The sequence below is a fragment of the Vitis riparia genome, chromosome 10, assembly GCF_004353265.1.
Source record: "Vitis riparia cultivar Riparia Gloire de Montpellier isolate 1030 chromosome 10, EGFV_Vit.rip_1.0, whole genome shotgun sequence".
NCBI lineage: Eukaryota > Viridiplantae > Streptophyta > Magnoliopsida > Vitales > Vitaceae > Vitis > Vitis riparia.
In genome coordinates this window covers 17,165,377-17,289,385 of record NC_048440.1, presented here as the reverse complement: position 1 = coordinate 17,289,385, position 124,009 = coordinate 17,165,377, and the positions used below count along the sequence as shown (strand labels likewise).

Genomic DNA, 124,009 nt, shown 5'->3' with positions numbered 1-124,009 from the left:
CAATAGTATATTTCTCAGGTCTGAAAAATTTGTGGTTCACTTTTCAATAATTAAGTGACTGTTTAAAAATTTGTTATTTTTTCTCTTTTTTTAAAAAAAAAATTGAAAATTTTTAAAGAATCTTGTAAAAAAATCATTTTCAACATTTTATAAATAAAAACCATATTCTAAAATCATTATATCATTTATATATGATTATTATCATAATAGAATGAATAATTATTTTTTATGAGCACTCTTAATTGAATAATATATAAATATTCAATTAACTGACACACAACTATTAAATAGAATAACTCACGATTATTCATATGGTAACATAGCACGTGAAAAAATTACACAAAAATAAATTAAGTTATGTTATAATATATTATAACGATAGTGTATTTGTATCGTAAATATAATACATTTATGTCGTACCTATATTTCATTACAAAAAGAATAAAAATATGTTGAAAATATTATATAATCATAAAACTTATTTTTTTTTTAATAAAATTAAAAATTAGAATAAAAAAATGTAAAAAGATAAACAATAAATGATATTTTGAAAATATTTTTTAGAAGTATTTTTATTTTAAATAGTAAATTTAAATAACAAATTATACTATCATTATATATAATAATTGTAAAGGTTAAATCCAAAATTTTAATTTAAAATTTAAATATCAATAATTACAATAAATGTGGGGTCCATACATCATAAATGTCTTGACAAATTAAGTAAAGTGTTTTAAATGCTTTGAATTTTAAAAGTTTTAATTAAAAAAAATATTTAAGCCTATTATTGTTATGATCGAGACCATTTTTTTTATTAATTATCTCATCTGGTCCACCCTATTGGATTTTTAAAAAAAAATTATATATATTACTACATTATAATTAATAAGAGTATAGTTGATGAGGCATTAAAACACACTAGTGTTGTAGAGTGTCTGTTACTTTTGGAGCCATCAATCATTTAGAGGTTTCCCAGAAGCAGCCCACCAAACTTGATGATGAAGCTCAACTGTTGATCTGATTCGACTGTACATAAACTCCAAATTTACTTGGCAGTGTCACCACCCCCACAAAAGGTTTCCTGCCGGCGATAACCAAGCTATGTGCTGTTGGGCCTGTTGGCTCAACAAATGACAATTCTCTCTCTCCTCTCTCTCTCTTCTCTCTCTCTCTCTCTCTCTAAATATATATATATACTTGTTAGGCACTAGACATACAAGAGGAGTCGGGCCCAGGTCTGTACTTGGCAGTGGCACCTCACAATTTTTATTCGGAATTAATAGGGACTTGATTTACCATGGGCTTCACAGGCTCATATGCAGCTTCAACACAAGCGGCTGTACTTGGGCCCAAGTCTATGACCCAAATCTTACAAGGGCCACAACTTTAAACGTCCACTTAGTAGGTGGGCCCTGGCGTTGTTGGGCCCTTCACATAATCGGTGCCGGTGATCGTAAATCTGAATCAACCTCCATTCCACTAGTCCAAATACAAACAACAGCAAAACGACATCGTTTCAACAACTGCACCAACCCACACGTTGTCTGGTTTGGCGCCCAAACGGAACGTTTCCCCCCTCCTATCTGCCAAGTGGCAATCAAGTCAGTCAGCCGCCGCTACTGCAGTGGTCTTTCGTTTCTGTCCACACTGTCTACCGGCTCTTTTCCAAGTCAACCCTTTGAACCCAAGGAAAGCTTCAACAGTCCTCTTCTTCCACGGTTAGACCATAACCCTTTAAACTGAACCCTAACTCCAATCTCACTACCAAAATTCCACGCTCTGTACGCCTTATTGTTCAAGACCAATGGTTCCAAAAGCATCCATGTTGGACCCGCAATCGGCGGCCGAAAAGGCTGTTTCGGTGATCGGTTGTGGCTACGATCTCTCCACCGATATTCGATTATCGGGCTGCAAGTCAGGTCCCTCCTTTTCGAGATTGATTGACCTCGACCAAGCCCTAACTCGAGACCTAGTCTTGCCTGGTGGAATCATCGTGCCGGACGTGTCGTCATCGATCAAGTGCGATAAAGGGGAGCGTACGAGGTTTCGTTCTGATGTTCTTTCGTTTAATCAGGTGATTTTTGGTTATGATAGGTTTACTTGTTTCTCTGGGTGTTTTTGAAAGTTCACTTTAGTTTGCTTTCTGTTTGGATGCTTAGAAAACCGTCGAAAGGCAAAGGAAAGAAAGAAACTTATGAATATATTATATTTTTTCGCTGTATTGGATTCAATGGATGAAGAGCTCTTCTTAATTGATAAATCACTATATTAGGTGGGTTGGAAAGGAGTTTTTGCATCTCTGGGATTCCATAACGAAAAACAGAAAACCTAAAACTTCAAAATATATATATATATATATATATATATATATATATATATATATATATATATATATTTTTTTTTTTTTTTTTTCTTTTTTTTTGGACCATTTCTCCTTACCCATATGGAACTTAATGGAAGAGTTTTAAAATTGATGGTTTCCAATTTCTAATTTAGGCTTGTTGTTTAGGAATTGCGAACGTGTTTATGATCGATATTGTTCACTGCTATCAGAAGCATCGAATAAAATATTCCACAAGTCAGGGGTTGGGATCTTATTTCCATACATCCCTCAGACACTAGTGAAGGTCAAGATTCTATTATAACTTTGGTACAACTCCCAGAGACTATACTAGCAACCAGCTTAGCACATTTAGAATATCGTGGAAAATGTTGATTATTGGAAAATGGGGTATTGGGATGTTAGCTGTTGAACTAGTACTTGGAAAATGTACTGGTTGCATTTAGGATTTCATTGTTTTTTTTTCTTAAAAAAAAATTGTTATTGTTGTTTCAGTTGAATAGATTACTAAATATGACATTGGAACATATTAAGTGAATAAACTAAAATTTGGGACAATCTAGTGCTTATATGAGGGGGATTGTTTCTACTCCTCGAATCTTTCAATTGTGAATATTTGTTTCTAAGTGGGAATGTAACCTAGCAGAATTTTTGCATCTATTCTAGCAACAATTTCCACAGTTCTTTACTTGGAACAAATGCTTTAATGGTGGTATCTTGTATTGATTGAATAATTTTTTTTTTTTTTTAAATGCCTTTTTGTTATCTGATGAAATTGCTTACTTTTCTGTTTATCTTGCCAAAAGGGCTTGATGCTAATGACATTTGTTCATACTGTTCTTTGTTTTCATTATTTCAAAATTGTTATTTCTCGGGCAGAAGAGAATCATTATGATATACCAAGTAGGTGGATTAGCTTATCTTGAGTTGAGTTGAGAATGGTGATGTTTATCATTTGGCAAGTGGTTACTGAACTGGCTGATTTTTTTATATTTCTCTTTTAACTATGGGAAATACTTGTGAATATTGAAATGATCACAATGAGTACCTTGGCACCTCTATCTTGTCTGATCCTTTCCTTTTTCATTTATTTAGATGTCTGAGCGATTCAATCAGGATCTGTCTCTATCTGGTAAAATTCCTTCTGGCCTATTTAATTCAATGTTCGACTTCAAAGTCTGCTGGCAGAAGGATGCCGGTGCTGCAAAAGGTCTTGCTTTTGATGGTTGGTTCATAACTCTCTACAATATTGAGTTAGTAAGATCCCAGATTTCACTGTCAGAGGATATAAAACGAGAAGTCCCTTCTTCATGGGACCCTGATGCCCTCGCAGGGTAAGATTCAAACCAAAACCTGAACAGTTGAATGCATTTTATCTCCTATGCTCTACCAGACTTGATTCATATAGAAATATCAATTTGATTAGAAAAAGGAATTTATTTCTAACCTTTTAAGATAAACAAATGTATTTGGTATTGTATTGTTTCCTGCTCTGAACATAATTAACTTGCCAGTGTTGTTAATAGATACTGGAATCAGGTCCCAGAAACAAGCCAGCCACATAATCTATTTCAGTGACACACACTGTGTTTATCTTCATTTATACTGTTCATATAAGTGGATAATCCTTGACACAGCTTAACCATCCAAATGAGGCAGCCAGGGAAAAAAAGGGTAAAAACAAACTGGAGTAAAGTGACTTGAGGTTATAAAGGGACTTGTGACATGTAGTTATAACAATGTACTGGAGAAACTAATGTGTGGATAAGTGTCCAAGCATGCTCTTGAATCTGGTAGAGCTTGCTTGGGTCTATGATCTGTCATTTAACATGTTATTAACAAAGTAATGAAAAGCTGAGCCTCTACTTTGGTGGAAAAATGGAACCTGAATTTTCTTTTGAACCCATATTTCCTCCCAAAAAGCTGTTATAAGGGAACTTTAATTATTTTTAATCTTAGTGCAGGTTTATTGAAAAATACGGTACTCATATTGTTGTTGGGGTAAAGATGGGAGGAAAAGATGTAATTCACATTAAACAGCTGCAAAGTTCAAATCTTCAGCCAACTGAAGTACAGAAATTGTTAAAGCAATTGGCTGATGAGAGATTTTCTGAAGATGTAAATGGAAACTTTATATCAAATCCCATTGAATTTTCAGGAAAACTGAAGGTACCTAGAATCTTAAAATCATTATTACCATTGCTATGAAGTGGATGCCTGTGTGCAAGCATGTGTGTGCGCGCGCTTTTTAGCTCTAGAATATAATAAGCCTTCTTCTTTTGATCTCCCTGTTCATTGTTTCAGCAAGAACGTTCTGTGGCTTGGGATCTCCCTGTAGCATTGGCTAACGCAATCAGGCCATCTGTGATTTCTCACTCAAAGAATGATGTAAGCTTCTTAGCATCTATTTTGATCCTTTTTCTTAAAATTGCACCCCATGGGAGGATCCTGTCTTGAGTGTGCTAAAATATCAGTTTTGTTTATTTATTTTATTTTATTTTTTATTTTTTATTTTTTAATGCAGGATTTATTAAGCATTCAAGTTAGAAGGGGTGGTATCGATAATGGTCAAAGTCATAAGCAGTGGCTTTCAACTATATCGCAATCACCTAATGTCATCTCCATGTCCTTTGTGCCTATAACTTCACTCTTGAGTGGTGTCCGAGGCAGTGGATTTCTAAGCCATGCAATAAATCTGTACCTTCGATGTGAGTATGCCTCTTACTTTATTGCCAGTTTGCTTTCATTAAGACTGAAGATTGAAGTGATGCTGCTGTTTTCCCCATAATGAGATGTGGTACCATTGGACTGTAGTTTACCCGAATCATGTGGAAATTGGGATGGCAAATAATTATGCCAGACTGACCACAGACCAAAATAAGTCCAAACTTCAGTGAGTCTGAACATTGCTTTATGCAGCCTGAAACATATCCTCATTCATTTAATGATTCAAAAGATCAAATACTAAATTTTATATAATTATAACACTGTTGTAGAAATAATTATATAACAAAATTCAGGGTGAGCAGGTTGCAAAAAGAGTTTTAGTCTACTCTTGAGTCCCTCTGGGTTACTGTATGGGCCTGACAATGCCCAGCTAGATGGATCTATGGATTTTTAGCCATGCATGTTTCTACAGTAGCACTAGTAATTGCTTTTCTTGTTAGAAACAGTGATTATCAGTCTTATTGCATAAATGGTCTATAGATTTGCTTGATGTGAACTCAGTTTAAATATTCTTTTCACCATTGGGAGCTAGGGAAGGGTGGGGTAAGATATGGAATAGCCACAATCCTTGGTACCATTTTTGGTATACAAATTTATGAGTTACTTTTTCCGCATGACCCTAAAACCTTTTTTCTGAATTCCAGGGCATTAGAACTAATCTAAATTGACCAAACATTTAGTTGAAACTATATTTCTAGATAGCCTTTTAAAAAAGTAAAGAAATTATTGAAATGTCCAAAATATTCTGAAGCTTGGTAAAAAAGGCTGATTTGTTTTGGTCTGAGTTTACTTCAATTTAATTTAGAGCCCTAGTCCAAATACAAGAATTTTAAAATTTTCATGTAGATGTATTTTTTATTATGGTGCTAGGTAATGAAAACTTTGGTGGTTTGCAATTTTCCAATGTTATACTTGTCTGTACCTTGATTATGTATATTTGTCCTGCGGCTTTGTTCTGTTGAAACATTGCCAATCATTTCTTGAGATCATCATTATCAATAAGATGTGCCTTTATATTTCTAGTTCAAGATGAGGGTTGCTCTACTGTGTCTAGCATGTGGTTGACTGTCCATCTCATTATACAAGAAACTTCCACTCTGTTATTGCTGCTAGGGCAGTTTCCTCTAGTAAACCTTTAGTTGATAACTGATATGCCATGCAGATAAACCACCAATAGAGGAACTTCATCAGTTTCTGGAATTCCAGTTACCTCGGCAATGGGCACCTGAGTATGGTGATCTGCCTCTTGGTCCTAGACGTAAGAAACAAGCTTCTCCTGCATTGCAGTTCACTTTTATGGGACCTAAGCTTTACATTAACACTGAAAAGGTATGCTTTGTGTAACCTCTAACAAAATTTTCAAATCATAATTTTCATCATTACCATCTTGGTGTTGGTTATTTACATTTGCATTTAAGTACATTACTTGTCATGTTCAGCTATGGGCATAAGTGAAACTGATCATATCGGTTCAGTTTCAGTTTTCTTTGTCTCCCAACCAAGTGTAAAATGTTAGATATAATTATTTAAAATTTATGTCTAATAATTATTAAAATGTTAGATGAGTTTTTTTTTTCCTAATATTAGACTCTATTAAAGAAATTCATTGGTCTTAAACTATGGCCAAATTATTTTTCAAATGCATTTATTATGTTTTTGGACTGAAAAATTTAAAATTTATTTTGAACTTTAAATCCAAATAGGTTCAATTAGTTTTAAATACAAATTAGACTTAAGGCCTAAATTAAGTTGCATCCACCCTATCATCTAAACCGAACCATACCAACCATAATCAAGCTTGGTTTGGTTTGGTTTTTTCATCACTAAAAGGTCGATTTGGTTTTGATTCAAGCTTAAATTGACCTTGTCGGTTCAGCTAATTTGTTATCAAAAAACCAATTGAACTACACTTTTTTACACCCTTATGTTCAGCTATCATTGATACTCCAAATTCACCATGTTATTTCTCTGGTACTGGAACATATTTTTGTTTATTACCAAACTTTAAGTTCTTCCTGGTGTCTAAATCTCTCAATTGTAGGTAAATTCTGGAAACAGGCCGGTAACTGGAATCCGTTTATACTTAGAAGGTAGGAAAAGTGACCATCTGGCAATTCATCTCCAGCACCTTGCAACTCTTCCCAAGAGCCTCCAACTCTCAGATGATCATAGCTACGAGCCCATCGATGAGTCTGTTAAACGAGGCTACCTGGAACCTGTCAAGTGGAGCATATTCTCACATGTGTGCACTGCTCCAGTTGAATACAATGGGGCCTGCATTGATGATTATGCTACTATTGTGACAAAGGCCTGGTTTGAGGTTAATATTATTGGCATGAAGAAAGTTCTGTTCCTGAGGCTGGGATTCTCAATGGTGGCATCTGCAAAGATCCGGAGGTCTGAATGGGAAGGACCTTCAACCTCTTCTCGAAAATCAGGAGTCATGTCAATGTTAATCAGTGGAAGGTTTAGTACTGGACTAACTCCACCTGTGAAGCCCACCAAAGTGGATTTGAATTCAGCAGTTTTTCCTGGAGGCCCACCTACGCCTGCAAGGCCACCAAAAATGTCGAATTTTGTAGATACGAAGGAAAGGGTGAGGGGCCCGGAGGATCCTCCTGGATATTGGGTGGTCACAGGAGCGAAGCTCTGTATGGAGAGCGGCAGAATCACACTCAAAGCGAAGTATTCATTATTAACAATAATGTCAGAGGATTCTTTGTTGATGTGAGAAATCTTTTACATCTTGGTTGTAAATTCTGTCATGTAAATCATCTGATTTAATATCAGCTTGAAAGATATCATTTTCCCACAAAGTTGGGCCTGGTTTAACAATCAAAGTTGCAATAAAAGGAAGAAAAAAAAAAGGAGAAATTTTGTTGATTTTTGTGGGTTGCAGCATATTTTTTTCTTATTCTACCTCAACCAACCGAGCATTGTTGAGCAAATATTTTTCATCTTTTACATGCTAATGTATCTTCTGGCCTTCCGATTTGAAATGATGCAGTGGCAGTTGGCCTCATGCGGTGAGTCTTGTTCAACTTGTCTTGTTGGGTTTTGGTTAATCATGGTGCAAATGAAGTCATCTTCCTAGAGGGTTTTCGTCTATTATTGAGCAAATAAAGTTTGATGTTTTGCCTGATGAGTTCTCTTTTAATATATATATGCGCATATACATATTGTCCGGTGGCTCCAAACTGAAGAAACCTGGGGGGCTTTCAGAGTACTTTCAGCAAGGTTAATCATAAATCCTGCAAGAAGAAATTACACAAAGATTAACCAAACCAGGCTGCATGTGCAACGATCTGCTGCTTTGAGCAATTAATACACCCAATGTCTGTATTGACAGCTCCATTGCAACATCATCCATGTCTTCTTTTTGTGTATGCTTGCATTTTCAGTTCCTTTCCCTCTTGGTTCTTCATACTCTGTTCAACATGGTTCTGCTACTGATTCCATTTAAAATGGAGTAACATGAGGTAATTCTTAGACAGCTTTATTTTTAGATCACCACTTGTGAAAATTAAACAGCCATTTGCCTTTTGCCTTTAGAGGCACTCATAATTTCGTTCTTCATGAGGGAGAGCAAGCATAGAATGATAAGTCGAGTCTATATAACAGAGTATAATTAGCACCTTCAGAATTGGTGGAGAATGAAAAGAAAGGAATATCACACAAAAGATGCCTTAATGACAAGCCTAGACAAATAACGTAAACAAAATTTTCAACAGGATTTATAGAGATAGAAAACGTTTTCTTTTTCATCAGAAGGCGTGTACTTGAGATCAAGCATGTTCGACTGAATAGCAGAAGAGGAGGAAGGGGATGAGCAGGGCAGAGAAGGCAAGCAACAATTATAGTTATAAAAATATAAATGAACTCACTTATCTCAGAAGGGAAAAAAGAACTTGTCATTTATTGAAATTGTATTTGATAAATACATCAGATGGCGACAAAATTTATCCTGTTTTGTATTAGAAGACGATGTTTTATGTAGACTATCAAAATGTTTATAACTATGCCATGATGAATGCGAATTGAATGGCTAGCATACACTTCTAATGCAAAGGAGGGTACCGCTACCTCAAGAATGTTACCAATAATCACCACAAGAACAAGAACCTTCTTTGAAATGGTGGAATCTGTTGATATCTCTCACAATAATCTCCCTTGAGACAATTTTGCAGATGTACTTGAATGCAGTATGGCAGTCAACACAGACCCTAAGGTTCTTCTTCACCCTTATAGGAGCTCCTTGTGGAGTTGCGATCAGCCCAAAAGCCACTGCAAGTTTCTCGCTGTGGTGGTAGAGAAGAAGTTCCTTTTCACTTTGCTCCACATCGTGGAGGTCAATCTCTACCCTTGGAACATATCCGGCTTTGTCCATCAGGTCGCTCAGCTCATCAAGTTTTGCATATATCTCTTGACTTCTATAATGGCTTCTGTCTCCAACCAAAAAGGTGTATACCTTGTCTTTCACCTCAATCCAACTCATCCCAGGCTCCTTCTTCACCTTGCTGTCTCTCATTAATCTTCTCACTTCCGCAACTTTTTCCCACTTGCCAGCTGATGCATAAATGTTAGCAAGAAGAACATGGGTACCAGATTTTTCTGGTTCTAGAATGAAAAGCATCTCAGCAGCACGTCTGCCCAGCTCAACATCCTTGTGGATTCTTGCAGCACCAAGAAGTGCCCCCCATACTGAAGCATTGGCTTCAAATGGCATTTTATTCACAAGCTCCACTGCCTCATTTATTTTCCCTGCTCGGCCAAGCAGATCAATCATGCAAGCATAATGCTCTTGCATTGGTTTAAAGCCAAATAACTCTTCCATTGATTCGAAATATAGTTTGGCTTCAGTCACTAAACCTGCATGATTACATGCACCAAGGACACTAACTAAAGTAATATGATTGGGAGAAACACCTTCTTTAAGCATCTGATTGAATAGTTGGAGGGCCTGTCTCCCATGTCCATGCTGAGCCAGTCCTCCAATCATCGCAGACCACGAGACTATCCCTCTCTCAGTTAACTCAGAGAAAGCACGGCCAGCGTCATCTATACTTCCGCATTTGGCATACATGTTAACAAGAGAATTCCCAGCAAAAATGTCCAATACAAATCCATACTTCAAGATGTGTACATGTAACTGCTTTCCTTGTTCATATGCTGATAAATTTGCACAAGCATTCAAGAGAGAGCTACAAACAAACCGATCAGGCTTAAGCTCCATATCTTGCATTTCCAAGAAGAGCTTTAGAGCTTCTTCTCCTTGGCCATATTGAGCAAAAGCTGTTATCATAGATGTGAAAGATACCAAATCTCCTATCGGGCATTCTTCAAAAATTCTTTCCGCGTCTTCTACATGACTACATTTTCCATAAGAATCTATAAGGCTGTTTACAACATAAATGTCAGAATGAAACCCTGATTTTACAGAAAGTCCATGAACTTGTCTACAGACATGGACAACCTGCAAACCAGCTGTGGATTTGAGGATTGTAGATAAAGTTGTCTGGTTGAATCCTATCCCTTCCTTGTGCATCTCAACAAAAAGGGATAGGGCTTCCATGTCTTCCCAGTACTGTGAATATCCAGAAATGATAGCATTCCATGCAATCAAGTCCTTCTCTGGCAACAAATTGAAAGCCATCCTTGCATCCTCCAACAAATCACATTTGGAATACATATCAACAAGACCAACACTCACAAACAAATCTGATTCCATATCCATCTTCATCAAGCTAGAGTGCAGTTGTCTACCCAATTCCTTAAGCCCCATTCCTGCACAAGCTTTCAGAGCACTTGATAAGGTAAATATATTTGGACATATCCCTGACCTTTTCATCTGCCCCAACAATTCCAAAGCCTGTTCATGGTGCTCATGAAGAACACAACCAGCAATAACAGCATTCCAAGACACAATGTCAGGTTGCTTAATTTTCTCAAAAACTGAAATTGCATCTGCAAGATCCCCTACTTTTGCATACATATCAACTAGTGCATTTGCTGAGAATGGATCCCAATCATATCCAAGCTTTATCAGATATCCATGAATTATCTTTCCTCGAGAACTATCCCTCAAACCTGTACAAGCATTCACCATGCTTGAAAGACTAAACTCATTAGGCTTTATCCCACTTAAAACCATTTCATAAAATAAACCAACTGCTTCTCCACAAAAATCACTCTGCACATAACAAGAAAACAACGCATTCCATGAGACCACATTCCTTTCGGGAATTTCATCAAACAATCTCTTCGAATCCAAGAATTCATCGCATTTTGCATACATAACAACCAAAGTATTCGCAACAAACACATCACCCTCAAACCCAGAAACCACCACAACCCCATGAACCTGCTTCCCAATCCTCAAATCCTTCACAATTGAGCAAGCCTTAAGAACGCTCGAGAATGTAAACTCATTGCACTTAACGCCCAACAAGTGCATTTCATGAAAAGCCATAAGGGCTCCTCCACCAAGCCCATTCTGGGCATACCCAGATATCAAAGCAGACCAAGAAACCAAATCCGGTTCGGAACTTTCATCAACCAGTTTCCGGGCATACCCAAAACTTCGACACTTGGAGTACAAATTAATCAGATGGTTTCGAATACTTGGGTCATCAGACAATCCAGATTTGGTAATGTGGGCATGGATTTGAAGTCCTGGCCTTAAAGACTTGGTTGTACAGCATTGTGACAAGAGTTTGGAGTAGGATACAGAAGTGGGTGTGAAATTGCCCTCGTCAATTAAGTTTAGTATAGCAGTGGTTTGTGGGTCTTGGCTAAATTGAGGAACGGTCTGAATGAGTTTAGGGGCTGGTTTAAAAGGCAGGTGAAGACGTTGATGAAGAGGTTTCTGGAAGGAATGGTGGCGCCAAAGCTTCATGGGTCATGACCCATATGAATTCACCACCACAAACTGTACATCATCATAAATATGAAAAAAAACTTACAGATGTTTCGTGGCTCTCCTAGGTGATACTTTTTGAACTAGGTTAAACCACCCATACTTAATATCATTTTTATTAGATTATTATAGTAGTTAATAAACTCATGGTTTTTGTATTTGTAGAGTCTCAATATATATATATATGATGTTTAATTATTTATATCAATTATATATTTATTAATTGATATGTACTTATATTGACTATTCATAAAACTGATAAAAAGGAATAAATTATATATAAATTTTATTTAAAAAAAAATATATTTAGAAACATAAAAAACAAGTTGAAAAATAACTGTTTTCAAAAACATTTTAAAGGGGCCTTTAGTATATTGAAGTTCTTTTGACCCCTAAACCCTTGAATTAATATAACAATTAATAAAAATATCAAAGCAAAATATCTATTTTATTTTCTAGTTCCCTTTTTACTCCTATTTATTGTATGATAGACAAATTTTTAAAATTTTGGATGTTGGTAGTTTGCTTACTCAAAGCTTACTAGATTTTGCACAAACAAGTGCAAGCTCAAGACATAGAGTAGCATGCAAGTTGAGAGCTAGAGTGCATTTGCTCCATATGATATAAAAATTATTTTTATAATATATGAAGAATTTATTTAAGTGTTACCCAAACCTCAATTCCTGACATTTACCTTTTATTTTATTATATTTTTAAAAAAATGGAAATGTCCATTTACCCTTAAAATTATTTATTAATTGTTGATAATGGAATCAAAATCATACTCTTTATTATTAGTGATTAACTTTTATTTAATTTTATTAAAATAATTTGAATAATTTATATGAAGTTTCTTGCAATTGTCATGTTGGCAGCATTCTTGTACTAGAAAAATGGAATAAATACAATGCAATTGACACTTTGAAATTAATTAGAAAAAATGGTTTTCAGAATTCAGTATCAATAATTTCTAGATATGACCTGTTTGACAATTTTCCCCTTGTCTGTTTTCAGCCTCCATTCATGGGCTGAGTTGTACAACAGGAACCTTCTAATTTAAAAGTGAAGATAGAGCTTACATATCTTATTGCCGTTTCCCAACAGACAAAGCAGATGGAAGATTCTTTCCTTGATTTTAAGATTTTAACCATTGCGGTGTGTTTGTGCACACGTTTTAAAATTATGAAACCGAGCTAACCCATAAAAGGTGTATGAACGGGGGAGTTAAGAATTGAAAAAATAAAAGGATAAGCAAATATTATTTCCATATCAAGTGCGGTCTGAAATTGATTAAGTGCAGATGGATTATTACAAGTCACTGAATAAAGCCTCCCGTTTATTTCTAATGTATTTCACCTGTTTCTTAATGTCACTAATATTATTAATATTTGCTCAAAAGTATTTACAAAACTTAATGCCAGGCGGTGCCTCCCCCGACTTTCAATGTGTCATCACCCACCGACCATGGACTTCCCTTCAATTCTTCATCTTTCCTCGCCATCTACTACCATCCAGCAAATCCCAGGAAACTGAAAACAATTGCCAAACACAATAAAACTAAATTTACCTTTTCTTTTCACTCCATAATTTCATCATTAAAAAAAATAAATTAATACTACACTAATTTGTTCTATGATTCTTTAGAATTCCAACTAAATCCTTGGGAAAATGATCGAAAAACCGAAACCCTCCTATTGTGTGAGAGAGAGAATCTTCATTTACGCCTGACTTTTTTTTTTTTCTTTCTCGGGAAAATGTTACCTGGAGGGATTTTCCATGAAAACAAACAAAGTTGGGAGTTGAAAGTTGAATGCGAGAGATACATGGAAGAAGAAGCGAGTACCTGAGAGATCGGATGGCCATGTGGTTGGAGAGAACGTGGAAGAAGAAATTGGCTCCGTGGAGGAACACAACAACTCCGGTACACCCTAGAAGAAAAAACTCTACCATCATCTCCGTACGACTCCGGGTCTTCCCTGGCGGCCGTGGGGTTTGAATAGAAGAAGAAGGTTGAGGAAACCGGATACCAGAGAGCAGAGAAGAAAGAAAGACGTTTCTGACTGGTTCTTAAAGAAAGAGGGGGAGGGGGGCTATAGGAAAATCCGAAAATGACTCGAATGGAGCGGTGACTCAACGTCTATATCCGGCCCCTGACGGTCCCACTCTAATTATACCAAACTAACCAAACCCCTAACATTCTCCTCACTTATTTTAATAATAAGTGAGGAGAATGTAGTAATAACATTTGAGCTGCTGAAAGGACTAAAATGTAGTAATAACAAATACCAATCCCGAACGAGACGACGGACGGAGGCAGCCCTGATTTTACTTGAACTGTTGGAGGGATTGGCTTGACCTAACCCTAACCTCATCTCATCCGATGTTTGAAATGGTTTGGATAAGTATTCTCATTATTTGGATTGAACTTGGGTTAAATGTTAAATTTTCTCAACCCAAACTCAATTTAAGTTGAACTCAGGGTTAGGATCGAAACAATCCGAGCCTAACATAAGCACTTGATTTAATATTATTATAATATTTATTTTATTTTTAAATTTTTTAAAAAATATATCAAATTATAATTATATGATGTGCTTTAACTATATATATATATATAAAAGTTAAAAAAAAATCATTATAAATGAATTTTGAATCGTATAATCCAATTAACTTGAATTTAATTTGATTAATTTAATTTAACTCGATCAATTTAAGTTCAACTCCAGTTTGAGTAACTCGAATTAAAGATGGTTAAGTAAGTTGATTATTTCTTTATTGGGATTGGGTTGAGTTAGCTATCAATGTTAACCACCGTCCAAGTTGCAGCCCTAAAATGACCTGCATGGTATGCTTGGTCCATGGGACGGACACCGGTTCCCTCGTACGTGTCTCCTGGCTGCTCCTTGGTGTACTTCGCCATCCAACCCCAAAAGGAGCAAAAGGGTGGCTGGTGAGGTTCACCTTTTTTTGCAAGATTATTGTTTTCTTGGGGTTCTCGCTGCGTAGGCATCAACACTGGGTTCCATAGAGCTTGGATCACCCTTCTCCATACCATCCACTACCTGCTTTGTTTTGTGTATCTTGATCTTAGGTTGGGCTCTAAATTTCTAATAAAGCATATTTTTTTTCCCTCAAAAGAATTCACCAGAACAGACGATACTAGAGCGTAGATCAATTTGGCAGGGATGCCCCTTTTCGGCTGTGGACGTTACTCCCTACCTAGCCTATTGGCCAAGATGCTCGATTCTCAAATAAATGCTATGTTGTAGGACCATATTAAAAATACTTTATTTTCCATTAGGAGGCCTTGCCCTTCCACCTTCACCAATCAATTTCTTTAGCAAGTATCAGCAGTTGATTCTGATGAGTACTGCTTACATTAATGGCCATATTGAAATGAATTGAAAATCAAGTGACTATGCTTTCCAGATTTATCTTGGTTGGTACATCAAAGCAAAACGAAGCTTGAGAATTGGACTAGCCTCCACAAACTTAATAATAATTAAAAGAAAATTGCAAAAAAGGAAAAAAGAAAAAGAAAAATCTTTAAAATGCCATGACCTATTCATAATCTCAGAAGTTGAAATGAATTATTTTGTACCCTCAATGAACAGAGTGTCCATTTCAAAAACTTGTTCATTAGGTTGTACAGGTGAGTAAAGGAAAAGACACTTCCAATCATGACACCATGTGCCAAGAGATAAAGTTCAAAGACAATGTTAATTGAGGAAAAAAACTGGAGTAGAAGCATCTTTTTGCTTTCTTTTGTTTTTCTGTGAAACAGAGAAAGTATGAAGGCACGCAAAGCACTTTTATTTGGTTTTAGTGATAAATTAAATACAAAATAAAGGTTCATCCATTATCCGCCTGCAAATACTCAAGTGAGCAAAAGCATCCATGGGGATCAGACCATCAAGATTTAAGCCATCAAACATGCACCACAAGGTTCTAAAATTCAGAAAGTAGTGTTAACAGCAGCTAGCTTACATCATTCCATAACAAATCAACAGCTATCCAATACAATCTTATATACAATATCTCTATATCTCTATCCTTTTATACTTAAAATTACATTATCTTAGAAAACTTATGAAAGCGGAGCAATCTTCAATATTTAAATTAAAGTAGATATAAAATCTAATTTATGTATCGAGTTTGCTCCTTCTTCTCGAAAAAAGTCATATTATGAATGTATTTAATATAATATGAGGTTATTACGAACAAACCTTCATATTATAAATACATTCATATTTCGTACTTCTCCTTACTATGGACGTAAACAATACTGATCCGAGATTGCAGAACAACTCCCAGCTCTTTTGTGTACCACAGATAAGAAAGAAAACCTTTTCCTACACCATCCATTCCTAAGATTGGCTTGCTGCACGAGATCTCCTCTTTTTGGAGAAGGGATCTTCCCTTGACACTGCCTTCATCTTCTAAATTGAAGAAATCTAATTCATTCTGGGGATCAGAAAATGATGGCCGGGGTACTCGCGCCATCAGCTCAACGACCCTTCTGGAGGGTTGAAAGAGGGCAGAGGAAGAGACTGGATCGGGAGAGAATAGTGAACAACTTTGTGGATACAGAAGCAAGGCCTAGACCGCCTTTTATCGAAGTAGGGGCGGATGGAGATGCCCGCATTTCATCTTTAGTCAACATAGAGCCAATCTTTTTCAGGTTGGCACATGGATGACGATGCAATACCAACAAATTCCTTGCGTCGGTTACGCTATCGTGTAATGAGGCACACTGTGCGAAGCACCACTCTAGCTTATCACTTACAATGTCCCCACTCATCCAGTCATCTCCACAGAGGTACATAAATTTGACCTACTCGCTTCCCATTAGAACCACAAGCACGAGCATTGAATGGATGGGAAGAGCAGCCGAGATAAAATAATGGAGGAGCTGCTCGGGGATTAGTAGCTCCTGCAAGAGGTAGTGAAAGCTGAAAGGCTCAGTGTGCCACCCAAAAGCAAGTATGCTAGTTTTAATTAGATAAGCGAGTAAAGATAACAGGCACTTGATGAATGATTAAAGGAGGAGAGTGGCGACAGGGGTGGCTCATGGGCAATTATATTCACAGCACGCGAAGATAAAATATGTTTTTCTTTTGACCCTGCCACCGCGCAGAGGGTTGCCTCCTCAGGGTGAGCCCCTGAGATGGACACATCGTGTTAAACGTGGTGAGTTTCTGTCCTTTTTTTGCACTAAAGTAGCACAATTTTTTAGGCACTGCTGGGCAAAAAGGGCTGACACGCCTCTTGTTCAAGGCCTCGGGCGGCCCGCCTCAACCATCACATGGAAATTGTGTTGTCTGATCTAAGCAAAGCTGTCGCCCACAGCACTAGAATAATTGAATGGCTCCAACCCAGAGGTTGTTCCTAGTTACTACGACTGGATACAATAAAAAAATGCAGTGGAGAGTTAAGAGGCAGAACTTGTTTATTGAAAATCCTTTTTCCCCTTACTTTTGCCCCTGTTTCAGTAAAGCGTATACAAAATAGGAATGGAATTGTCATTATAAAGGCTGCTCCAATGACAAATATTTTGGGTTTCAGTGGAGAAATCATTTAATATGTAATACATTAGAATGTAAGTAAACATCCAAACACAAGTCATCTGTTCATCTGCCCCTTCTCACTTCTCAGCAACCAACCAGAGCACAGAGCTCCATTTGTTTTTGCCATACTACAGATTGGTTTCAAGCTTGAAGGGTTCAGCTTGCAAAATAACGATCCCAGATAGTAGGATTTTAAATAAACCGGAAGACCGTTATCTCTCTGGAGAGTGTAGTTAAAAGAAAGAACACATCTGATTGATAGAGAGGTAAAAGGGAAGAAATTTTATGATCAAACATTCATCGATGCTGCTTAAATAGGAACTCTACATGTATTGAGGGTTGTCAACTGAGGAAAAACCATTAGCATCCCACCTAAAAGTACAACTTACAGGATTACTGAACAGATCATTAATCATTATTTTTGTAGTAACTTACTAGATTCCACTAGTCAGCTAGCAGAGTGGAGAGAAGTATATCTTGCACAAAACCAGCTCTTCCAGCAGCTTGTCTCATCCTTCTTTCCCGCTCTTCATAACTCAAAGAAGGATCAAAGCTGCAAGAGAGAGAGACAGAAAGGGAGAGCATGAGCTTGAGCAGGTATCCAACATCTCAAACATGAGAGTTCTGAGTAATTCTTCATCATCAGAAACCAGTCTTTTATCAAAACTAATCCAACATCATGACCCTCAGTGTATATGGAAATGATAAACTCCTTGTATGCTACAGGTGTTCCAAAGAAAGAAAATTACTTTTGGTGTTTAATGTTTAGAATGAGGCTAGGTAAAAGTGATGCCAATACGGCAATACATGACAATAGTGCATTACATTATTTATGCAAATCTACCATGGGAGATTATATGAGGATAAGCCCCATTAAAGTGGTCTCTGCTAAGGTTCTTCAAAATAAGAAAAAGAGACTATGTATCAGCCCTTGAAAACATGAAAAGTATGAACTTTGTGTTTGGGGAAAGGAAAGACCTTTACCTTTATTTCCTTCAATTTGAGAAGAAAAAGAAGTGATGGGAAACAAAATTTAAAAATAGGGGGGCAAAGTCCTTTTCCTAGCCTCTCAATCAAAAAGGCAGAGAAGAAAGAGATGAAGAGGAGAAACAGAGGACAGATGTAGAAATGGATGATAAGAAAAGAGAAGAAAACGATGAGTGGAGGAGAAAAGAGCAGCAAGGCACTTTAGTCTTTTCAATGATTATTCATCTTGGAAATACCAAGTAAAGAAGCTCTGTCTCGACTAAACTAAGAAAAGAAAAATAATGTCATATTCTCATGACCCTACATCTATGAATCTACAACTCAATTTTCAAAATTTTCCCTGAGGAGATGTACTGGACTATATCAACTTAAGAGGTAAGCCCTACTTGAGTAGGTTCAGAATCTCAGAATTAGCAGAACCAAACCCCACCCATGGTGAACCAGGGTATCAAGCCCCACTGGTGAAAGAGCTCCAGCACAGGTAATTTAATGTATGTTTTGAATATCAGAGTAGTGCTAAAGTGACAACTGATAAAGCTAATCAAACTGATAAGGGCTAAATATGGAGTTGAAAAGTTGATAGAAAAAGTGAAGGCTCGCTTGACCAAACAAAACTTAATTCAGTACCTTGATTTCCAAGCATGTGCTGATACTGCTTTCATGGTAGAAGTGTCCTCAGCACTGGATGACACAGATTTTGAAATTTCTTCTGCTTCAGTTGCTGAGAAGTTCAAAACAAGTGATGAAAGAAATTGATCTGTAACCGTATTAGATGCATTAGCAATGCTTGACCGATATCCCCCACTACCTAGAAGCACTTGCAGATGGGCCTCACGAAGATCCCGACCAAGGAGAGACAGTGCCTGACTACTAGGAATTGCAACTCTACGTAATCTGCGACGTCTCTGCAAGTAATCTTCAGTTAAGGGAAACATTGGTGGGAACTTAATTTGACAATATATTTATAGCCAACCAGCGGTTCAGAAAGGAAACAAATGAGGAACACAGAATAATTATCTCCATTTACAAGGATATCTTGAATAAGTGTCCATGTTGCAGGGTGATATGACTTAGCATGTCCCGTGCAACTTTAACAGAGCAAATGGGACAAACCTGCATGGATAAAATGGATACAGCATGAGACACGTTTAGCATAAAACATTGGTCAAGACTACAAACTGGTTAAACATGTCATCCTTCACCGATTTTAGCAGTTCAGGAACCACAAAGGAACTAGCAAGAACAATCAAAATATGCATTTCATATCTTTCTCTATTTTATAAATTTTCTCATCCCTTCCTGTTGAACTGAACCTTCTCCTGTGTTGAGTAAGAACTAAATGAAAACAAGGAATGCTGCAGAGCAGCCCTTCAATAAGACCGATAGATGCAATACAGAATAATAAATATATCCTAAATATCAGAAGGGAAGTAGGACTAATAAATTGATCTTTTGTGCTAGGGAAGTGCAGTGAGGAAATTACACCAAGAACAACAAGCAGAGAATTGCCTTCTGCATCAACATACAGAGAGAGAGAACACAACTGGGAAAGCCTCAGTTGCAAAGTAACTCAAATTCAGCAAAGGAAGAATATGTGATCTTCATGAACTCATCCTGAGAGAGCAAATAATGGGTTGACCAAGAATTCAAATTCAGAATTCATAGCAATAAACAAGTTACCAACTCCTCGCTGAGCATGATTCATAGAGATGGAAGTTATGCCAGGAATATCCAACTCTCTCCCCAGTGAAAGGTAGTAGCCATTCTGACTTGATAGTTAGAGGGCTGGTGGCCTAGATGTTGCTGCCACTTTTTCTTCATATTTTGCAGTGTGCTTGTCCATTTGGGAAAAGCAGCAGCCAAAGTATCAAAGGGGAGAAGGGCATACTCCAGGAGCCAAAAGAATGGAAGGGCCAGCTCAATTAACAATGAGTGTGTTGGGAGACGAAGTTGAAACTGTATATTTAGGATGTGCCAATAAATACTGGCAGCAATTTTTCCTCCATGATAGGGAAGGTCTTCAGACAACTGAAGTTAGCGTAAGGATTGGAGGGCTGGTGGCCTCAATGCCGCTGCCACTTTTTCTTCATATCTTGCGGTATGCTTGTCTATTTGGGAAAAGCAGCAGTCAAAAGTATCAAAGGGGAGAAGGGCATACTTCAGGAGCAAAAAGAATGGAAGGATCAGCTCAATTAACAATGAGTGCTTTTGGAGAAGAAGTTGAAACCGCATATTTAGGATGTACCAAAAAATATGGCAGCAGTTCTTCCTCTCTTGATAGGGAAGTTCTTCAGACAACTGAAGTTAGCATGAGGGTTCAAAGCTGTTAATTGTCTCTTGTCAGGTTAGTAATCAACATCCTAGCCTAGACAATGCACAGGTAGAAACCTATGCAATAAGAAGCAGCCTAGACAGAATAATCTACATTACCATGTCAAAATGCCCTGATCGTTCCACTATGCGTAGCAGCGTAAGAAAAGGGGAGTAAAGTATATTTGACCTTATTTTTCATGTAGACATCTTTGAGATCCTACACTCTCCATGATCTCCACCCTCTAGTTTGTATGACAAGGACTTCAACATCCCAGGCTGTTCTATTATCTCACTCTCTAGTTTGCATGGCAAGGGCAGCTGAGCAGACATTGACTTGACTGAAGTCAATCTGGACCTGTCTTTTCTAACCTCTAGCTACAATTGCTCTATGCTCTACACATAGAAACATATCTCTGCATCCAAAGATTCTAAAATTATCCACCGTCAACAAGAAAAGGCAATTTGTATTTTATTGATTCCATAAATAGTGAATAATTTGGGGCATGCCCATCAAAATAGGGCATGACTGCAAGTGGAAGGAAAAGAATATACGGGCACCATATGGGGAGTCATCAGTCATGTCAAGTTTACAAGACAGATCAGGTTACGCTCACAACCCTTTTCTTGAGCCACTTGTGAGCATTGCCAAAGTAGCATCTGACCATGTAAGATTTCCATATGCTATCAACCACTCTGCAAGGATAGAGTATATAGACTTATTCACATAACAACACCCAATGATATTGTTAGAACTGCAACATGGTGAAAACATAAACCGAGAAGATTGATATAGCACCTTCCAAAGCTTAAGAGGTATAACACTCCCAAAAACATGATGTGAACTGTAGTGTCCAAACTAAAAACAAACAGGCAAACATATTTTAGCAACTCCATCACAGCCTATAGGGTGACATGGTTCCCAGTTCCCACTTCATAGTCTGTTTGATCATAAAGGCACCACTGACCACAGAGCTTGACTTATTTCTCTTCCATCATAACCCAATCACATTTATAGAAGGAAACAATACTAGCACCGGATCAATCCTCTCTGCGGATTGCCAAATGCCAACCAAACAGCAATATTCATTGGATTTGAACAAGAAGGTAAGAGCTTTTGCAGTACTGTCAAGCACAAATGAAAACAAAAACTCACAACAGAGGGATAAATTCTGGCCTTAGGCCATTTCCCAAAACAGAAAATCACATATCTAGAGTAGAATCAAAAGTAAATTAATCCATTTGATGCAAACAAGTAAGAGGAATTGGGGCCAGACATGAAGGAAAGAAAAAAAAAAAGAACAAAAAGCTAAAATTAGAACAGGATTCATAAATATCGAACAAAACCCAAATCAAAGAAACCATCCACATATATTTCAAACATAAAAAGCTTGTCTCGCCAAAAAAAAGAAAGAAATAGCCCTTTTAATAAAAAAGAAAAGCAAACCCACGTACAGTGACTCTTGATTCGCACGAGTGCTCGTCTTCGAGATGGGAACACAGAGAGGCGATGTCGTAATCCTCGTAACAGTACGGACAGGGAAAATCGGGACGGGCCTCGTCCTCAACCTCGAAATCATCGATGCTCAACCGATCTAACCCAAAAATGAAATACAGAAACAAGAAAAAAGAACAAAAAAAAAAAGAAAAAAAAGCTCAGTTTTCTTGAGAGAACAGCAAACGCACATCCATGGATATTAGAAGATAAACCAAACCTAGTTGGGAGCTGTTGTGGTGGTGCTGCAACGCGTACTGCCGTTTCGCGGCAGCGAGACGAGAAGCCCAAAAATCAGTGTTCATCGAAATATCAGAGGATGAACAGAGAACGATGAACTTGTATAAATATTCTTAGTACTTAACGGTAGAAATGTTGTTGATTCAGCTGTATAGATATTTATTGGGTTTTCCTCAGAAAGAGGAAAAACAAAGAGAAAAAAAAAAACGAAAATTATGGTGACATGATTTGAGGATTGAAGTGGGGAGAGACAGAGAGGAAGGAAACCGTGAGAAGTTAATGTCGACGCTTATTTTTCTGATTTATTTGACCTTTTCTTGGAGATGCATGTCGATACAGGGAAGGCTGAGATTCAGAGAGACAAGGGCTTGTGGGTATGACCGAAGCTGACGAAGAGAAAAAAATTACGAGAAAATGTCGGATTTTCTGTTTGGTTTAGAAATCTTTGGAGTTTTGTCTGTTTTGTGGGGTTAAAAATTTAGATATTTCATACATTTGATTTACGATGATGTCGTGGCCTAGACAAGCTAAGACCGTCCCTCCCACAGTTGATGGAAAATGATGACGTGTGAGGCAATTATTACTGCTACTCTCTCTATTTTCAATTTTTCAGCATAATATTATTAAATTAAAATATAAAAAATTCAATATATATATTATTTTATTTTATTAAAAATTAAATTATTTTTGGTAGTCCAATTTTTTAAAATTATTATAATTGTGCAAAAAGCCCAATAAGAGCCTAGTAGGAGTAAATCATGAAATTATCGCACTATATGAGCCTATGGTGCAAAAAGGCCCATAGGAACCTGCCCACTTTTGATTGTTAAACATAGGTTCATGTGACAAATTTTTGGTTGTAGATTAGTTATGCAATTTAGGATACCAGCCTGCTTTGATCATAAGGAAGGCGACACGAACTATGATATAATATTTTCTACCATTTTTATGGGTGTGGTTAGATACATCGTTGTATCTTTTTTTTAACTAATATATATAAATATAAATGTCTTGTTAAAGGTTTTGGGAAACAATTTTTCGATACTTATGGCTATGTTTGGTTCCCGGAAAATTTGAGGGAAAATACGAGGGAAAGAAAATACAAAAGAAAAGTAGAACGAAAGAAAAAGTGAAGGAAAATAAAAAAAAGGGAGAATTATGTTTTGGGGGTAGATGGACCCCCAAATTAAAAAAATGTCCATGTAATTCTTCAAATTGAATCCAAGACCCAATGAAAGTATGAAAATTGAGTTGAAGGACATCATCCTTCAGTATTTCCAAAAATGCCCTTTGTTGATTTTGAGAAAAAAAAAATAATATTTTTGAAAAATACTTTTATTTAATTTAATATTTTTATTTAATTTAATATTTAAAAAAAATACTTTTATGTAATTTAATATTTTTTAAAATACTTTTATTTAATTTAATATTTTTAAAAATAAATTTATTTAATTTAATATTTTTGAAAAAAAATTTAATTTAATATTTTTGAAAAAAAAATTTAATTTAATATTTTTGAAAAAAAATTATTTAATTTAATATTTTGAAAACTAATTTTATTTAATTTAGTATTTTTGAAAAAAAATTATTGAAAAAAAATTATTTAACTTAATTTTATAAAATATTTTATATGTGTTCTTAAATGGTATATTTGTCCGTTACTATTTCATATCCTTCAACTCAATTTGAAGAGTTATATGGACCTTTTGTTAATTTGGGGGCCCATCTACCCCCAAAAGATAATTCTCCTATAAAAAAATAGATTGAAAGTTGATAAATTATTTTTTTTGTTATTTCAAACTCATTTTATTTATTTTAACTCATCAATATAAAGATTAAATAATTTAAAAATACATAAGTTTTTAATTAGTTTTAATTATATTTGATTTTCTTTGATATTTTTCATAGGACAACCAAACATGAGAAAATCATTTCCCTTAGCATTTTTTTTCTTTCCTTTATACTTTCCGGGAACCAAACATAGCATAAAAAAACATCTCCAATGAAGTTATGATATCTATATAATTTAGGTTTTATTATTTTTTTACTGAAGTTTCATTTGTTTGTATTATATATGAGTCTCATTATTTTGTGTTTTAATCTTGTCTTATTATACCTTGAACTTATTTTTTATTTTTTTAGTAGTTAGTTTAAAGATTCTTCTAATTAGGTTTTGATGATTACAAAATAAGGTTAAAGTTATTAATAATTCAAATCAAGTGAAGTTTTTCAAGTTTAATTTTAAGAATATAAAGAAAATTCAAGTAACTATGGAAGAAGATCAATATCGTGAAAACTTAACGCTCTTGAAAACTTGAAGTGACCTAGGACAATTTATAAGATGACATTTGTTGGTGCACTTAGGCCTAAATTATTTTTTATGTGCTTAAAGATTTATTTTTATCCTTAAACTTAAAATGAATTATTTATCAAGGAAATAGATGAATCGTTCTTTTGATTCAAAATTTTGAGTTAATTTTTTTTTTTTTAACTTATTATAAAAGGTTTGTAAGGTGTACACAAATTATTGAAAGTTTCAAACCTCAAATTGGGTTTTTTAAACACTTTACAATGCAATCAATTGAAGGGGTCAAGAATCGGCTCAACTAATTGTGCTTAATTGGTCAAGAGTCGAGGGTGCTTTTAAATTTTATCTCTTCCACTAGCTGGGTCTAGTTGGTTGAGACATAACCTCAACCGATTAAGGACCAATCGAGGATCGATTGCACCTTTAGTTGAGCTTAAGAACCCTAACAATCACTTGTAACTCAATTTCAATCAATTGAGGCCTTGTTGTGACCTTTTAGGTTTTTTAGTTAGAAACCTATAAATTAAAGAATCTTAAGGCATTTATTGATGATAAAACAACTACATTCAAACAAAATAACATTTTTACTCTCATTTCAAGCTCTTCTTCTAAGAACATTGATTTCTCACTTTTAAATTCTTTAAGTACACCTTCAAATCCATCTCAATTTTCTTTTGTATTATGAGTTAAACTTATTCTAAGATTGGAAACATTAAATCCATTCTTATTTACTCATTACAAGATCATAAACTTCAAGTAGGTTGAGTACTTGAAGAGATGTGAACAACTATGTAACTCTTCATGTCCTCAATATGATGCTCCTTATCCCTTAGGAGACAACTCAACCTTGAGTTATGAATCATCACACCCTTCTCCTCAAAATATCTTTCACGATTACTCTTGAAAATAGACTAGGATAAGGAGAATGACTATTTTTTTGTGTATGTTTTTCAACATATAAAATTTTATATTTATACCAAAACTATAGGAAAACATCTTGGAGAGATTTTATGAAATTTAAATTATTAAAAATAAAAAATCTTTTAAAAGTTGAAAACAAGCTGAAAAAATGTCATTAAAGGCAACAACATTTGAATACCTCGAGGAAAAAAAATTGAATGCTATTAAGGGTGTTTGAATATCCTCAAGAGGACATTTGAATGTTTTGTGGATGTTTTAATGTCCTCGGACAAGATGTTTGATTATCTTTAGATGTAAGGACAAAAATATTGTGAAATATCTAATATGATATATAGAGTGATATATGGGATTGAATCTTGAATGGGTGATATTTCACATTTTTCTCTTGTTTTAGATATGGACATTTTACTAAGGTTTTAACAATGTTAGCAACGTACTTTCCTTTTTTAAATGTCAAAATTGTAAATATCATATTTGGGCTTGAGCCAACATGAGGTCTCTTAACCCACATATTACCTGCTTAGTCCATGGTTTCATGTGATAGGATGCAGGTAAACTACCTTATTAAATAAGACATTTCTTTGTTTTGCATTTTTTATGTGGAATTCTATTTTTAAAGCAAAAAAATAAAAACACACACCTAAACATAAAGTGAGAATCGAACCCAAGTCTTGGGGAAAACATTAACACTAGAAGTACAAAAAAGATTCATATACAAAAGTTCTAAAGGTTTTGATGTAGAAATGGAGTTTTTGTTTTTGTTTTTTTTTTTAAAAAAAATAATACTTTGTCTTCCCACTTAACATGGATCACAAACTTTATTTTTTTAAAACTAATTTTAGAAAGGCCTCTTACTAGTTCATATTTGTTGACTTGGGAAATAAGGTCTATGTTAACATGTTTTAACCTCCTATGTTACGACTAACTTTGATCATGTATGGTAGAAAAGCATTTGTCTTTGACCATCATATTTTGAATATCAATAGTATAAACATTTTCACTTTTATGACCCATGAAAATGATTTTGTCATTTTGAATATTTTTAATAATGCAATGAGATGATTCAAAAATCACTTTTAAACTTTTGTCACAAAGTTGATTAATGCTTAAAAAGTTATGCTTTTAGACTATTAACAAATAAGATATTTTCAATTAAGGAAAAAAATTTCTTACTAACATTTCCTTGGCATATAATTCTCAGATTTGCATGATCTCCAAATATCATATAATCACCTTTCTTTTTTGTATAAAAGACAAACTTTGACTTATCTCCTATCATGTGTTTTAAACATTCACAGTCTAAAAATTAATTGTCTTTCTTTGAATTTTGTAAGACAAGTCAAGATGATTTAAGTATTTATATCCTTTTGGAGGTTAGTCTCTTTTAATTTTTTAATCCAAATCTTTTTTGTTTTGAAAGTAATAGTTTTTTAAGAAATATTTCTAAGAGAGTAAGTACTATTTCATACAAGTTGTAAATAGTGGATGGACTTACACTAGATGCCTTTTTGAAATATTTTTTATTCTTGGATGACTTGTAATGAAATTGAGAAAACAAAGGCTATGCTTAGTTAAGAAAAACACCCAAAAGGGGGGAGGGGGGGGGGGGGGGGGGGTGAATCACAACAAATTCAAACACAATATAAGCAAAGTAAAGAGATAGAGTTTAGAGAATTCAAACTCGGATTTATAGTGGTTCGGCACTTCCTTGCCTACGTCCACTCTTCTCAACCTCCTAACCGAGTGAGGGTTCCACTAACTTGAAGTTTCAACCAAGCTTTCAATCTTCTTACACTTGGATTCCGACTTTAATGGGCTCTTACACAACCTCTTCAAGATTCAACATTCTTGAAGGCTTTAACACTCAGATTTTTACAAGATGTAATCACTCAACCTAGCTTAAGGATGACTCAAATACAAGATAAAGCTAAGATGACACACAAGAGTGCACTAAAGGATATGCAAGTGGTGATTTAATGCACTATGAAATAAATGAGAGTTTTTTGATCAAGAACAGGTAGGGAGGCTTTGAATGAAGTGTTTTCTTATCAATAAATGAAGTGGAGCTCTCAATTTATAGGTTTCTAAGCTCGGGAGTCAAAAAACAGCAAAAGGTAACCTCGTCCGGTCGAGCTAGGGGTCAACCGGTTCACTAGCCGTTAGAGCATTTAATGCATGACAGGTTATCGTTGTCTCAACCGGACCTCGACCGGTAAGAGAAACACCTCGACCTGGAAGAGAAGGCTACTAGGAGAGAGATATGGTTTTTGACCTTTCTCGACCAGTCCTCGACCAGACGACCACAACCGGTCGACCGGTTGGCCATAGCCTCGACCGGGTGAGCCTTTTTAGTCCCGAAAACCTATTTTTTTTATTCCTTTCTTTTCTAACACTTAGGCAAGGTCTTTAGGTAAATTATTAAGTCAATTTTGAAACATTTTGCCTAAGGTACATTAGTTAAAAACTCGGGTTTTAATGAAATTGACGTTTTAAAGAATAAACCGAGTTTTTAAAGATGCATGAAACATGTGAAAATCCTAATTGCACTCATGCATTCATCTTACATTGGTTTCCTATGATCACAAGTCTTCCAAGCGTCTCAATCTTGTATCCATTTGATCATTTGATGAATTTTCGAGTTTATACCTGAGATTCTTAAACATTAAACCAATTAGTCACTTAACCATGGTTTGTTATCATCAAAACCCGATTAGGAGAACCCTTGGGCTAACATAAACTTTTTTTTTTCTATCAAAAATGCATTTTTGGCTAGCAAGCATTATGTTAAAAGGCATTTTTGTCTACAAGAAAATATTGAAAGTGAAAAGGTCAACTAATTATATTTCTTTTTCAAAACCTCATTTTCTTTAGCAACAGAAATCTTTTCTTTTTCAACTTTTGTAAAGTTTTCTTGTTTATTCCTAAGTTCTTTTTTAAGACTTTGAATTTTCTTTTTAAGAGAAACATTCTTTAAGCCAAGTTTTTCAAGGTCTCCATAGAGTTCATCAATAGCTTCTTGCAAATCCTCATAGTTTAAGTTAAAATTTACCTCATCAAGCTCACAAATTGCCATGAAGCACATGTTGGTCTTCCTTCTCATTTTCTTCTTCCATGGAGTCATCTTCACTATCACTCCAAGTAGTCACCACAACTTTCTTCTTTCCCTTCTTAGCTTCATTCTTTTATGAAGGACAATTATACTTGATATGCCCGAGTTTCTTTTATTTAAAGCATATCAATTCTCTATCTTTCTCCCCCTTTCTTTCTCTTTCTCTTTTTCCACAATTTGATGGGTCCTTCATTTGAGAATCTTTCCTTGGATTGAACTTCCTTCTTCCATTCTTCTCAAATTTGATGAACTTTTTGAACTTTCTTATGATGAGAGCAAAATCCTCATCTTCTTCACTATCATGTTCCTTATCAATTGTGGAGGCTTTGAGAGCAATGCTTTCCTTCTTTTTATCTTCTACCTCTTAATGACTTTTCATGATACTTTCATGAGTCATCAAAGCTCCAATTAGTTTTTCCAAGGGAAACTTAGATAAATCCTTAGCTTATTAAATTATAGTGACCTTGGCTTCAATCTTCTTAGGAAGATACCTTAGGATTTTCATTACTTTCTTCAATTCTTTATAGGTTTTGCCCAATGCTTGAAGTCCATTGATGATACCGATGAACCTAGTAAACATCTTAACAATGGATTCATTATCATTCATGGAAAATAATTCATAAATATGTACAAGAATATTAATCCTAGATTCTTTGATTTGATTTGTTTCCTCATGAATTATTTCAAGTAGTCTCCAAATGTCCTTAGTGGACTCACATTGGCTTACACAATTAGACTCATTTCTATTTATTGCACGACGTAAGTAGTAAACAACTCTTGCTTTTAATTGAGCTTTCTTTTTTTCAAGTTCATCTCGTTTTTACTTGGTTTTGTAATAATTATCCCATTGTCTACTTTTATTGGAATATGATGACCATTTTGAATAACATCCCAAAGATCATAGTTAATGGATTTTAAAAACCATATCATTCTAGTTTTCCAATAAGAATAATCAATTCTTAAAAAGAATGGAGGTTAGTTAATTGAAAATCCTTCCATATGAGATAAGTTTAAAGAATTAACCATATCATCTTAGATTGTTAAATGAAAAAAAAAAAACCTAACTCTTATACCAATTGTGAAATAAGACCGATTTAATTAAGAGAATTACCTAAGAGTGATGGAGGAATTAGGTGTTTAAAAACTTTTTGAAAAAGATCAATTAAGAGCACAAGACAAGTAATAATTATGCAATATAACAAATAAGTAAAGAGCAAGGAAAAGAAATATGCAAACCTTTTTTATAGTGGTTTGACATCTTGCCTACGTCCACTCCTCAATCTCCTATTTGAATGAGAGTTTCACTCTCTAAGGAACACAACCTTCAAGCTTTACAATTGGATGCACCAACTCCAATGGGCACTACAATCCTTTTAAATATGTACTCAATAATTAATAAGTAGGAGAGGTTTTAGTGCTCCCAATCCTAGTATAAATATAACTCATGATATATAAGAAACTATGATGGATTTCAAAAGTGTGCTAAAGGAATTTGAAAATTTAAATTCAATGCATTTAAATGAAGAGCTTTGAAAAAGAGATAATAGGTATATTTCAATTCAATATAGGTTTTCTCTTGTCAATAAATTCAATGAAGCTCTTGAATTTATTAAAAATAACCTTGAACACTCAAAACCATAAAAAATGACCTTGATCAGTCAAGCATCGATTGACCAATTGACTAGTCATTGGTGCATTTAATGTACTATAGGTGACTGTTGACACTTTTGAGGTTCAACCAAACCTTTGACTAGACCTTGATCGAACGTGCCAAAACCTCAATCAACTACACACCAATTATTGGAAAAGGGAGAAGAAAAATGTGCACCTTCAATTGGTCCTCTACTAGGAAAGTGTAACCGGTTGAGTCAGTTCTCCAATTGATTTGACGAGTTTAGGACCCTCTCAACCATTTGCAACTAAAATTATAGAAATGCTTCTACTTTTTGGTTCCAAGCTTCCAAGAACTAGTAATAATGCCTTTAACAACCTTTTAAGTCAATTTTAAAAGAATTAGACCTAAGGTTTTGAGTTAAAATGTATATTCATCCAATTTCATAATAATTAAAAAAAAAATCATTTTTAAGCTGAGGTAAGAATGGAGAAAAATAGCTTTGAAGTGCATAAAAAATATATAGATCTAAATGCACCAATGGAAACAATCTTACAATATTTCCTATACACTTGAAGCTTGTTAGAAGTCCCTTTTTGAACACTATTCTAATTGTAGTATCATTGTAGCTTTCCACTTGCACCATCATTGCTCTAAATCGTTTCACATAGATGTTCTTCCCCTCATTATCCAAATGTTCAAAATTGAGTAAATCTTTCCCCTTTGACATGAAGAGCACATGTATTGAGAAATGAAAACAGATCACTAGGCAAGTTGTGAAACCATACTAATGTTGGAAATTGTAGAGTTTGTCAAAAATACTTTACACAATAATGTGTTATTCCTTTCCATCAAGATCATGAGTTGTAGGTGTGCATAAGATAGTCTATAGGATCTCTCATCTAGTCATACAAATGAAATTTTGTAAAAACAAATCTTATAGTTATGTTAGCCTCCCATATGTCATTTGTGAATGAGGTTGTTTGCTAAACCTTGAACAACCTAATTCATAAAGTGGTGCATAGTCTTCCCTTTCATAGAATCTACCCTAGCCTTTCTCGAAAATCGAAATGTTTTTGCTCCAAATTGATTTGTTTTCCTTCACAATTGGTGATGAGTATTTTTTTTTTTTTACGTGATTTGCCTACAGCATTGAGGGACACTAAATGCTTGGTTTGCAACATCATTCTCAACTCTTCATTGTCTCTAACTAGAGCCTCATTATGTTGCAAGTGTGAATGTATCCATTGTTCATATTACATTTCTTATTCCCATGGATGATGTAAAAGTATAGGTACATAAACCTTATCCCTTGTACCTCATCATTCTCTTAATTATAAGAAGATGAAGTAACCTTGATTGTAGAAAGACTCGTATAAGACTCACATACACCTATGTTCCTGGAATTTAGGATGTGTGATAATGGGGAATTTGTTGCTCAAGTGACTTTACGGATGATCGATCAAATATTATGTCGTCTACTGCATTTGTGATCTACCCTACTAATAAGCTCTTAATTGTTCCAAGAAATGAAACTTATATATTCCCCATAAAACTTTATTTTTAATAAAATATATATTTTTTTATAATTGTAATGTTATGTCTTCTTATGCTTAATATAAAAATTCCAATTACAAAAAAAATGAATATTGAAAAATACAAAAAAAAAAAAAAAAAAAAAAAAAAAGAAAGGAAGAAAGGGAAAAACCAAGCATGGAGAAAGAAAAAGTGGTGCAAAAATAGCAAGTACATTTGGTTGGGAAAAATTCGATTCCAACTTGAATATTAATGTGGAATTGAATTCGACCGGATTCAAATTTAATTGTTTGGATGAGTTTTGAAGTTGAGTTGGAAATTTAGAACTACATTTAAACCCCAATCAGAAGCCGAAACAGAGCGCATATCTACCCCGCAATTGGGGATTAGGGTTAGGGTTAGGGTTTGAGATTCAACAATGGCGACAACACAAAAGCAAGAGCAACAAGCACAGCAAGGGAGCTCGAAACCAATGATGAGGAAGCCAGTGTTCACGAAGGTGTATCAGTTAAAGCCCGGCACCAGCGGTCACACTCTAATTGCGAATGTTTTGTCCTCTAACACCGTTTTGCACAAAGGTCGTGCCGCTCCTCAGAACCTCCGTCACACTTGCATCGCCGAGTGTCTCATCGGCGACGAGACGGGCACCATCATCTTCACTGCGCGTAACGATCAAGGTCTTTTCTTTAAAATCCCAAACCCAACCTCTTTTTGCATTATATTGTTTGTTAAGCTTTTGGCATTGATTGTTCTCTTCCTGAATCTTTGTGCTGTTAATCTTATCGTCTGAATAATAGTCTCTGTTTACTTCCTCAGAAAACAGGGGAAATGAAAGAAACAAAAGTCTCATTTTCCCCTGTTTTTGTTTCCAAAAATTGAAATGATCGACATGTTTGTACCAAATAATCTCTGTCGAACCGAATATAATGTTTTTTTTTTAATGAGAAGACTAATGAGAAGACATAGGACTTAGATTGGAATTTGAAATCTTAAACAAGTTGAGTTTGTCGTAATTGTAGAACTCCAATTTTATTTTCTGATCCCTGCCATATGGCAGCAATGAAATGGAATTTCATTTTAGGAGGTTATATTTCTTGAGTATTACTCTAACTTCCTATATGCAGTTGAATGTGAATTAGATACTGTTGCATAGTTGGTCAGATAGGTTGCCAGTGTTTCTTTGTTGTTGTTGGAAAACTAGGCAGCATTCATATCATGTGTATAACTTCTGTGTTTTCCTATTGTTAAGATGAGGCCCTATGGGAAAATGCCATTTTCCTTGTAGATCTCATCCTCTGGAAGAATGTCATTTTTTGAAGCTTTTATCACCACAATTTTGTCATAACCCTTGACCTTCCAGCCCTAAAAACCCATCTACTGAAAAAATAGATATATGGTTTGTTGGTTCAAATAAACTTCTAGGAGAAGCAATTCCTCCCCGAGTCCATCTCTGTGAAGCAGCTGGGTGTCTCTTCTTCAAATGGCATTGAGTAACAATAATATAATAATTTCTCAATCCCATCTTATCACCCTTTATTCCCATTGCTTAGAGCGGTATGCCATTTTATCCCTACCCTTTATTTCAATTAACAACTCTAACCTATTATTCTCCTAATAGCATGGTAATGGAGGCTGAAGAGGGCTACCTAGCTAGAACATGCTTGTATGTCCATTTGATCTGAGAAATGTCTGTTTTGTGTGTTTAAGATTCATATATGCATTACTTCTTAAGAACCTAAATACCAAGTGATTTTTCATGTGAAATTTGAACATGTTATTACTTATTCCTTGCAAATCTGAAGGTGTATTTGAAAGTACATACATAATGTGTGCAAATGCTTGATTCTTGCATTAATCCTTGATTTTATAATTTTTATTTGGGAACAACTTTTCTTGTTCATTCAGTCATGATAGTTGGAGCTAATTCTCCCATAAGTACTAGACTGTGCAACATCTTGGATTTCCAGCTCCTATAACATGAAAGGAACTACTTAATCTACTATCCATCAAACTGAATTTCATCCCATCATGCTCTGAAACCCTTTCTTTTGGTACAGGGACTTTTAAGTTCATTTCTTTTAATTTTTTTTATAATTTTGGCTTCTTGAATCCTTGACCATCTAACATCAAATGTAGATCTTTGATTTTCTTCTTTTGTCTTTTGTTATGAACCGAATTCATTGAGTAAGCATGTGTGTCAATTTTTAATATTATGTTATGTTGCTTTTAGCAAATGCAGTTGCAATGGATGAAACACTGTCTTCCAAAAATCAAGATGAGCTGTGCTTTTGTTGAATTCATATGATCTGTTGCTGTTATTTGTTGCAATTGTTTATGTAAAAAAATTTGAATTTTCTGTTTGTCTAGAGTGCTTGTATTGTTTTGTATTTTTTTCTTCCATTTTCTTTTTGTTTTTTCTTGCTTTCTTTACATGAAACGGTAGTGTGACTGTGAAAATTGTTGACCTTGAGCCTATAATATTTAATGGTAATAAAAGTTCTATGTTCTATACAGTTGACGTGATGAAACCAGAGACCACTGTAATCATTCGAAATGCTAAGATTGACATGTTTAAGGGTTCTATGAGGCTAGCTGTTGACAAATGGGGCCGTGTTGAGGCCACTGAACCAGCTACGTTTGTGGTCAAGAAGGATAATAACCTTTCCCTTGTTGAGTATGAACTGGTGAATGTTGTTGAAGAGTGACTGGGATCTCTTGCAAGTTAGTGTTTGGATACAAATGGTATTTTATGAACTTTAAATGTCTGATGATTAGTTTTCTTGTGTCCCTTGCCCTGAGATGCTCATCAGGTGCAATTTTCATGTGATGGTTGTTTGGTTTGGTATACATCTCACTGGAAACAGTTTGTCTTTCCCCTTGACATTTGTGCAATCTGGGATTTGGTCAAATGCCAGTTTAAGTAGACGGCATGTAAAAAGGATCATCATCACTTGTGTCCATGGCAGTGCCCACCAAGCCTGTGATGGTTGGGTATCCAAATGCTAAAATTACAATATGTTTATGGTTTTACGCCTTTGTTGGGTGGGAATATGTGCAGATATGTGTTGCTTTGTCTATCTCCTGTTGGTGACTGTCATTACCAGCATGTTGGAAGTTGATCAATTAGCTTGTTATAATACTTGTATTTACCAAATTTACCTTATTCCCATGCCAACTTATGCATTTTATGCACCGTGTTGCTTCTCCCTGATCACTTTTATGATCAAATTTGCCACATGTATTGGCATGAAGTGCTTCAAAAATTACAACCCAAAAAATATTGAAAATTCAAGCTCCATCACCACAGAAATATGAGATTCGCATTATAATTCTTTTTCTCTTTCCATTTAATTTTTAATTTCTTATATTACGTAAAAGAATAAGATATATGAAATATGTTTAAAAAAAGAGATTGAATCTGAACTTCTTTCTCTCCCCCTTGTACTCATTCACTCCGTTTTATATGCAAATGCTCCGCTAGGGTCTACATACCTGTGACAGGCCCTAAATGCCCCATTATGGCTCGAGGTTACTCTCGTCCAATGGATAGGTTCTTTTAGTTGGTTATGCTGGCAGTCAATTGGCTTCTATGGCAGCTATTCATTTGGTGAATGCGAAACTGAAATCCACCCTTCGACAACCTCAAGCGGGCTCAGCCATAAATGAGTGATTTTATTTTTAAGTTTGGTTGAATTTTGTTGGAGGCAAATAGGATTCCAACAGAATATGATCGTTAAAACTTCAGCCAAGCAAATTCGGAGAGGATCTCTTAAAAATATTAAGACGGCTAAATTATCAGCATTTCAACACCAGAATAAAGTTGGATCTAATGACAAATCATTCAGATCAAACAACAATTCAGCGCATGATTGCATGAAACAACTCGATGAGTTTTCTCCCCAATATTGCTAAGCATTAGTATGGAAGGGTAATTCAACCCTAATCGAATTAAGAGGCTGGGAATCCAGTTCAGGTCTTTTTCAATTACCTTTTGCATATGTAATAAGCAGGAATTGCTATGTTAAGAGGTAAGTGGCAAATCTCTATTTCCCAAATGTTAATCGCATTCAATTGGAAAGAAAGTTACATATTTGATTTTTCGGGTTTGTGCAAAGAAAAGCCATCAAATCGTACATAGTCTATATCCTTTTGCATAACCAAAGATTTCCACGGTATCCTTGAAATGAACTCATGCAAGGTAGTCCCGCATTCAATTTCGAGAAGAAAAAAATAATGTAAATTATGATATATTTCATTATTATACCTAGTTTCAAATTCTCAGGAAACAACTTTAACCTTGAATTTTCACATTCAATGAAGGAGAATAACGCTCCAAGCAGTGGCCTCACAAAGTCCATTGAAATCCAGGGAAACTACGATCAATGCACCGCATCCCAACAAACAATAATCATCCATCTACAATACCAAGAACCAAAAAAAAAAAAAAACTACTTACAGAGGATACTAGAATTGAGTGCAACCAAAAGTCATGGAAAAAAATGATTAACAAAATAATTACATCATTTATCTAACCATAAGTTGTTAGTTAAGTGTTTACTAAGATTCACAACACAAACTTCCACTATAAAAAGAAATGGAGGTAATAAGCAAGTTTATATGTTCATTCAGTAACCACAGCCTTAATCAAAGCAAATCCCATTGTCAAAACTGAGAAAAAATAGAGGCTAAATCTTAGCTGTATTGGTAGGGAGTTCACCTCCTAGGTCCAAAACCCTAGAGCCAAGTTGGAAGGCTAGACCATTCCTCTCATTCTATAAAAGGTAGAAACCATCTTCACAAAATAAGAAATTTAACTTGCATGGGCAACTACATTGTTTTCAATCCTGTTCAGAACATATCACCACCCAACTATGTTTCTTCGGCTTCATTATACTGAGGGACTTACTCCAAATAGCTAGCCTCTTATACAAAAATGCACTTTTTTGCTTCCTGGAAAAAAGAATAGGTGGTTGAATCCACCTTGTCACACAAGAGGCCAGAAACATGGGCTTCTACCTTAACTTAAAACCATAACAGGCAATATGAGTAAGAACCTTAAGCCCCTTAAACAAGTTTGAACCGATGACAATGATTGCCTGCTATGATGTTTAAACACCAACCAAGTGGAGTGTGACTTGAAGAAACATCTAATACTGACAGAAAAATAAATAAAATAACAAAATATGATGAGGTCCGAATCCTGATTATTCAAACTTAATATCGGATTGCTTTTGGCAGAGTAAAAAAAATATCTATAATAGTTAATTGCAAACTTATCTATTTAGAAACCATCAGAACATTAGGCTAAGTTGAAATCTCAAAAATAGAAGCACAGAAAGCTTTCTTCTCTGGAGCTCATTCAATATGCTTAACATATCAGGATTTGCCTTAGAGCGCATGTACATAAAACTTTGCTCGAACCGTCTGACATTCATCATACATCATCATTGCAATCTGATTGAATACAAGAAATCAGTATGATCCTAAAATGGTCATATGAAAATCGATTCCTATTAAAGAAAATATCATATCAACATGGACATCAATTGAGAAAGAAGGCAGTTCAGATTAACTTGAAAATATTGAATAAATCTGTCACTTATATTCTCCTGTTCGTATCAGCAGAAAATTATCATCTTGTGTGGCATCAATCTACTCATTAAAAATGAACAAGAAACTAAAAGAAGCCACTAGCTCAGCCAGGTTTGATCTCTTACATAAATCAATTTAGTTACTTAGAGATTATTAAAAAAATTTAGCTCATTAAAAATCAATCAAAATTGCAGGACTCATACATGCAAATGATATCACCAATGACATAAAGAAACCGCAATTTAAGCTCAACAACAGCAATTGCTACAGGAAAATAAGTACCATCTGAAGCTTCTTGGCCTTGTACACATCCATAAAGAGCTGATGACATAAAATTTTTTGTCTAATGGTTAAAGTGGTTTATATCTATAATGCATGGGTTTGAGTGTTAGTGTCGGGTATGGGTATGTGTCTAAGGTCTAATCCCTTACGCAAATTTAAAGATACAAGGATTTGGCTTAGAAGGTCACACTTGAAACAGTATATTTAAATGAAAAAAGAAAGAGAAATCAACTTAATATCAGTAAAAAGCAAAGATGTCTTTGATAAGAACTCTTAGTATATTTACCTATGAAAAAAATGGCATACCAAGTAGTATCTAACAATACATGTTACCTTTAACAAAAGGTGTCTGTTTGTTTAATATGAATGGAAAAGGAGGGCGAAGGGGAGGATACTTATGAGGGTATATGTTAAACAATCAAATATTCCAAGAAACATAGTGTAAGAAAATACAGGTCCAGAATTTCTTCCTTATAATGATGGACCTTATATAATCAAAATACCGGAAATCATGAATGAAAAGCAAGATAGTTCGATGCCCATTTTTTGTGAAAACAGCATCGTATTAACCAATTCACATTGTCATCTGCACGTAATGCCTTTAGTTATATATATATTTGAGCCTCTAATCCTTTATACTGAAATTTAGAGCCAGAATCTCTAACCAACACATGCTTCATGGGAAAAAAAAACACTTTACTATGGTTTCATTTCATATTTATTACTTTATCATATAGATTTTACAAGCAAATCCACAGGTCTACATACATTTTAGATATATCCGATGAATATGAGGAAATTATAACTTTGGTGAAGAAACAGGACATACAATAAGTACAAAAACTCTATTCTGAGAGATGCACAAATACTACATGAAATGGTCCAGACTATCCCTTCAAAAGATCCATAAAATTTTAGTAGATGCTCTAACTCCGTAAAATCATCAAATACTTTTGAACTATTCATCTCTTTTCTTCAATTTTAGAAAGAAAACTTCTTGCAAATCTACAGAAGACAACATTCACCAACACTTTCAAAACTCAAATGAAAAAAAATGAATTCCTGTGACTCCATCTTGGGTTGCTTGATCTTCATCTAGTCTTGTCTTTCCCTACAAAAGGAAAATAGTGGGCATTCTTTTATTGACAGAGAGAGAGGAGAGAGATGAAATCACCTAGAATAGAAAAACTAACAAGTGGGAAGAAAGTGAATGTATGATCCATTCACCAAAATCAAATGTTTCTCCCACACACAAAAAAAAAATCCTATAAAATGAGTATATATAACCCATTTGAGGTTTGAAAAATGAAAAATAGCCAATCCTTTCTCCTCTCTTTTCAAAGTTTTTGCTCCTTTTTGGGAAGAATAACCTAAAATGACAGTGAGAAAGAACAAAACCAGGAAAATGATTGGTTAATATCCACCATCAACATTGAAATGGGGCATTAGACTTTTGCAATCCTAGCATTTGATTTCTCTCAATCTGAACTACTTCTGAATCCCGAAATCACATGATTCAAACCTAACAGAAGCACTCTCAAATCCACAATGCCAAAAAATTATTCTATAGAATTCACTAACAGAATCACAGATGTTAGCTTGCTTTATAAAATCAACACAATTGATCACGACACTACCAGTTCAACAACCAATAAACCAATCCAATCCAAATTGACAAAATAACTGCAATACCTCCAAGCATACGATGCAGGACAACGCATTCATTCAATCAACATCAATGAATGAAACATATACAATAAACATACATGTGTGTAACACTAAGAAAATTGAAGAGAAAATTTACCTTCAGGAGTCCAGCCGTAAGAGCGGCGGGAGACGGAGAGCATGGAATTGAGCAATGCGGAAGCGGTGGCTGCGTGAAATGGAAGCATTGATTCAACACAGAAGCTCATCTCAACAGGAGACCTTCATTCACAAGATAAGATTACTCCTATGTGATTCATTTAAACTAATTTGAAAATGAAGAGTGGAGATTGGTATGACCTGAAAATGCGGCGAGATAGTGGCTTCTGGTTGGAGATGCCCAAGGAGGAGAAAGTGCGTTTTGGTTTGGACTTGACTCCTCCGGTGAGTCTCGCCGCCGCGCTTCGGGCGGCGGTGGAGCGGAAAACGGACCTGGCTGCTGCGGCGGCCATCTCTGGGACAGTGGTTTTGGGAGCTTGGGGTTTTTCTGGGGATCTGGGTTTTAGCCTTCAGGTCTCTTGGGGTTTCACTAGGGTGCAAGTCCAGCGGGTTCGAGCGGGTTATTATCTGTTGACCCAAACTCAACATATCAAACTTATTTGTCTACAGCCGGCCCAATCCGAGATTCAACTCAAGCCAAATCGATATCCATTTTTCTAATATAAGGTTCAAACCGGGTTAAACTTGGTAAATGAATATGCGATCCGATTGAGAACATTTGGCAGCTTAGTAAACATTGCATATTAAATTATTTAAAATGGTATATAAAAATAATTTATTAATTTAATTTTTTTTAATATATATTTTTTTTCATTTCAAATTCTTTGGGATGCAAAGATTATCTAAATATTTTACCGATCAATTAATTAGATGTCATTTAGCTACAAATTTTATTTTATGTTTTTAAAAATAAAAATTGCTATATTTTATAACAAGTTACTATTATTTTCTATTTTCAAATGCAAAAAACAAAAAGTGTATGTAAAAAGGCACTTCATAAATGAAAGATTTATTTGAAAAATGTTTTTGAAAATAGTTCAAAAACTTATCACTGTGTTTTTCAAGTGAAAATTATGGTTTTATTTGGAAAATGTTTTTGAAAATAGTTAAAAAAAAATAACTATTTCACAATTTTATTTATTTATTTTTATTTTTTATGTTTTATACAACAAAAATCTATTTATGAACTTAAAGTTTTTAACTTATTTTTAAAATTTTTAAATATGTTTTAAAAATAAATTTGATCTATAAATCATTTTTTTATTTGTTTAATTAGTTTTAAAATAATCCTTAGAAAATAAATGAAATAACAAAAATATGTTTTATTAAAATTTTATTTTTATGAACAAAAAATTGTTTCTTTAGTTGTTAAGTATCTTTTTTATTATTTTATTTTTAAAAACCCAAAAAAAACCATTTTCGAAAATAGTTAGAAACGAATCCTGCATTTCAATTTTCTATAGATGGTAAAAAAATATTAGATGAATCAGGGACTCTATAGGCATTTCTCTACATGCTTTTGCCATTTGTTATGATTGATTTGATTCAACTCCAAAAGCAGAACCTTTTTATGAATGGTATCATTGAAACAATAATGGAATCAGTACACTCACAGAGGGGCCTTTAGGAATAGGAACCATGGAAAAAGCCTATACAAATCTTATCCAAAAAGAGGCCAATGGACCAAGGCAACACTCCTGTTTTTCTGGCAAATCAATTGGTCAGAGCCACCAAATTTTCGAGTCATGCAAGCAATAGTTATTACAAGTCATTTACTCATCCGCAGAATACAAACACAAACATAATTGATCCCTCATCAACAATTTTATTTGCCTCTGCAGTCTGAAGCCACCATCAAACTTGTAGTCGGTTACACTCACACCCCTTCAATGTCTTGAGCTGCTTTTACTTCGGTTCATCTTTACTAGGATGCCAAGTAGGAGTGGAATGCAAATGCCCTGGGACAGTTCCATGCTGTGCCCTCTGGAGGGGTCGGGAGGGTGAGCACCTCTTGCAGATGCTCTTTCACGTTCATTGAACCGCATTCTGTTTGGGAAGTACAAGCCTCCTGATCCATCCCCTGATTTAATTCCAATTAGCCGCCCTAGTGGGACACTATGGTCTTGGAAGAAGGATGCTGTGGACTGGTTACATTACAAGTAAGTGGAGAAGTCATATGTATGAGGGCAAGAATGAATACAGATGCATTTTGTGTACATGAGGAAACAAAAGAGGATTAGGAGAGAAAGAATTACCTCAGTGTCAAGGTTGGATGATGAGAATGAGGAGAAGCTGGTTGACGGCATGTGCAAAGTGTGTGGTTGGACTGCAGAAGCTTGTAAACTCTCTGCCACTCTAAGTCTCGTGTTCATAATCTCAAGCCCAAGGGGCCATCCACTGGGCATCTCCTGTTCCTGAGAAGGGTCATTAGTTAATACACATCACTCTCATGTCATGTTAGCTAAGATGAGATTTTGCTGCTACTATTTTCCCCCCTCGATAGTATTGAATGAAATTTAGGCAAGAGCATATATCATTACAGGAAAAATTTCTGGAAACAACACTGCTTCTCATAAATGAAGCAACCCAACAATGATTATGAAGAGACAAGCAGTAGGTAAAGATTCCATAATGCAAAAGCGTCATTATTTAAGGGCTTTGGTGAGTTGTACAACTCTACATTATTCATAAACCTTTTCAGAGAGGGATCCAATGGTATGGACCTCTTTATTTCAAGTATACTGTTTCCTACTGTTGTGTTTTCCATCTCATACTGTTTTTGATTCTTATGAATGAAAAAGCATGTAACTTTCCAACAAAGCAAAATTGAAAAAAGTGATCCTGGATGAGTTTGCTGATATCATGCATTGTCCTCTTGCACCCCAGATCTTGTGCAAGGCCGAACCCAAATCCACACATGGGTTTCTATCAATGTGCTGAATTGGCATACCACAGAGAGCTTTAGGTTTCTGAAGCCCTGGCTAAAGCTAATTAACAAAATCTTCAGGTAGCATTTTCTTCAAGAGCTGAGCCTTGATTTTGATCTCTTATAGGTCTTTCATCAAATACATCTGAGTTCAGACTAGCTTGATCTAGAGCTTAGTAGAAAACAATCCCACAAAGTTTTGAGCGCCAACACCTTGGTGTCGGGCATTCATAGGTCACTGTAACTAAAAACAGTGCTCCTCCGGGAGACAATGCACATACCCCCGATAGTTCATCCATCTAAAACAACAAATTTCCTCACATTGTTTCTCATCTGATCAAAGTATTTTGGGAATTCCCATTTTTCAATTTTCACTAGGGAAATACAATGATCAGAAGATAAACAACTCCATAAAATTCCAAGCCCTCAATTTTAATTGTGGGACGATCATCGAATCTAAAACATGGATCACACTTCTGTATTTCTAATCATCAAGAAGTGAGCAAAGAAATGAATTTTTGAGAATCAGGGAGAGGAAGAAACCTACTTCTACCAAACACTTACTCAGACTACTACTCTTCAAGAACAGCATACAAGTACGAAACTATGACCCTGTTTTTACAACTGGGTTTTACTCAAAAATTGATTCCAGAGAATCCATGAGTCACCAAATAAGAAATTTCAGAAAATTTGTCAACCGAAGCATTCATCAAGCAGAACAAGAGAGAGAAGGGTTCTACCTCTGAAACCATTGTGTAGAAAAGGAATGCCCTCCTCACTGAAGAATTTGTTGATGGTGATGATCAGAGAAAAATGGTTGAAAATTTGCTTGGAAAGGACAAATGAAGAGCGAAGGAGTCTCCAAATTCTTCATCAAACATGATACCTTGGATGGGCTTTGGGTCCCATCCGGGTGTTCAGCCTTTCAATCACCATGCTCTTTGTTTTCTTACGACATACATTTATCTTCAACAACTCACGATAACTACAACTACTTTGTGAATACAGAAACAGTTTTAACCGTTAATTTACCTACCGCCAGATTTCAAAATCTAGGCCATTGCTCCATGAGACAGCCCTTTTGGGTTTATGATTACAGCGATCCAAGACTTTGAACTTTTCAGGGCATTGATGAAGGATATATATGTAAAAAAATATATATATATTTGATGAGAAGTCTTCGCCACTTGTCAAGTGCTGATTGGCAAAGGGTTTACATGAATAGAGCAATTAATTAATAATATTTAATGTATGCTGCCGGATCATTATCATCGCCGTGCATTGAAGGCAACACGACACCCTCATAACTCCTTTGAGCAGTGAGCAAGGTTTAACCCACACGCAAAAAAGACTTCTCCAGGCTCTCTTCATTACCAAAATCAATAGTGATGTGCCCTCCTTGCTTGTTTCTTGTGAGCTTTATTTTCATTTTTTTTCACAGCGGTGTTTTTGTTTATTGTCTTTGTTTTTTTTCTGTTTCTGGAACGAATGGTTAGGTGGGTCTTGTTGAACCAACCGGAAAAATTGGTGGTAGAGTTGGCAGCACTTCTGCTGCTGCCATGTCAAAGTAATGAAAATAATAAAGACAGTGTCGACAGTTTGATTTGTATATCCCCGGTTGTTCTTGTCTTGGCTTTAATAGCTTGTTTCAAAGTAATTTTAGAAAGTATTTTTAATATTTGAAAATAATTTTTTTTTTTAAATTAAAAGATTATTTTAATAAAAAATTTTAAAAATAAAAAATATTTTCTAAAATTATTATCAAAATTTTAAATTGATTAAAGGAAATTCTTCTCTAAATAGAGATAATGGATCACAAATGCTGAGATCTTATGGTGGGAAGTGAAAAGGGAAAGAGATATGGAAAAGGACTGGTGAGGTGGAGAACAATTGAGTTCAAAAACTAGTCTCAAATGCGTGGCCATGACTGAGACTCGTGTAAAAGTCTGTTTTGGTGGGTAGCGGACTCCACAAAATGCCTAGGCATCCTTTGCTCAGCTCCAAGTTCCAAGCCCCAACCGACACTCTCTTCTTTTAATAAATGGATTTACAGGGTGGCGACAGTGAGTGAATTGAAGTTAAGATGAGTCCAGAATGAATGGGTGGTGATAAGAAGCAAGCACTTGACTTAAAGCCCATCTAGCCCCAATGGCTGCTATGTCATTGTTGCTCCAAATTGACCTGGATTGGAGCAATTGGTACCCACTTCTTACAAAGATCCAAAAGTTTGGATCAAAATGACCTTTCATCAAACAGGATGAAAATGAAGGGTATCGGCATTTTCTGGAACCATGGTTTAAAGTTGAAGGGGCCAACATGTATAACCTCTCCTACAGGTAATACGTAAAGGATACAATCTCTGAGAGCATTTAGACAAGGTCCGGGGGCAAGCTGACTTAAAAGTCCCTATCATGTAAAGTATCACAAAACCAAGTCTATCTAATTTACCCCTGGAGACGACTCAATCAAAGGGATCTCAGGAGGCCATGAGACAAATTGAGGTGCATGGGCCGTCTTGGAAAAGGAAGATCCAATAATAGCATATAACCAGTTGGGATGCAGTGATTACTTGAAAAACCAACTTTGGGATTAGAAAAAACAAATCAAACTTTAATTAGCTCTCAAAAAGAAGCAAATGACAAGAGAAGTCACTATAAAAAGGCTAAAAACCAACCATGTCTCAACCGGGATGCCAAGAGAGCTCAGAAGATAGTGGATACCTCCCATTTAGGTTAAAGAAGACAAATACATAGCAACAATAGTTAAAAGAAAACCATCATACACATAAGAAAGAGAAAAGGGACATGTCAAATGTCGAAACCTAAAAATTTGTGATGCGAAATAAAAGCCTTCACGAGCAAAGCATGAACACAAATCTTATAAAAAAGGGCTAAAAAACTTAAGGAAAAGAGGGAGACAATTCATTCAATCTATTGAGCATTTGATCTTGAAAGCCTTTATACGAAACAAATCGGGAAAAATAATTGTGTTGAATTATTTTGTATTTTTTTTCAAAAAAATTACTCTGAAATTGCATTTTCAAAATATGGTTTTTTTAAAAAAAAAAAAATTAGAAATCATAGTTTCGAAATGAAATTTCTAAATATGTATTAAAGTCTTAGTTTCAAAATACAACTAACAAATTAGTTTTTCTAAAAAAAATAAAAAAATAAAATACATGACAAAAAGAGAACATTTGGAACATTCATTTCAACATTAGTCTTCATTGTATATTTTAATGACCATAAGAGCCACTTTGAATCCAAACTCTCTAAAAGGAGGTATTCTAAAATACCTCCTTTTAGTTTGTCAACTTTTGAGGTGAAATTGAGGATGAGTAGATTTAAAGTTCCAAATAAAGTTTGTGTGAAGGGAGGGGCAAAGGAGGTTTCAAATTAGGTGGATTTAGTAGGTTTAGATTTGAAAATGAAGGCTTTGTATTTGTTAAAAAAATAAAATAAACTTCTTTGCATAAAGAGTATGAGGACTAAATGCAAAAACTATCAACAAGCACAAGCCCTAAACTCCCTAAACTCACATGTGGGATATTGTTAATTGTTTCATACAAGAAAGGTTATTCTCTTGCCTTGTATAAAGAGTACAAGGAGTAAATACAAAAACATTAACAAGCATACATTAAGCCTAAAGTCACCCACCCATACGATTCAAAATAATTGTCTAATCTATACTTTTCAACTACCTTAAAGTTCGTGTCTTTTTTTTTTTTCTCTCTCTCTCTTTATTGAATTGGACTTTTGACTGGTGAGCATGAAAACTAGTGAAAACATTAAATATCATTTAGATTTTTGGTGTAAATGAGGTGATTATCCAAGATATGAACAATTTATAGTAGTATTCCATGTAAATGAAATGACAATAGCTAAATCCAAGCATCAGCCCTTCTAGGTAGCACAAGGCTCTAAGCCCTGACTGCTGCAAAAAGGAAGGGAAGGTGGGTGGGTTGGGGGTGGGGGGTGGAGAGGGGGAGAGTGTTTATTTGTGATTCTTTCATTTTCATCTCTACTTGGTTTTTGATCGATATTGAGATTGTTCTGCTAATCTGGTGGAAGCCCAGATTGATATCCATGGAATCCATGGCCCCCCTACAGATTGTTGCATTGCAACCTCAAGGGGATGGCTAAAGAAGCAGGTTCCAAGTCTATCTAGTGTTGAGCCCTGATCCAGATTGCTTCATGCCCAACCCAAATATTTTGTTGTGGGTTCTGGCAAAGCCCAAGAGGCCACGGACATGGTAGGCTTGAACTAAATTTTAGGTTCATTCAATAGAATCCAAACTCCTAAAAACAGATTGCAAGTTTTTTATGCATTCTTGTGAATCAGACGTGTATATATCTTGCCTTCCACAAAATCCAATCTTGATGAACTTCCCTCAAACTAGGGATCAAAGAACTATGGAATGACATTGAAGATGTGATTGACATTTAGAAGCTAAGATGGTGTTAGCACAGATTTTATCACATTTAACCTTTGGATTATCACCTTCTCCTGCACATGCTCCCTGCATTTTAGGTTACTCCTGAAAATTATATGGTGGTGGTTCAAATCATCTTGCATGAGTTGTGAAGAGAGCTAAAGTCTGAGAACTGCCACCGCTATTCTACAAGGATGATCTTGTTAAGGTCTTTGCCTTATTCTCTCCCTGTCTTATATCTTCTGTGGTTCTAAGAATTAATGTCATGCTACTTCATGGACTATAAACAATAAGATATATTAGGCATGCTGCTATTAACTTTGTCAGAAATTGGTTCCTAACTTTTTCATGTCAAAACAGATTATGGGCATGGCAAGAGTATGGTGCTTGCTAAAGGATGCAGGTGGAAAATTGACAGGGATCCAGCTCACTTCATCTGAAAACAATAATATTCTTAACCGGCCTGTATCTGAGCGATCATTTCCAGTGCAGAATGCATATTTTACCAATGCTCCCAGTGGCTTTGTGGTTTCAATCATATGCTGCTAGTGCTAGCCCTTCACCAAAGATCTATTAAAACAATGGTAACTTCTCTTAGATCTCCCTAAGGAGGTACCCCAAAACACCTTTACCTTGCAGTAGGTTTCCCTTTAGTTAGCTTTTCAAATTTTCTTCCATTTTTTGCTAGAAAACCAATTCATAGGTGGTGACTTCTGAACACCCCACCATTAATCCAGGTCATTGGACCCATGTGCTAATTGTCAACCAACAAACTGGAAGGCCTTGAATATATAATCAGATTCAAGGACATTCTGAATTTCAAATTCTAGGCCTACCAAGAGGCATGGGACACATGAATTAGGGTCTTATCCTTTCGGTGAACTCATTTTAGTTAAAGGTAAATGCCTAAACAAATTAAAAGCAAAAAGACAGAGATGAAATGGAGATATTGATTGAGGGGGAACAGGAGTGGGTGGGAGTGATTATTATTCGCTATTATATCTCCCATGCCCTTTCCTCATTTTCACCATTCCATCTTCAACATCATGAGTGCTTCACCAATTATATATTCCCACATTTTGGACGGTATGGCAGCCTCGGCTAAATAGTACTTCAAATCCCTAAAGACACAGCAACAAAAAGGCATCCAATACAGCTTTGATATTAGGACTCCTAACCTGGTTAGGACACCTCAAGGCAGAAACTTAAAGCTCTGACTATGGTTGCACTCAGCTTAAGAAACTGTCTTATCCCTGAAAATGCTCTGGTCTATAACACAACCAAGCAGAAGGGTCTTTTGGAATCCAAATTCAAAGTAAAAAAGACATGGACCGTAAATTTAAGGCAACAAACAAAGTTAACAGAGAAAAGTCAAGTCCGCCATTCACGGAGGGGAACCTAATTGGCATGGTTGATCCTTTTCCACCTTTTTTGAACTTTTTATATTATTATACCATTCTAGAATGGACTTCCCACTAGTTCCCCAGCTAATAAATCTTGACTGTTGAATCGGTGGATCACCAATTGACAAACCCTACTTCTGAACCTCATCTATAGCTAACTTGCGATCATACTTAATTAATACCTTTATAGTTGTCAAAATGCTTAGGTGATGACTTTTTGTAGCCTGATCAGATGTGGCCATTAATAATCACTTTCCTTCTGTAAACACAACAAAAATTCAAAATAGGAAAGCTAAGAATGAGGGTAATGGTGACCAAAGCTTCTTTCCATCACTGTGAAATGGAATGGACTATGGAGGGTAGATAAACACTGAGCGTTCTTGAAATCACTGCAATGTTCCTCTATGTCCATAATTTGGGATGTTCCACCTTAAAGCACTTGGACCTCCAGTTAAAGATATGTGCAACAAACAAATTATGTAGGCCAACTGCAAAGGACGTATGCTACCAGATTAAGGACATGTACCCCACAAAATAATCTGTTACTCCTTCAATGTTGCAACAAATTATCTTGTGCTTTTTTAAATGTTGCTGGACAAGGCAACTACCAGATTAATTATGATCTCAAATTATACCCTCTAGATTGCATGTTGACAATGGCTCAGTGTTGGGTATCATTAGATTCATCACGCAGACTAAAAACTTTAACAATTTTTCATTTACTTACAGACGAAAATCCTTTGCCATTTTCTTTTTTGTTTTATGCGAGACAAAAGAGAGGAAATGATAACAATTATGTAACAAATAAATGATTTTCCCAGTAACTTTAATTTCTTTAAAGTGACAAACAGGACCCCCTAATGATGCATGTATGGGGGTGTGGTGGTGTCTTGAATGGTATGATATAATATACATCTTATTGAATTTTTAATCACCAAATAACAATGAAACTATCATAGCTTGTCCATTTCCAAGCATGATCAAAACTATGCAAACCAAGAAACAAGATTACAAAATAGATTCTAGGCTCCACCCACTCGCAGATTAAGCTATAATTTAATTATTATTACTAAATTAAACCATAACTAAATATGGAACACCACGTATGATAATGGAAACAGATTTCATCATCTTCTTCCCTTTGCTTCATGGCACGAACTCATCTTGGCTTCATGGCACGAACTCATCTTGGCTTTCTTGGTACTGCTCCTGGTTCTGGTACCCTTCCATGGAGTTGTCGAACTCATAGGAGTTCTCATTGTTATTATTATTGCCATAATAACCCCTATTGTTGTACTCATTCCTTGAGTATTCTGTCCTGGAGTTCTCGTACTCATTACGATAATTTTTCTCGCTATTGAGATCATAATAGTACCTTCCATTCTCCAGGAATCTCGTGTCGCTCATGCCTTGCTGCTTAGTGTTGTATCCATTGTTGTTGTTGTTGTTGTTGTTGTTGCTGCTGCTGCTGCTGCTGCTGCTATACACGTTATCACCATTGTAGTAGTTGTTTCGGTTGGACATGGTGGTATAGCCTGTGTCATAGAGCACTGTGTCCTTCACCCCTTGTTGCTTGGCGTTGTAGGAGTTCTTGTTGTAGTAGTGGTTGTTGTTGTTGTTGGAATACTCAGTGTACGGAATGTTGTTGCCTGTGGTGCTGGGAGGGAGCTGGCCTGAGCCGTGACCATATAGGCCATAGCCCTCTTGAGTATCCGGGACGAAGGTGGGCTCTTGCTCTTGCTCTTTCAGCTGCTTGCTCTCGAGTTCTTCTTTGTTGGGAAGCTGCGACTCCTCCTTAACATTGTTGTTGTTGTTGTTGGGATTGGTGACCTTGCTGAAGAACTGGCTATCCCTGGCATGAATCTGCAGAGAGCTGGAGAAGAGGATAAGAAGGAGGAGGAAAGGAAAGTGTTTCAAAGAGGGAGCCATGAGATAAGATAGTGTATGTTGATGTGGAGTGTAGTGGGGAAGATATGTGATGGTGCAATCTTTATATAGAGACTCTCTCTCCCAAATTTTCTACTCATTAGGTGCAAATGGGACGCAGAACTGTGATGACTGTGGTCCCTTGCACCAGGGCACTTTAATAAAGGGCGCTTCTCTTCTAAGAATGTGTAATTGCTTTTGTTTTAGGCAGAAAATAATGATTTTTATTTTTTCACTCTTAAGATCTGCTCATGTGAGCTCCAAATGGCCAAAATGCTTTGGAATTGAGCTTCCAAGCACGGGCACAATCATATTCTTTAAGCCCTTGAAGAATCCCGAGGTACCCAATTCATCCCATGGTCAATTTTATGAGAATAATCCCAATTTGGTTCTTGTCAAAGGACTTCTAGGAGAAGGGCATTCTTGAAATTTGGTTAGGCAAAAGAGATCCATGAAATGGACCGGTGATTATGCTTAGATTGTGGTGAGTGGGACATTGAAATAATGGTATTTAGTGCACACACCATATGGCCTCTAAAGTCTGTCAATTAGAAGGGACGCACCTAACCTTTACTACTACTATGCTTGGTGTTGGGTTGGCCCCCACTCACACACCGAGTAAGCTCCATTCAGTTGGTGGGCAAACAATCTCCACCCACACTGCAATCCCAAATCCCAGTTAAAAAATGGTACCTCACTTTCAGTTAGGCAGAACGAAGGAATCCTATTTATTTTGCTACACTGGGTAGCAATATGAAGTTAAGAAAAGGGTCCCTCAGTAGGCCTTGAGCAGTTGAGTTATTGCTATTAGTTGGAATAGACCCTTGCCCTCAGTCAATTTTCTGGTTCAGCTGCTCTACTACATCTAGCTACCTGGTATTGATGGCTCCTCTTCCCACTAAATGTATTAGTTATGCTGTATGAACAGGGGGAGGAACCCTAATTGATCAGCACCATCCAATTCTCTGATTACCCATTTGATGCAGCTCATAAATCCTACCGATCAGTAGTAGATGAGTAAATGGATGCAAGTTTAGTTGCATCCATTTCAGTTGCAATATTTTTAAAACTCAACCACTCAACAGTGTGTGATTTAAATTTGCTATTAAGGAAGAAGAAGGCGCTTCTTCATTGCCATTGTCTTGAAGGGTCGCTATAGGGGCCGGATTAGAGGATGTTGTATAGTCAGAACCCCAATTAACCAACTTAGTCGACAATAATTAGTAGGGTTTGGGTATTATTAATCTTTTGGTTGGGCAATCCCTATTAGGATTTGGCCAAATTGGGATGTGACTGCATTACTTGTAACATTATCATGATGAATTCAAATTTCTAACGCTTAAAAATAATAATAATAATAATAATAATTTGGTACGCTCTTAAATTAATGTTCAATATGTTGGATAGCTAAATAAAAGTGAAAAAGGGAAAAGCAAAAGTTTAATATGAAGCCCACATGGATATAACTTGTCACATAAAGGCAGAGAAGCCAATTGAAGTATGGGAAATTAGAAAAACACAAAAGAAGAAAAGAAAAAGAAACGAAGTGTAGATGCCACATACATTTGTGACACCTATCTTCCTAAAGAAAAAGCATACCACTTAGAGAAAATTAAAGACATTTGTAAGATTTTCGGTCTTTATTTACAAGGTTGTTGCTAGAGTTGCACATCTTTCTAAAACCTTAAAAAAGGAAAAGGAACTTGTCTGCCAAATTTTACTTGTAAAAGACTTTAAAAAACATAATAATAAAAAAAAAAAATCATCTTCTAAAAATTGAGAGCAATTTCACTTTTTAAATTTAAGAGGTTTAGATGTAGACATTTGACATTTGATAAGAGAAACTTGATTAGTATAATTAATTAATAGTCAATTTCCATTAAGAATGGTAGATTTTTTGGTACATCATATTCATACATTTACTATTCATGTGATGGTATTATACTTCTCAAAGGTGTTTTATTTACTCGTAGCTCTCATTTGAAATGGGATGAAGTAAACTTTGATTTTCATTTTCCATGTGATGAACCTAAAATAAGGGATATATATCAAGTATCAATTTGGGATCAAGTCTTCTTAAGGTTATTCTAAAATCTAAATGTATAATTCAATTTTGATAGTAATTTTTCATATCAATTGAAAAATACAGCTAATTTTGAAAGCATTAGAGATATTTTATGATATTTATAATTTTTTTTTATATAGAAATGAAGTGTATAGTCTGACAAATTTTCAAAAATCATTATAAAAAATCCAAAAAAAATAATTCTTATTATATAATTCTCTCAAAAATGAATTTTTTTTATTATATAATATATTTTATAAACACTATCAAAATAATTTTTATTCATATTCAAATAGTAAGTGCTTTTTCTTTATAAAAAAAAATATGCTTTTAAGGAAAACAAGTATATTAGGTTAAATAAAATCACTTTAATGTCGATTCATCCCTACGAGCTAACCTGGATAATGGGTTGGGAGTTGGACATGGTTGTAGGCTGAGTGAGTGCCACCTTAGAAGGGTTGTCCAAGTTTTTACGCACACAGGTTTTCACGTACATTACATGCGTTAAACGTTAGTGTTTGACCAATCAATCAACCCTAGCTTTGTCACCATTTCCCTTTGCCTACTGGTGAATAGTCGAGTGTTTTCGGGCGTGATTGGCGGAAGAGTAAGTCCGGGAAAAGGCCAAAAAGCAAAAAGAAAAAAAAAAAAGCGAGAGAGGAAAGAGCGTGGCAAGCCTACCGGAACCCTCTGTGGTTTGGTTTGAATGACTAAAGGTAAGAAAATTAAAGTCATGAACCACTTTACCTTTTTTTGTCTTTATTATTTTAATTTTCTTATTGTCCATGGTTTAGAAGAAATTCATATAGAGGGATTTTTAGCTGATTGCAGTGCTAATAAGAAAAGAAATTCATACAAAAGGGTTAATAGATAGATGATAGGGAATTTGTTCACTCGTCTTTAGAGAGGAATTTTTCAGCTTTGTAGTCTTTTGCTAAATGGAATCAGATCATAAAAAGTGTGGTTGGTTTTGGTAAATTCTACATGAATTGTATTATGGAAATTTTTTGCGACTGCCCTTTTACTCTTCCATTCAAGTATCTAGGTGATACGTGTCGCTGCAAGCATATGTACCTCCCACAACAGAGGCTTTGAATTTGAGGATAAAACTTCATGCTTGAGTTGACATAGGAGGAATAGACCCGAATGATTTTTTGTCGAGGGCTTGTTTTGCCAATCTTGGACTTGGGAAAATTATAAGGAATATAGTAGATTTAAAATCTTAAAGTTAAAATATGCATACCATTAAGCAACACAGCATCCTAAGTTTTACTGACCACTGTGGCTTGGTTGCGCTTTCTTTTAGATTCCGGATGAATCATTTTGAATTTTTTTTTTTTTTTTTTTTTTTGTTTGTAATGTACACTACGCAATAGATGATTCATTTTAAGCAGGATGAAGTAACGATGTCAATCACTACATCTTATAAATTAAGCCTTTATCGATGATAGCATATTATTGTTGTCTCTTCTTTTTTTGTTAAAGCATGCCTGTGAGGACCAAACTAAATTGTAGTTGAAACGCATCAATCATTTCAACATCGCTTTTCTTACCTCTAAATAATTCTCCAAAGCATGTCTTGATCTGACATGGAGCATATGCAACATAAACATCCAATTTCAACAGTAAAAGCCAACCCAATATGGTCTTTGCCACAAAAATTGTGAATTAAAAGAAAAATGAATGGAGTGGACGAACCACCGACAGCCAAGCTCAAGAGTCGTCGAGAGGAAATGGGTTCCAAAGCAAGAGAGAGAACAACAACAGATTAGGAACGAGGATTGGAATTGAGGGATGAACTCTGTTTACAAGGTGCCCTCTTCTCAGCCTCTTTCTCACATACTCTCTCCTCTCTTCCTCACCCCACTTGGCTTCTTCCACTCCTTCGGCAAGAATCATCGGCGGGGGTTGCTGGAATGGGCACTTGGACCTCCAAGACGTCTCCGGCTTCCCAAATCTGGAGATCCTTTTGAGAAAGAGAGAGAAGCCCCATGACAGGTGGAGAGAAGGGAAGGTGGGTTGGGGCTTGTTGCAGAGTACCGGTGGGTAGTCCCAATTGAGGTAGCATGGGATCTGGGTGGAGATGAACAGCTGAGAGTGGAGAGGTGGTGCGGTTGTGGGGTACGTTAGGATGTGAGTTAAGGCCTGGAGTCTCTGCTCCCATGTTGCTTCTTCCATCCTTTCCTCCACCTCTCTGGATTCACGGATGAGGTTGAAAAAGTCCCAAGTGTCCCGGGCAAGAATGGCAAAATTACCAATATGGCAGGGTAATGTAGCAAAGTTTCTTCAATTTGGGAACTACAATCCCAGGCCCATTAGTAACTCTAGTACCAAGGCGGAAAGGCCTATTGGTGGTGATTGATAACTGAACCCATCTTTAAGGAGTACTTAACTGCTTCCACTAAAGCTAATGGGCCCTGCAGCGGTCCAAAAATTCAACAGACAAGATGGAAAATCAAGTCATGGACCGGGAATACAGTATAGCAATTATCAGTTAGTGTCAAATGTGTTGAAAGTCCTGTCAACAGAACAGCAATAGGTATCAGCTGGTAAGAGTGGTAAGTATAAGAAGCTCAAAAATTAAAACTCAAGAAACCAGGCATGCAATCTCTTTGGATTATCATAGAGAGAATCCAAAAATGGACTCAAGTTGTACAGCTGTTACATTTAAATTCTGGTAGTATATATCTATTGTTACAAACGAGACAGTGACAATAATACCGATCCTGGCCCAGAAAGGTAGTTATCAAATTTATGTTTTAGCTATCATCAATCTGGATAATCTGTCTACTTCACGTGGAAAATTTTCCCAACTAGCAGAATTGTGATGAGACCAACCTCCAAGCACCCATTATCGGGAAGGTTATTAGAGCAGAAGCCTGCAATTTTGCAAATTGGATTACAATGGGTTAGATCATGATACATAAGAGAGCAAGGAGGTGAGCACGAATTGCCTAGATAAAGATGCTTTAGATAAGAAAACTGAAGTGATGGCTATTTCAACAACATACCACAAAGAATACCAATTCATCATTGGCAAGAGCTGCAGTGAACTCATATTTTTCCATTTCTTGTTTTATGAAACCTTGTAACTGCATACAGAAAGTGAAGATTTCATTAGCAGAATAAAAGGAGGTATCTGGACAATTCGTAGGCTTTAGGGCCTCCACAGGCAAATGTGTGAGCTATAATGCTTGCAGAATGCATAAATAACTGTAACATCCATAAAATTTTCAATTTCACAAAACCATACATCTTCATATGAAGATACTCCAGAAAAATATGAAACAGAGAACAATGAATCTTAAATCATAGGGGCTCACATTTCTCAACTTTCATACTCAGTGAAAGACCATAAAAGGAGGCATATTAGAGAGGAAAAGCAGTTCAATGTAGAAATAAGTTGTAGGTTTCATTTCTCTCAATGGAAAAGGAATTGAGGAAAAGTAATTCAATTCATGGGGCAGCATGTCATTATGAAGAAAATCTTGTAAACTAGACTAATAATAATTTATATCAATAAACTGAACCAAGTGAAACTATCTTAGCCAATTTTGTAGAAAATGGCACTACAAAATTGTAAAGGTTAGCTCATTTCAATCATTGTCAATAAGATAACTATATTCCAGTGCTATAAGTAATGCAGACATGACATATCCTGGACATGAATCGGAGCCTTGATTTGTGTTTAAAGAAAACAACTTGAAATCAAGAACAGAATGTTTTGTGCTTTTATCCCATAGATGTTGATTTTGTAAATTATCATTTTTGGGGAAAGAATTAAGATCCAGCGGCAAATGGGCTGTCTCAGGTCGAAGGGAGTAAATTTTATAAGGATCAACTGAATTAATACAAGATCTGATAAGTAGAGCATGCCCTTGCCTGCCCCCTCTTCCCACAAAGACGACCAGTGCAAGCTGCTGCCCCACGTATATTCCCAATCCCACCCCAACCCAACCCAACAACACACTCACACATTGAAAAGAAAAATTTAAACAGTCTTTTCACTTTGGGTTTCCCATGTGCTTTCACAACATGGGGCTCAAAAAAGTCATGGTTGAAGGCCCATTGAATGAGACAAAATCATGAAAGACCAGAATTTGAAATCTGCCGCCCCTATCATTTCTTGAAATCTTAGTGACTTGCAATTTTGAAAATTGGAAAAGGCACCATACAAACCCCAATGTCAAATGAAGCATAATTCCCCCTACACAGTCTCTACAACCTATGGTTATGAAAAGCCAGCAGAATGAGAGATAATTTGGAGTATCAATCTTATGGCCACAGTTTATCAGAGTTTTATTACTTATCTTTTGTTGAGGGAGCAGTTATACAAGTGCCGAAAAGCTATCAAGGGTCTTTCTATTTTCAGGAAAGACTTCAAGAAATATTTCATATATATAAACTTTTAAAAAGAAGAATAACTTTAAAACAACCTCACAGTACATTGTGGAAGTATTACTGATTTTGAGCCGAAACATTGCCTCTAAAATCCTTAGTATGACATTGAAGAATGGAGTTTTCCTTGTACAATAAATGGGAAGAATAAGTACACACCTCATGGTGATAGGCTTTAGCTGCTGACCACATTCTTTTCAACTGATGCAGAAATCGAGACTTGTAGGAACTCAAAGTAGAACCTCTTCCAAATAAATATGGGTCCAGCATCCCGAAAACTTTTTCAAGATGATTGCCAAAGAGGTTGTTGATGAACTATAAGAACATTAGATTAGTTAAAATATCAAAAGATGTGAAACTTTCTCCATTCTTAAGGATGTCCACTGCACATTGCTGATAATGCATAGGTACACAATGGAGTTAAGTATCAACAATGCACAAAATTTATGAAATTGAGATAAACAAACATAGAGAAAAATGTTTAAAATACTAAACTTACCTTTAAGAATGTGCATCTCATCATGTTTACTTGCCTTTTAGCCTTCAAAGCCCGAAGCTATCAAGAATAAAAATCATTCAGGGCTATCACAAAGTAGTAAAATAAGTACTAAATCTTCACACATTTCATATATATAGCTGGTGTGATGTTGAATAGGACAATACTTCTGCCATTTGAAGAGCCTGCTCGAGTTGCTGAATTTGAATCCACTGTTCTGTAACAATGTCAGCCAGCTGGGAAAAAGAAAAAGAAAAAGAATAATAAATTATAAATTATAAATTATCAACTAATGTGTGGACCTATCATTAACCATCTTAAACTTTTATGTTATCTCTAAAGTCAGTCTAATTTATCATCACTGTTCACAGGCAATGTAGCTACACACTTGAGAAGACCTCAATCAAGACAAAACGTCCACACACTCTTAAGTTCTTAACTTCTCTTAGTCAAGCATTTTGGAAGATTTAAACAAGTGCTCCATTGAGCACCCAAGGTGATAAACTTTGATCAGAGAACAAGAAAAAATCAGCAAGTGTGATCATTTTTATAGAGAAGTTTGAAGGAATCATAGAAAAGATCCCCACCTAAACTCTCTCTAATCCCACCCTTTTTCCTTTCTCTTGAATCCCACCCTTTCCTCTTCTTTTCTTTCCTTCCTTTTCTTCCTTCTTTTCCTTCTTTTCCTTTTCATCTTCTTAATTTTTTTTTCCTTATTGAGAAAAAAAAAAACCAACAAGGTGCATGATTAGGCTGCCAACCGTGACTGGCAGTGGTGCCTGACCCCACAACAGCGATTGGGTTAGGGTTTTGGATGGGTGGACATTGAGATGTAGAAGAAGAGGATAATTTGATCATTTCATACTCAAGATTTATTTATTTATTTTTTAAAAGTGTGTGTAGAAAGAGAGCTTAGGTGGGGGTGTTTAACAATTCTCAAAGATAAAAACATGAAGCGAGCTAGCTCATATAATGACTGGAAATTTGAAAACTATCACACTGACTTTCTGTAGAAAAGGTGCAAATTACTTTGTTTTCTTTTCCCAAAAAGATTCCATAATTCTTTTCTTCAGGGACCAATTTTCAACTTTTTGTCTTCTATATTTACAACCATTTCCCCATCTTGTAGGTCTTCCTTACAGGATAATGTTAATGGCTATTTGATTCCTGTTTGATAAAAACTTTTATAGCTTTCAGAACATAACTAAAGTACTATATGGTGAGTTTAAATGCTTTTATGGTGCAGAACATCTTCCTCTACCAAAAAAGGCATAATGGATTCAATCAGTGTATTCACCTTTTCAACTTGTTTACTGACCACTTTCAACCTGTCTTCAGCATCTTGAGCTTTGGATTCTAAAGTATGAAGATCAAAGTTGTTCTTTCTTGAAGCAGCCCAAAGAAGTCGTACCTATGCATCCCCAATCCTACTTCTCAAATCAGTAAAACTTTCAAATAAGCAACCAATGCACTCTCTGATACTATTTCCTATTGGATGTGAAAACTAATAGAAGCAACATGAAAAATGAAAATCAAACAAGAAACAAACCTCCTCTTCTAGAGCAGCCAGCCTTTCATTGGCATGTGATGAGTCACCCTGCAATACAATGATGACCCAGGAACAAACAACATAAATACAAGAATAGGCAACTCTGCATAGATTTTGTTTGTGATATATTTTTAGCTAGTAAGCCCATAGCAATGCTAAAGTACAACTAAGGGAAGATTCTTTAGAATCAAATGGACTGAGAAGCTATACAGAAGATTAATTTTAAGAACAATAAGTAACAGAAAAGTGATACCCAGAAACGTAAACAATAGCTTCAATTTGCCAGCTGTGGTCCTCAATATGAAAATTTTGAATAAAAATACAACCATAAAAATCCAAATGGTTTATTTTCCTTTTCATTAGGCTCCTCATATTCGCCATTCAATCAATATACAAGAAACACACCCAAAAACTTCCGACAAGGTTTCAACAAGCTGGTAGAAGCAAGGGAAAAAAAAAAAGAAGGTATAGCAAGAAATATTTATAAAGAGCAAGCGAACCTTAATACTGTACAAAACAGACTGCAGATGATGGATCTTATGTGAAAACTCCTCAATTAGCTTCTCGCGCTGCTTCAGATAAAGGTATTTTTCATTAAAGTTTTGGACAATTTCCTCCATTACAGTTTCTGCATTATGAAAAATTGAGTGTCAACCGAGATTAGTATTTAAATAAAAAATCCACCAACAAAATTGCCCTAGCTAGTCATAGCTCATAAGCTCAGGAGTTCGTTTCATGAAATCAGATTCAGCAAACAAGCAATAGCTGATGCGTTCCAATTCGTGCATTCCATCAAAAAATCCAAATAAGAAGAAAAAGAATACACAATTTTAATGAAATCACTTGAGTGATGTCGGAGAAGAGACCTAATTGAGTGATCCGGAGCTTCATTTCTTGCAATTCGCAGATGGAGTTAACCCCCTGCTGATTTCCACATGGAGATTGAGAGTGGAGAGGAGGAAGCGGAGGAGTGGATTGGCCAAGAGTGAAAATAAATGACATTATGGCGGGAAAAAAAACTAGGGAAACCGCCACCATTGCGCCGCTTCGGTGCTACGCGAACGCGAGTAACGGAAAGGGATCTATGCTGTGGCAGTGGGCTTATGATGAAAAATAAAAGGGTGGCCCGATTAGATTTACTTTATAAATTTATAATTATTACTATTTAATGGTAAAGCTCCTCGGAAGGGGAAACAAAATTAAGAATTTTTTGAGACAAATAAATGTAACATTTTTTTTAAAAATAATTTTTTGTAATTTAAAAAAGTACTAAAAATAATTTACGAATATTGGCTTCAAATTTGGATACCACGCTATGAGGAAATAAAATTAAGAATTTTTTGTAGACAAATAAAAACGACAAATTTTTACCTTATTTATACTATGTAAAAGTAAATTCATGAATAAAAATATTTATTTTATATTTTATATACATTCTTCTTACTTTCATATTTTGATTACATTTTTAGTAACATGATAACATTATTTTTTAATTAAGTTACAATTTTCATAATTCAATGTTTTCATTGCATTTTTTTTATATTTTGATCATATTCTTCGTATTTAAATTACAATTATCATATTTTAATATTATAATAAACTTTTTAGTATCTTAGTCATCTTTTAAGAACTTTATTACATCTCCTGTACCTTAAAACTTTAATTGTATTTTTTCGTACATTAATCATATTTTTTTGTACCTTCTTCATATTCATTACATTTTTATCATATTTTTAGTCAAATATTTTATACTTGATTTTTTTTTTCTACTTGATCACATTCTTTATACCTAAATTACAAATTTTGTTTCTTTAGTACTATTGTCACATTTTTATATGTTGGTCTCATTCTTCTTATTCTTATTAATACTTAACAAGCGTTTGTTAAATCAACTTAATAACTTAAAGTTATTTAATAATTTAATTTAACCTAGTATGTAAATTAACTGTGTTTGGTGAAATAACTTAATAATACTACTTAAAGTAAAAAACAACTTTAAGTAATAAGTAAAAATAATTAATTTATTTTTAAGTTAACATCTTCATTTTACCTTTATATCGTTATTTGTCTTCGTTACTTCCTTAACCTTTTTTAATACTTCACAATCTCCATTGTTATTTAATATCCTTTACTCTAATTATAATTTATGATGATAAATATGATCTTAGAATAAATTTTAAATTAAATTTTGTCAAACAAACTTTAATATTTAAAGTAAGAATTAAATAATAAATTTTAAGTTAAATGTAACTTAAAATCAATTTAAATTATTAAGTAATAAATATTAAGTTTTACCAAACACCTCCTTAATCACATCCTTATTATATTTGCCCATTTATTTTATGAAATAATTAAAATATTTACTTTTAAATTTTTTTCAACTTTGAATAAGCTTTAGATATTTTACAATACAATGTATTGATTCAATCTATAAATACATATCATCTAACATAAGAAAAAATTTGACCAAATAAGGTATTATATTAATTGAATGTTTTATAATATATAGAATTATTATTATTGATTGGAATTAATTTTCTTCATTTAAAAAAATAATAACACAAAAGATAAAAAAACAAAAATAAAATAAAAAATTAATAAAGTAAAAATAAATACAAAGTAATTGAATATATGGAACAAGGATAAGAAAATAAAAGTAAGATATAAAATAATAAGATTAAAATACCATACAAGATAGAACATAATGAGACCTGGATCATGGGATTGAAATGTACATACAACACCCCCCGATTTATAGTACTTTTTCGACATGATAACAGAAGGTAACATGCCATAAACATATTTTAGTTTGATTAACATGACAATAGACAGCAAATTTGTTGTACATACAGTGTCAGATCAATCCTGGAGAACTGAGGAGGTACAAAGGGAAGGTGGTGGTAGCACTTGCGCTATCTCTCAATAATACAGATTATGTCAATCTCAGGGCACAAAGCAAAAATTGCCACTCACCACTTGTTTACTTCCAATGACAATGGCCTTTCTATGAGGTTTACAGTACCACAGAGCAAACAACAAAATGATGAATCCAGGAAAGTTAATCATGGAGCACTATATTACTATGTGCATAAAGTCAGATAATTTAAGTACTACAGACCAGTTTAATAAGCATAAGCCAGAACATTAGGGGTTAAATATTTTTGGAATGAAAGGTAAAAACAACAGTACTAATAAATATACAGAAGTGGAAGTTGCCTAGCCTCTCTGGTGATAAGAGGCAAAACCCTGTAAGCCACCCAGTGTTCTCACTTCAAAGGCAGAGAGGCAAAAGATTTGTAGCCCACTGCCAGAATGGCTGAGATCTCTGAATATTTAGGTGTTTGTGGATTCCTCTATTTCCTTGTTTCTTATATGTGGAATGAATTATTAGGAGGGGCATTTGCATGGTTCAATTCCCCAAGTTGTCTCTGCATAATCTTCAATTGTTCTATCGCTGCTGAATCTCCCAGAACCAGCAGTGCTAAGTATGCTCATCTGAGTCCACTTTTCTTGATCAACAAATGCTTTATCAGCAGCAGCCTGAAGTTGGTACTCTATTAGGTTAGATGCACTATTCCGATCATAGGAATACACAATCTTGGTTTGGGGCCATGGAAATTAATTTTACCTGAGCCTCTAGATAGCTAGCAAAATCAGAACCCAGAAGATAGAAGTCACTATCACCCTCTACACCATCACATAATGATTTGAAGTAGTCTTTAAAGCCAAAATGGCCATCTCGAACCATCCTATATTTAATATCACAATCAAAATCATGTATAATATCACACATGTTTTTGAGATTAAATTCAAATCACACCTATGCCAAAGCACAGAATTCAGAGTAATAATTTAAGTGAAAAGGGGCTATGAAAGTTATTCAGTCCTCTTAACTTATCAATGACTACAGTGTCCTCAAAAGTTCAATAACACGTCACTTAATCATTTTTTTAGCATGATCAGAATTAATCCCTTTCAATTTAAATTATTGCAATATCCAGTCAACATTTTCAATCAAATTGAAAGGCCAACATGTTAATTGACACCTTGATCTATTTATATCTCTTTTTCAATGTCTGAAAATTTCTTCTGTATCAAGATGTTCATTGACATCTAAAATTGCCTAGCACAACACTTCATGTGTTCAAGGCAACTAATTTAAACGTAGTAACAAGGTGGTTTTATATAGGTAACTGTTTCATGACCAAGGCCACTATATTGTAATCAAATTACAAAAGGAAATACATATGTGAATGCCTCTTCCAATCAATTGATAGCTTAACAGAAGTATTGGTATGATTTTGGGGATCTTGAGATGACATGTTATTATGTAGAAAATAAACTTGCAAAATAACTTGTAGCACATTGACTAAAACAAGCAGATGCAACAGAGAAATATAAAAGGAAGTTGTGATTATATACCTTACTACGTGTGAAAATTGAAGAGGTGCTTTATGATCAGAACTTTTCTCACGCAATGCCGGAACTTCATGCACTTTTGCTCCAAATAAAAACTGAAAGTAGAGAATTTTATCACAAAGCCATACCTCTCATCATCTTGTTAGCAAATGTTACACAATGATTTGTTTGAAATAACATAAATTTTTTTTATTAATTTAGGAAGAAAACACAAAATTATTGGTTGATTGAAGCTATGCTTTTAAATTCATAAGCAGAGACCACAAGAGAATGTCGCTTAGAAAGCCTTCATGCTCATCAAAATGCATATATGCACAACTCTGCTAGACTCCAAAATACAGTATCCAACAATTTGCGTTATTTGCCTATTGGTGCATGTGGCTCAAGTGGCTAAGGGTTAGGGTGGGGATGGGAGAGGATAAGCGTTCAAGTCCCAGAAAGGACAAAAAAAACCACACATAATTTTTCTTCCTCTTATATGTTCTGTCTAGGTTTTTGTTTTCTAATGCCTAAGTATAAGATAAACAAATTTCAAGATTCATTTTACTGAACGGACCTCAGATTTTATTTTGCACATTCTTTACTTTCAGACAGTGCTTCAAGTGAAAGTATCATTTGCATGGGAGTGAATGTAAAAATAATGATAGAACCAGAACCAGCAAGCACCACTCCAACTATCCAGTGTTGGCTTTACAATGGAGTGAAGTTTGATAGTACTTTATGATTCACTTAACCTGACAACAGAATTGGCTTAGACAGTGAAATTAATTGCAATATAGAGAATATCTGATTCCTCAACTTTTCACAATGGCCAGTACTGGCATGAGGAGAATAGATCTATATGGAACTATGACCATTCATTGGAACTCTTTAATATTTAGCAACAGACAAAAATTCCCAAGCAGAAAAAAGAAGAAAAAAAATACCCAGGCAGAATAATATCGAAGAGGATTTCTTAACCCCTATAAATAGGGGGCCTCCTTAAGTTTCAAAGGACACTTGCAGACTTGTAAACTTCTATGCTTGAGAAGAGTTGGAGGGAGTCTGAAAAATTTTCAGTTTGGAGTTTGGATTCAACCCAAGCTTAATAAACCTTAACCCAACTATGTAGACTTGGCTAAATGAATCCTAAATAGTCATACCACTAGTACTAAGTGTTGGGATAAAGCCCTTAAAAGCATCCTATGATGTAACAATACAATGAAATTCACTAATATTTATATTATAACTTTGGTTCTTTTTTTACTATCCCATATTTATATATTTATGAAATATCTATGTTGAGCATTCAGGCTAACATCACTTACATTATACATGACTTTGGTGCATTAAAAGTTGCATGAAAGATCCAAGTCATGGGTCCTTACAAGATTGATGATTTGTGACTTGGGCAATCCATTTGAGATTGTAGTGCACCACCATCTATTTGGAGAGATGATTAGTCTTAGTCATCAAGACAAGTTTCTCATGGTGATTGCACTAGTGTATATAGTTGCACATTGGACAAAACCTATGATGAGTTATAACATTGGCTATCGAGTATGACTTCACCAATTTACTATGTTGCATGGGCTCTCAACCTTGAGAGAATATTGAGCTAATTCTAAGATCTTGAGTGGCTTTGATCTTAGGGTCATATATTTCCTATGGATTGGGTCACTGTTAATCTGACAATAGGTATTCTCAAGATAGACACCATAATATTTTCATGGATTTAAGATAATGTGTCTCCTTGGGTGATCCTAAGGACATGCGATCATGAAATCTATGGCCACAATAATTCCTTATTTAGAATTTGACATATATTCTTTGTGAGCTAGAGTACATTAGTTGATCATATAATAGGAGGATATTTAACTCAACAATTGAAGAGATAATCTTGAGAGGTTAATAGCACATACCTTGTTAGATTATAAACACCAGTTCATGGGGAGTTTGTATGCAGTGGATAGTATGTTATGAACCCGAGTTATATCTTGTTGTAATAATGTAAGATATTGGAATACAGTTGACTCTTTGTAATGGGATATTAAGTCAACTTCAAAATTATATTATGAGGGAATTAGTATTTTCCTATAAGTCCCAGTGGTCCCCGATAGGACATCATATTCCTTAGTAGTACAAGTTTTAAGGATTGGTTGCATTCTTTATTCATGTGTGTATAAGGATGTTTAGGTAAAAAGGCAAGGTTGTGTGTGAGCTTGTGAATAGTCTCTTTAAACTAGACTAATTAATCAATTAGAACCCAAGTGGGTTGAATTAAGTGACCTAAGTTCAAAATAAACTCAAGTCATTTAAGCCTATTGGAAGCTTATATAAACTCCCCTTAGGGTTTAGGACTTAAGTTTAGTCTTCCTATTCACTCCAAAGAGAGGATAGCCCTAGCCACCAACCCTTTAAGACGATTCCACCCTCTTGCATGCTAGGATTTGAGGAAAGAGCCATTGGACGAAAAACTCTTGGTTTGCATAATCTACGATGCATACGACGTATCTTCATCAACAAGAACTGATATGGGATTATCCAAATCACAAGTATGTTTTTTTGAGCACCTAGATCTAAGGTTCAAAATTTTGAATGCTTTTATTATGTAGATCTAAAGATTCCTAAAATATTTTGCATGCACCCTAACAATCCAAGGCTGGGAATTAAGTAATCCAGAGATTCCAACACTAAGATGTGACATCTTACATCATCTAGGAAGGAAAAATTCTGGCAATTCATAAGGGGTAATGCCCCTAAATTGTTTGAACATGTTTTAAAGCCATGAGAGCAATTTGCTCAAAGTGGACAATATCCACACATGAAGGTGGATCATGACAGTTGCACCTCCCATGTTGTCGATTTTGTATGAGAGGATGAGCTATGGATGCATTTTAAAGTCGTGTGGGTGAATGGTCCAAAGCAAACAGTATCCACACACGAAGGCTGGTCATCACAAGCCCATGAGGGTGGTAAGTGCCACGACCTGGATCTTCCAAAGAGCCAAACAAAATTTCATTTCCAAGGGTAAACTTGTAAACCTCATTTAAAATGGAAATTACCATGTTTTCTTCTCCTATTTCTTCAATAATTTCAACTGTAGATCCATCTGCTGTAGCTAAAAGTAAACAACCATTCATCAAAAACTTCATGCAGCCAGTTCCTGATGCCTCATGTCCAGCAGTGCTGCACAAGATTCAAAATAGGATTATTTATACAACAATGTACAGATTCTCAAGAAAACAATGACTTAGAAAAAGGCAAGAAATTCAATTGGTTTAAATCCTTCATTTAGATGGGTTTAAGGAAAAAAGTACATGCTAATAAGTAGGACAGCATAGGTCCATGGGGGCATTTGCTGAACTTAATAACTTAAGTCATTAAGCTTTTTAAGTATGTTTAGTAAAATAACTTAAGGCTTACTATTTGTACTTGGACTTGAAGGTTTTTTGCTTTCTTTTTGTGTTCCTTTAGGACGATCTCTCATCCATCCTTCTTTGTACTTATTTGTACTTTTTTACTTATCTTAATATACTATACTGTTATTTCTCAAAAAAAAAAAAAAAAAAAAAAAAAAAACTTAAGGCTTGTTTGCTTTTTGACTTTAAGACATTTTTGAAATTTTTTTTTCAACTTATCACTTTTTTAAAAAAATAATAATAATTTGTCTTAATAGAAAATATATATATATATATATTTTACTTTCATCTTAATTTAAAAAGTCATTTTTGTCTTCTTTCTCCCAAATTCAAATCTAACCCCCTCTGTGCTTTACTAATTGACGTTCACCACTCCACTCATCATAGATCATCGGCCTTTGCTCCACCACCATTGCTCTATCATCGAATGTTGTAATAATTATTTTATAATTTTGTTATTAGCCTAATAAATTTTAGCATTTTGAGATATTTGGAAAATGTTAAATTATTTTTTTGCTAAATTGTTACTTTTCAAATATTCTATCTTACTTGCATAAAATAAGAACAAACATAATATTTATTTTTTGTAAGGGCAAACTCATTGGATTACTAATTCTAAGATGTTTTTAACATGTATAAACAAACATATCATTTAAGCTTAAGCAATCAACTTTATTCTTAGAGTCTATTCAAATTTAAGACAAAAAAAAAAAGTTTACCTTAATAATACAACTTAAAGTCAAAATTAATTTAAAGTAATAAATTAATTTTTTTATTCAAAATAGATTTTTCAACTTCTTTTCAGCTCTTGACACTACCATCAACTCTTTCTTTCCTTATTTATCTCTCATATGTTCATTAATTAATATCCATGAGGGTAAATATGTCAATTTAATAATTTCAAAAACAATTTAAGTGGGTTTTACCAAACAACCTTGATATTTAAGGTAAGGATTACATAATAAGTTAAGTCTTCAGATTCACAAAAATTCAAATTTAGTCATCCTAAGTCATTAAGCATTAAGCTTTCAGCTTTAGCCATACCAAATGCCACCCAAGTTAATTAAAGAAGAGACCTGAGATTGAAACTAAGGATTATATCCAATTTGCATAGAGCAGAACTAACAAACCTTAAGTGCTGTGAAAGGTCAGCCCCTGGTATTACCAATTCAGCAACAGAAACATTATAATCAGGGACAAATATCTGCCATAACAGCAAAAATGAATCAATATAACAGGCAATCTAAATCAAAGCAAAACAATATAAAGGAAGGTTAAGGTAAAATTTTTTAATTATATGTTGGCATCAACCAGTAATTTCATCATCAAATCAACCTTTATTACATCCATGTGCATTTTATTTCAATGGGTTTTTCCCAACTCTTACAACTCTCATAATACCTATAAAAGAAAAACTCTTTACAACTCTCATACTGGGATGTGAACTCATTCAAAAACATTTCCTGGCAATGCTTCTGGAAAAGGATCCTTAAATGTATCTCCTTGTCTGGTTGTGGGCTTGCAGAATGGATTAGACATTTTCTCTTTGGGTGGCTTTTACTGTTCAATACAAAGAACCATTCAAAAATGGCAGTGGTCTCTACATGAGCAAGAATGGTCAAGGAAGATTGGTGGTGGATTAATAATATCCTAGAGCTTAGAGCATATGCCCCATAGGTTCCTTTTGTGTTCCTTCATTTTTGTAAGTATTTCTGTTTTGGGAGGACTGAGTCCAATTCTAGGAGATAAATTAGATAGTACGCATGTCAGAATGCATGCCCACACATAAATGCCTTTTACCAATTTGAGAAGATCTCCAACGTCAGCATCATTATTAATTTTCTCTGCTACAGCATGACAAAGTTTGATAATCTTTTTAGCAACTTCATAACCAGGAGCAGCTTTCCCTCCAACTATGCAGACACGAGGTACAACTTTCCTTCTCTGAGTCTTCTCCATATTCTGTCACAAAATAAGTGAATATTTCAAATAAAAGCCTATATAAGTCGTATAAGCCTAGTAAAATTTATGATTGGTATTTTAAAGTTCATATTTCATTAGAATAGGCATTGTTGCAACATTACATAATCTCGTGTGGATTTAAAAACACTGGTTTTCGGGTGCTTCGGAATTTCATCCAAACCATAACTCTGGATAAACAAAATCCCAAATGCTAACTAAAAGTAGTTAGTTTACAGTGATAAAAATATGTTAAAGAAAGGACTAGCAATGGGACTGAAGTTTCAGACTTCTGAACATGTAGCTAGGTAGTCTACTTTTGTGAAGGCATCTGTTGCTTTTACCCAAAAAGGACTGGGTTGTTCCATAATAACTGGATACAGCTCTAGATAGAACTGAATGACATAGAAGAATGCATATAACTGATCCAAAGTTGTTGGGATTAAGGCTTTGCTGAGTTGAATTATGAGTATAATAAATTCAAATTTCTTTTGAAATCAGAAGATAAATCTTGTAACTTGAAACATAATTCAAAATACCTTTATGCAGTCATATCGATGGATAATGCTGAGTATATTAAGCAATTGTCTTTTGTACTCGTGTATTCGCTTTATTTGCACATCAAACATTGCATCCAAACTGACCTGCAATTGAAGGTGATCCATTTCTGGGATAAGTTCACAAGGAAGTTCCCATAAGATTAGAAAAACAAGGAATGAAGCCACATGGAAGATTTAATAATAGGAAAATGTTTTTAATCAAACCTTCACACCACTCATTGCTTCAATGTATTCTGCGAGCCTCATTTTATTAACCTTTCTGACCTACAACAGAGAATTTAACACATCAAAAGTAAAAAATCAGTATAATACATGACCAGACAGTTAAAAAAAGAATTACTGTCTCCAGAGCAATTGGATGCATATCAAAGCTGAAAAGTACCATCTTCCATTCTTGATGTAGATCAGCATCTGCTGCAAATTCTTGCAACCCGATTAAGAGGTCAATGTCACGGATCCAAGCTTCTGTTCCAAGCCATTTTGAGATAAGAGCACATAAACTAGGATTGCTCACCACAATCCAGCGACGCTGAGAAATAGCATGTTTGGAAAGTTAAAAACACTTCATGACACACAAGTAACGACTTTCTATATCTGATTTGTCTTCAGTAATAAATCTCAGATGCATTGCTGAAGCAAAAGGACGGTTCTTAATTTTTAGCGACACAAGCGATATAGTTTGCCCATATATCAAACCGATTCAGGAAATATTGGAGCATCAAATTCCTTTATGTTGGACTTTGATTGAGGTTGTTGCCAATAACAGAAGCAGATGAGCAACACGTTGCTAAAAGATTGTCAAGAAGTTAGCACCAGGAAAGTTCATCAGATCAGAGCAAGGAGTTCCCATTGAATGCTCATAGAGACTTCACACACTGCAGCCTTGAGGAGGGAACATTTATTCCTCTAAGTGCATTTACATTGCAATTAGAGATTTAGAGTTAACTACAGGACCATGCAGGTCAACGTATCTTTCAATTGTGGATTTCACTATTCTTCTGTCATTAAACTTAAACAACAGCAGTATAGCCAATTTGATCACATGCAGATTAAAGATACTAGGTGCTTTCACCTGAGTTACCCCATTTGTCTTATACTGGAATTTGTGTGGCCACAGTTCATAAAAATCCTGCAAAGAACCTCTACAAAGTGTCAGATCGGAGAACTATCTCTTCAGCAGGCAAAAGAAAACCATAAGAAGCAAAAAGATGGCTTCTCTCTCTCTCTCTCTCTCTCTCTATATATATATATATAGAGAGAGAGAGAGAGAGAGAGAGAAATTTGTACATAATTGTGTCTGAGATAATGAAGTTCAAATTATTCAAAAGCGCATCCCAAAGTAGAACAATTTAATTTTAGTCATAAGCAGAAAAAAAACAATGAAGAAAATGGGATAAACCAATGTTCCTTGATGAATTACCTTGAAAACTCGTGTTTTTAATAACTCTGAATGCATCCTGGAAACACCATTCACAGTATGAGAACAAACAATTGACAGGTTTGCCATTCGAATGCTCTGTCAAATCAAATGGGAATTAAGTATCAATTTTGTACTACTTTTGCAATTCACCACCAGGCAATGAAGATGAGAACCTAAGGATATAATACTCCAAAAAAGATTAAAAAATAAACTGTATGGCCTGCATGGTAATGAAAACAAAGATGTTTTCTGTTTTCAAAAAAAGGAAAAAAATGAAATTGCTTGATAGAATATTTCTAAACAATTTTTTAGGATATGCTTAGGTGTTGGTTTATGCCCTTTCAAAAAAATGTAGGCGCTGACCAACTGATAACAATCTGATGACAAGTGCTCAAACATATTCTGAAAATTGATATGTACAAAATATATATAGACTTTACGACCGTATAGAAATAGGAATTGTTACAATAGTTATCTTAATCTAAATAGAAAACTAATTTAAAATAGGAGATAACTATCCATGATATTTAGGCCTACCAACTAGACTTATCACAACTAATTCTCCTAGAAAATAGCTCTTGAAACAATCAAACATTTTGACACTCCCCCTCAAGCTGGTTCAAAGATATCAATCACCCAATTTGTTAGTCAAAGACTCAAATGCCAGTTTAGGTTGTCCTTTGGTGAATATGTGAGCCAACTACTCCTTTGTTGGAATGAAAGGCTTACAAATTAGTCCATTTTCTAGCTTCTCCTCTATGAAGTGTCAATCAATTTCTATATGTTTTGTCTTGTCACGTTGTACTAGATTATGAACTATGTTTATTGTCATCTTGTTACCACAATATGGTGTCATCAAAGTCTTTGTCTTTATCTTTAATTTTTCTAGTAGTTTTTTTAGCCAAAGAAGGTTACACACCCCATGTGCCACAACTCTGAACCCAGCTTCTGCTCTACTTCTAGCAATAATGGCTTGCTTCTTACTTCTCCAACTCACAAGGTTTCCTCTAACAAATGTGCAAAAACTTGAGGTTGACCTCCTATCACTAATGGAACCTACCCTGTTAGCGCATCCATGAAGGCTTCCACAAGTAACTGTTCCCTTTTTTGGAAAAGCAATCCTCTCCTTGGTGTCCTCTTTAAGTATTTTAGGATCTTGTATATTGCCTCCATGTGTTCTTCACTCGATGAGTGCATATAGTGGCTCACAACTAATTGAAAAAACCATATCTGGCTTAGTATGTGAAAAATAGATTAACTCACCAATTTTGGTACAATCTCTCTCAACTGCTTTCCCTTTCTTGAACAACCCAATTTTGTGATTGGCATTAATGGAAACATCACCAGGTTTACATCCTATCATGCCTACTTTTAGCAGATCAAGTGTGTACTTTCTTTGTTAGACTGCAATATCCTTGCTAGATAGAGCCAACTCCAAGCCTAGAAACTATCTCAAAAGATCAAGATTCAAATTCCTTAGCAAGTACTTTCTTGAGTTCTATGATTTCCACTTCATTATTTCTGATCAATATAATGCCATCCACATATACATAAGGATAGTGATCTTACCCTTAACTGAGTTCTTAAAGAACATGGTGTGGTCAACTTAGCTTTGTGAATATCCTGAACTTCGAATGGACTTTGAAAATCTATCAAACTAGGCCCTAGGTGACTGTTTTAGGCCATATAAAAATCTCCTAAGTCTGCCTGCTTTTTTTCTTCCATAATGCCCCTCAAAACCTGGTGGTAGTTGCACGTACATCTCCTCTTTGAGTTCCCATTGAGGAATGCATTCTTAACATCTATAGGATGGAGTGACCATCCTAGGTTGGCTGCAAGTGAAAGTAGTATTCTAACCGTCTTCATATTAGCTATAAGAGCAAAAGTTTCTTGGTGATCAATCCTATAAGTCCCATCATCCTTGCATTTGATGATAAATATCCACTTGCATCCTATGAGAGTCCTCCCTTTTGGTCTCTCCATTAATTATCAAGTGTCATCTTTTTCAAGTGCCCTCATCTCCTCTAGGACTGCCTCTCTCCATACTAGAATCTTTAGAGCTTTGTGTACAGATTAGGAATTTCTACACTAGAAAGGTTAGAAGTAAGGGTTTGGTAAAAAGATGACAAGCTGTGGTAAGATACAAACTTTGAAATGGGATGAAGAGTACTTGACCAAGTCCCTTTTCTAAGAGCAATAGGCACATCAAGGTCATTTATTTTTATAGGAATGGATGCACTATTGTGGACAAAGATACCTGTAACTTCCATTTCTGTAGCATTTGGATCCAAGTCATGACTTTGCACTCATGGAGGATGCACATGTTCTATCCTTTTTTTATTAAGCAGCCTAGAATAGACACAAAGCTCAAGGAGTTGGGACTTTATCTACAACCTGGCTTTCAATCATAGTTTGTAGCACCAAAAAGTTGGGAGATGAAGATGAGGGTGGCAGTTCATGTTGGACACTCGAGAGACAATAAGCACAAGAAGAGTTTCCCAAAACCGATCTTCCATAGAATTCTCTTGCTGAAAAGAAGTTTATGTTAAAAAAGATTTGTTTTCAGGGAATGTGAAACAAAGGTGACAAACAACTTCTTAGATGCAAGATCATAGTACTTATACCCTTTTTGAGTAAGTGAATATCCCAGAAAAAACACACTTGACAGCCCATGGAATATATGACAAAAACAAATTTGAAAGATTGGTCATATGATCTATTGCTCTTTAATCAATGATCCAGAGAGTTTTATTTCCGGAATGAACACTTGGGGTTGTCAAGAAGTTACCTTACTAGGCTAGAGAGCAAGAGAGTGTGGGATTTGAGTTGTTTTTGGACTGGTTCATAAACCTGATTGTTCTTTCATCACATTCTACCTACTTGTTTCCCTCCTAATATAGGCAAACATTTCACATATAGAACAAAGAGGTTCCTTGCCAACAACTTTCACCCTGGCTTCGTCTAATTCTAAGATAAGGCCTGCGAGGAACTAAAAACCCTCTCTTTATCAAGCATCCTGTTGTACTGAGCACTATCATTGATGCACTCCCATTCAACATCATAGGACTAGTCTCATTCCTGCCATAGACCCTTTAACACACTGCGATATTTGGTCATGCTTTGCCTCCCTTGTTTAATCTCACAAATTTGAGTTCTAATCTCCAATATCTGAGCTAAGTTTCCCACGTCTGAATAGGTCTTAGTAGCAACATCCAAGATCTCTTTTGCCAATGATGAGAAAAGGTATGTTTTGCAAATATTGGGTTCACTAAATTGACCAACTATGCCATAACCATGGAGTTCTCTGCTTCCCATATGTGAAATGCATCTCATCCTTCCATTTAGGTGGCTTTGTCGAACCAATGAGATATCCAAACTTCCTTTTCCCATGAACAAGCATCTTTATGGATTGGGACCATCATAAATAATTCTGTCCATTCAGCTTGTGGGTTATGATATGAAATGACAGGATTTCATGAACAAATCGTTGAATCAACCATTGAGGGCTGTTTAGAATTGTTCCTGGATTTCTCTTCTCCAGTAACTCCCAACATGATTACACAGATAGTTTAAGAAGAAAATCGAATAATAGATGCCTAGGATCAGAGGCAGCTCAGATACCATGAAAACAGGTTGGGGAAAAAATTAATTTTTGTTGATATGAAAAAAATGAATTCAACTGAACAAAATATATATAGACTTTACAGACGTATAAAACTAGGATTTGTTACAATAGTTATCCTAATCTGAATAGAAAACTAATTTAAAATGGGAGATAACTATCCATGATTTGTAGGCCTACCAACTAGACTTATCACAACTAATTCTCCTAGAATATAGCTCCTAAAATAGTCGAACATTTTTATGTATTTGTTATTTTAATTTCAAAAAACAAAAAATTTCTAGAATAAAGTTTTCATTCAGCAACACCAATGCGCTTGTAGCTTTTGTAGGAGATTTTCTAGATCCATCTCTTTTAATTACCCCATCACTGTATGAAATGAGAAAGAAATCAATAGAGTAGGAACACATTATACTTGCATCATTATAGATATCAATGGATGGATCAGCTTGTACATCTAGGACTCAAATAACGAAAATTTTGTATAGACAAAGAAAAGAAAATCCCTCTAATGGGCTCATACTTTGTACAAACATGCACGTACACACAGAAAACAAGAAATATTGTCCTTTGTTTAAAATATAATTGTGCTAGTAAGTTGCATTGATTACCTTTTAGATTCTTTTAGCAGCTGCTTCTTCTTTTTTCTACCTTTCCTATATTTTTTATTTCAATTCTTTTTTTCCTTTTTTCGGTGTTAGGGGTAAGGGACAGACAATGAAACACTAAACCTATGAAGTAATCTCCTTTTGTCAGTTTGATCTTTAATCCACTTTTTCTTTTCCTCAAACTGCCAATATCTTAATGTATGGTCTAAGAGTGATTTCACAAAGGACACACATCACACAAAAGCTTTCTTTAAATGACGTGATCGTAAATTGTAATCACATGGCAAACATTCCAATCTATCAAACATTAAGAAATTTAATCATATATCCTGAATTAACACCTAGAGATCATGAACCACTGTGATACTTTTAGGATTCAGAAAACATTCAGAATCAAGAGAAACTTGAAATTTGGAAATGAAATACACATACCACCATATTGATAGAAGCCACAGAGAAAGACAAACTTTTAGAATTTTTTATGCATGTCAGAAAATTTCAAAAATAAATTTGAGTGGATGAAAAGTTATGCATGTTATAAAAGAAAACAATCAAGGAATGTATGCGTTACTCTCAAATAGTTTAGTATTTTCAAGGATATTTGAGGAATACAATTTACAGTATCTATGATTTTCATTCATAGATTATTTTCCATAAATCAATAGTTAGGCATGCTTATGAATATGCAAAATATAATTCAAAGCTTTTCCATATGATTAAAAAAATGGAAATATAGAAACTGGATCTACGTGATTGGGTGGTCAAAACGGCAAGTAACTTAGAAGATGAAAAGGCAGAATTTCTTTAAAGAAGAAAGTTTTCTTAGGGAAAGAGGAATACATGGGAAAGGAAGAAAAAATATATGAGACTAAAAAACGATAACGAGTGAGAATGGGAGGCGTGTTGTTGGGTGGTGTAGGGGTGTCCAGAAAGAGAAAAAAGGCACAAACAAACCATTCTCAATTTTAACCAGAGAATCTAATCCTTGGGCCACACTTTCAGATCAGTGGCCTCCTGGAAGAGAAGCAAAGATCTGTGGAGTGACAAGTTTGAGCCCAATATTATGTGCTAAACACACAAAGACCTGTGGATTGAAACAGTTAATTAGAAACCCACATAGTTAACACCCACATATATTATACACAGACTTCAGATGAACTCTCATTGTGCACTATTCACACTATCTTTCTCAGCTACTCCCTACTATTAGTTAAGGTTATACTTCAATGTAGAAAATACTCAAGTATAATATGAAATATCAAACAAAAGCAATTTCAGGATATGCCTTCTTGAATACCTTTACAGCACCTTCCTCCACAATTGACATCTGAGACAACCGGTTGAAGTCTAGACCAATTCTGTTCTTCAACTCCTCCATGAAATTAAAGTTTATGTCATATATAATCTGAAAAATAGACCATTTTATAAAATCTCATGAAAATGTAAAGAAATTAGAATAATTCAGAAAACTTGTTTGACGAATTATAAAAATACATGAACCAATTTAAATAATGCTGCAGAAGACCATTACTAATACAATACTTGAAAGGCAAGACACAACCTTCAGAGGGCAGATGCACTATCCCATGAATTAATTCAGCATTTTCATCACCTACTACTCATTCCCTTTTCTTTTATTTGCCTTTTCAATATTTTACAGAAGGTGGGAAAATGAATTCACAAAGAAAATAAATTGCAGAAATTTCAATAAAAAAATAAAAAAAACGCTGAAACGCACTTGTAAGTGGCGTGGGAGAAGACTGCCTAGGAGATCAACAGGGATTTTCTCTAGCGCTTCAGGTAATACTGTGTGAGTTGTAAATGAGAAAATTCTGCATACAATGTTCCATGCCTGGTCCCAACCTAAATGTTCTTCATCAACAAGCACTCTCATGACCTCAACTACTGCAAGAGATGGGTGAGTATCATTCAACTGCAGTGCAACCTGGACAAGAAATTAGGAACATACTTTAGGTCAATGGAATAGAAGTAGAAAAGTTGGATCATAGAAAAACAAACTACAATAGTGGGGGAAATTTATAATAGGCAGAAAATTTTCCCTTTCATCGGACTGTCATATGTTAAATGGGCATAAGGCCAGGTAGTTCATCTTTCAGTAGAATGTGTGCAAGTTTCATATATGATAACCTTCTCTGGGAAATCATCAAAGTTATTGTGACCATCTTTGAACCTTCGAATGATGTCTTGTAAGGATGCTGAGACAAAGAAATAGTGTTGTTTCAACCTCAGTTCCTTTCCCTGAAAGACAGCAACTAAAAGAAATGGATAATATATAGCTGGAGTTGGAAATGATGGAGCTTTACTGGAAGGGAAAGAACAAAACTAATGCATGACAAAATATTAATAATAATAATAACAACTCCAACAAACCAAAGATAATAATTGTAGTAATAATAAAACCACCATATATGTCATAAAGAGGCATGCACTTGATGTCATTACTATTTTTATAACATGTTTTTGCAGCTTTATTGTAGGGCAGGGTGGAGAATTAATGTAATGTGACAAAAGTAATGGACAACAACTTAAGAGCTAGAATTGATGGAGAGAGACAAGGAGAATGAACAAATTCAACAAAAAGAATAAAGGAAAAGATGAAACATATCTATGTCAGGAATCAAATTAAACTTCATAATCAAAGAGTGCCTACTGTAAAACCAAATTAAATAGGCAAAAACTTTCAAAAAGAACTACATTTTATAGCTGTATGATTAAGAAGATGGAGCAGGGTGGCTGAACCAGAGAAATTTTTACTCAGATTTTGTCTCTCGCATTCTAATATAAACAAATTTAAGAAAAATACCAATAGGAGCAATGGCACTATCTCGATAGAATGTTTAACCAAGAAAAGATAAGTTCCTAAGATAACTTCCAGTTGAAATGAAAATGTCGAGGACAGTGGGAGGAAGTACCAGAATAACAAAAGAAACACATTGAGCAATTTTAAGAAGACCCAGATTACATAATAAATGCAGCAGTACTGAAGGATAAGGTATTCAGACATATTTGGAGAAGATCATTGACAGTGTAGTAGAGTTAATAAGATGAAAAATATCATTCTTTGTGACTGAAAATAAGGACTTCGAAAGGCATATGGGGGAGAAATATTAGGTCAGTGCAGCTTAGGAAAATATACAGAACAAAGTGTCTGATTACTTGAGACTAAGCACATGCCACACATAAGTGTTTTAAGAATTACATCCCTCTACAGTATAACTTCTATAGAATTTTTTTCAACAAAAATAAACCAAAATGTTAAAAAAGAAAAAGGGAAGTCAAACAAAAGAGTGCATGTCACTAAATTTTCAATCTTCTACCAGAAGCAATCAGAACTATCTCCATTCATCAAACTCCATTGAGTTCTCAACAAAAACCATGCAGCCTTTGAAATAATTACTACAATGAAGCATGTACAAATACCAAATGGAAAGAATATTATTATACCTAATATATATTGAAAAAATTAAAGGAGCACATACCTGATAAGAACGGTCATCAGGGTACAAAACACAGCTTATAGTTTCAGCTCTTTGTCTATTAACAACAGCATTGATATAATCTCCAGTATTATATGATTCCTGAAAATGAAATATGCACAAAGTAAGATTGTGAAGTATTTATTTATCTATAGCAAATGAGAAAACCTAAAAAAATTTGGAACAAGATCGTTTGACTCTTCGTTTGGTGATGATTGCAAAAATCACTTGTAATAGGAAACCTGATCCCTGATAGAGCTGAAGCATGAGAAAGCATTGACATAGCTCAACCTAATTAGGCAGGATACAAAGCTTGGTTGAGTTAAATTTAGTACTAAGAATAGAAGGTTAATTATGGACTGCAAACCTTTAACTACTATAAAATATAGCATTCACCTGTTAAACAATTAGACATATGGCATCTTCGTACCTTTCTTAAGCAGTATGTAATATGAAGCAAAGAAATACATGAGCTCTAGTGGCCTAGCTCAAGTGGCCTAGCTCAAGTGGTAAAGGATTGAGATGGGGATGTAGTCTTAGATTAGTGACATGGAAAAGTGTATGCTTAAAGTTACCATATCATATTGACCATCTGGCTTAGCAGCCCAAAGGCGGAGATTAATTGTATTCCTTGTTCCGTAACCAGGTATTGGATTATCATAAGCTACAGCTTCGACCTGCCAATGAGGAGAGCTATAAAGATGAAATAAACGTTTAGCTATTGATATAACAATGTTTCTCATTTAGATAATGCACCCTAGTGATGTACTATGCAAAATTAAACTAACTTTTGTTTTTTTTTTCTTGGGTCAACAGTTGCTTTAAAATATGAAAGAAATTATTTTCTCACCGTTTCTCCAGGTAACCAAACTTTACAACTTTTTCCATTCAAAGTTTCCTCTTCAACAGTCCCATAGAACTTATCCATCGGACATAATACAGAATGGCAGAAAACAAATAGAATTTAGAAAATATAAAAAACAGACAACAATGAATGAAACAAACAGTAAACATTGAAGTATTTAATAGAAACAGAAAGGGAAAATACTCGCAAACCTTCACTGGATATGATACATGAACCCGCTCTATCTCCCATGGGTTTCCAAAATTTAACCAATAATCAGGCTGTTCATGTTGAAATCCATCCAGTATGACCTGACGGAACAACCCATACTGGTAGCGTAGTCCATAACTGCAAAATGAATGATGCAATTCTGCCAATATTAGTTAACACCCCCATAGGAAAAAGCAATTGGTAAACAAAGACTAGTTCTGGATAAATAAGAGTCTGAATCTACTGAAATTATAAATGGGTTTCATTTCTAATAGTAATCATACAAGAAACTAAAAAAATCTTAGTTAGCAAAATTGGCCACTGTATCAGCTTATCGCCTTATCATACAGGAAGTGTGTGCCTTCTTTCCTATTGTTTAAAAAACTATAGCATCTTGACAAAGAGAGGGCAAAAAACAGTTTTGATATCTTTCATTTTGTTAGTTTTCATGTTCTTCAGTTATTTTCATGCAATCAGCATTTTACTGATATTCAGAAGAAAGCAAGAGAGGGAGTTGCAATTTTAGGTTTTTCTGGTTGCTTTCAGGAGTTGACTAAACTGCTACTCTAATATTCTTGTTTTTTGGCTATGGATATATGATTACCTTGTTACATGCTTACCCTTCTTTTATTTTATTTATAGATAAAGTTATGAGATAGATAGAAAGGTTTTTTTATATAATCTAGAACTCTGTAATTCTCTTCTAAATAGAAGGAGTTTCCAACCAACTACAATAATAAATGGTTGACTGGATTTTTTTCTTCACAACCATGATTAAAAACATGGTATCAGAGGTAATCCAGGTCTGATTCTGGTTGGCTACTTCTCTTCTTTTCATATCCATTATTCATCTTCTTACTCTCCTCATTTCCTCTCTTATTTCTTTCTTCCATCCTCCATATCTGATTCTCATTTCAAGGTAGTCTAATGTGCATTGCTGATGTAAATCAACATCAGTCAGCTGATGCTGGTGGTTGTTGATCGTTGAAATGGTAGCAACTTGTTTATAGTATGTTGATGTTGATGGTTGCCCAGTCTTCAACCTATTTTTTCTTCGTTGAGGCTTTTATGATATGATCTTGAAATTTTGGGTGTCAAAAATACAGATAAGTGCTGCTGTAAATTTTTTTAGTGGTCATTTATTTCGAGTAGTAATGGGCTAATGGCTGCCATATCTGAAATAAAAGAATGCATTGGTAATTTTGATAATAAATTTTTTAGTAAAATGACAATCCAAGTCACAGAACTACAACTATGTTTCTCAATTCAAAAAATTATATGCAATGGTTTAGAGCAGCCCAAAAATTTATATTGGGCATAGGAAAGAGGGACTATATTCAAGGAAAAGTTGCAACACCATTTGAAAAAAGCTCTATACAGGTTGAAACAGTATCCAAGGGTGTGGTTTGGAAGGTTTTCAAAAGTAATGAAGAACATGGGATATAGGTTTGGAAGGTTTGCAAAAGTGATGAAAAAACATGAGATACAAACAAAGTCAGGGATATCATATGTTGTTCATTAAGCATTCAAATTTAGGGTAAAGTCTTTAACACATAGACTTTATTGAATTAAACTTGTGGAATACAACAGAAATAAATAGGCCCTTGCTGCAACTAATCAGCAAACACTTCTCCTGAAAACTAGGGACATGGATAACTACAAAGAACAATTCGAAAACAGAATAAAAATCCTAACTCTAAGTCATGTTCGGATAACCTTATTTATTTTGAACGCCTAACAAATAAAATACTAACTAAAGAATAAGATAAAAATAACTCATAATTATCTACATAAAGGGAGTTACAACTCTTTTGGTATATGTAGATGAAATCATCATGACGGGAAATGATGAACTAGAGAAACAGACCTTGAGACAATGTTTGACCAAGGAATTTGAGATTAAAGAGTTAGGAAGATTGAAATACTTCCTAGGAATTGAGGTTGCACATTCTAAGTAGGGAATTTTTATATGTAGATGACATCATCATGACGGGAAATGATGAACTAGAGAAACAGACCTTGAGACAATGTTTGACCAAGGAATTTGAGATTAAAGAGTTAGGAAGATTGAAATACTTCCTAGGAATTGAGGTTGCACATTCTAAGTAGGGAATTTTTTTTTTCTTACACATCATGACGGGAAATGAGGTTGCACATCCTAGGAATTGAGGTTGCACATTCTAAGTAGGGAATTTTTATATGTAGATGACATCATCATGACGGGAAATGATGAACTAGAGAAACAGACCTTGAGACAATGTTTGACCAAGGAATTTGAGATTAAAGAGTTAGGAAGATTGAAATACTTCCTAGGAATTGAGGTTGCACATTCTAAGTAGGGAATTTTTTTTTCTTACACATCATGACGGGAAATGAGGTTGCACATCCTAGGAATTGAGGTTGCACATTCTAAGTAGGGAATTTTTATATGTAGATGACATCATCATGACGGGAAATGATGAACTAGAGAAACAGACCTTGAGACAATGTTTGACCATGGAATTTGAGATCAAAGAGTTAGGAAGATTGAAATACTTCCTAGGAATTGAGGTTGCACATTCTAAGTAGGGAATTTTTATTTCTTAGCAAAAATATGTAACAAACTTTCTCAAGGAAACAGGGAAGTTGGTGTGCAAACCAATAAGCACACCAATAGATCCTAATCATAAGCTTGGAAAGATTAAGGAAGATACTGCGATAAATAGAGAGATGCATCAACATCTAGTAGGAAGACTCATTTATTTCTCACACAAGATTAGATATAGCACATGTTGTGAATGTGATTAATCAGTTCATGCACAATCCAAAAGAGGTTCATGCACAACCGAGTGCTATAGTACCTTAAGGGGTCTCCAAGAAAAGGCCTTCTATTTAAATGAAGCACGGGACTAGTACTTGAAGCATACACAAATGCAAATTATGTTGGATCTGTGGTTGATAGAAGATCGACTATTGGGTATTGCACCTTGTGGGAATTTGGTGACATGGAAAAGTAAAAAATAAAGTTTGGTGGTAGAGTCCAGTGCAAAAGCAAAATTTCATGCAATGGCCCAACGAGTTTGTGAACTACTATGGTTGAAGATCATTTTGGAAGACTTGAAGATTAAATGGGATGGGCCAATGAGACTTTACTATAACAATAAATCTACAATCAGTATTGCATATAATCTGGTGCAACACAATTGAACGAAACACATAAAAATAGACAGGCATTTTATCAAAGAGAAATTAGATAGTGGATTCATTTGTACTTCTTATGTACCTACTAACCACTAACTTACAAATATACTCAGAAAAGGTTTAAGCAATACAAAGTTTCAAGTAAGTGTATCCAAGTTGGAAATGGAAAACATCTATTCAACAACCTAAGGGGGGGTGTGAAAGAATGAAATTAAGGAAGTCGTGATTTTGTAGAGAGAATTAGGCAATCCCGTGGTCAAAGGGATTTGTTGTAATTGAGTTAAGAAAGTTCCTAATTTAGGTGCTAGGATTTTTTGTATATACATGTGAGTCTCTGTATAGGCAAAAAATTAAGGAAAATGATTCTATACCTTTTATTTATTTATTTTTTTTTTACAAGTAAATTCTATACCTTTTATTCTTTCCATCTTTCTCCTTTTACATTCCCTTCTACAAAAAAGCTCTTACTTTACCTCCCTGGAAACAAACAATGAATAAGGAAATGGAAGCTCTCAGAAAAATCATACTCTCAAGTTAATATATGTAGGAAAACACCCATGGTTGCAAAAGGGTATTTACTTTAAAATATAATCTTTATAATGTTGTTATCACTAGAGATGACTCGCATGGCATTCTTGCTCTTAAGAATTTCTTAAAGAGCACTTTAAGGTAAAAGATCTTGGCCACCTTAAATACTTCCTTAGGATGGAAGTCTTTTTCTCCAAGAAAGGTATTTTCTTTTGTCAACAAAAGTATGCTATGGATTTATAAAACAGACAAGTTTTCTTAGATGTCAATCAAATAATATACCTATTGATATAGAATTAAAAAAATTAAAAAAATAAATTATTTATGGGTAGTGGCACTTTTTTGTCTAATCCTCTTCTCTATCGAAGTAAGGTTGTAAACTAATTCATCTCACTATTAGTTGACTTGATCTAGCCCATTCAATTAGTCTTGTCAACTAATTTATGTGTGAGAAACAGCTAAACAAATTTTTCGTTATATAAAGAATGCTTCAAGGAAAGGAATTTTGTTCTAAAACAAAAGTCACCTAAATATTTTTATCTATTCAAATGCAAATTGGGCTCGTTCATTGGGTGATAGAAGATCTAATAGAGGATTTTATATTTGTGGGAGGTAACTTGATAACATGGCCTACCAAAAAACAGTTCATGGTTGCTTGTAGTAGTGCTAATGTTGAATATAAAGCCATGGCCCACACATGTAGTGAATTGATTTAGCTTTGAAAATTGGTAGTTGAATTGGTTTTTCCAGTTTCATCTTGATGTAGGACGGACAGAAGTCCAATGTCCCACATCCGCTTCTTACCAACATTGGTTGGGCCTTATATGTGGGACTATCTTTAGTTCCCATTAGCTTAGACTTTTGGAAGTGTATGTGGTCTTGCATCACATTTCCTTCCCTTATGCATTGTGACAATCAAACAGACAGATGAATGAAACATGTAGAGATTAATTATCACTTAGTTCCTTGAAAAATACTAGCTCAAGAAATTTCTACTCCTTATATTTGCTCTACATTTAGTTGGTTGATGTATTCACAAAAGCCCTTTCTAGAACTTTATGGCAAAGTGCTTTGTCCATGGTAGGCTTGATTAATGTCTATGCATCAACTTGAGGGAAAATGTTGAAGATATGGATTGCTATTATTGTACAATTATCATGTTACATGTTTATTTTTTTTTTCTAGATAAAGTTATCTTGTTGATAAAAATATTAGATAGATAAGAAATTTGATTTAATTTAAAACTCTATCAATTATATCTTTTTATCCATAGCATGATTAACAACAATATCAAAAAACAGAAATAGTATTCACAAATAAATGAATTAATAAGAAATAAAAAAAAATATTTCAGAAGGTTTTTCGCGCGCGCGCGTGTGTGTGTGTGTAGGCATTTCTAGAAAAATAAATAAACATAAGGTAAGGTACAGGGCTCTTAATTTCGAAATTATTTTACCCTTCTCCTTTTTTGTTTTTGTTTTTTTTTTTTTTTGAGAAAGAGGTTTTATCTAAGCAATGGGAAAAGCATTAAGCAAATTTTCTTTATTTTTGAAATTTCTAAATATTTAACCCATTTAAACAGCTATTTCAAGCTCTAGGTTTGAGGCAAGCTTTGTTACCAATTTCCAAGAACCATGCTCAATCTAGTTATATGTATTTTTGTTTAAAATTATTTCAAGAAAGGCAACATGACCCCCCTAACCCCTATGTGCATCCACATTTGATTCACATGGCACTTGGAAACATATATATCTATATATATATATATAAATATATACCCCCCTAACCCTATGTGCATCCACATTTGATTCACATGGCACTTGGAAACATATATATAAGGAACCCAACATACCTCCAGCAATTTGTTATTATGTAAAACTACTAATACCATGAACCAAGAATAGTGAAGCCTAAAGATAAAGATTTGCAAAAGGAAATTGCTTTAAAACAGTAGAAGTTCAACTGAACCATACATCAATCAAAAATGAAAAAAAAAAAATGTAGTCATACCCCCATGCTGGATAGTCTAGTGTTGCCAAGGAATCCATTTGACATGCTGAAAGGCGAGCTAGACCACCATTACCAAGAGCAGCATCCCCTTCCTTCAAACAAAACAACAAATAAAGGGGTAAAGAAAACAAGTAATGGCCATTTGAGTGTAAATAAGAAAATGAAAGCATTTAATTTCCATCATCAAAGAACTACTCAAACTTTAGATTTCTTGTAAAAGCTTATTAGGAATCATCTCTTGTTATGAGTAAGACTACATTAAAATACTTATTCAAAAGTCCAGCAAACATCCACCCAACAAAGTTAATAGATTCTCTTAAAAAATACCACAAAGGATCAATTTGTGGAAAGAAGGAAGCCAACAATAGATGTTTCATTTGTCAAACAAACAAGTATGTGCTAGATTAGCTGCACCTGTTGTAGAAGTGAAATTGTAGAGTGGAAGAGAAAAACCAAAATGTCAAGTACACATTCATAAGGTTCTAAACCTCAACCCAAGTTTAATTTATTCTACTCAATAAAGAAATTAATAAGCATGCGTTTTAGAAGACTTAAATTACAATCTAAAATCATAATAGTGTTGCCTTTTTAGATCATCGAGAATATATGTTTTGGGATTAAACTCCTCTCAATCAATGCAAAAATAAAGGGAAAAAACCACACATAAACACATAATAAGGATGATGAACAAGTGAGGAGTTTTCCACTTCTGAAGTTTTACCTAAAAGATGCTTTCCGAGGTGTATAGCCTGATGTCATCATGTGTAACTTTGCCTAGATGCTCTCTAGGGTGTATGGCCCGATGCCAAGAGGGAGAGAGAAGCCTTTTAGGAAGAATTAGGGGATATAAGAGGTTAATGGGGCATAGGAATGACCCTTGGTGCACTTGGGGGATATAAGAGAGAAGCCTTTTAATTATTTTAAGTTATTTTCACTTGTTTTCTAAGGGTTGCTTTAAAAAATATATATATATACAAACATGTAGAATGATTAAAAATAAAGCATCAGATATAAAAATTATTTTTAAAACATATTTAAAAACATTAAAACTTAAGTTAAAAACATTTCACCTTCTCAAATAGACTTTTGTTCTACAAAACATCAAATAACAATTTTCAAAAACTATTCTCAAAAATTGTTTTTCAAAACTATTTTCAAAAATATTTACCAAACGAGGTCTTAATCTTCTAGATTTTCTTTTGACGAGAGGTTCTTTCACTTTGAGTTGTGGATTAGAGAAGAATTGTATATCCAAGCTTATGTAGCTCATTATTTTAAGGGATTAGGAGAACCACTTCTCTAATGTAGTGTAAACATTGACAGATCTAAGGCAGGCTCAAGGGGGGGCATATTTCCTCCCATCGCCCCCCACTTTGAGTGGTAGGTTAGAGAGGAGTTGTATGTCAAGGTTAAAGTAGCTCCTTATTTTAGGGGATTAAGAGAACCACTTCTCTAATGTGGTGCAAACACTGGCGGATCTAAGGCAGGCCTAGACACACAAAAAAAACTAACAAATTAAATGTTAATTAACTAAATAAATAACACTTATCTTTAAAGTGCTAATGATATATTAGGATTCCAATAAAATTAAAAAAGTAAATAGAAATTTTCACAAACTCTATTTAATATTCAAAATTTCTTTTATTTTAATTTCATATTTTTTCTTCTCATGCAACCATTATCCTAATTTATTTTTTATTAATTTTTATTTGATATCTATTAAATTAATTTCTTAATGTATGGTTGTCTTTGATTTTAATTTTGAAAATTTTAAAATTTGTTATTTTTGAAATTTAATTAAATAAAAACTAATTAACAACTAAACAACATAATTATATTAAATTACATGTCATTTAATTTTTGATAAATTTTTTTTTAATTATTTACATTAAGAGAATTTGTGTTTAGTTTAAATTACAGAAGATAACATGATTTAATAAAATACTTTAAATTATGCATAATTTAATATAAAAAAATGTCATCACTTTTCAACTAACTTATATTTAGTTATTTTGGAAAAAAAAATTGAATTATTTTAAAATTCTTTTTACTAAAAAAATTATTAAAATAATTGAAAATTGACTAGAGAGATTTTTTAATTTTCTTACTAGTTTTTAATTCTTTTGAAAAATTCCTTTGAATGTTTTTAATAGTATATACATATATATATATATATATACACACATATTGGTATTTTGAGACATTGTATTTATTCATGATTAAAGTCCAAAATTACATAATTTACTAAACAATAACAAGGTTATCACTAATTATTTTAAAATTCATTCATGGTTATTATGATGTTTGCCACCCTAAGAAAAATTCTTGGCTCTGCCACAGGGTGCAAAGCTTGGTGGCAAGACCAATGTGGGATTATTGGCATACTTTGCTTGATAGAGGTTATGTGAGAAAAATGTATGATTTAAAGTGAAAAGCTTCCATGATTTAGTTAAGAATTGGTGGTTGAATGACGCTTTCAATTGCTTCTCCAATTTAATCTTTGTGTTGTTCTTAAAGATTTCAAAAACTTTGTTCAAATGTTTTAGGGTTGACTAAGTGGGGACTTAGCACCACACAAGAAACAAATTTGTGGGCTGTAAATTTCTTGCGACGCTAGGAGAGTAGCAGAGAAAGACTAGTACTATTGGGATAGTTTGGGAGAAACTTCTTACAAACAAAAATCAAGTGAATTGTAGTTCTTCTAATGACAAAGAAAGTCATGGAAATCTAGTCTCAAATTATGAGAACGCCACACCTCAGCAAAAAACAATTGGAACTTCTGCAAAAAGATGTTCGGTCGGTCACAACAACCTTTTGTCACCTCTATAATTGGAACTGAGTCTTTGGCATAGATAGGTAATTTTTTAAATGCCTTAAATGTTAAAAGAGAAAAGATGAGTCCATGGATTGTGAACTTAGGAGCATCAGACCATATGACTAGAAATGTTAATATTTTCCATAAATATAGTCCAAGCCATGAAATTTTCACTATCAAGATAGTAGATGGATCTCTCTCAAAGGTGGTTGATACAGGCTTTATTATTATTTCAAAGAATTTGATCTTGGATTTTGTTCTCTTAGTTCCAAATTTGGACTATAATTTATTGTCTATTAGCAAATTCACTCGAGAACTCAATCATGTTACTAAATTTTTCCCCTACTCTTGTGAATTTCAGGACTTCGATTTGGGGAAGACGATTAGCAGTGCTAAGATGTGTTTACGGCTCTATCTCCTTAAAGTCGATGATTTGCTTGAAGGACAAACTCCTAAGGCAAATTATGTTGCATCAAAAATTCAGTTTCATAAAAGCTCTTTTTCAGTTGATAATTCTGATGATGATACTATAGTCATGTTGTAGCACTATAGGTTAGGTCATCTAAATTTCTTATACCTTAAGAAACTTTTTCCTTCATTATTCAATAATAAAAGTCCAAATTTTTTAAAAAAATTGTCAATTTTCCAAACATGCCTATAATTTCTATCCTAATCAGCCATACAAAATGTCTTGTCCTTTCTCAAAGATCCATAGTGATGTAGGGGAGGATTCTCGGATTAAAAATATCACTAGAACTTGATGGTTTATATCTTTTATTGATGATCACACTAGGATTACATGGCAATTTCTCATGAAAGAAAAATTAGAAGCTAGTCAAATTTCTAAAAATTTCAACAATATGATTCAAAATCAATTTCAAACCAAAATACAGGTGTTAAAAATTAACAATCCAAAAGAGGACTTCAAATCAATCCTTGGTGATTATTTCGCAAGTCAGGGCATAGTACATCAAAGTTCTTGTATTGATACTCCTCGACAAAATGGGGTTGTTGAGGAAAAAACAAAAACATTTTCCAGAGGTTACTAGATCACTAATGTTCCCTACACATGTTCCAAAGCATTTTCAGGTAGTACAAAATCTGAGTTTAGAGCCATGACACATGGCATGTGTGAAGGAATATGACTGAAAAGAGTACTAAGAGAATTGAGAATCTTAGTTGGGAAACCTACGAGGATGTTTTGCAACAACCAATTTGCCAAAAGCATTGCTAAGACCCTAATTCATCATAACAGGACGAAACATGTGGAGATAGATCGTCACTTCATAAAGGAAAAAATAGAGGAGAGGATAATTCACCTGCTGTACACACCAACATGCCTTCAAATAGAAAATATCCTCACTAAAGCTCTATCGAGGATCAACTTCAAGTATTTGAATACCAAGGTGGGCTCAATCAACATCTATAACCCAACTTGAGGAGGAGTGCGGAAATCTTTAAGTTATTATTCTGATTTCTAAGAGTTTTACAACTGTAAAATTAGTTGGCTTTATTTGGTTTGATATTTTTTATAATAAGGAGATTCTGGTAGCATGTTATCTAATCTCATAGGCAAATTGCTTCCTAAAATTAGTGAGTCTTTCTAGGTAAGTTAGTAGTCATTTCCCGTGAATAATGGGATGGTATTTTCGCCACTTAATTATTTATAGTAGTGTATTTCCTTCTCTATTCAGGAAATGGAAAATAGAATAATTTTTCCTTCTCATATTTCTTCACTAATATTTGGGATGATTCCAATTGTGGTAGGCATTGAAACACTTGCTTTTTGAGATAGTTTCATGATTCGGAGTTAGATAATGTAGGGTCATTCCTTAAGAGGGATTCAAGAGGCACCTTTGTGCAAATGGATTTGGAAGTTTGCCATAGAAAGAGGTGCCTTTTGGACATGAGTGATTAGGAGAAAATATGGAGAGGAGGAGGGTGGGTGGTGGTTTGGTGAAGTTAGAGATGGGTATGGAGTTGGGCTTTGGAAATCCATTATGAAGGAACAAAACACTTTATTGGGTCATTTTTCTTTTGCAGTGGGTAATGAGAGAAGGGTGAAGTTTTGAACAAATAGGTAGTATGGTGATGAATCATTATGTGATTCTTTTCCCTCTTTATTTGCCTTAATTGTATCAAAAAATTTTGTGTAACGGATGTTTGGGTTCAGTTAGGGTAGAGAGGGCATTGGAATCCTTATTTTTCTCGACCTTTAAATGATTGGGAGGTGGATGAAGTTGTGGATTTATTTTTATGTTTGCATGGATTGGTAGTTGATAGATAGAGGGAAGATAAGATGGTGTGGATGAATTCGGATATTAATAAGTTCTCTATAAAGCAATTTTATGTTGTCTTGGAACTGAGAGTTGTTGTTTCTTTTCCAACACGGGTAGTTTTGAAGTCTTGGGTTCTTTCTAAAGTTAACTTTTTTGCTTGGGAGGCTTTGTGGGGAAAAGTTTTGACATTAGATCAACTTCAGAAACACAGATGGTCTTTGGTCAATAGGTGTTTTCTTTGCAAAGAAGATGAACAATTCATAGATCACATTCTCCTTCATTGTTCATTAGTTAGGATTCTCTGGAAGTTGTTGTTTGGTCTTTTTGGTATCCATTGAGTGCAATCTCCTACAGTTAAGGAGGCTTTATTAGAGTGGCATAGCTCGTTTGCAAGAAAACAAAGAAAAAAGGTTTAGAGAGCAACTCCTTTATGTATTTTTTGGACAATCTGGAATGAAAGAAATCTCAGGACATTTTAATAATGAGGAGCATTCTACTCTTTTTTTGAAGATTTTCTTTCTTAGGAATTTAAACTATTGGATAAAGTAGTACTTAGAGATAGATTCTTTGTCTTTCTTTGATTTTATTGAGTGGTTAGGTTCTGGTTAAGGGAGGAAGTTGTTGTTAGGGTTCTTTTCTAGTTTTTGTGCTTTTAGGCGCTATTTGTACACTCCCTGTGTGCTTTGTGGCATCCTTGGGGCGTTTTTTATTGTTTAATGAATTTGGTGTTTATTTATCAAAAAAAAAAAAAGGATGGTGAGGATAGGATACTAAAAGTTGTACCAAGGATAAGAAGTGCTTAGATAAATTTTTTTTTCTATTGCTCCTTAGAAAATGAAGAGAGTTTCTTTTCTTATCAAGGTAGTTTGGAGTTTACGAGTTCCAATGAAAGTGAGATTCTTTGCTTGGTAAGCTGGTTGAGAAAAGATTCTAACTATGAATCAATTTAAAAGGGAAGGATGAATGGTAACAAGTTGTGTTGTTTGTGCATGAATAAGAAAGAATAGCTAATCATGTTCTCATTCATTGTGGTAAAGATAAGGTTGTGTGGCATCTCATTTTCTCTCTTTTCATTATCTCCTATGGCCTTCCCAAATCGATGATGTAGATTGTATTAGGTGGGACAAGAGTTTTGTCAGCAAAAGTGTAGGAAAGTGTAGAAGGCAGCCTCTTTATGTCTCTTATGGACCATTTCTGAAGATCATAATAATAGATCTTCCCAGGATTTAGAACCTCAGATAAGTCACTTAGAAACTTTTTATTTATGCCCTTTTCCTTTGGTCTAGATAGTCTCTTGGAGTTAGCTCCAAGTCCTTGCTGGATTTTATTGACTGTTTGGGATTATGTTAGCCAGTTGGCTTCCACTTTTCATTTTTATTCCTCATTAACCTATTGGCACCTGCCATATACTTCCAATGTACTTAGGTTCGGCACCCCATTTTTGGCAAATGTTTTATATAATGATCTTCACCTATATAAAGGAAGAAAAAACATATAGCAACATTTGGAAAAATAACTACCTGCAGAATCTACATTAAAGAGCATCCCAACATTTTGTTGTAGAAATTAGTTTTCTATTACATTACTATATCTGTCTTCACATCCTCATTGGTAAATTCACTAAATTAAAGAACAATTTCACCTCACAATGAAAAATAAGAAAGAAGCTGAGAATACTGAAATAAAATGTAACATGTGTACCTCTATATGTAGATACATGCCTATACTCACACCTACCCATCAAATAAAAGAAATAATCAAATATCCAGCTACCTGCTCTGCCAAAACTTCATATTCAAAGCCAAGCTGGCTTAAAGCATCTGCACACTGGTCCCGGATTCCAAGGTTTATAACACTATTTGACAAGGAACGGCCTGATATGCCAAATGCCAGTGAATGCTTTAGTACAAAAAACATCAAAAGAAAGGGTTAGAAGAAAAGAAAGAAAGAAATCACTCAGTGATTGTGTCTAAATACCGACACAAGAAAATAGGATACAACCAGGGGGAGCAGAACCCAAGTAGAAAAGCAATTAGACATCACAAATATGCTCAAGTAATAATGCAAAATATACAGTCCTATGGCGTAAAACTCACCTGATCAAAATTTATAGAAATTTTAGAACAGAAATACCAGGAATATGCATATATGCATGCGTGAACACATGCATCAATGCATACATATATAGAGAAAACGTGAAAATAGATATTATCAGAACTTGAATGTCGCCCAAAGGAGTGAATCAACTAAGGACATAATTAAGAGACAAAATTAAGTGACAAAAAAGGGTAATGTTCTCCAAGGTGATGTGATTCTAAGTTATGTTTACTCATACCAAGCAAAACATTTGCCTAATAAGCACACCGGTAGTCCCTTATTTCAAATGGCAAATTAGCCCATGAAGGACATTGGTAATTGCAGGTAGAAGGACGGTGCCAGGTAGAGGACAGAATAAAAAAAATAAAGAAGAGAAAGAAAGAAAACTGGGCCATGGAACCTCTATCAAGACCGCTTTACCTTTCTAGTGAGTAGATATATCATATATCAGCCCTATTAGGATTCAACAATGCAGCCACATAACTGATCTAAAATACTTGTAAAAATAAAATGACCTCCAATCTGGACACTTGGTCAGGAATCATGTAGGTGGACATTATTAAAAAAAATGGCAATGGCATTTATCAGGTCAATAAACTCGCCAATCTTTTCATTATTTGCTCTTTGCTCATGAACAAGTAAAACTAATAAGGTTACTGATTCTTGGCTAATTCTGATAGTTGATAATTTTATTTCCATTTTACCCTTTATTTTAATTAGTTGAGCTCATATGGCATGCCTTCTCTGGAGTTCCATGAAATGCAGTCCTACTTTCTGCAATAATGAACCAACTGGGGACAAAAAGATGTTAAACCTTCTCTCCAAGCATCAAAGGTCAACTCTGTTTACTATTGTTGAACAACCAATTTTCCTAAAAGCTTAAGCTTATAGGATTTGGGTTCACAATGTATATCATGGTCTTTAAAAACAATAAAGGTTTTTCTAGGCCACATCTTATAAAAAATTAGAAAAAGCCTATCTTTGTTAACTCAGTTGTAGGTATTAAACCATGGTTTTTAGGATCTCACATCAGCAAAACATTTGAACTTAATATCTCCCTGCACAAGTAATTCAAGGACAAAAATCATAACTAGCATTTTGGATGCCACTCTTCATAAAAAACAGAAATTAGAATGATGTGACACCTTCAGAGAAACACATCATTTATATTTTGGGATGAGCACATAACAGGATACAATGACGGAACATTTAGCTCATAATAAGAAGTTGGAAAATTAAGTGGTAATTTTAATACACTTACTATTTTCTGTTTTTAAAAATTTTTAAAAAAAATTGCAATTCTATCTAAAATGTAAGTACTCTTTAAGATTCACCTTAAAAAGATAATGACATTTAAAACTATTATAAATTAGGGTATTAAAAAATTTTACTACCATAAATTAAAAATTTTTAAGCAATTTTAAGGACATAAAGTAAGTCCATACTTTATTTTATAAGAGTCACTAGTATTTTCTACTTTAAAATATAGAAAACAGGAAGTGTATCCGAAAAAGCACTCAACTTTCTCATTGTGAAGAATATATAGGAAGCAGACCACAAACAATCACAAAGATTACCAGAAAAGAACTTCAATAGAGATATATAAATACCCATAAGAAACTCGAGAGACAGGAAGTATAGACGCTTTGGGTCTTTCCTCTTGATATACTGTTGAGTATCATGCCAACGCTCGATCAATCGATCTCTTACACTATGTGCTAATGCCTACAAATACCAATGCATCAATATCAACTTTATAAAGTCACCTCTAAAAAGATATACACACAATGAATACAAACAAAAGGTTTGGATAATCCTATTTATTTCATATCATTTTGGCAGATCAGTCCAGGCCATTCATCTAAAAGACAGTAAAATTTCCAATATATCAATTGACATCAAGCCACAAAAGAGATTGTCAAAAATTAAAATCAGGCCGTGAAAATGCTGAAAAACATTATTTCTAAACAAGGAAAAGTGTAACAAAACCTACATTCATGACAGTGTTACCAAACCTACATTCATTATATTTTCATATATAATGTAAATGATTAATCACAAATACATACTAGTACCAATCCAGCAAACTTCCCCTTTTTTTTCTTCCTTTCTAATTTTCTGGTTGCAGAAAAAACTGTACTCTTGACCCAATTGCTGCCAGATTGTCACTTTTCAAATTTGTATTCGCAAGCAGCATTTAATTTCAGAAGTTGCTTTAAATTCATCATGACCCTCACAACAACTGATCAAAAGGCTAGTGACATTTAGAACAGACTTAGAAGCCACTAATTCCTCTTCTATAAAAGGAGAGATATCTACGTAACCGTGGTTGAATTTGAACTCCTTTTTGGATATGAATTTTAAAATTTAAATTTTTTCCAATTAATAGCAAAAGTTTTTAAAATTCCTCCACTTCTTTGAGAGAGAACAAGGAAAAAAAATAGTTTCGGACCCACAAGGAATTATGCTTCGAAGTCCACATCATGAATTACAATTTTAACATTTTGAGCTCAAATTGAAGGATAGAATTCAACCAAAATCACCTGATAGGCCTCAAAATCATCAAAACTAAATCGCGACCTGGCCACTGTGTACTCAACGTGATCCAAAATATCCTGTTGAAGACTGACTGGATCATTCGACAGAAACCTATCCATCAAGGCAAACATTCTCTCCGCCTGCGGCTTCGGCCCTAATCCAGCTCTTCTCACCACAATGCCTCTTGTACTCGGCCCCACCGACGTCTCCGTGCCCCATCCACCGCCACCGTCGATCGCCTCCAACAGCGCCTTCGTGATACGGTCCAAATTTTCCTGATCCTCAATCTTCCTCCCATGAGAATCAGTGACGAAGAACTTCTGGGTAAAGAAATCGCCTTCGAATTCCACGGTAGCCTTGTCAATGTGGAGGCCAAGGACCTTGAAAACCCTGGTGATGACTTGGAGCAGGCCGATCTTGTTACGAGCGCGGATCACGAATGATGTGGAGTCTGTCGATACGGCGGCGTCGACTGTTACCGTCGCCGTGGCGGAGTTTACATCGGCGGTAGAGGGCCCTGCTGGTTTGGGTCCGACCCAGGAGTTGCAGATGAAAGAATACCGTGGAAGTGGCTTCAACTGAACTGGGAATGGACGGTGTAGATTGAGTGATTGTGGAGAAGAGAAGTCGGATGGACGGTGATGAAAGACAAGCAGAGGGGAGGAGATAGTAGCCATTGCCGTTAGAGAGAAGAAACAAATGAATAAAAACATATATAGATAAGAGATGAAAAGGGAGAGCTGAGCGGTAGCGGCCTGTGAACGGCTCCGATTACGTCATTAAAGCGTTGACGAAAGTTGAAATTGAGATTTGGAAGTACGAAAACGGGCTCTGACTTCCCATTTTGGGTTAGGATAGGAAGAGAACGCCCTCTTAGGGTTATGGTGTGGTCTCCATTTTTGGTTCATGAATCATACCACGCAAGACACGCGCAATCAGTTCACCAATGATATAAAAATAAAAAAGGATGTACGCTCTTATTATAGACTAGACGGCATCGGATCATGACTCACCCCATGAGTTCCGCGGAAAACAGTTGCGGTGGAGTGCAGCAGTCGCCAGCAAAAAAAAATAGCGAGATTTTGCTCATCTTTTTTTATTGCCACAAAAGAAAGGATCCCTTTTGGGTAAAGCACCCAGATCACGTGCATCACCACATATCACGAGTTCATATGAATTTGAATATTAATTAATTAGGACGTATTTAATATTTGGTTATACAAGCAATTAAAAAAATGGGAGAATTATGTTTTGGGGGTAGATGGGCCCCAAATTAACAAAAGGTCCATGTAACTCTTCAAATTGAGCCCAAGACCCAATGAAAGTATGGAAATTGAGTTGAAGGATATCATCCTTCAATATTTCCAAAAATGTCCTTTGTTGATTTTGAGAAAAAAAAATAATATTTTTGAAAAATACTTTTATGTAATTTAATATTTTTAAAATACTTTTATTTAATTTAATATTTTTAAAAATAAATTTATTTAATTTAATATTTTTTAAAAATAAATTTATTTAATTTAATATTTAAAAAAATTAATTTAATATTTTTTTAAATACTTTAATTTAATTTAATATTTTTTTAAATACTTTAATTTAATTTAATATTTTTGAAAACTACTTTTATTTAATTTAGTATTTTTGAAAAAAAATTATTGAAAAAAATTATTTAACTTAATTTTATAAAATATTTTATGTGTTCTTAAAGGGTATATTTGTCCGTTACTATTTCATATCCTTCAACTCAATTTGAAGAGTTATATGGACCTTTTGTTAATTTGGGGGCCCATCTACCCCCAAAAGATAATTCTCCCAAAAAAAATTTGTAATTTTTAAAATGAAAGTAGATAACCTGTTAAAAAATGATCTTTAAATTTGATGATTCCTACTTATTTATTTTCCCTATTTTCTCCTCAAGTGTATTTACTAAATTTCATTAATAATTTATAAAAAAAAGTATTTTTTTTTACATATATTTACTAAACTGCCCTCTTTTCTTTTAAAGGAAAGTCAAGCATAAAGTATTATAGAGAATCCTGTAATTTCACCCAACTCCAAGCCTCTTTCATATGAAAAGTAAAATCGAATTCCGTCCATGTTAACGTTGCGTTTAAATTAATTCATTTAAAGAACGGTAAAATCGAGGGAGGAGGTGTGAGAGTCTGAGCTGGGGGCCTGGGGCAGGACAATAATTCCTTTATTTATATCCATTTCCTCCTTTTGTTTTTCTATAAATAATTTTTTATTTATATAAAATAAAAAACATTCCAAACTAACGATTTTTTAATTAATTTTTAACCATAAAATTCATATCAAAAATTCAATTTTTTCTCTAAATTAGAATTTTTCTCATAATAGGTTGGAAATTTAGAAAATAAAGAAATTAAGTAATATAAAATAATTACACTTATTTGAATAAAAATAATATATTTAAAAAAAATAAAAGTCTCAATCACATCCTTTTTTTCATTTTATTTTTAGTTATAAAAAAATTCATTATAAACAAATAATAATGATGACAAAATTAAACTTATCAAATTTAAAATTTAATTTTTTTTTACTTAAAACATACTTATTTTCTAATTATAATAACGACATTAAGACTTTTTTTTCTCAATATGTATAAATGTCTGCAATTTTATACCATAAACAAAAGCACGAAAAAAAAGCATATTTGGTTGAATTTTTTAAGAGTTAGAAATCTTATTTGAATAAGATTATTATTTTAGTTTTTAAAATTCAATAAATAATATAATATGCGTGCTTATTAAATAGTAAAAAATTAAATTAAATTAACTATAATTATGTTCATTATAATTAATTAATTTAATGAAAATATAATTAATTACTTTTTATTTAATATTCAAATTTTCTATTCAAAAATAATAAAAAAGCATAAAAAATAAATAAAGAGTTTCTTAATTTATTATAAAACTTATTTCTCATAATACATCAAATTACAATTTAAAATATTATTTTTTAAAACAATAAATAAAATTTAATATTATCTTTCTTTTAATATATATATATATAGATATATAAAATTTTAATATAATCATGTAATAAATATAAATATTTTACAATGAAAATATACTCAAACATAACTATAAAATAAATGGGCATTAATTTCTTTTTTTCTTATAAAAAATACGTTATTACCTAAATAGTTCACGTGCCTTGTACATAGACCAAGGCTATTATTATTATAAAGGATTATGATATTATATTTATTTATTATTTTATTTTATTATAACCTTCTTTTATATTAATAATTAATAAATTATATTATATTATAAAAATATGTACATATAATAATCTATTATTTTATAAATAAATAAAATATTAAAAAATAATATTTGATTTCAAATGTATATAAAAAATATTTATAATATTCATATTTCTCGTATCATGTTATAATATCTTTTATTATTTAATTTTTTGAGGTTTTTAAATAAAATTTTAAAAAATTAAATTGGAATTTTCATTTTTGGTATTTAGTGTTCCAAAAAATAAAACTATCGTAAAATAAATGGTGTTTAAAATTTTGGAAATTTTATTTTTTAATTTATCGTACACAAAAAAAAAAAAGACTTGTTTTTTATCACTTTTTTCTTTCTTACGTAAGACGGTAAGAGAGTGAGAAATAAGAAACGAGGCGTTAAAACTCGGAAGATGTGTTTTTAGGCTTTTGAGAAATCGCGGTGACTGTAGAAACTATCAAGCTACGTCTGGAAAGTTCGACAAGCTTCGGGGGCTTCCAGAGACGTCTCAGACCCTTCTACCCTTTTGTTCTAAAAATCATGGCTCATCATTCAAAACCTCACACAACCACAGCCTACAATACCAACTTCTACAGATCCATTCTCGCATTAACAACTCTCCATTCAATAACACCCCGCAAGAAGAGGGAGAAGAAGAAGAAGAATCAGAAGAGCAAAGCAGATGGGTGTGGATTACTACAAGATTTTGCAGGTGGACAAGAGCTCTAAAGATGAAGATTTGAAGAAGGCTTATAGAAAGCTTGCTATGAAGTGGCATCCTGATAAGAACCCCAACAACAAGAAAGAGGCTGAAGCCAAGTTCAAGCAGATCTCTGAAGCTTACGAGGTATCTCTCTTTGTTTTTGCATCTATTCCTTTGTTTTCGTTCTCAATTCTTCATTTCTTTCCATTTTTTTCTTTCTCTCTTTGTGGAATTTCATATGATCTGGGTTGTCTAGATTTCTCGTTGTTTGGTCTTTCTGGGATTACGCTATTATGAACAAAATCCTGTATTGGATCAAGCGGGGATTAGCTGATGGTGCTGGTGTTTGGTTGCTGGGAGATTGGAGGAAAAGGAAATGAAATTTTTTGAATTTTTGTGTCTCATGTTGCTTTAATACCCAGTAGTAATGAAATGAGAAAGGATTCGATTGGACTGGATCTAGTGATTTGTATCTCGGTTCATAAATACTTAAAACTTTTGAGATTAAAAATTGACTCTCCTTCCTCTCCTTCAATTCTCAGCTACCAAATGGAATGCTAACAGAACCCCAGGTTTACATATCACAGATTTTGGCAAAACCTTATCAATATCCTCTCTTCCTTCAATTCAAAGACTACATATGCTAAAATATGATCTGATCTTGTTTGTTGATTTGGTTTAGGTTTTAAGTGATCCCCAGAAGAGAGCAGTGTATGATCAGTATGGTGAAGAAGGCCTCAAAGGCCAAGTGCCACCTCCAGATGCTGGGGTTCCTGGTGGAGCCACCTACTTCCAAACGGGAGATGGGCCAACAATGTTCAGATTCAACCCGAGAAATGCCAACGACATATTCGCGGAGTTCTTTGGGTATTCAAGCCCATTTGGAGGAATGGGTGGGACTGGAGGCGGTGGCATGAGGGGTTCCAGGTTTTCCAGTGGAATGTTTGGGGATGATATCTTCAGTTCATTTGGGGATAGCAGGCCAATGAGTCAAGGTCCTCGCAAGGCGCCTCCTATTGAAAATACACTACCTTGTAGCCTCGAAGATCTTTACAAGGGAACTACCAAAAAGATGAAGATTTCAAGGGAAATAATGGATGCAAGTGGGTAAGTAAATTTTTCTTCAATTCATATATATTGGCTACATTTCTCTAGGTAAAAAGTGGTCTTGATCGTTGTATTTTATTAGATGGGCATTGTTCGATTTCCTGAGATCTGTCCTTTTTTTGTCTTATGTGGGGTCCTTTAACAGGAAAACTATACCAGTGGAGGAAATTCTGACCATAGAAATCAAGCCAGGGTGGAAAAAGGGAACAAAAATCACCTTCCCGGAGAAAGGAAATGAGCAACCCAATGTCATTCCAGCGGATCTGGTTTTCATAATCGATGAAAAACCGCACAGCAAATTCACAAGGGAGGGTAATGACCTGGTTGTGACACAGAAGATAACGCTAGCGGAAGCACTGACAGGCTATACCGTCCATCTCACTACACTAGACGGGAGGAGCCTCAGCATTCCCATCAACAATCCCATTCACCCCAATTATGAGGAAGTTGTTCCAAAGGAAGGCATGCCCATACCAAAAGAACCCTCAAAGAGGGGCAACCTAAGAATCAAGTTCAACATCAAGTTTCCAACAAGGTTAACTGCAGAGCAGAAGTCCGGAATCAAGAAACTATTGGGTTCTTAAATCGGATTATGGCTAATGATGTGCGACTGTATGATTTAAAAGAGCTACTGGATATTTGTCTTTTTTTTTTTTTTTTTGAAATAGTGTGCATGGCCAGACGTACCCAATGCATTTGTAACTCAAATGAATAAAATTTGGAGTAAAAGACAATAGTGAGTAAAATTTCAGTTTTGAATTGCTAGAATAGTGATTGTAGCGTTATAGTTGAATGGAAGATCAGAAGATTTTCGTATAATCCAGTCTCTGAATAGGTTTTTGCTCTATAAACAATTTAGGTTTGATGTTCATCAGGAAGTGTTAAGGCACCAGGAAAAGTCTCTTGCAAATCAGTGTTCCTGGGACTGGAAACCATTTCATGTGTTCCTCAACAGAGTGCCTAATGTGACAGCTGAGATAATCATATTATTTGCACCATAACTTCATGAAAATTTCATCTTTCACTTTATAGTAATACAATCGAGAATGTAGTTTAAAAAGAAAAGGTGGGGTCTCTATAGGGCTCCTCTATTCTTTCTTTTTTCTTTTTTACCCCCCTTGGTACAATCATGAGAAGGATGGGATACTACAATTCAACCCTCATTCCAAGTAAAGAATTACAAAGCAAATCATCTATTTATCTAAAAGTTTCTTCTTCACGGCTTTCTGGTGCTTTCTCCCCCTGCCGATTGGAAAAAGCAAAGGGGAAATAGATATACCATGTCCCTCTAAATATGTACAAGGCAAATTACTGGTGAAGTTTGCATCGTCTAAAAAATGTATATGACAAATTAGAGCCGCCGCCAATGCTTCAGTGAATAACCCAATAACCCACTTACTAATGTTCGTATTTCAATCACTATAATCTTCTGAAGTAGCATATTCTGTGCCTAGATCTTCATTTCCAACCCCATTTACTAGTCCATCTGAGCACTCATTCATATTTGCATCTTCTGAATTGTCATCGTCACCTTCCTCTTCACTCCCATTATCATCTTCAGAACCCTCTGCATCCTCATCACTTACTTCCATTAGATCCCCAGTCTGACCACCTGAAACACCATCAAAACCCAGCCCCAGCTCCCATGCTCATGTTCCATCTCTGGAGCATTATCATCAGATTCCACAGTATCCCCACTGCTATGATTATCAGCATTATCCATTTGCATCATTGTGAATTTGCCCCATCCCTCCCCGATCAAGTTTCTATGTGATTCACCCTTGCCTTTAGGCCTAACCATGTCACCCAAATGACCAAGCGGAGTCCCCTTGACAGCCCTTTTATCTGCTCTTCTCCTAACTGTTCGGGGCCCTCGCCTACAACCCTGTCCTTGCGATTCCTGTTCGCGAGTTCTTCGGTCCTGCAGTCCTCGTCTTTGATTTAAATTTGGATTGTCCCTGGCATTATGCTTTCCAGTGTGCGGTCTGGAACTAGAAACTCTTCTCTGCCATTTTTCACCATGTAAGCGACCACGCCCTCGCCCACGACCCCTTTGCCCATGCCTAGAGCTATCACGTCCATTACCCAGGTCAGTCCAGTTCTCTTCTTTCTTATGGATATCTTGGGGGAATCCACTTATTTCAACCTCTTGAGCATTCTTGACTGGAGCATACCTTGATGGAAACTTCTGCAGCAATGGAGAACTGAGATGATCATTTGTTTTTAGGACATGCAAGAGATTAGGGATGCCTATGTCATCAGCTCAACATAAATCTATAATGCACATTTAACAAAACATGGTCAACAGCCCAAGTATCAATTGTTGATGTTTCTAAAGAGCAACTTATAATCTATACGTCTTTATAAAAAAGCATATGGGATATTAGAACATTCAAATATTTATCATAATACCAAACAGGCCAAGGATCAATTATATGGATGTTTCTAACCATACCTACCTGTTTTCCCTGTAAGAATGTATATGGGATACTAGAACACATCCATATAATTGTTTAGCATATCTGAATTGACACTGAAAAGGAAAATCAATTTTCCCCTTTCACCTATGCAACCAGGAAAAAACAACGGAAGAAAGGAGAAGGTTGGAGGTGGAGGTGGACTCACTCTGAATTCTCCCAGTTCCTTCTTATCATCATGACATTCGGATTTATCATGATGTATGTAGGATATAGATGCATCAAGCTCCAAAAGTCTGACAGCCACAGCTGCCGTGGTTTGTGGTATCCATGCAAGTACAGGAACTGATCCAGTGTAAGCAGAATCATATACAGCATTCCCTGATGAAGTACAGGAGCCCAACAATTCCTTTGTTGTCCTGAACTCTGTTGATAAACGGTCCTGTTTTATGACACCCTCTAACAAAGTGACAATCTGCAAAAAAGATTGAATTAAACAAGCATCAGACATATCGCCTAATACAATAGCATCATGGAACCACAGCCTTATCTAATATATTTGTATATATTGAAACTGAAGTAAAGAAATTGGTGTAAAATTAGAAAGTGAAATGACAGAAAGCAGGTGTGAGAGGAAACAGATTTGATGTTGGGAGAGGGAAAGTATTTGCCTTTAGGAGGTTAAAAATTTTGTAGATTGATGAAGGCATTCAACCACTGCATAAGTAATTTGAATTTGTATACATGGTATGTAAATGTAATTCATTGCCACCAAAAATGTATAATATAAATCACAACTAGGAGAGAAAATATTCCATGTATAACCAACATTCTGGTGGAAGTTTTTTAAGACAGAATTTGAATTACTGATGGAGAGGAATAATTAGGTATTTATGAAAAATAATTCTACAATGGTTAATTGAGAAATTCAGCAAGAATATTGCTATTATGTTATTTTCCCAAAGAAACTCTCTTATGCCAAATTCAAGAATTAGAATGCTTGGTTTCATCTGCTATGTATTAGAAACTATTGCATACATCTTTTTTTGGTAAGGGTTATAAACTGTTGCATAAATGAAAATATTTAAGTTTGTTGATGATGCATACTTGTTAAGCTTATGTAAAGGTTCTATAGTTATCACAACAGACACAAGATTCCAAAATCAGAAAACCACACCTCTAAACAGCTGCCAAATAGGAGGCATGGGATCATGATTCTGAAACACCAACATCAAATAAGAGAAGTGCAACTACAGAGTAATGCAAGACAGTATTTCAAGTTTACTGCAAAATTGCACCCTATTAACCACCTAATTGAAATTAACATTTATTTGCCAAACAATGTTAACTCTCAAACACTTACAAATCATACTAGACTATTTCCAACATACCAAATCAACTGCCATCAATAATGGATTTTGCCTATTCCCAGTGACTATAGTTAAGCAACACGATTCCTCTTCCAGTACCTGGACTCAGTCCACAGGCCATATTTGAAACTAAAGGTTCCTTGCAACAATTAACTATTTTCACCCCTCTTTCCTCAGTTGTCCTCTTCGGAAGCCCACACTTCCGCTTTCCACTAACGAAGTTGATGATCTCCAATGTACTATACCAAACATGAATAGAAACTAGATAAAAATTGGTTGCTTTCCTAATCCATGCCCAAGCAAAGAAGCCAAACTTTTAGGAAAACCCAAATCCAAATAAGAAAGCTCTTGAAAGCTTCGAAATACAAATTGAATACGAAATAAAAATCTAAATCCCTTCACGCTAATTAGATTGTGCATTGACCAATATTTCTCGAAAGAACCCTAGGTCACATTCTCTCTCTCTCTCTCTCTTTCTCTGGGATAGGCAAATAGATGGTGAAGATAATATTAGAAGGCATCTAACAATATAATAACTGGTTTGACTTTGAATACGAGTTCAAAGTAGACAAGCAACAGCAAAAACTCAGAAAATTAAGCATAACACACAGGCTATGGCATATGAGAATGCCATCAAAAGCACAAAGGATTAAGCAAGAAAAATATTTAAAACCTGTAGAAGATCCTCAATAGATGATGAGGTCTGTATCTTCATACCCCAAGTCTCTCTTTGATATCCTTCCATCCAAAAAGACTCCAGAGCGTCCAGTGGAATAGAAACCTGAGAATTAAGAAATATAAATGGTTTAAGTCCAAATTGAACAACAAGATGCCATGATAGAATGAAGTCTTGACTGTTTGCATTATATATATATATATATATATAAGGTTCCTAATCCTAACACAATTGTTATTCTGAGTTAATTTTATTTACCTCAATAAAAGCTAGTAGAGCCTTTAGCAATCTGATTCCCAGGGGAAGAGAAGAATCTGAAATATGCAAGTCCTCAGGGTTTGTTTTCTTTTTGTTTTCACAATGGATAACATGTTCTAAAAAATGTACATTATTATCAAAGGATCCAAATGTCCTATGACAAGAAGGGCAGTGATTGTCTTCATTAAAATAACACTCAAAACAGAAATCACAAATGCTCAACAACTGGGCGCATCTTTTCTTCCCATATTTCATAGAGCATAATGCTTCTGAATTAAAGCATTCTTTCCACATCCACTTTTGAAAATCTTGATATCTCTTCAATGTAGCCCTTTTCTCCATCTCATTTCTCCCGAGTTCAATCCCAAAAGATGATAAAGGCTCCAATGCATCAGATACTAAACCACAAACTGTACTGTTAGGACTGTCAAAGCCAGCAATGCAATCAGGATTGGAATCCGTTTCAGTATTTTCATTCTTTACAGTAGTTCTAGTTTGGCCCACATTGTCAACACACTCAGAATTTCTTCTAACATTTTCCTTGAAAGCCATCTCAATTTTTTGCAGCATTGCGTGTAAGTGAGATTCCCTAATCCCTCGTGTATCCAAAGATGTGATAAGAGCATCGAAGGCCTACATGCAGATCAAACTCAATAAATAATAATAGAGACCAGATGCATAGTATTTAGCTTATATAATGATAAAGCAATTGATCTAAATAAGTTCAAATGATGAGAATTTAATTTCAACAACAGAGAATTGTTTAGCTCATATAATGATAAAGCAATTGATCCAAAAAAGTTCAAATAATGAGATTTAAATAATTCAACAACATAGAACTTAGAGATTTAAGAAAATTCAATATGAAAATGTCCCCTAACACTGGCAAGGATCAATTTATACTTATAAAGGACATGATGCATGACTTATCCCAAGGCTAAAGGAAAAAGAAAAACGCAAAAAATAATGCCACACCTATGGCTCAAGGAATTGTCCTTTATTTCTTGATGGGAAAAGATTCTTCTCCCTGATCACCATAAGCTCTTTTTCCCATTCTTAGTTGGGAGACAGTAAAATTTTCCTACCCCCATCAAAAGAGACATGTTATCCCACATAAGGAGAAAAGGTGTGCCTTCAAGGAAAAAGGAAAAAAGAAAGCCAATCTGAGGCATAACAATAAAAAAGTTTTTTATTATAAGAAAAGGAGCAGCTTGCATATTTAGGGTTCCACATTTAGGTCCTGGAGGCTTGCCCTTTTATCATTGGCCTCTCAAGACAGCTAGAAACGTGACTAAAAAGCATGTGGCCAGGCATTTTGTATCTGCATTATTGCAGCCAATGTCTATCATAAACAGTACTATAATGATCCAGGTCAAGCAATGCTCAGATTAATGAGACTGGAAGTGATGTCCAGTTCAAGAAAATTTCTAATACATATACTAAGATGAAGGCCAATTTGCAAAAATAGTAGGCCAGGTCACTCCAGAATTGGCCACATAAGCAAGTTAGTGCATGACTACAAGTTTATTTACCTCTTCAGAATTAATAAGCCTCCAATAGCCATCATGTAATTCAACAAAAATCCTGCCGGAACCAGGGTCATTTCTGGAAGCAGATGCAACAAACTGCCAGTATCTGTTACGTCTACGATCTTGACCAAGAGGCAATGACCTGTAGACATAAACATCTTCTGCTCTGTGGGCAATATAAGATTTTAATTGCAAGCGTGATCTTTCTGCATCATATCCATGTTGAGATATGAAGTTATTCGGAACTGTCGACTCTTGAACTATTGAGGTTCCTTCAGTAGGCAATGTACTAAGGTGATTCTGAACATTGTGTGAACTGACAGAAGGTTTTTGGCCTACTGCAGTGTTAAGAGATGCCTCATTATTTTTATTATCAACAGGCAATGGGCTTTGGCTGCCCTCTGCTGCAGCACTAGTAGGTTTCATATCAGCCTTGCTCGCTATACAAGATGTGTACTGTACTTTAGTTATATTCTCTTCTTTCAATCGTTTTTTATCCAGTTGTGCCTCCGCCCACATTTGCTTTTTAAGGGCTATTGCAGCTTCCAAGCGGTCCTGCAAAACTCTTGATATCAGACACAATGATAATTGGAAAATGACAACAAAAAAAAAAAAAAAAGGACAAGTCAAAACAAAACAAAAACCTAAACATGTAAATAAATAAAACTAGATGATAAAGCAATTTAACAGATCAGAGAATTGAAAAGGGAAGATAACCTCAAGAACAGCACGAATAGTGTTTCCCTCATTTGCAACACCAATTAAGGCAACCAGGGCATTAAGACGCTCCTCAACACTGAGATCAGAGTATTCCCCTTCTGCAAGTCCTTGAACCCATGGTTCACCTGAGTTGCTTTCATCAATCTCTACATTTTCTTGATCAGGATTGCCTGCACCATATTGATTAAGTGTAATACTTGCAGTGGTTGTAACCTTCGTGCCACTTGAAAGGGGTGAAGAAAAATCCTTGACAACTTCATTTTGTGGATTTATTACATCATTACAAGCATTCTCTTTGCCATTTCCTGAACAAGTGCTTCCATCATTATTAAGATGGATGGTGTTTTTGTTTGCATTTGATGGAGTGCCTAAATCATCAACTTCAGGACCCTCTGCAACATCACATTCAGAATCATCATCTCTTTCAACATCATCAACATCTTCTCCAGCTAAAAACCCATTTTCAAATACATGAACTTTCTCCCTAGCAGCTGAAAGTACTTTCTCAGCATCAGCGGGATCCTTTCTAAAAGTTGGTCGCACACAATATGTACATGGAGCTGTTCTTTCAAATAGGGCTGCATCCCGTGATAGAGCAGCAGATATGGATGCCTCAGGCGCCTTGCTTCTTGTCAAGTCTCGAAGTCCAGATTTCTTGCAAGCAAACAAATTTAAATCAGAGAAGAATAAAGGACAAGATCTTATTCAAAATTACAAATAATTACTACCTGAATCTTGTCTGCAAGTTCTAATATTGTTAGCCCCTTGCTACCCTCAAGTGAAAGAACATGAAAAACAGCAAATTTGACTGTTCCAGGTGTCAACCGATGCCTGGATCGGCGTGAGAGGGAAAAACCTTTTCCTTTCATGATTGCAACTGCATTGACAGCTGCCGAACCATTGCGTAAGGTAGAAACTATATCTTCACAACCTTTAATCTGCAGAAAGAAATAAACTCATCCATAATTAAATCAAAAAGATAAAAAGGCAATTCCCAAACATTAACATCTAATTATTCTCATTGCCTAGGCAAACAATAAGTGATGGTGGAACATCTAATAAAAAATTTATTATGGCTAAGTTGTCCTTGCCATTATTCATTATCAGAGATATTTGAGCACCTACGTTATACAACATGCTTCCACCCAAATCATAATTAATACAACATTGGAGGCTGTTGGAGAAGAGGGAAATCGGTAAACAAATCCACCTAGAAATCAACTCAATTTCTGTAATTGCTTATCATAATGCTTCACAAGGGAACCAATGTTGTCCAGCCTATACAAGAAGTAAAATAACTTGTGGTACATGCTCCAATTGAACACTGTATAATGGAGGCAAAACCAGCATCCTCATCAAATTACCAACACAAGAGGTTAGATGACTAACAATACCTTGCAGATTATTTTAACAAACCTCTCTTTTGGTGAGACACTAGTTAATTTTATTTCATCTTTCATCTTGCCAAGTATTATCAATATCCAACATAGATCATGACTTTCCATCATCCACTAGAGCACTGACATGGCACATTTAGCATGTTGCATTTAATTGTGCCTTTTCCTGTGTGTATCAACACTGGTGCATGATGAATAATAATCTAGTTCATTCTCATTATTGATAGATACAATTATTCACTAATAAAATTCATTGCAAAGTCACAAAAAAGAAAAAGAAAATATAGAATTGAACCTCATTGTTCTCACGTGAATATGACCATTCGCTACTCCTCTTCTTCAACTGTGGCCCAAATCCTGCAGAGAGCGCAAATTGCCGCAATATTTCAGGCCATGTCAAGGGATTCAAGTGTCTTTGCCAGTTCCGGATATCAAAACCCCATGCATATGCCTGATATGAAAAGTAAATGTCAATAGATGATTCCACAATACAGAGAAACTAGCGCACCAAAAAATTACTAATAAAACCATGGTATTCATATATGGAGCTGGTATTACCCCTTCAACAATGTGTGGATGGCCACCTTCTGGACCAGCAGCAGTATTTTGATTTGTTCCTAATCCAAGAGATGGTGTCCTAGCAACATCTTCAATATCTTTTATTATCAACTTTACAAGAGCAATATGTATCTCACCCATCAATCTTGAATCCTGAGATTAATATGGTATAGAAATATGTGAAAAGGCAAAGAGAAGGCAAAAGCAGAAATTAAATTAATATGCATAAAATTGAAAACAAAAACCTCATGGAGAACTCACATAGTCATGAAAAGCTTGGACAAACTCATCAAGAGTAAAAGGCCATAACTGAAGCACATCAGCAAAAGTGATTAAAAATCTCCAGACCTGGGGAAAAAACAGTGTCCTTAAACCTCAAGATCAGACATGCTATATACATGATTTTAGACAAAATTACACTTTTACCTAAATAACAGTGAGACAACGAATATATAGCAGAGAGAGCATTATATTTATAGTTCCAACTAAAGTTTTAAGACATAATTACATGTCAATAAGCCAATGAAATAATTCTGGAATTTAATTTCTAACAAGACAGATAAATGCGTGATACATGATAGCATCAACAGTGAAAGGGACCGCACCATTAATGTGTTTGTAGAAATTATAGTTATACTAGGATGGTGTAAGCAGGAAAGTGCATGTGTAGTTTCACAGAAATAGGCATATTTGGAAGGCTAAATGAGATAAAAAATAATGCAACATCAAGGTTGAAGGGTTTTTTCCTAGATTACCTGCAAGACACAGAAAAATTTACAGAAAAGTATAAAAAACTATATAGTGTCCCAGTTTTTTTATAAAAAGGACAAACTACCATGGATTTTTGAAAAGAAATACAGAAAATACATTAGGAATGCAATATTAAGTTACATGCTTAGTTCATTTTCCAGTACACGGTTTCCCCTGCCAAAGCAGAAGGGAAATAGAACTTCCCTTTGGACGTACCATGAGAAGGTTCCCAATATTCTCCTCTGAATCAACCCAAGGTTGAACTGCAAATGGCCTTCTTAATTGCACTGACGTGGGTGGGAACACACTCAAAAGATCTGAAGCACAAAAACTGTGTTACAGCAGCTCAGATGATTTTAATGAGTAACTATGGCAGACAACAAAGCAAGACAAACCAAACAAAACAAAAAATAATACTTAACTCATAACATAATGTAGAACATTGTCAAAGATTCAGATTGTCTTAGAATGTGAGATTTCACCCTTTGAAAAACATTTAAGCTCCAATTTTTTGATATGTGAAATAAATTTAGCTTCCAGGAATTTTTATACATTAAACTGGAAATAAGTTCGAAAAAGTTTCTTGAGAATATGAGTAAAGGAATATGAAATAAACTCCACCACCACAATCATTATTGCTATCATAACTACAATCATCTCCATGCTCAGAAACACACCCCTTCTCTGCTGCTATCACTTCCACCACACCGCTTGCCACCACCAATACCAACTCTATTGTCACCTCCACCTAGATGCCTCCAGCCCCATTACAACCACCTATCTGTTCACTTCCATCACATAGCCAAGGCCATCAATGCCAATGTCAAGACTGACGACAACCACCCAACACCAATTGCAGCACTACTACTATCCTTCCGGCATGGCAATCATGATAAGCAACTACACTAATTCAGAACTGATATAATCCATGGTATTCAAATTTCTGCTCAAATCCCCTGTCCATCTGAATCTTCTCTCATACAAAAACACCGCTATGGAATTTAAGGCCCAAACAGAACATGGAAATCAACCAAGGGGATTTATGGTCCAAACAAAGCAATCATATGACCCAAGGGATGCCAAGAAGCAGCATGATGTTCAGATAAATTTGGACTGAATCTCAAAAAATTTTACAGCTACATGGAAAGAAAACAAAATTTATGCCATATTTGAAAAGAGAGCTCTATTTAGTGGAAAAGTTTAGAAATTCCATATGATTCAAAAGGAAAATCATATGGCTCTTCTATACTTTCCTTTTAGGCACATGGAGCATCCTACTGACATGGATCATGACTTTTATGCCAGAGACAGTGCACACTAGCCAGAGGGTATGCCACACAACTTTACCAGAGAGATATGGTGCTTATCAATGAGTGTCATATAAATTTACAGAAAGCATACTGTACCAACAAATTCATCCATAGTCAGGTGGGCACCTTTTTGTGTGCTTACTGTTTGTTAGTGGTATGATTGTTCAGGTCTTCCCAGTTTGAGCTGGCACATCAGAAGTTTTAGCAGCTATGAAAAAGGTGCACTTAAACCTACCTCCCCTCAAACTTGTTAAGGGATTTGAAAAGAGAGCTACTCTAGATACCTATTAATGTGGTAGACAAATGGAGCTTTCCTCATTGGAAGAGGTCTCTTGTGAATACTGTGAGGGGGTATGCCTAAAGAATGCTATATAAAATGACTGGAAGGGGATTAAAATGTATCTAGCTTGCTGGTTTTTCTATTTGGTTACCAGCTGATGTTGGCCTCTTTCCTCTTGTAAAACTGAGATTTCAAGAATTTGCAAGACAGAACATTAGGTATCATAGGTTTCTCCATGCGCTTAAGAGAACAGCACAAAAGAACTAGTCTGCTCATTTAAACCTACCATATGATACAGATCGAAACTGAAGATAAAAATTTTTGAACCCATTATGTGATCTTTTATAGAATTCAAAAGCTAACACAGCTTATCCACGTCTCAGGTTAAAAAAGAAGATCATATTGACATGACGATGTACAAGATGATTTGTCAGCCATGGATGAGAAAGAAGAAAAAATTAAAAGTGATGAAAAAGAAATAACCCAAAGATTGACAATGATAAAAATAAAAACGCAAAAAACCCACAAGCTTAAGCCAGCTTATGTCAGGCTCTGTTCTTAAAGCATTTAGGGATTCTTCACTGCTTCCAAACTCGTATAGGAAAGAACTACCACCAGAATATCATAAACTTTTTCCACTGTATACATAATCTCAAGCTCTGTTTGGTTGCTAAGGAAGTGTAGAAAAGAAAAAAAATAAATAAAGTTTTTAATGTTACATTTTCATCATCTGGGGCCTAAGTAAAAGGAAAATGACTGCTCAGCTGAGCCACAAGAAAAACCAAATCAACATTAAACACAAGATTCAGAATTCTGTTTTCTTTCAACTTCTTCAGTTTTTTAGAACCAAATGTAGGGTCATCGAGAAATTATTACATAAATGCATTAAGTGGTAGTGAAAAGCAAATATGTGAATGCATAATGGGTAACTCAAAATGGTAATTTACTTTGGAATTCGAGAAGCAACAGTTACCTCTGAATGACTCGAGGTTTTGCAAAGTGTCATGGTCAAGAGAAACAATTGAGGGCAGCCCTTTGCTTGCGGCAGCCAATTCCATCAGTTCCAAACGGTCATCTTCAATAAGTTCCATGGATTCTCTAGCAATTCTACGTGCAGTTGCCTTTTCAATTGAAGCTTTGAGTCTCACTGCCTCCCTTTCCCTGCGAAGCTCCTCCTTTTGCCTCCTTTTCTCAGCCTTTAGGAAAAAGGAAGAGAAGAAAGAGCGGGAACAAGGTAAAGAGAGTGTGTTATGATCATTTATCCTGTAAAATTGCAATATTAGGGAGAAAAAGGTACATTATAAGCCACTAGTCTCACTCTAAGAGATTCTTTTTGCAAAAATTTTTCCCTTCGTTCAATTTCACGTCTCTGTTCGCGCTGCAACCTCTCAACCTCCCGCTGCCTTTCACGCATCAACCTCTCTTCTTCCTTCCGTCTTTCACGGTCATGCCTTTCCATTTCTTTCCTTATTTGCTCTTCTCTCTAAACACATAAGATTGATAACTATTAGTTTACAAAGAACTTCACCAAGACCAACCCCCCCCCCCTCCCCCCCTTCCCCCCCACCCTCAACACCAATTTATAATATTATTCTAGATAAGATTAAACCTTTCGCCTCAAAATATCTTGTTTCTCAAGCTCTTTCCGGATCCTTTTCTCATGGGCTTCAGCATCAGTTGTGATTCTAGCTTCTTCACCCTACAAGAAGCAGCTATTCATAAGTTCTTTTATTACAAATAAAATAACTAATCCATGGTAAAGAGGCACACTGTACATAAACTAATTTTAACTACACTAGCATACCTTTCGTTTCCTATCCATCCTCAAAACATCACCGTTATGCGTTATTTGCCTGTCAGATAATACATATGAATTTTCGGGTCCTATAGAATGACCACTAAACTGAGCATCTTTTCCACTATTCATGAAGGAATCAGACCGTGGCACAGAGTCATAATCCCCAGGAGATGAAAGAATGCGTTCTTGTTTGTCTTGTTGAGACAGAACACGAGCATGAGATACATAACCCTGCTCACCATATTCTCTAGAAGATGGTTCAGTTCTATGAAGAAAAGCCGAAGTTTCAGAACTTGGACCATCAATAGGCCGATCATAGAAGTGAGATGGACCAACACGCCCATATGCATCAGGTCTAGTACTGGACTTCTCTTGATGAAATGGATGATCATGAAAAGCTCTTGCAGCAGCCTGGGGATGAAATACATAAGATGTCAAGATTTTAACCCAAGTGAACTAGGTATTGATTTGGTGAGTAAATTAAGTTTCAAAAATATGTACACCAGGACAAGACAGAAGTTACCAAATTGTTCATTCCAATGTTTTATAGGCAATTTAAATAACCATGTGTTCATGAAGATAGAAAGCCTTTTTGTTCTTGGAAGAGGAGGGGCACAGTGGTGCTTGGAATCATATTCTAAATAGGAATCGGATGGTGAGGACTGAACCAGATAGTCTATTAGTTGACTTAATGATTTTTCATCATGACCTTTTAATTCAGTGTGTCTGTGTTGTGTTGAAAATGAGGTGGGGGGCTTAGAATATATAACAATCGAAAACTGAAGACTGAACCTGACAGCCTATTAGTCAGCTTAATGATTTTTCTTTGTAATTCGCCTATGTGACATAAACCAATGCTAGTACATTGAAGAAAGATACCTAGAAGAACAATCATACTAGCAAATAAACAGTGTAAACAAGCATATTAACAAGTCCAGCTGTAGACTTGGACTGCTACAAATTTTTGAGATTCATCACTTCTTCAATGTCTGAGAAAAATAAGCTTGCAAAAGAAAACTGTACAATGCAAGAATGCCATGCAAATATGATCGAAACACAAGGTCACCATTGAAAAAGATAAAAACATACAGAATGCCCAGTGAATTTTTTAACATCTTCACCTTATTGTAGATTTATAACCAACAAAACATTGACCATCTCATTCATCACCAAATTCATCAAACACTGCATAGTATGCAAATTCATAAACTAAAGAAAATAGAGAACCAACTTTTTTTGATTTGGCATCACGATGCTCGTATACTTTCTCCTCGTAAGAGTATGCTGATTGCTTTTGGTGCTCCACAATTGCTGCTCCACATGCAATGCCAAAACAATAAGAAGATGAAACATTTCAAATACAAGAAATATATAATTGAAACATAGAAAAACAATTAATTTATCAGCAACAAGAAGCTGTTTCAAACACATGGATAAAAAAAATACTGATAATTAGGGATAAGAAAATAGAAATAGATATAATATCTAGCAAAAACTAGCTCTTGAACTACTGCAAAGCCAAATCTCATGTACAACAAATGCATTTCCTTGTTCACCAATTTAGTAAAACCTTTTTGATAAGTAACAAATATACAGCCAAATCTCATGTACAACAAATGCATTTCCTTGTTCACCAATTTAGTAAAACCTAAACAAATGATCAACAATATACAGCAAAATCAATGACAATACTTATTAGTAATACCAATAGGAGCCCCAAACGCATCAGGGGGTAATGGATCAAACTCCATGCCGAGAATTGGACCATCATCCCTCAACGGCTCGCCCAACTGGGCCTCCACAGAAGCAATCACTCTCAGCTCAAATATCGATTGGGGTGACTCATAAGACCTTCGCCCCATTGGCCCCATATTTCCAGAGAGCACCTGTGGTAACTGCCCATAACCCAACGGGCTGGACCCCGACCGGGACCCAGACCCAGAATGCGACCCGTGCTCGCTTCGTGCCTCATCCTCAAACTCCTCAGCCACGGCATTCCTTGGCTTCTTTGACGCCGCATCCTTTGCCTGTCCCTCTTTCTTATCCTTCAACCTCCGGTGACAAAACCACATCTGTAATTGCCTGTCTGACAACCCTAATTTCTCCGACAGCTCTGCTCGCGACGCCTCCGTCGGATACGGTTCCACTGATCAAAAATCACATCAAACCAAAGCCAAAACCAAATTTTCATCACATCAAACCAAAACCAAACTTCACCACATCAAACCCAAACCAAAATCAAAGCTGATCACATAAAAAAAAAAAACCAAAAAACATAAAATAAAATAATAATAATAACAGAAAAGGAAAACCAGAATACATACAAGCATACGCCCTTTCCAGGGTCTGCAATTGAAACGGCGTCTTCATCTGGCGCTTGGGCTTGCTCTGTGCCTCATTGGAATTCATATTATTAGCCGTATTATTCCGGTTCTGATTTTCTTCATCGGAGGTAGCCTCCATTGAAGATCAAAGAGAAGCTGCAAACCCTAGAAATCAAGTCTCGAAAACTAGGGCTTGGAATGGGAACCCAGAAACAAGATTCTCTCTCTTACCTCTCTATTCCTATCTCTAAATTCCGTGAGATCAAAGAAATAAAAAAGCCCGAGAGATTTTGCAAATAATAAAAATAAAATAAAAGAAATACATAAATGCAAGCGATAATAAAAGTAAAAAAGGATCGTGATTAAAGAAGAAAACAAACCAACAGTAGACTCCCCTGACTATGCCTCCACCTTCCATATTTTTTCCCTTTTGTTTTTTCTTGTTTTTCTCTCTTTTTTTCTTTTTTTTTCGTTTTAGTTTTAGAAAAACGTTACTTAATTTCGTGTTTGTGTGCAACAATGCTTGACACCCATCCGACCATTGATTTCGAGAACAAACGTGTTTTTTTCTTTTTTAAATATTTTTTGGGTCTGTTCTTGGAATATATTTTTTCTCATGGTTTTTTTCTTTAAGGATTCGTGTTTGTGTGCGTTTGGGTTTCTGACTTACTGGGTCCTTTGGGATCTTTGGGTACCGCAGTCGACTTGAAGTTTCCGGTTTGTGTTTGTGGTGGGCCCCACGTTTCTCCCACTTTATACGGATTGGACCCTGACTTGCCTTTTTCTTTGTGGACCTGGACTTCAGCCCACGGTCATGGCTCGTGCGGCCGCGCTTCAAAAGAATTATAAAGTTATAATTTTTTTAAAAAGGTTTTTTTATATTTTAGGAAAAAAGTTTATATGATTTTATGATCGGCATAAAAAAAAAATTAAAAGTTATGGCTTAAGAATTCGGATAAAAAAAAAAAAAAAAAAAAAAAAAACATCTCCTAAGGTTGGGGTAAATAGATCCGGTCCCCATAGGTTTAAAATTTCAAAATTTCATCATACACCTCATTTATGTTGAGTAAGAGAGAAGGTGAGTGAAAATAAAAAATAAAAATAATAAAAGAGATATTTAATAAAATTTCAAACTTATATAAATTAAATGTATTTAGTCAAAACCCGAGTAGAGGGGATGAAATTAATCCAAAAGAAGAATTGAAAGGAACAAAGTTAAATGAAGGAAATTACCATAAATTAATTTGTTACTGTATTTGGTTTTTTATTTTAAGTAGTTTCTATATGCAAATGGATTTGCTAGTAAATTTATCATATGGGGTAATCTTGTATATATAATGGCTTTCATATTTAAAAAGAACGGTTGCATGCCAATTTAAGATTCACATTAATACATATGAACTCATAATCAAAATTTAAATATGTGAAAAGCAATTATTATTAGGAAAAGCACATACCATAACCTTATAATGCATTCACTCAAGCGCCCACAACATTCGAATAGAAGGGAAGTTGATAAACGTGGTTAACCCTCTGATCTGCCAATAGTAATTATTACCATATTTTAAGTAGTTTCATATATTATTAAGTTTTTGCATATTTTTTTAAAATTATAATTCTCGGATTTCTTCTTATATTTTAAGTAATTTCTTATATGTGGCGTTTGTTTTTTTACTGAATAAAAAAAAAACTAAAATATTTGACATTTTTGTTTAGTTAAAAATAACATATTAATATCAATCAACATAATTAAATTAAACATATTAATAACAAATTCATTTTAGTTAGGTTGATTTATATCAACAAGTTACTTTTAACTGAATAAAAAATATCAAAATTGTAACTTTTTATATTCAGTCAAAAAAAACATTACCTAAGTTGTTTATATGTTTTTTAAAAAAAAAAATATAATACAATTAAAGATCTCTCAAGCAATTAATATCATTTACTGAAACAATATAAAATTAATTAATGTTGATTGTCTTTTACATTTTTTAATCTCGTATTTTTAGTTCACAATAAAAATTTATATTTGTGAAAGTAATTTATAATTATTATTTTATTACCATACTTGAGGGAGAGAGAGAGTAACCTTAACATTTATTATACACGTGATATTATTAAAAATAATTAATATCTATGAGTTGACTTATGAAAATAATTATTTATAATTATTTTAGTACTGTATTTTGTTTTGTATTTAAGAAATTTTTGTACGAAGGTAGATCCATTCATAAATTTAGGACAAGAGTGATTTGATATATTAAATATGGAGAAAACAAAAGTTAATCTTAATAGAGAAAACACCCAAATGGAGGGATGAATTAGGTTTTAAAATTTTTTTTTTCAAACATGACAAATTTAAGCAAAAGAAGTATAAATATAAATAGATATGGTTAGAATAAGCAAACTCAAAATTTATAGTGGTTCGGCACTTCTTGCCTACATCCACTCTCCTTAAGCTCCTAACCGAGTGAGGGTTCCACTAAACTTGAAGCTTCAACCAAGCTTCCAACACATTTGCACTTGAATTCCAGTCACAATGGGCTCTTACACAATCCCTTCAAGTCACTACTCACTTGAAGCTTTTAACACTCAAATGACAAATTCAAATCTCTCAACCTAGCTCAACAATAGCTCAAATACAACTCAAAGTTAGGATGCATCACAAAAGTGCACTAAAGAATATGCAAATGAAAATTTAATGCACCAATAAAAAAATGAAAGCTTTTTTAAGGTAAGAACAATTAGGTAAACAAATAAATGCAGGTGTTCTCTTTCTCATAAATAAAGTGGGGCTCTCAATTTATAAGTTTCTAGCCTTGGGAGCCAAAATGCCAAAAAGACGGCCTCGACTGGTCAAGCTGGGGGTCGACCAGTAAATGCATGATAGGTGACCATTATGCCACGACCAAACCTCAATTGGGAAGACATCCCTCGATCGAGAAAGAAATGCTATTGAAAAATAGATAAAGTTTTTGCATCTCTCGATTAGACTTCAATCGGAAAAGGTAGACCGGTCGATCAGTAACCTTAACTGGTTGAGCTTGTTCACCAATGCCTCGATCGGTTCACCATTTTTGCCCCGAAAACTTATATTTTTCTAGTTTTTTTACTTTTAATGCTTAGGCAAGGTTTTTAGATAAATGAATGTATCAATTTTGAAACTTTTTTCCTAGGGTTCATTTGATAAAACTCGGGTTTAGATGAAAATGTAACTTTAATACATAAATCGAGTTTTTTCAAAGATGCATGAAAATATATGAAAATCCTAAGTGCACTCATGTACTCATCTTACATATATTTCCTATGATTAAAGGTATTACAAAAGTCTTGATCTTGCATCCATTGGGTCATTTGATGAATTTCCCAAACTAACACCTGAAATCTTTACAATTCAAACCAATTAGCAATTTAACCATAGTTTGTTATCATTAAAATGCGATTAAGAGAACCCTTGGGTTAAAAAATATGTTTATATTTTTCTAAAAGGTTTTAGGTAAATATAGAATCTAATTAAAAATAATAAAATAATAAAGTAAAAAATTAAGAACTCCTAAACTAATTAATAATAATTATATACATATATAAATGAAAGTTAATAAATATACCTTGATTGAACTTCGCATATGCAATAGAGCATCACACATGCTCCCAATGAATTCTATTTTAGCGCGTGAAGGGATGGAAATCTTATTTTGAATTTGAAAATTGTAAAGACAAACTTTGTGAGAGTTTCAAGATGTGAGGAAGGCTAATACGATTCTTCGAATGTTTGCATCAAAAAACAAAATCCATTTTTGGCATGGTATTTAGAGTTTGTTTGACAATGATTCTAGGAAGCACTTTTAGGATAAAAAACGTTTTTGAAAAAATAAAAATAGATTCATTCTTGATTTTCTAATTATATATATAAACATGCATCCATGTTTAACTTTCCTCTTAAGGACTCTTGATCTATTCTTTCCACTTAAACCTCATGTGCTTAATTTTGGTGTCCTCTCATAATATTTTTATTAAGTCTTTCTTAAACTAAAATTTCATCATTTTTGAAGTTAAAGAATGAAGAAAATTTATATTAATTTTTCTTTCTTAGTTTAGGAAATCTCCTTATTTATTGTGAATTTCAAACTCACCTTGTTGATTTCAAATTTGTTAATCTTTCTCTGACTTATGAGTTCAAATTTGATTTGAAATTGAGAAAATAAAGACTAATAAGAAAAACACCCAAGAGGGGGGGTGAATTGGTTCAAAAACTTTTTCAACACAACTAATTTAAACACAATATAAGCAAATATAATGAGATAGAGTTAGAGAATTCAAACTCAGATTTTATAGTGGTTCGACACTTCCTTACCTACATCCACTCTCCTCAAGCTCCTAACTAAGTGAGAGTTCTACTAACTTGAAGTTACAACCAAACTTCTAATTTTCTTTACACTTGGATTCCAGCTCCAGTGGACTCCTACACAGTCTCTTCAAGATTCAACACATTTGAAGACTCTTAACACTCAATTTACAAGAATGATCTTCTCTCGACCTAGCTCAATAATGACTCAAATACAAATCAAAACTAGGATGACTCACAAGGGTGCACTAAAAGATATGCAAGTGGAGATTTAATGCACCAAGAAATAAATGAGAGTTTTTAATGCAATAACAAGTGGGTAGACAATTGATTGCAAGTGTTCTCTATGTCATAAATGAAGTGGAGTTCTCAATTTATAGGTTTCTAACATCGGAAGCCAAGAAAAACAAAAAGCAGCTTCAACCGATCAAGTTGGGGGTCGATCAGTTCAATAGTCGTTGGAGCATTTAATGCTTTGGAAGGTTACCGTTGTTTCGATCGGACCTCAACTAGAAAGGAGGGTACCTCAACCGGGAAGAGAAGGTTACTGGATGAGAGAAAGTGTTTTTGACACTCATCGATTAGACAAGGGCAACAGATTGATCGGTTCTCTGGTTAGTTGAGCCCGTTGGCCTATGCCTCGACCGATTCAGCCTTTTAGCCCCGAAAGCCTATCTTTTTCAGTTATTTTCCTTTCTAACACTTAGACAAAGTCTTTAGGTAAATTAACATGTCAATTTTGAAATGTTTTGCCTAAAGTACATTTGATAAAACTCGGTTTTTAATGAAATTATAACTTTAAAGAATAAACCGAGTTTTCCAAATATGCATGAAAAGAAATGTAAAACCTAAGTATACCCATGCATTCATCTTACATTTGTTTCCTATGATTAAAAATCTTTCAAATGTCTCGATCTTGTATCCATTTGGTCATTTGATGAATTTCCAAATTTATACCTGAGATTCTTTACAATTCAAACAAATTAGTCACTTAACCATGATTTGTTATCATCAAAACCTGACTAGGAGAACCCTTGAGTTAATAGAAACATAACTATTGGTAATTGATTTTGAACTCCAAGACACATCAAAATGAGTTCCAAATCCTCAATCTAATTCAAAATGCATCATACTCATTTAGAACTTGTAATTTTTAAAGTTTTCTTGAGTCATTTATGACTTTTCTTTGTGATAAGCAACTAATAAGAGTGCGTTACTTGTTATGTTATGAACTTACTATATAAAATCTTTTAGTTCTAGAATTTAGGAAATCTTTTGGAAATCTTTCGAAAATTTGACATTTTGTAGGGAAGAAGACGAGAACTTTGATTTATTTTTTTCTTCTTTATTGAGTATATTGTTTGTGAAACCAATGTTTGGTTAGTCTTGATTTTGATGATAACAAAACAAGATTTAGAACTGATGACTATATTTCAAGTGTGATTAGGCAAGACGATTTCCAAAATGGCAATCACAAAGACAAATCAAGTCAATGAGAAACCATGAAGAAGAAGACCACCTCAAAGAGAAGTGTTTTTCAAGGCCCAAGCTTCATAAGATCTTTTTGTAAGGTTGTTGATGCACTAAGATTTTCATGCATTACATTCTTTACTTATGCACCAAAATCATCCAATAGTTATTTTGTTTTAAATATTTTAAGAATTGGATGATTTCATGTTTTCAACTAAAACCTTGTGTTAAATGTATTTCAAACTTGTTTTAAAAGGTTTTAAGTTGAAAAAGTTGGTTGTTGAGCCAAAAAATGGCTCAACTGGTTGAACCGGGTGAGGAACCGGTCGATCGCAAGCTCAACCGATCGAGGTCCGGGTCGACCCACAGCTCAACCGGTCGAGGCCCGGGTCGACCCACAGCTCAACTGGTCAAGGCCCGGGTAAATCCCCAACTCAACCGGTCGAGGGTGCAAAAAACTCTCTTTCTTCTAGAACGGTTGTTCAACCGGTCAAGGTTGAACTTCAACCGATTGAGGTTCGGTTGAGACCCAACGGTCGCCTGCCAAGCATTAAATACTAATGGCTAGTCAACCGGTCAACCCTTAACTCGATCGGTCGACCCCTACCTCGATCGGTCGAACCTCCAAATGGCTAGTTTAGCTTTTCTCTTCTATAAAAATGCTCTAATATTCATTGTTTCATGAGCTTAACCTTTCCAAACATTTCTTGATTATATTTGAGCATTGGAAGAGTGTTTCTTAGTGCACCATTGTTCTAAAACTTGCATATTTTTAGTGCACCTTTCAATCCTAATTTTCTTGTATCGATTGAGCTTAAAGTTCTTGTGTTAGGATTTTTGTTAGATCTTTTATTTGTAAATCCTTGAGAGGAAGTTGTTCAAGAATGGGATATCTCTTGAGAAGTGTAAAGGGTGATTGGAACCAAAAGTCCAAGAGGGTGAATTGGAACCATAATCCAATTGTATTGCTTGAAAGCTTGGTTTGGAAGCCTTGAATTAGTGGAACCTCAAGCTCGGGATTGAAGTTAGAGGAGAGTGGATGTAGGCCGGGTTGCGCCGAACCACTATAAACTCTTGTGTTTACATTCTCTATTCCCTACTCTTTAATTTATATGCAATTGTCTATATATTGATTATTATATACTTGCATATAATTGTCTTTTGCATTCACTTGTTTAAATTTGCGAAAAGATTCACTCTATTCACCCCCCTCTAGGGTGATTATCATAGGTTGGATTAGCCTAATATTTCTAATGTTGTTTTTATTTCCTTTTGACTCAAATTGTGATTTTTACTCTATTATGGATTGTGAATGTGACATCATCCTTATGAGAGGTTAAAAAGCCAACTTGAGGCTTGAAACATAAAAACCTAAAGTTATAGGAACAATTGGTAAATTATCGTAACAATAAGATTAATTATTGGTTGAGTTATAATTTATTAATTTTTTTATCTTATCATTATGGGTTAATTTAGGGAATGATACGATATGTTATTACTTAATACCAAAAATTCTTGGTAACTCTTGATCATTAGTTATCCTAGTATCCCTTATCGTTATTTGCCCAAAAAATAAAGGTATAAAAGGTAGGAAGAGTTAAAAGTCAAACCTTACACTGAAAAGCAATCTCATTTATTTGATGGTTTTAAGAATTGGTTTTATAAAGAAAAAAAAAAAGTTTTTAAATCCAATTCTGAGTTATAGAGCTCAAGTTAATCACAAGCGCCCAAGGATCTCAAATCATGCTACTTAAGAAACCATTATTCTCTCTACTTTTATACCTTGAGTTGGATTGTGAAAAGCCTCATACTTGAATCAATTAAATTAAAAATTAATATTCATTTGTTATTAATTTAATTTCTCTACTTAGTTTCACTTCATCAAAGTTAATTCACATATTATTTTCATTTTAGGATTAAAATAAAAGTGATTCATTTATTATAATATTGACAAATTCGTAAGTTGATCCATGGCGACGATACTCGAAGTATTAAAAAAATCGTAGTAGCTATTTTTCTGATTTTTTTTTTTTACAAGAGTTATTATGTAAAAAGACTTAGTATTTTGGACAATAGAAAGAATTGATCACCTTCTTTGTTATCATAGTTTTAAACGCTTAAGGCACACTAAGGGCAAAAGTCTCCTACATCTTAGTGAAGTAAAACTGACTTAGGACATAAAATGTAATCCAAAATTTAATCTAATCCATAATAATTTTAAATTTGAAAGAAGCCATCAACCAAAAAAAGTAATCAATAGAAATTTCAAGAATTTTTAGAAAAGAAAAGAAAAGAAAACACCAAGGCATATATCTAATATCTCAAACAAGCAAAGCACTATACCTAGGAAATGATATAGACATCACAATGATGGGCAAGGCTCTAATGGATCAAAGGTGTTGAAATCTACATTGGGAACATTTTTAGAAATGATTCTTTTATGTTTTATAGAAATCTATTTGAAAATCTCAACTTGTTTTTTATATTTTTTTAAATAATTTTTATTTGTATATTTTATTTTTAACTATTCTTTATATTTATGTAAATAAATTTTAAAACTACTAAAAAATAAAATAAAAACGACTGAAAATAACCAAATACATTCCTAAAAAATACCATATTTAAAAAAAAAAAAACTATTTTTCATAAAAAAAAAGAAAAGAAAAGAAAACAGAAAACGATTTTAAGAACATTCCTTGCTTTGGACAAATACCAAAGCTAGCGGAAATGAGAATAAGGAAGAAAGTTGGATAAACTTTAGACAAAAAGAACCCAAGCTTTGGACTTTGAAATACACATCTTTCCAACTACAAGCCCAGCATTTACTTATCCCTTTTCTGTTGTTACCTTGCTTCTAAAACCATGAGATTGTATAAAAGAATTCAGGGAATGAGCATGAAGTGAA

General features: G+C 34.6%; 12 protein-coding genes and 2 long non-coding RNA genes across 23 annotated transcripts; 3 read left to right on the top strand and 11 right to left on the bottom strand.

Moving 5' to 3' along the window:
• The first annotated feature begins 1,558 nt into the window (after positions 1 to 1,558).
• Positions 1,559 to 7,955, top strand: LOC117923631 (MACPF domain-containing protein NSL1). Its single transcript, XM_034842020.1, has 7 exons — positions 1,559 to 2,074; positions 3,437 to 3,675; positions 4,306 to 4,510; positions 4,646 to 4,729; positions 4,866 to 5,049; positions 6,231 to 6,397; positions 7,110 to 7,955. The coding sequence occupies exons 1-7, from the start codon at positions 1,805 to 1,807 to the stop codon at positions 7,797 to 7,799; spliced, it is 1,839 nt and encodes a 612-aa protein (XP_034697911.1). The 5' UTR covers positions 1,559 to 1,804; the 3' UTR covers positions 7,800 to 7,955.
• On the bottom strand, positions 7,757 to 12,058 carry LOC117923630 (pentatricopeptide repeat-containing protein At5g04780, mitochondrial-like). Its single transcript, XM_034842019.1, has 2 exons — positions 9,152 to 12,058; positions 7,757 to 8,678 (listed from the first exon to the last, which is right to left on the bottom strand). The coding sequence occupies exon 1, from the start codon at positions 11,961 to 11,963 to the stop codon at positions 9,162 to 9,164; it is 2,802 nt and encodes a 933-aa protein (XP_034697910.1). The 5' UTR covers positions 11,964 to 12,058; the 3' UTR covers positions 7,757 to 8,678; positions 9,152 to 9,161.
• Positions 12,059 to 13,215: 1,157 nt separating this feature from the next.
• Positions 13,216 to 14,097, bottom strand: LOC117923632. Its single transcript, XR_004652654.1, has 2 exons — positions 13,828 to 14,097; positions 13,216 to 13,513 (listed from the first exon to the last, which is right to left on the bottom strand). It is a non-coding gene; the product is annotated as an uncharacterized LOC117923632 (long non-coding RNA).
• A 1,805-nt stretch (positions 14,098 to 15,902) lies between these two features.
• On the bottom strand, positions 15,903 to 23,007 carry LOC117923765 (protein DEHYDRATION-INDUCED 19 homolog 4-like). 4 transcript variants are annotated; one of them, XM_034842208.1, is made up of 6 exons: positions 22,564 to 23,006; positions 22,304 to 22,443; positions 19,574 to 19,651; positions 19,166 to 19,449; positions 17,987 to 18,104; positions 15,903 to 16,936 (listed from the first exon to the last, which is right to left on the bottom strand). In XM_034842208.1, exons 1-5 carry the CDS (start codon positions 22,646 to 22,648, stop codon positions 17,996 to 17,998), a joined length of 696 nt encoding a protein of 231 aa, XP_034698099.1. In that variant the 5' UTR covers positions 22,649 to 23,006; the 3' UTR covers positions 15,903 to 16,936; positions 17,987 to 17,995. The 4 variants fall into 4 exon arrangements, with proteins under 4 accessions (XP_034698099.1, XP_034698098.1, XP_034698100.1 ...); XM_034842207.1 differs by having other exon boundaries at positions 15,903 to 16,917; positions 22,564 to 23,005; XM_034842209.1 differs by lacking the exon at positions 15,903 to 16,936 and having other exon boundaries at positions 17,716 to 18,104; positions 19,166 to 19,259; positions 19,347 to 19,449; positions 22,564 to 23,007.
• Positions 21,306 to 22,293, bottom strand: LOC117923766. Its single transcript, XR_004652679.1, has 2 exons — positions 21,648 to 22,293; positions 21,306 to 21,544 (listed from the first exon to the last, which is right to left on the bottom strand). It is a non-coding gene; the product is annotated as an uncharacterized LOC117923766 (long non-coding RNA).
• Positions 23,008 to 32,286: 9,279 nt separating the features above from the next.
• On the top strand, positions 32,287 to 35,223 carry LOC117924369 (uncharacterized protein At4g28440). Its single transcript, XM_034842983.1, has 2 exons — positions 32,287 to 32,746; positions 34,584 to 35,223. Exons 1-2 carry the CDS (start codon positions 32,488 to 32,490, stop codon positions 34,772 to 34,774), a joined length of 450 nt encoding a protein of 149 aa, XP_034698874.1. The 5' UTR covers positions 32,287 to 32,487; the 3' UTR covers positions 34,775 to 35,223.
• Positions 35,224 to 36,115: 892 nt separating this feature from the next.
• LOC117923009 (protein NUCLEAR FUSION DEFECTIVE 6, chloroplastic/mitochondrial-like) lies at positions 36,116 to 40,201 on the bottom strand. 3 transcript variants are annotated; one of them, XM_034841271.1, is made up of 3 exons: positions 39,948 to 40,199; positions 39,748 to 39,869; positions 36,116 to 36,485 (listed from the first exon to the last, which is right to left on the bottom strand). In XM_034841271.1, exons 1-3 carry the CDS (start codon positions 40,097 to 40,099, stop codon positions 36,478 to 36,480), a joined length of 282 nt encoding a protein of 93 aa, XP_034697162.1. In that variant the 5' UTR covers positions 40,100 to 40,199; the 3' UTR covers positions 36,116 to 36,477. The 3 variants fall into 3 exon arrangements, with proteins under 3 accessions (XP_034697162.1, XP_034697160.1, XP_034697161.1); XM_034841269.1 differs by lacking the exon at positions 36,116 to 36,485 and adding an exon at positions 37,224 to 37,523; XM_034841270.1 differs by lacking the exon at positions 36,116 to 36,485 and adding an exon at positions 38,625 to 39,054 and having other exon boundaries at positions 39,948 to 40,201.
• A 1,000-nt stretch (positions 40,202 to 41,201) lies between these two features.
• Positions 41,202 to 43,691, bottom strand: LOC117923019. The gene is made up of 3 exons (XM_034841283.1): positions 43,314 to 43,691; positions 41,903 to 42,061; positions 41,202 to 41,791 (listed from the first exon to the last, which is right to left on the bottom strand). Exons 1-3 carry the CDS (start codon positions 43,323 to 43,325, stop codon positions 41,534 to 41,536), a joined length of 429 nt encoding a protein of 142 aa, XP_034697174.1. The 5' UTR covers positions 43,326 to 43,691; the 3' UTR covers positions 41,202 to 41,533.
• A 5,607-nt stretch (positions 43,692 to 49,298) lies between these two features.
• LOC117922998 (protein E6) lies at positions 49,299 to 50,381 on the bottom strand. Its single transcript, XM_034841255.1, has one exon. It carries the CDS (start codon positions 50,335 to 50,337, stop codon positions 49,579 to 49,581), a length of 759 nt encoding a protein of 252 aa, XP_034697146.1. The 5' UTR covers positions 50,338 to 50,381; the 3' UTR covers positions 49,299 to 49,578.
• A 3,615-nt stretch (positions 50,382 to 53,996) lies between these two features.
• LOC117922904 lies at positions 53,997 to 54,889 on the bottom strand. Its single transcript, XM_034841114.1, has one exon. The coding sequence runs from the start codon at positions 54,575 to 54,577 to the stop codon at positions 54,113 to 54,115; it is 465 nt and encodes a 154-aa protein (XP_034697005.1). The 5' UTR covers positions 54,578 to 54,889; the 3' UTR covers positions 53,997 to 54,112.
• Positions 54,890 to 54,986: 97 nt separating this feature from the next.
• LOC117922903 lies at positions 54,987 to 59,933 on the bottom strand. The gene is made up of 9 exons (XM_034841113.1): positions 59,709 to 59,933; positions 59,343 to 59,470; positions 58,843 to 58,890; positions 58,591 to 58,704; positions 57,461 to 57,529; positions 57,297 to 57,353; positions 56,957 to 57,112; positions 55,411 to 55,491; positions 54,987 to 55,278 (listed from the first exon to the last, which is right to left on the bottom strand). Exons 1-9 carry the CDS (start codon positions 59,878 to 59,880, stop codon positions 55,213 to 55,215), a joined length of 891 nt encoding a protein of 296 aa, XP_034697004.1. The 5' UTR covers positions 59,881 to 59,933; the 3' UTR covers positions 54,987 to 55,212.
• Positions 59,934 to 61,631: 1,698 nt separating this feature from the next.
• LOC117923586 (glycogen phosphorylase 1-like) lies at positions 61,632 to 95,523 on the bottom strand. The gene is made up of 22 exons (XM_034841945.1): positions 94,835 to 95,523; positions 93,902 to 94,016; positions 91,968 to 92,068; positions 85,101 to 85,192; positions 79,385 to 79,520; positions 79,179 to 79,247; positions 78,904 to 79,005; positions 78,332 to 78,430; positions 76,980 to 77,090; positions 76,570 to 76,776; positions 76,129 to 76,236; positions 70,602 to 70,697; positions 70,254 to 70,310; positions 69,564 to 69,710; positions 69,386 to 69,445; positions 69,161 to 69,265; positions 68,463 to 68,624; positions 67,793 to 67,866; positions 66,306 to 66,429; positions 63,265 to 63,356; positions 62,471 to 62,591; positions 61,632 to 62,382 (listed from the first exon to the last, which is right to left on the bottom strand). Exons 1-22 carry the CDS (start codon positions 95,504 to 95,506, stop codon positions 62,230 to 62,232), a joined length of 3,003 nt encoding a protein of 1,000 aa, XP_034697836.1. The 5' UTR covers positions 95,507 to 95,523; the 3' UTR covers positions 61,632 to 62,229.
• A 3,101-nt stretch (positions 95,524 to 98,624) lies between these two features.
• On the top strand, positions 98,625 to 100,715 carry LOC117922995 (dnaJ homolog subfamily B member 13-like). The gene is made up of 3 exons (XM_034841250.1): positions 98,625 to 98,936; positions 99,475 to 99,899; positions 100,045 to 100,715. The coding sequence occupies exons 1-3, from the start codon at positions 98,772 to 98,774 to the stop codon at positions 100,481 to 100,483; spliced, it is 1,029 nt and encodes a 342-aa protein (XP_034697141.1). The 5' UTR covers positions 98,625 to 98,771; the 3' UTR covers positions 100,484 to 100,715.
• A 173-nt stretch (positions 100,716 to 100,888) lies between these two features.
• On the bottom strand, positions 100,889 to 115,722 carry LOC117922994 (homeobox-DDT domain protein RLT1-like). 5 transcript variants are annotated; one of them, XM_034841246.1, is made up of 19 exons: positions 115,667 to 115,722; positions 115,287 to 115,442; positions 114,668 to 115,108; positions 114,194 to 114,273; positions 112,969 to 113,373; positions 112,774 to 112,863; positions 112,483 to 112,647; positions 112,138 to 112,360; positions 109,791 to 109,891; positions 109,086 to 109,172; positions 108,825 to 108,977; positions 108,562 to 108,717; positions 107,598 to 107,807; positions 106,867 to 107,523; positions 106,153 to 106,704; positions 104,621 to 105,253; positions 104,360 to 104,467; positions 102,525 to 102,791; positions 100,889 to 102,087 (listed from the first exon to the last, which is right to left on the bottom strand). In XM_034841246.1, the coding sequence occupies exons 2-19, from the start codon at positions 115,423 to 115,425 to the stop codon at positions 101,491 to 101,493; spliced, it is 5,064 nt and encodes a 1,687-aa protein (XP_034697137.1). In that variant the 5' UTR covers positions 115,426 to 115,442; positions 115,667 to 115,722; the 3' UTR covers positions 100,889 to 101,490. The 5 variants fall into 5 exon arrangements, with proteins under 5 accessions (XP_034697137.1, XP_034697138.1, XP_034697135.1 ...); XM_034841247.1 differs by lacking the exon at positions 115,667 to 115,722 and having other exon boundaries at positions 112,969 to 113,017; positions 113,105 to 113,373; positions 115,287 to 115,590; XM_034841244.1 differs by lacking the exon at positions 115,667 to 115,722 and having other exon boundaries at positions 115,287 to 115,590.
• Between the last annotated feature and the right edge of the window lie 8,287 nt (positions 115,723 to 124,009).

Excerpts from the sequence above, each read along its gene's own strand:
- LOC117923631 (XM_034842020.1), top strand. The coding sequence starts at position 1,805 with ATGGTTCCAAAAGCATCCATGTTGGACCCGCAATCGGCGGCCGAAAAG. Across the intron at positions 4,511-4,645 it reads AATTTTCAGGAAAACTGAAG|CAAGAACGTTCTGTGGCTTG; the intron begins GTACCTAGAATC and ends TCATTGTTTCAG. Across the intron at positions 5,050-6,230 it reads AATAAATCTGTACCTTCGAT|ATAAACCACCAATAGAGGAA; the intron begins GTGAGTATGCCT and ends TATGCCATGCAG.
- LOC117923630 (XM_034842019.1), bottom strand. The coding sequence starts at position 11,963 with ATGAAGCTTTGGCGCCACCATTCCTTCCAGAAACCTCTTCATCAACGT.
- LOC117923765 (XM_034842208.1), bottom strand. The coding sequence starts at position 22,648 with ATGAACACTGATTTTTGGGCTTCTCGTCTCGCTGCCGCGAAACGGCAG. Across the intron at positions 19,450-19,573 it reads AACATGGACACTTATTCAAG|TTGCAGAGACGTCGCAGATT; the intron begins ATATCCTTGTAA and ends ACTGAAGATTAC. Across the intron at positions 18,105-19,165 it reads GCACATGCTTGGAAATCAAG|CTTTGATCCTTCTTTGAGTT; the intron begins GTACTGAATTAA and ends TCTCTCTTGCAG.
- LOC117924369 (XM_034842983.1), top strand. The coding sequence starts at position 32,488 with ATGGCGACAACACAAAAGCAAGAGCAACAAGCACAGCAAGGGAGCTCG. Across the intron at positions 32,747-34,583 it reads CACTGCGCGTAACGATCAAG|TTGACGTGATGAAACCAGAG; the intron begins GTCTTTTCTTTA and ends TGTTCTATACAG.
- LOC117923009 (XM_034841270.1), bottom strand. The coding sequence starts at position 40,099 with ATGGCCGCCGCAGCAGCCAGGTCCGTTTTCCGCTCCACCGCCGCCCGA. Across the intron at positions 39,870-39,947 it reads CTATCTCGCCGCATTTTCAG|GTCTCCTGTTGAGATGAGCT; the intron begins GTCATACCAATC and ends TTGTGAATGAAG. Across the intron at positions 39,055-39,747 it reads TTACGGCTGGACTCCTGAAG|GGAAAGACAAGACTAGATGA; the intron begins GTAAATTTTCTC and ends TTCCTTTTGTAG.
- LOC117923019 (XM_034841283.1), bottom strand. Across the intron at positions 41,792-41,902 it reads CATCCAACCTTGACACTGAG|TCCACAGCATCCTTCTTCCA; the intron begins GTAATTCTTTCT and ends TAATGTAACCAG.
- LOC117922998 (XM_034841255.1), bottom strand. The coding sequence starts at position 50,337 with ATGGCTCCCTCTTTGAAACACTTTCCTTTCCTCCTCCTTCTTATCCTC.
- LOC117922904 (XM_034841114.1), bottom strand. The coding sequence starts at position 54,577 with ATGGAAGAAGCAACATGGGAGCAGAGACTCCAGGCCTTAACTCACATC.
- LOC117922903 (XM_034841113.1), bottom strand. The coding sequence starts at position 59,880 with ATGGTGGCGGTTTCCCTAGTTTTTTTTCCCGCCATAATGTCATTTATT. Across the intron at positions 58,705-58,842 it reads TGGCTGCTCTAGAAGAGGAG|GTACGACTTCTTTGGGCTGC; the intron begins GTTTGTTTCTTG and ends GGGGATGCATAG. Across the intron at positions 55,279-55,410 it reads ATGAATTGGTATTCTTTGTG|GCTTCTGCTCTAATAACCTT; the intron begins GTATGTTGTTGA and ends GCAAAATTGCAG.
- LOC117923586 (XM_034841945.1), bottom strand. The coding sequence starts at position 95,506 with ATGGCTACTATCTCCTCCCCTCTGCTTGTCTTTCATCACCGTCCATCC. Across the intron at positions 69,711-70,253 it reads AGACAAATGGGGTAACTCAG|CGTCGCTGGATTGTGGTGAG; the intron begins GTGAAAGCACCT and ends GCTATTTCTCAG. Across the intron at positions 62,383-62,470 it reads CTAGCTATCTAGAGGCTCAG|GCTGCTGCTGATAAAGCATT; the intron begins GTAAAATTAATT and ends TACCAACTTCAG.
- LOC117922995 (XM_034841250.1), top strand. The coding sequence starts at position 98,772 with ATGGGTGTGGATTACTACAAGATTTTGCAGGTGGACAAGAGCTCTAAA. Across the intron at positions 98,937-99,474 it reads AGATCTCTGAAGCTTACGAG|GTTTTAAGTGATCCCCAGAA; the intron begins GTATCTCTCTTT and ends GATTTGGTTTAG. Across the intron at positions 99,900-100,044 it reads GAAATAATGGATGCAAGTGG|GAAAACTATACCAGTGGAGG; the intron begins GTAAGTAAATTT and ends GTCCTTTAACAG.
- LOC117922994 (XM_034841246.1), bottom strand. The coding sequence starts at position 115,425 with ATGGAGGCTACCTCCGATGAAGAAAATCAGAACCGGAATAATACGGCT. Across the intron at positions 109,892-112,137 it reads AAACCTCGAGTCATTCAGAG|ATCTTTTGAGTGTGTTCCCA; the intron begins GTAACTGTTGCT and ends TTTGTGCTTCAG. Across the intron at positions 102,792-104,359 it reads CTATTGAGGATCTTCTACAG|ATTGTCACTTTGTTAGAGGG; the intron begins GTTTTAAATATT and ends TCTTTTTTGCAG.